A 144,179-nucleotide genomic window follows, 5' to 3' on the forward strand; every position below is an offset into this window, starting at 1 on the left:
GCCTAGTTGCCCCTTACAACAGAAACTGACATTAACTATCAACTGAGATCTAGTGCCTTCGCTCAGGTACCAGCATGAGAACCTGGCTTCAGAGAGATGTATAATCCAATATGTCTAGTTGCACTTTTTGGGGCCTCTTCAATTTGCTTCCAACTGTTGTAAAAAATGTGGGAAGTATCATATTCATTATTCAAACTGATAACATGAGAGGTTCCAATGACATTGTTTGCAAGATTTCTGAATCAATATGTCAAGCAGTGCTGTTTTGTGTCATGTTACATAGCGGTTATATCCTAATCTGACACGATAAGATTATTTGATATATTTGATCCTGAAGCAAGAATTCCTTTGAAATATTTGGCAGGCTTACAACTCATCAGGTATTATTATTATTTTTTATTATGGACACATAGGTCAAATCTGCAAGCAATTTAATGGCCATACATCTCAGCCCTTGTCAAACTAGTCTTCCCAGCAAGAGTACTGCAGGAAATGTTCTCAGTGGCTTAGTTCTTCCAGATGCTCAGCACCCACAGGCTCCTTGGATTACAGCGAGATGTTGGGCCATTCAGCACCATATTAAATTTTCATGAGCTTGCTTCGGCTACTACAGACCATCTTGCAAAATAAACAGATAAGATCGTTCCTTCTTTTTTTATACCCAAGATACAGAACTACCCCCATTAGATGGATGATCTAGCTCTGAAATATGACATGGGCCTACAAAGCTCAACAGCTCCATAGGCTTCTTAGGGAATCAATGATTCTTTTATCTGAAACTTTGGGTCTCAGTTCTGTCAAGAGAAAGAAAATGTAGAGTGTTTATTAGCACTTCATTTCCTTTTTTTTTAAAAAAAAATGGGACTCTAGGCTGCTGTTAAGCTCACCAGTAACAAGAAAATCAAATGCAACTGAAGTCACAATGAGGGACCACACTAGACACATGAATAATAGAGCATAAATGCCTCTTATTGATTAAGCAGCTAACAGTAGGGAGGGATATATTGTTATCGAAATTCAGAAGAGTTTTTTGGCTTCCTCTATAAACCAAAACAGCCTCTTATGAATGAAAAGAAACTGCGTGTTCGAAGATGAAAATGCAACTGTTGTGCTGTAAGGTGCCTTGGGTCTTTCTTTTTTAAAAAAATCAGAAAAAGGTCTGCTAAAATGGAATAAACCATAAACTGCCACTGAAGCTTACAGCCTCTCATTATAGTCAGCCATTTCAAAAGTGTCAGCAACATTTCCTGTCCCATGTTCCCCTGGGAGGCAGATCCCCCCTTTCACCAACTGCTGCCTTTGCACTGATCACAGAACTGTTGCGTGCATTTGGCCATAGAATAAATTGTGGGTTCTTGCAGTGGCATTTCTAAGGGGTTCTGGGGGGTGCAGACCACACCAGGTGACACCCTAAGGGAAGGTGGCACCACTGTTCCTCAGACATTGCTTTTGGCCAGAAATGGGCTGTCCCATTTAAAAAAAAATGCTGAAGTGATGGTGTGAGTGGGATGAGGCTCAGTGGGAAGAGTAAGGAGAGGCCCTGTTTTTAATATATTAAAGAATATATATATATATAAAAGAATTTTCTTTCTTTTAATTTTTTTTGAAAAACATATTTTACGAAATTTTCACTTTTACCATATGTAAATACATCTAGGCTATGCATATGATATTGTAATTTTAAGGTATACTTTTAATTTTGTTCATGTCACGACTGTTACCATTACATTCAGTGATATATGAGAATTACAATTTATGAGTAACATTAGTACAAAAAACACTACTAAGGATTTTGCATGGTGTGGTATGGCAGGAGATCAATGGGGAATGACATTGAGCATTGTCAACTAGAAACTCTCCTTCCCCAAGGGACATAAAGCTAAATGGCTAGACCACATACGTCCAGGCAAACATTCCCAATTTTAGTTTGTAGCATCAGGTAGCAGCTGACAGCCACGCCTGATTTCTACCAAAGACTCCAAAGAGCCGTTACTAGATAATAGATCAAACTGGGCCAGATGGACCAACAAGAACTAGTGTGGTGTGGTGGTTAATGTGTTGCACTGGGACCTGGGTGATCTTATTGGGTGACCATTCGGGTCATTGCTTCTCACATCACAGGGGACATGTCTACATGAGCCAATTAGAATGCTGCCACATCCCCCCGCCAAATCCCCAATTCGATTGTGGAGTGTCTTAATGATGTGAGGCCAATCCTGCACCAAATCTACTCTGTCCCTCCCTTAAACTAGTGTAAAAGAATCACTTTTTGCTCCATATTTTGCAGGAAAAGCTAGAACACTCCATATTAATGCTGGGCAGCTCTTTACACACAAGTCCCACTGTGCTTCCATGTGCCACCATTGCAAGTGCAAATAACTCACTCTGAGGTCACAACAATGCACCCAGCCATTGCATCAATGCTGGGTGACTTGTTTCTGACCTCAGAGGGATTGATGCATGCCAGTGATAATGGCGCTGGGTGGCACAGTGGGATAGTGGCATCACTATGGAGTGCAGAGGTAACGGAGAATCCAGGGCAGCTCTAGGGCCAGAATACCCAGGCCAGGGTAGACACGCCCAGGGTTGTAAAAATAAAAGTGAGGAGGAAAGCAATATTGGAAGAAAGGCAGGATAGAAGCATCTCTAGTAGGTAAAGTACATAATTGTCTGACATGGGATGAGGCAGCTTCCTAGATCCCTACAAGATCTGTAGAGGTCTTGTGCCTAGAAATCTGGGCCTGACTTTTAGAAGACACCATGTTGGCTTTCTAAGACTATTAAAATATTTTTTAAAATAAATAAAGCCATCCCCGACTCACATGAAGCCTGATTAATCTGATTTGGGTGTTGTTTTTTATAATAGCCAGTGGAGGCTATTTAAAACACAGCCACAGACCTCCGATATCTGTGGCATTACCAAGGTTTACTCCTCATTATTTTCCAAGAGACAGAAGGCTATCTCTTGAGTCATGCCTCCCTCCAGATAACAACATTCTTGGATACATTTATCACTTGAACTCTGCAGCTGCTCCTGACACTTTGTTGTTCACAGGTCTTTCCTAGCAGATAGATCAGTGATGGTGAACCTTTTAGAGGCCGAGTGCCCAAAGTGCAACCCAAAACCCACTTATTTATTGCAAAGTGCCATGTCCCTCTGGCTTTCTAGTAACAAACTCTGGCAACTCTGTCCTGGGGCGACAGCACATGTGCCCACAGAGAGGACTCTGAGTGCCATCTCTGGCATGCGTGCCATAGGTTCGCCATCACTGAGATAGATCATATGTAGCTGATACCATGATATAAATATGTGTAACTTCAGCCACAGGTGTGACTTTTCGGACTGTCTCCAGCTTTCTAAGAACTGCTTTCCTTGACCTGACAAAAGTCCCCCAGGCCAACAGTGACCAGCCAGACATCTCTGGAAACCCATAAGCAGATCATTCAAACACTAGCCACCTCTCATTGTTTCTCTCTAACATCTGGTTCCCCTCACAGACATATGATCTTTGAACTAGTGCACAACTTGTGTCTGAAGGGGGCATAGACAGGCCTGTGTGTGTCTATATATTTGCCTTCAAGTTGCTTGTCAACATATGGTGACCCTATGAATTTCACAGAGTTTTCTTAGACACGGAATATTCAGAGGTGATGTTGCCACCTCTGAAATATAGCCTACAGCACCTAGTATTCATTGGCAGTCCCCCTCCAAGTACTAACCAGGGTGGGACCTGCTTAGCTTCCAAGATCAAATGGAATATGCTGCTTTTAGGGTATTTAGGGTCTACAGGCAGGCCCACTCCTCTATTTACTTACTCATTGGGGTCAATGGAATGTACATATGTGTTGACTTACCAGGCTCCTATTGATTCAGTGAGTCTAATTTAAGGCCAGAATAGAATTCTATTACATCAATAAAATGATTAGTATAAAATAAAGAAGTTGAGAGCCACTTGAGGGAGCAGCTATTATAGCCCAAAAATCCAGAGGATATGACAATGCCATCACAACATAATACGATTGTATTCAGGAAGGTAAGATTAAAGAAGTCTTCATCTGATACCAATATTACATAAGCATGGGTACCAGGCAAGCCTTTCTGGGAAGGATGTTTTCTAAATGAGAGGTCGTGGCTGAGACAAATGGCTTGTATTCCTCCCCGTGATATTTCAGTTCACAGGGGCCCACCACTGATGATCTTGGGGTATGAGCAGATGCACATGGAATGTACACCTGGGGGATATGAGAGCAGATACTGTAACCCTAAGCCCATGTAAGCCTTTAAAAATGAAATATACTACTTTGAACTGAGCCTAGAATTGGACTGGGAGTAGAGCTTGTACATAACAAGTTGCAACTAATATGGTTACTTGTCACTAGTTAACTGAAGTGTGTAACAAGGATATTATTCTTGTTCTTATGGAATTGCACTATATTTTCAGTGGAATTATTAATTTTCTAGTTACTTTAACTGTTATTTTAAGGTAGTTTTACAGGGATTTTTAGCAGAATGGCAGCAGGATTCACTGCATAGCATCCTAACTATGGTACTAAGCATTCATAACTTCCCAATATGATACCAGCCAATATAGATCTGAATTATAGCCAAGTGCTATAGCAAATCCATTTTTCATGCAGACTCACCTGCAATGCACTGTAAGAATCTAAAAGGGAGTTGACCAGGCATTGATCAATAAAGCTATTGGCAATTGCTTATAGTGCACTGCAATATTGTACAGTTTTTAATTTGTTTTAAAATAAGATTTTAATTGGTTTAAATTTTGTTGTTAGTTAATTCTGTTTTAATCTTAATTCTGTAAATTTTAAAACGTTGTTGTTGTTGTTGATGATGTTAAGTGTCATCATGTTGACTTCGACTTATGGTGACCCCATAAATGAGAAACCTCCAGGTTATTTTGGATTGTCTCATCATAGGATTTTTGTGGTAAAAGATCATCAAAAGCAGGTTTCCTATGCCTTCCCCTTCACAGTACTAACAAGCATTAGCTATGGTGCCACTGTTGTTGTTTCTGAGAGATCCTGTGCCAGTGTCTCCTCCATTCCTGCTGCTGCTCAGTAGCTGTTTGGCACATTCAGTCTGGCTTCTCAAAAAAAGCCTGTCTGATGTGAGAGGCCCTAGCAATAGCACTGTGACCACCAGCATGGCCTCTTTCCTGTAGCACATGCAATCCCACCATCACAGGATAGCTATATATTTTTTGTTTTTAAACAATATATTTTTATTATATTCTCTGTCTTTTTGTAAGCTGCCTTAAGTCCTAGTCTGGGAGAAAGCTGGGATATAAATGAAGGGATGGGTGATAGATGGCTGGAGGCACAATTTGAATATAAATTTTTAAAATTCAGAATCTGAATAGGAAAACTTTAGTACACATTCACAGAAGTGAGCCCCGCTATGTTCAGTGAGGCTCACTCTCATTAAATAGTGGGAAAAGGAATGTTGCCATAGACTTAATGCCATCTTTTGATTATTTTGATTTTGATAGGAATGCAACGGCTATTACAAATAGCTATTACAAATCACCAATGCCCATTCTCTGTTTTAAAATGCTATTAAGATGTTTTCAACCATTAAATAACTGTTAAAAATATTATATAAGTCTAACCTAGTATTTTGTGCCAACCATTCAACAGGGGGTGAAGAAAGGGCAACCTTAGGTTTGGATGCAGTTCCCAAAGCTGTTTTCCCAGCGCTCAACCCCTCCAGATTGGAGATGGGAAAGCTAGTACAAAAAGATGGATGCATTGAGTTAAAAGTAAACAGACTTTTTTCTTTTTCTTTTTTTAAAGGAGGTTTTAACTATTACATTTATTCTAAATTCCACTGTAAGTTAACAGTCTGCACAAAATGAAGCTGAAAAATGCCAACTGTGAGTGTACCCTGCCTCCCTCTCTCCATTTGACTCTGTCTTGAGTTTTGGAAAGAAACAGCTGTATATTTCATTTTTAAAGGCTTACATGGGCTTAGGGTTACAAAGAAGAGAAACCCTGCTCCCCAAGAAACCTTTATTACAGGTTGATTTAAAAACTTTTGACCTCAGAATTAACTCATCTATAATACCTATAATTATGAATGAAAATAAACAAAGTTCCCTATAGCTACTTGTGCTTGCAGTGGTTTGAATTTTGTAACCTAAACAGTGTAAATCCCTAAAAATGAGAGACTGCGATTTTTGCAAAACACCAAGAGAAGTAGCCTATGGGTAATGAACCAGCTGGGAAATGTGAATTGTGCTGGATCTTTAGTACACCTCTCTTTTAATTAATTAATAACTTAGAGTTCAGTTAATGCCAACATTCTACCTTAAGTCAACCAATCAGGTTAAAATAAATTTAATGAAGTTTCCCCATTTCATTAGAAAATTTCTAACTTAACTGAGTTTAATTAGTTAGTTCCTATCACTGCTCCAGACTCACTCTTTTTCTGGCCAAAAACCAGGGTGAATTGCCTCTCCTTGAAGCCTTCAGGAGGGGCAATTAACCTTTTCAATAGTTAACATTAAAAAACAAACAGTTTTTCTAAGCCAGATGTGAACATCTGGCCCCTTCCAATTTGTTTGGGTGTGCAGCATTACTGAACACTTCCCAGGGCAGAATATGGGCTCCCAGGCATGTCCCAGTTGCCTACCCCTGCATGAAATGTTAACAAATATGCGGTTTGCAAATGTTTTTAATGCAGTTTGTTTTCCAGTTCCAGAGTCTGGATTCTTTGGAAGTTTATTGTGGGGTTTTCAAGGAGGGGAAAAAAGCTTTCCTGTGCCTACTGAGAACCCCCTCTAGATCCTGTGCATCACAGAGGAATGTTAAATTTATGAACTGAGTGTACATTCTGTGATAGGCAAGGATTATGTTACAGGCACAGAGAATTCGCTTGGCTGATTTGCAGGTCATCAAAATGGAACAAGCCATAGCAATGTATGGCTTTGCAGCTTCAAGATTAGACTGATGGCCTGATTTGGCAGGGACAACCCCAATTAATCCTCTGCCATCCCACTTTTTCAGATATCTTTAAAATGTTCCAGTTTCTCTATCTTTCTCCAACTTTTCCTTTTCAACCTCAGTTTAGCCTTCATAGGCTACCTTTAAAGAGTTGTTGTGAACTGAGCCTAGTACACCAACATGACTAGATGAAGTTTGGGTGAAAGAAGATGTGACTCTAATTCTGAAACAACTCCATTGAGTCCCGTTTGGCTTCTGACCCCAAGTGCTGAGTTTTAAATCAATGTATTAGCACAAGCTCTGGATAACTAAAACACCATATTTTCCCACATGTTGTTACTCCTGTATCTACCTCTAATAAATACAAGGAGACCCCTCTAATAAAATACAAGAAGAAATTATCTGGATTTACGTCTCTTCCAACTGTATGATTCTATGGGAGGATGACCATTAACACATTACAGAATAAGGAAGATAGACAGAAAGAAAAGTATCACCCAAAAAGAATTCAAACGAGAACAGATTTGCTTAAGATGTCCGTGTGTGGATTTATATTTCTACATTCATTAGATACAATGGCCAAACTCCTTTATGGCTGTTACAAATGCATAACCTAGAATTACTCACTCATGACTGTTATGTATTCATGATCCCTATGTAGACCTAGGTTCCATCTAAACATTAGGAATAACTTCCTGATGGTAAGAGCTGTTCACCAGTGGAAAATGCTGCCTTAGAGAATGGCGTCTCCTTCTTTGGAGGTTTTTAAACAAAGAAATTGCCATCTGTCGGAGGTGATTTGATTGTGCATTCCTGCATGGCAGGGGGTTGGACTGGGTGGTCCTTCTGGACTCTTCCAGCCCTGTGATACTATGATTCTATGAAAGTCCTGCTATCCCCATTTACCAGGCAGTAGCTGTTGTGATTGACAGGTGTCTGTTCTCTTGTCAATTGGGAAGTGGCTGGCTGATGTTCCTATCTTTCCTCACACCATGATCTCTAGCATGTGTGAGAGTTGCAACAGGGAGGCTGCTTCTGCCTGTCACACTGAGATCTCTCACAGGAGGGGGTGGAGATGGTAGTCAACTGCTTCTTCAATGATAGGATAACAAGCCTCCATCGATTACAGTGGCAACTGCCCAGTAAGTGGGGATTGCAGGTTCGAGGGCTGGGTTGGGATTCACTACATAGCACCAAAGCTTACACATATTTATCTCCCAAACAAGATTTCTGCCAATCACTAGAACTGAAATAGATTACTATATTATGTCACCATAGCTGGGACAAAGGCTGTGATGAGGTGACTTATATGCTTCTTGAGTCAGTTGTTCCGGTGCTCACCAGGGATGGAAAACTTCAAGGCCTTTCAAGACATTGGCTAGCAATCTGTTTTGCAGTTATGAGATTGTAAACTGGACTTACACTCTCATAACTGCTAGGGGTTCATGTTTATGGTTGTGAACTATCCAATGTGAATCAAAATCCTATCATTACAGTCTGGCAGCACCGCAGCCAAAGTGTTTATGAGGTGCTGGAAATTTGGGCACTGGGAAATGAACTCTGCAGTGCTCTCTAGGTCATAAGAGCAACTTGAGACAAGAAGTTATAGCAGCTGCCTGTTCTCAATATGATCCACAACTGGAAAAACACTGCAGATCTCATTTCCCAGTGTCCTAATCTCATGCACCTCAGAAATGCATTGGCTGGGATGCTGCCAGGATTCAAATATAGGTTTTTGGGTGGTGGCATTGTCAGAGCTTACAATGATGACAGAGCTCTGTTGTTGCAGCTATGTTGATGAAGTAGTATCTTGGCCATTATTTCATTATGGTACTGTATCAGAGGTGCAAATTGCTCGGCCTTCCAGATGTTGTAAAACTGCAACTCCCAGCATTGCTCACCATTTGCTATGCTAGCTAAAGCTGAAAGGAATTGTAGTTCACTGTCACAGAATTCCAACCCTGCCCTTACCTTTAAACCAGACTTGAACTTCAAATCAAGGCTGCCTCCAAATACTGGACCCTCCACTGAGAACTTTGCTAACAGAAATTGTCCGCCTTAGTATGGGAAATGGTATTGGAACTATCGCTCCCAGAAGAAGTTTGTTCCTTCGTTCCTTCCTTCCTTCCTTCCTTCAGGGACGTAGCCGGGGGGGGGTTCTGGGGGTCCGGACCCCCCCTTCCATTAGAAAAATGAATGGTGTGTGCTGCTGCGCCGCCGCACTCAAGCCCCATTATAATGGTGGCACTTAGTCTGGACCCCCCCCCCCTTCCTAAAATCCTAGCTACGTCCCTGCTTCCTTGTTGGCATTCTGAAACAAGGATTTCCCACACTGTTTTGGAGTTTATAGTATTTGAAGCAGGCCTGGCTCTACTATCAGGCAGGCTGAGACAGAGGAAATCTGTTGTCCTTGTGAAGACAACAAAAGGCTGGTGTTGTGTTTTTAGTCCCAGGGATGAGGGAGAGTTGCTTTTGAAATCTTCTGCCTCATATGCCAAAACAATATGTCTACTTTTCAGTACTACCCATATTGATATTATGGGGGGTGGTGCTCCAGCTCTTTCAGCAAAATATCTTGGGCCATCCCCAGTTTAGGTTGAGCTTCCTGAGTGGGGAGAAGATTGCTCTTTCATCGTTGGAGGGACATTTCCCTTTTGCTGGTCTTCAGCTTGATAGGACTCCTGCTCCTCTGGTTTTTGCTTTTCAGTTTGCTGGATTAAAAAAATGGCACACATTAATCCTATTATCTGTCATAAAGAGCTTTTACAAAATAGTGGGATACATATATTTTCCAATTAATCAATCAATTTGCAAATGAAATGTTTCAGGGGATGCTGGTTGAGGAAGTATATTTCAGCAATAAACCTATTTTGTTCTCCCCACCAGTCCTTTCCAAGTTGTTTGTCTCACAGGATACAGAAGTAGGCTGCAAAGACATCTTCCATCACAGGAGAACTGGGACATGCTTTCAGCTAATGAGTTAATCCCACCTCCTCATTCTTTGAGTTACCTGTCGTGCATAATATAGGTTACCATCTAGGGTTGGATAGCAAAGAAGCAAAAAATAACAAATAAGGAAATTGCTAATGAGCAACTTCCTTTTTTCCAGGATTTCAGAGAGACCCAAGGCAATTAAAAATGGCGAGAGGTAATTAAACATGCATGTTGCTGTGTGCAAGGTACAAATGTATGTGGTGGGCAGGGTTGTCATCCCAACATAGCCAATCAGTAGTAGAAAGAGGACTATGATAAATATAAAATCCTAGAATCATAGAACTGGAGGAGACCACAGGGGCCATCCAGTCCAACCCCCTGCCATGCAGGCGTAGACCATCAAAGAACTCCAGAAAGATGACTGTCCAGCCTCTGTTTAAAAACCTCCAAAGGAAGCATACATGTCCGAGAAAAGGCAAGATTGGAAGCCCCAGCTTTTGTTCCTGTACAAACCAATTTTATTTTGTAGATCTATGGCGGGTTACAAATGGCCCTCAAGGGGCCGTTTTCCCGCCACCGCGATTCGCTGCATAGGGAAGCCCCAGCGGCCAGACCGCGAGGCTTCCCCGCGCAGCGAAAAAGGAGCACTGAAATGGCGCTCCTTTTCGAAACGCAGAAGTGGCGCCGCGAGGGGCGGAGCACGCCCTCACTGCGTCACTTCTGCTGCGACACGTCTGGATGCACAGCATCCAAGACATCAAAATGGCGGCGCCCATGTGGATGGGCGCCGCCATAAAGTCCGCGCTCCGTGCGTACTGGGAGGAAGGGCCGTCAGGAAGGTAAGAACCTTCTTAACCCTAATACGGCCCTTCCTAACCCTAGTACGCGCGGAGTGCGTACTTTATGGTGGTTTATAACCTGCCTATATTATGTTTTTCACATCCCAAAGTATTCTCAGGGAACTCCTCTCGTTACTTTTCATTCCCACTCCCCAGCTCAATTTAAATTACTGCAATATTTCCCAAAATAAAGTGCACCTCTCCATAGCTGCCTGTTTATGGAACTAGCTAAGATATCTGCTGCCAAGAAACATGGCAATTCTCTGAAGATGCCAGCCACAGATGTTGGTGAAACGTCAGGAAGAAACTCTTCTAGAACATGGCCACATAGCCTGAAAACCCCACAAAAAACTAAACATGGCAATTGTTTCCAGGACCCAGATTCAATTGAGATCAAGTGAGCAAAAGAGGAATTGTAGCAATAAAGAAACTGGTCCTCATGCTTAACTAGTGTAATATTGCTAAAGTACTTTAACACTTTGACTATGACTCCTGAATAATAACTAAAAGGGGTTCAATGGAAATTGGTGAGAATTACTTTCTGAAACATTGCCTGAGTCTTGATGTGACACATGTTCACTGGGGGTGGGGTGGGGTGGTTAAGATGTTTCAAAAAAGAGTTTGGACACAGAACCATGAACATGCAAGTAAAATTAAAGCAAAAAGAACTGGAAATTCTCAATACCTCCAGGGAGCTTGTAGATGCATCATAGATGAATTGATATTTGCATTGTCTCATGGTATTAGCTGCACTGGAGATAGAAAAGATAGGTAGCTGGCCCTGGATATATACTGGGGACCTTTTAGTTCTGCATCTCCTGCATCTACTGGTCAGTGGACTAGATTTCTGTAGCATACTCTGTGCTGTACCTTTTGGATTACTGTAATGTGCTCTAAGTGGGGCTGTCTTTGAAAAGTCTGTTGGCCAAAAGAGCTGCAGCCAGTTTGTTGACTAGAGATGGCTATAGCACACTACTCCCTTCTTGCGACAGCAACTACACCAATAAGAACATTAAGACACCCCACTTTTAGAATTCTAGGATTGTGTTAAAATCCCTTGCAGTTCAGACTTGCTGACCACAAGCTCTGTAAGGTTTGTAGAGGACTAAGTCAGCCTAGTAGTGGCTGATGGTGGCTTTCACGTCAGTGAAGTCGTAAATCTCCTCTGGACTGTATTCTGGACTTTCACATAGTTCCCCCAGGTGCTGAACACTATCCCCCAAATAGGCTCAATACCTTGAGAAATTCAGACTAAAACCTCGAATGGAGGCATCACCTCATTGACACAGCAGCCAGCAGCCATAACTGGACCAGCCTGTCTCTGTTTTCATGCCTTGTGTGTATAGCGAAGCTGTTCTGAAAGTCTCTTAATTACAAGAGCCTTAAACTTTTGTAAATTGTGGTGCAAAGCAATGTTACAGTTAGCAGATGGCATGATTTTTAGCATCTGGGTTTTTCCCCTCATATTATCTAACTCCATTTGCTGCTAACTAGATCTCATTTAGTGCTGACTGTGCTGTTATCATGATGAAATTGTTCAAAGTTAAATATCCTAATCCAGGGGTAGGCAACCTTTTTGAGCCAGGGGCCGGGTTGCTGTCCCTCAGACAACTGGGGGGCCGAAGCCAAAAAATAAATAATTAAATAATTTTTTTAAAAAAATTAAATAAATAAATAAACTGGGACAAATGTAGGACAACATTTTCAAATGGTGGACACCTTTTTTAAAAAAAAGTGGAGGACACGCAAAAAAAATTGCTGTTTTTTTTAAAAATGTTAATATAAATGCATGTTTCTGAGGCATCTATAGACAATTGCCCCCCTTGCCCCTGCGCGTGAGAGGCAAAAGGCCCTGGTGGCAATCGGCGGCAGGACCAGGCAGGGGCCGGTCCCAAGGCCTCGCCGGGCTGCATCCGGCCCGTGGACCTCAGGTTGCCTACCCCTGTCCTAATCCTTTAGCTGTGTGTTTTTCTGACTGAACTTAATATTGGAGCGGTACAAACCGCTGAAAAATGGCAACCTGCCGGCACCTGTTTTTCCACTGGAGGGAAGCCACAGCCACCAAACCACACGGCTTCCCTCCGGCGGAAAAAGAACCCGTGAAAAGCGGGTTCTTTTTACGCTGCAAGGTTGGTGTAACAAGTGTGCACTGGTGCACTCATTACGTAAGCGCCACACGTATACAGGGCACCGTCATTATTACGCCCTCGTCACGTGCTAGGGTTGCGGGGTGTTTGGGCACTCCACCCCGAGGCAACCCTAGCACGTGACGAGGGTATCACAGAGGGCCCATATGTACCGGGCCATTAATTCCTGTTGTTAACTCTCTAGACTGCTCTTTTTAGTGGCTGGGTTTTAAAAATAGAGTTGGTTTTACTTTGCCTTCTTCTGAGGCTTAGAAAGTGCAGCTTGGCGAAGGTCACCCAGTAGGTTTCCATGGCTGAACAGGGATTTGAACCCTAGTCTCCAGACTCATAGTCCAATGCTCAAACCATCACACAACATCTGTGTAACTATTTAACTATTTTTTAGAAATAGTTTTTAAATTGTTATTGTTTAACATGAGGTTTTTGGATGAAAAGTAGCTTACAGTCATACAGATACTAATAGACAAATGTACATACATACACAAATGTCAAGGTTCAATTCCTTGCTTAGCCATGAAACCCACTGGGTAATCTTGGGCAAGTCACATGCTCTCAGCCTAATGGCAAAGCAATGGCAAATATACTCTGAATAAATCATCCCAAGATAGGTTCATGTTAGGGTAACCATAAGTCGGAAATGAATTAAAGGCACACAACAACAACAACAACAACAACAACAACAACATACATACATAAACACAAGGTGCTGAAGAGCCATAACTCAGTGGCAGAGCCCCTGTTTTGAATAGATGAGTTACCAGGTTTGATGCCTGGTATCTCCAGGACTGGGAAAATTCTTATCTGAAATGCTGGAGAGATGCTGCCAGTTAGGATCAACAATATTGTTCTAGAGATGGTCTAATGGTCTGATGTGGTATGAGGCAGCTGGATGTAGAAAATGGATGAAGATGCACATTTGATGAAAATGCAAGAGCCAAAAGGATTGCATCCTCATGTGGACATGTGTCTAAATGCAAATTTGACTTTTGCCCATATTTCCCAATCCAGTGAGAGGCAACAGCATCCAAGGTTGCTTATGCATGCCATTCTCCTTCGTAGAACTGGTGAGAACAAAGAAGAGGGTACATTGAAGAGACAGAATTACCACTGCCAGAAAACACACATCTCTTATGCCTTCCATTACTCTGCACAACACATTGCTGCATGCCTGAATCCCTCCTCCCACCCACCCCTTTTTTTTAAAAAAATCCGCCATGCCATGTTGAAGTAAGAAAATGTACAGCACAGCGAAAGCCTTATGAAGCAGCCTACTGGTGAGGATACAATAATTGCTCATTTCCTGATCATTAATCCAGACATCGCACAATCAGTCAAAGGAATCCATTTTCCTTTGCAGCTATTTTGGAGACTGCTGCCCTATTGTCACCAGTGCAAGGGACCCTTGACTCAGCAGCCCATGTCTTTCTTTAATTAGAGCCTGTGATAACCTGTGGTCAAGCTTGGTTTGCCAATGGCCATCTATCATAGTGCCTGAACTCCCTGGCATCAATCTTTGATACAGAGACAGCTGGAATGGGAGCACCACTGGGGACAGGGGAGGGCATATTGTGCATAAATGGAAATTGCTGTGCATTGGCCACTGCTGGCTGCAGTCAGGCCCAGTCTCTGTGCCATTCCTGCTCCCTAATTTGCTTTTGACCCCAGTGTCAAAAATGAAGGAGACACTTAGAATGCAGAGGGTCAATAGTAGATTTGGAGACTTCCAAGTTCTCTGTTTCCAACGATGCATAAAACAAAATACACTGGAAGCCATGTTGGCAAGCCTACTAAAAATAAGTGGTAACCCATAGTGTTATTCCAGTCAGCCAAAGTGTAGCAAAAGAGTATGTTTTGGGGGGTTTTCAGAACTTGCCATCAGACTGGATGTTCAGCAAAATGGCAGGTGAGGGTAGAAGAAAAGATATTTGATGTATGCGGCATGAACAATCAAGCCAGATTTTTATTTGTTGGTATGTGCCTTCAAGTCAACTCTGATTTATGTTGACTTTAGTCTAGGGTTTTCATGGCAAGATTTATTCCAAGTTGGTTTGTTCACCCTTGTCACACTCTGAGAGAATGTGACTTGCCCAAGGCTACCCACTGGGTTTCCTTGGCTAAGTGGAGATTCAAACCCTGAGTTCTAATTCAATGCTCAAGCCACTACATTATGCTAACTCTGTTTCTCTTCATTTCTAATTCCTTTTAGTTCAATATCAAACCTGATATTTTTAGTACACAAAGCCTTGCTCTCTGTGATTTTGGGGATGGGTAATTATTTTCTGATTGTGTGGATGTTGAAATATTTAACAATACTAAAATCAATTCTATGGTCAGGTTTCAATTGGCAGAACAGGGAGTTCCAGCTGTGAAATCTCTGTGGATATGACTTTTAGGTGCCACAAAGGGACACAGGCAGAGGCGAAGGAAAGAAGGTTCTGATGTACTAGAACCCAAACATCAACTCTATATTGGATTTAGGCCTGTTCTCAACCAGAAATGAACATTTGTGATCTATGAACACATTGCACTCCTAGTCACTATAACTGGTATCTTTGTTTGATTTTATTCTTACTGATAATTAGTTATGATACATTGGTGGATTTAAATGGGATCCTGGCAAAAAAAAAGGTCAAACATAAATAATAAGAGGACTATCGTCTTGGGACAGTGGCCAGTTCTGTTCATAGTAGATAACTAAAGCCCACTTTATCTGTTTGCCTCAGTCCTCCATCATCATTGTCACCCCAGTCTAAGATCTCACCACTCCTTTGCCTCAATTTTTCTTTCCCCATATACCTCTCTATCATTGTTGTCCATCCGAGTGCTCAGCTTTTGCTCTCCTGTACTGCCTGCCTCAACAGCAATTCATAAGCCAGTGCTTGAACTGTGTGAGGTTAGTTTCCTATTTCCTTCCTTCCTCTCTTGCAACTATTTTGTGAGAAGGAATAATGTTAATGATGTTTGACTTGTTAATCATTGTTGAAATTAATTGAAACCTTATTAACACTATGTTTTGTCATTTCCTTCAGCCCTAAATGTGATAAGATCAAAGACTAAAATTAGCTGGTTGTCATTAGCCAAAAACTAAGCAAATTAGTACAAATACATTAAAATGAACATGTTATTTCCAAGCTTTGTCCGGCCTATGTATTTATCTAGTAGATTACCTGTCAACTCAGTAGATATAAATTTCATATATGTGAATATTGCTAACCCATCTGCTATGTAGCCATACCATAGCTCATGGGCACATGTCTACATTATGATCTAATTTGTGATTTAAACACTAGCAGCCACATGCAATTACAATAGGTTTATGATTGGGAGTTGGAAAGCAAACAATTAACAGCATTGGGGACTGTCTTAAAGTTATCAAGATAGGGAGTTACTTTCTTAGGGGAACTGGCTGGTTGTTCTCCATAGCTGACCCACAATGCCTAGAAAACAGTTGGTTATTCTTCCAACTGGGAACAAGGTCTTTGTCCCTAACCTCGAGATATTAGACTACAGTTCCTATCATTCCTCAGCATCAACTTACTGGCTAGGACTGATTGAAATTGCAGTCCAGCACCAAGTTGCCTACTCCTGTCAAATGGCAGGAGGATGTGGTGAAGTGGTTGGTTTGCGGGTTGGACTATGACTCTGGAGACCAGGGTTTGAATCCCTGTTCAGCCATAGAAACCAACTGGGTGACCTTGGGCACATCACACTCTCTCAGCCTCAGAAGACGACAAAGGTAAACCTCCTCTGAACAAATCTTGCCAACAAAACCCTGTGATAACCGTGTTGCAGTAAGTCAGAAAAGACTTAAAGGCAAACAACAACAACAACAACAACAACAGGATGCCTTAAGGAACCCACTTCCTTGCAAGTGAGACATTCTTTGATGTCCGCTTGCAGGAACTACCTTTTGTAAAAGTTACACAGGTAACTACTAGGCAGTGTCCTGATTTGCAGGCCATTGTTCCAGCTACATCTCCATGGCACATACATTATCTCCTTTTTGGTGCCAAGGTAAATGGGTTCTCCCATACCTTTGATAGCAAATAATACATGCCTGGTCATTATTTTATTACTGTTCCCTTCTGGGGTTTAGGATACAAACTTGAAGGTGCTTTTTAAAATGTGTTGCTTGTATTTTTGAAACTAAAGTGTACTATACCATCTTGAAAGCCAGTGTTAATGGCAGTGTGCCACATTAAAAACAACCACCATTAATTCAGGCTACAATCTCATACTGACTTATCTGGGAATAAGTCCCATTAGGTAACTTCTGAATCAGCATGTAGTAAATTCACAGTTGTATACAAATGAAGAGGATGGAATGATGATCTGAAAGAGAAGGGACAAACGAGTCTATCAGATGAAGTGTTAGGAAATCTCCTTACCTCTTCTTGAAAAAAATGCAGAGAAAATGTTTGGCAACTGCTTGTGCGTGATTATAAGGCAGAGCTTGAATAAGCATTTGTCAAAGACTGAATAAGTCTACAGAGTCCCACTACGGTGCCAATGTTTGGGTATCTTGACCAGAGAGCGGTCCCTTGCAGCCCTACAGTTCTTTCAGGCGACAGGCCTTGAATTCAAACCTATTAATAAGAATCCCAGCTCATAGTGCTGGCATACACATTCTTATTCAAGGAGGGGACTTGGGTGTATGTCCCATCTGCTCAAGGATATTAAAAAGAAGAGACCATCCAACTCAAGCAAAGTTATTTTTCAGCATCTAGGGATGAAGCATTGCAAAAAGGACACTAAAGCTACAGTGAATTACATTTAATAATCCATCCAGGGTTGTCAGATCAGTGTGCATTCTTTATAAATCACCCAGTCCAGAGAGGAATTCTTCCAGCCAGGTTGCTGAAAGTTTCAGATAAGGATATATCTCCTTGTGGGGAAAAGAAAACAGAGCTATATACAGGATCTTTACTGAATCATTTAGCCTAAAAGTTATTGTAATGCTCCAGGCAGAAATTCTAAACAGAGATCAAAGCTGCCATTATAGAAGAAGAACCTTACAGATAAGAAGTTCAGAAGCACCACCATTTTCTGGTTCTGCCATTTGCACTTTTGGAAGGAATATATATCAACATTCACATTTTGAAATCTAAAATTTTAAAACTCATTGGGCTGGCACAATGAATTCCTCCTTCCCATCTGCCCACCCGCTCCCCTTGTAGCCCCATGTTATACCCTTCAAATCTAGTCTGAAAGCTCAGTGCAAAGACTTTGGAGGTTCAAGGGGGTGAGAGAGGAGAAAAACAGGGAAAGTCCTGTGGCGCTAGTGGGGGTCTGCTCATTGATGAATATTGCCTAAATTCAAATTGTTATATCTTCTTGTTATCTCTAGATTGTTTGGGTTTGACAGACTTTACCATTTTTTGTGGGATAAAGCCTGTCCACAACCACAAACATAGCCATATTGCATGACTGATGGGTGTGATTCAGAGCTTGTGCTCAATTGAAACATCACCATTATCGAATTCTCTTGTCAAGGATGTCCAACAAGCTAACTCCATTAAATGACACTTGAATACCTTTCCCATTTTCTGACTGATTCTGTGGTTCTGTGCTTTACTATCTTTTTTAATGTCATGTCTAGCATTTTATTTGCTTTTCACATTTCTATTTTCTTGTAAGATGCTTTGGAATATTAGTTTGAAAAGCCAGGTAAAAATAACTTTTAAAAATCAACAAGACAACAAACTGGAAAACAATAAAAACAGAAAAGCTGGCTTCAAATGGATTACTGGTCTTGCAGCTGGATATTTCAGAAAGCCTCAGCAATAAGAACCTAAGTAGACAGAGGTCATATATACCATACTATCTCAAAATGGTACCTGCACATTAATAATGGTTTGCTACAGTCTCAGGGAAAGAGAGATCCAAAGGCACATCTACAAATAGACTTGACTTTGAATCCAATTTCCAATTTGGTTCATAGTGGTTTCACTGTCATAGCTTTTGATGAGCCAAGCCAAAGTGTAGTTGTGTTAGAGTGGCAGGCCTCTTCATGAGAAGGACCCTCATTCTTTTAAGAAGGGGCTCTCAGAATCCTTTGGTTGAATTCTTCCATATGAATTAAGCAGTTTTCAGACTGGTTTAAACATGTACTATGGAAGCACTTCTCTATTTTATACATTGCTCTGAGGTGGTTATATGCTTGAGGTGTTACGGCTGTGCAGTGGGGGGGGGGGGGATACACATTAATCATCTCAAATGCTCAGCAATGTACACGAAGCAGTAGTTATGACTAAATATAATCAGCTTGGATAGGTGTTCCAGTGGCCCTCCAGAGAACAAATACCCAAAATCACCTCATTTGAAAGCTTTGCCCAATGATATAAACCGGCTGTGGCACAGTTCATATCTTAAACTGACAGAGTGATGTGGATTATTGCAAGGACAATGGCCTGCATATGTCAACCAATTTGCAAAATAATTTATGTCACCTTATCCTTTATGATTGTTTTTGCAGAGGACATAAACGGTGTCACCAATATTAAATGGACTTCTTTTAGAAAGCCTAGCTCAGCTTTCCCTCCCCTCCTCCTCCTCCCCAACCAGGCCAAGTCTGCAAAGCCATCTGCACAGAGACAAACATGCATATGGCCGTCATTTGTCCAACGCTTTACACAATGTGAAGGTTTTTTCCCCCCAACTTGAAACGCCGGCCCATGTGGCAGATGATGTATGTGTTTCTTCAGGCCTGTGATTACCAGCACAGAGTTGCTGTGTGGTGCTCTTCACCTCATCAGTTCCACAAGCTGCACTCCAAGGTGTGTGAAGCATTTGTAGCAAGATGGCTTCTGACATGTAGCCAGGCTGAGGCGTTCTGCTGTGAATATTTGACTCCAGATTTTCTCCCAATCGAGGTCAGATTCTGACCTGCTGAAATTAGAGTGTGCGTGCGCACGCCCGTGGTGGGCCAGCGGTGAGATTTAACACCACAGAAGAACAGCAATTTGCAACCCAGAATGAATGCCTTCGAAAGAAAGGATAGCAAAGGGCACTCAGGGTTGTCCGGCGTCTCTTCAAAGGCCCCTTAACACTATAAGGAGAAAAGGAAGATTAATCTGGGATGATATGCAACTTTTGAAAAGTGGATGAACAATTGAAGGGGTGGAGGGGAGAAATCAATCTGGTTTCTGCCAAGTGTCTCACCTCCCAGCCTTCCAAACCCAAATGACTTTTAAACCGTTTTTATTATTATGTTTTGAATGGTATATTCTAACATTGGATCTGCATTAACTATTTTGTATGGCCTTCCACACTGTGCTTTCAAGGCTGGCAAGAATTCAAGATTTCTACTGGCACAACATGGCAACCTATGGGAGATTGTGATAAACACAAGATGCACCATGAACTGGCAGCTTTGGAAGATTTAGTGTGGGCTCTAGCATATGGCAAGAAATATCCCCCTCGCCCATTATTAGAGGTCAGTAGGACAGCCTTTTTAAAAGACCATCTTCGATCAATGGCATACAAAAAAGAAATGAAAAAACAATGAACACATTTCACTTTGCCAGATCTTAATATTTGAACATCTGATTGAGAATTTTACATAGCTGGGAGCCTGTGTGCTCTAGTGGTTTGAGTGTTGGACTAGGACATTGGGAGACCAGAGTTCGAATCCCCACTTGGCCCTGGAAACCTACCTTGTGACCTTGGGCAAGTCACACTCAGCTTCAGAGGATAGCAAAGGGACTCCCCCCCCCCTTGAATAAATTCTGCCAAGTAAATAAATCAGAAATTACCTGAACACACACAACAGCAAAGTTTTAGAACTGGGTTACTGAGGTAAGAAGCAAATTGGAAAAGAATGGAACCCTCTACGTCATTCCATTTTTCATCCAGGAAAAGGTGTATGGTGAGGAAAATACCCACAAGTATGGGTTCTTTGAATGTTTAGTCAGATCCACTAATCTAACTGTGGATTAGACTAAAGATGTATCCCATCAAATACGTAACACCATAGTGCCATAATAATTCATCTCCATCAAGTAACTACACTTTAGCTAATTCTAGACGCTTTCGGATACAGAAAGCAGTGTAATAATGCAACCTTAAAGGACAACAAAGTTGAACCCAAGCCATCCTCTTGCCTGAGAAGCCAAAACACAGCCTTCTGTGCAACCTCTAAAGTCTAAACTATTCTGTTGCTTTCAGATGTTGTGGTGGTGGACTTTGTCCCATTGCCAGTGCTAAAGGAGATCCAGCTGCCAGCCAAGTTGGCTTATGTATTAGGAAAAGAGGCTGTCATTTTGTCCTTTGCCTCAGACAGCAAAATATCTTGGGTAGCCCTGAAGTAGCACCTCACCCCATACAATCTTGTTCAGGCATTCTGGAGGAGACTGTACTTTCAAGCAAAGCTGCTTGGAGGGTATGCAGGACAGGGTCTGTTTGGCTATGCTCTGATAAGCAATGTTGGAACTTTCTCTGATGCTTTGCTCCTAGGTTAAAACTGGTATTTGACTTGAATATATGATGTGTGCATGTGTGTTGCATGTACATTCTCTTCTTTTGCCATCCTCAAACTTTTTGGGGGAGTAAATTTATTGATTATTTTGATTTTAGTGTATTGCATTTTATTTTAAATTTTGGTGCTGGCCACTTCAGTGGTCCCATCATCAGGACGGAGAGAGTACCTTTGATGAAAACACAGAAATTTGAAATTGAAGTGAAATGCTTCCTCTTCCTATTATTTCAGCCTTTATTATAACTCAGGATATGCTAGAGCAGATAAGAATCCCCATACTGTGGGAGCAGAAAACCTGTGACTTTTCAGCATTGCTGAATTCTGATCCCATCAGCTCCAGCCAAGACTCCTAGTCAGGGATGACAGGAGTTGTAGTCCATCAAGCTTAGCAAAAACTCTGTATTGCTTGACAGTGGCCAAGTGAGAGAAAGAAGTTGCTTTCCTCACCAAACACATTACATATGAAATGGGAAATTCAAATAACACACACATATCAAACACACACCTCCAGAAACCTTACAGGCAAAATACTGAAATGCCTTTGGAATTCAGATGATATCTCTTGCTCTCAAGCAGGTTTTTATCATACGTAAGTGTGTTGTTAAGGTGGTAGGGGTTTCAATTCAACCTGAAGGTCAAATTTCACACAGATCCTTGGAGGCCATATTTCCAGTGGTAGCTAGAGCCAAATATACAGAAAGGTAGGACTAAAATGTTAGGCTATATGAGCTTAAAGCTTTTCCTGCCAGTAACTAAGCCTTAGAAGAAGCATCTCATTCTATTAAAATTTGGGGGGGGGGGCATACAAAATTTGGGAAACCACCAAAGTCATGAGGAAGGAAAAATGGCCATTTGGGGAATCTCAGAGGGTTGGACAAAGACCTTGAAGAGAGGGAGACCCAGCCCCAGATCTTGAGGTTCTCAACACCTCTGTTAATAATGCAGTGCTCAAGCAAACTTTCTCAAGAATATGCCTATTGGAACACTTCAACCTCTCTTGCTCTTTCTACATTGCAAAAAATTTAAAAATAAAAATAAAAATGTGAAGAATCTGCCAGAGTGATAAAGGATGAACAGCGGTGTGGAGCAGAAGAGGGCTCTAGTGCAGACACAACCCAGGGCTACTTTACTTTGTGACAGCTACAAAACTATATTGACAATAAGCACTCTGCATACGCTGAGAGCTTATGAACATACTTAGAGGACCATTCACTGCTTTTCAACTTCGTCCATTTATTCGAGACAATTGCTCAGATGCCTCTTAATTAACTATTAATCATTATGTGGTTTGCTGTCAAGAGAATTGCTGTCTATACAAGAGGCTTTTTTTCAGGTGGTGTTTACAGGACAAAAGTAGACATCATGGAGCCACATCCCATGTGTTAAAACAAGGTTTCTGCCACATCCTCTAAGGCAGAAAGGAGAGGCATGGGAGATGCGACCATCTTCCAGTTGCCTATTTCCACTTTGGTAGGGCTCATTCACCCCAGCAATAGTTATTTAAGATCTCAGTGACTTTGGAGAGGTGCAGTTGTGTGAGGGGTGGCAGTTACGAAAACCTCAGGCAAGAAAAGAATTCAGCACTCCCATTCTCCTTGCCCCTGCCATATTTTAAGAGGTACTGCTTTTATGCTACTCAGACTTGATGAGAATTCTAGACAATTGGCACTCTTAGCATTATTTGAAATGGTCAGTAGACTAAATCAATAATTTGATCTGATCTGGTAATTTTGTTTGCATTTCATTCTTAAAGTTAGTTTATTGGACCACAACCCATGAAATTACCTTAGCCAGCATCTAGTTCAGATAAACAATTTTCTACTTAGTTCTCTTGCCACTGCATCTACTTTGCCCATCAAAGATCCCAGACACACTGCAGAAATAATCCAGTCTGAGATCGCGTTAACTGCCCTGGCTCAATGCTAGGAAATCCTAGGAATGGTAATTTCTTGTGGTAAAAGAACTTGCTGACAGAGAAAGCTAAATGTCTCACAAACACTACAGTTCCCAGATCTCCTTAGCATTGAGCCAGGGCGGTTAAAGCACTCTCAAACCAAATGATTTCTGCAGTGCGTTTGGGGCTTAAATTACTATTCCAAGTTGCACCCACAACCTCTAAATCAGGCATGGGAATCAGGCAGGGCTTGCCCCCAATGTAATTCATCACATTCCTATTGGTTATGCTGACTAAGCCTGCTGGGAACTACAGTCCTACATTCGGAAGACCACATAAACCCCACTCCTGCTCTACATCTGGTATACTCATAGCCAAGTTGTAGCCCTCCAGATGTTATCTGAAACCCTCATCATTCTTTCTCACTGGCTAGTCTGATTAGGGTTGATGGGTGTAGAAATCCAAAGTGATCAAATGACTACAGCTTGTCCACCAGTGTCCTAAAGAGTATGGAAACACCATGGTTTTCTATAATCCTGAAACAGTGGTTGGCATATGAAGGAACTGTGGATCAAGAAGCCCGTTTCATGAATACTAGTATTTACTGCACTATATAACCCCATGATAGGTTCACTTTAGAGTTGTTGTAGACGGAAAATGACTTGAAGACACACAACAACAAATAGTCACTGGGGTCAGATTCAACTAGTGGAGAGAGAAGAATGAGTCTGATACCTTTTGTGAGTAAAGCTACCACCGCAGACGGTTTGGAATGGGATCACTATCCTACATGGGCTGGTTGCCAAATGGCAGCACAGAGAAAAATTGTCCCAGCTATTTCAGAGGAATAGACTTAACGGAGCCACAAAGAACAATCCTATAGCCAGCATCCTAGGGGTAAGCCCTGCTGAACTTGGTGGCGCTGACTTTTGAATAGCCATGCAACTGGACTTGAATGGAAGCTTTTCTGTATTAGCAAAGTGCACTTCAAAAGCATGTTTTTAATGTAGACGTTTGTCTTGCCTTCAGACCTCATGTAGTCCAGTGGGATTTTGCACCTGATTTATATTCTCCCTTTTGAAAGCAATCTACAAGGAATGTGTGTTATTTCTTTCTGTTTCCTTTTGCAAACAGATATTCTGCACAAGACATCTGGATTCTAAAAGAGGAAACACAACCAGATCAAATTTAAGCATAACTTACGTATTTAAACAATATTTACAATTTTTATACTAAAAACAATCCCAAAGTAATTCCCAACTATGCCCAACTGCTCCTCCCACCATTACAGCACATCACAGGCGGGAATCCTGGAGCTCTCCAGATGTTGGACTGCAACTCCCAGCAGTCTTCACTCTTGACTATGCTGACTAGGGCTACAGATACTGTTCAGGCTGCACAATTCCCTAACCCTGCTGTAATCTGTAAAACATATCAAGATCATAGCAAAACAAGGTTGCAGAATCTGTGCTGATTGTCAGAGAAAGTGGGCAAAAAGGTTGTTGCTGTTTTTTAAATAGCTTCAGAAGCTCACTATAGTTGATGCCTTCCAAATGACTGTGAAGAGGGGTATTCAAGAAGGGATCCCTGCAAAATGTCCCCTGTGGTGTGTGGAGAGCATTTCCCCTGTTTGGTGGCCCACTGCCCCCCAAAGGAGTAAAAACAAATGTTAAAAAAAGCATTCAAAAACATTTTATTTTTTTGCCCCAAAATGCCTTCTAAGGGCCCACAAAGGCCCCAGATCATAGTGAGAATCCCCCTATGTCTTCTAAGGGGTATTTGGAGGCAAAATTGTATTTGTTTTTGCAGGAGCTAGTGAGGTGGTGAGTGTGGCCCTCCTGGGTCTCCTTGGAGGCTAATGGAGTCCCCTAGCCTTCCACAGTTGCCCACTTCTACTCTATAAGTCGAGGCATAACTGGCAAGGACCCCTCCAAAAAATTTAAAGATCTAAGGCAAAGTAGATCTTTTAGTTGTTTCTAGAGCTCTACTCCCATTGGCCCCAAACAGAACAGCCAAAAGCAAGGGGCACTCGATGATGGGAATTCCTGTTCAACATCTGAAGGGCCCACCTTTGCCCATGCCTGATCTAATGGGCCTTCATAGGCAAAGATGGTTGATAGCTGTTGGTTTATAATTTCCCATGAAACCTTTATGAGCTTTGGTGCTTCCACTGTAATCCTCAGATGTTTCTGGAGCAGCCCAGTTTAACAGAGTTGCATATATTCCCTTGTGGGTTTTTTTTTTTTTTTTTTAGAAGACTGCATCCTAAAACTGGGGATATGTGTCGTTAACAGCAGCTTCTATTGTAAGATCAGATAAACACCACTTTCTTAGAAACAATTCATTAATCAGAGAAATGATCTTTGCTTGTGTATAGATAATTTACCTAATTTGGGATGGTTCAGGCCTGCTGCTTTACTTGTGTGAAGATTACAATTTCTTTGTCTGCTAAGTGATAAATAGCAGCTAACATGACTGATCTTATGGGTATTTCAACATGAAAAAGCACCTTGAAATTAACAACAGAATAATAATAGTGGAGAGAACACCACACGATTTATAAGAAATAAAATAAAAATGCCAGCCATCCCATTTGGTCATGCCAGATTCCTATAGAACAGAAAGGGTGGGCAGAAGGAAAGAAATGAAGCATTTTCAGGTAGGCCAGGCTTATACTTAGATGTTATTAAGTACAGGTTAGGAAGAGATCATGAATTACTAACATCCAAAATTAGAATAAAACTGAAGAAGGACTCCAAATCATTCATCAAAATATGGCCTGAAGAAAATTCCAACAGAGTTTAAAGAAAATATAAGGAACAGATTTGTACTATTAAACCTAGGTGGTATCCAGACCGGCGCAAAGCGCCGGCCTGGATACATGCTAGGGTTGCCTCGGGGCGTCCTTTACAGATGCCCTGCAACCCTAGCACGTACCTGCAGCATTGTAATGGTGGTGCCCTGTCTATGACTAAATTGAGGCTGCCGTACTTTGGCCACATCATGAGAAAGCATGACTCATTAGAAAGGCAATGCTAGGAAAGAAGGCAGTAGAAAGAATCATAGAATCATAGAGCTGGAAGAGACCGCAAGGGCCATCCAGTCCAACCCTTCGCCATGCAGGAACTCTCAATCAAAGCATCCCCGATAGATGGCCATCCAGCCTCTGTTTAAAGACCTCCAAAGAAGGAGACTCCACCAAACTCCAAGGAAGTGTGTTCCACGGTTGAACAGCCCTTACTGTCAGGAAGTTCCTCCTAATGTTGAGATGGAATCTCTTTTCCTGGAGCTTGCATTCCATTATTCTGGGTCCTAGTCTCTGGAGCAGCAGAAAACAAGCTGGCTCCCTCCTCAATATGACATCCCTTCAGATATTTAAATAGGGCTATCATATCACCTCTAAACCTTCTTTTCTCCAGACCAAACATCTCCAGCTCCCTAAGTCATTCCTCATAGGACATGGTTTCCAGACCCTTTACCATTTTGGTCGCCCTCCTTTGGACATGCTCCAGTTTCTCAACATCCTTTTTGAATTGTGGTGCCCAGAACTGGACACAATATTCCAAGTGGGGCCTGACCAAAGCAGAATAGAGTAGAATTACTACTTCCCTTGATCTAGACACTATACAGTCGGCCCTTCTTATACATGGATTTTTTATATACGGATTCAAGCATCCGCGGTTTGAAAATGTTCCAAAAAAGTATAAATTTCAAATATCAAACCTTGATTTTCCATTTTTTATAAGGGACACCATTTTGCTATGTCATTATATTTAATGGGACTTGAGCATACACTGATTTTGTTATCCACAGGGGATCTTGGAACCAAACCCGAGCATATAACAAGGGCCCATTGTACTTCTGTTGATGCAGCCTAAAATTGCATTGGCCTTGTTAGCTGCCACATCGCACTGTTGACTCATGTTTAATTTGTGGTCTACTTGAACTTCTAGATCCCTTTCACATGTAGTTTCATTCAGCCAGCTGTCACCCATCCTATATCTGTGCATTTCATTTTTCCGCTCTAAGTGCAGTACCTTACATTTCTCCGTGTTGGAATTCATTTTATTAGCTTTGGCCTAGCTTTCTAATCTATTAAGGTCATTTTGAATTTTGGTCCTGTCCTCTGGGGTATTAGCTACTCCTCCAAGTTTGGTGTCATCTGAAAATCTGATAATTATGCCCCCAATTCTTTCATCCAAGTCATTGATAAAGATGTTGAATAGCACAGAACCCTGTGGGACCCCACTGGTCGCTTCTCTCCAGGATGAAAAGGAGCCATTGTTGAGCAGACGATAAAGGGATGAAGACGGCAGGCCAGATGGTTAGGCTCAATCAGAGAGGCCATGGGCCTGAGCCTACAGGACCTGAGCAGAGCGGTAGAGGACAGGGGGGCTTGGAGATGTCTCATTCACGGGGTCGCCATGAGTCGAGGTCAAGTTGAGGGCTCTTAACAAGAACAGCAACAAGGAAGAGACCTGTCCATGCTACTGAGTTTTAAATCTTGACAGTCCCTGGTTATAAACATTTGAAATTAAACCTTATCTCTTACTGTTATACAATTTCAGTTTAACTATCCCGTAACTTTGGTCCAAAACACACTGCAGAAATAATCCAGTTTGAGACCGCTTTATTTGCTCAATGCTAGGGAATTCTGGGAACTGCAGTTTTGTGAGACATTTAGCCTTCTCTATCAGAGAGCGCTGGTGCCACAATAAACTACAATTCCCAGGATTCTGTAGCACTGAGCCAAGGCAGTTAAAGTTATTACTGCAGTATGTTTTGGACCTGTGAAGATTTATATTACGTATTATTGCATCTTTATTGAACTGCATAATCCCACATTTTAGAAAAGTTACTTTGGAGGACCACAGTACCAGCATCCCCTGCCAGCATGGTCAGTAGCCATCCTGGCTCAGGGGTTCTGGGACCTGCCATCCAAACTGTACCAAATGCACAGTACTGTCCCTCTCTATGCATTTTTCTTCTCTATCTTTGAAGCTGAGCACATCCAGTGTACCTTGTAATGATGAGTAAATTATGACCGTTTGGCTCTAATGTAACATGTCTATTTAAATTCACTTCACCTCTACAATACAACTATCCCAACTTATTGTTTAGACTATGAGCTAGTGTGATTACAATATATCTTCACCTACAATAACTGCCAATACCAGGCAAAAGAACAGGGGAACATGTGGCCATCCAGATGTTGATGGATTACAACTTCAATCAAATTGCCATCATAGTCAAGGATTGGGAAAACAAGTTCTTCTTCCCCAGCTGTAAAAGTTTAATAGTAAACCCCCCTGCACTTTTTTAAAGGCAGCTTAAAAGACCATCTAAAAGCAAGCAACCTCTATTTTGCACAACTGTCTTGCAAATGCAGGATGCTCTTGAAAATATGGTGCCGGGGCTGAAATGTAACATTTTCCAGGTGGCCTTTTTAACAGGAAATTCTACTACATCTGGAAGGGCAATCAGCCCTGGAACTTGGAAGGGTCCTTCACCGCCCATTTTTTTTTTCTTGCTCCAAATCCCCTTCCCCCTATGCTTTTCATCTCTGCAAACTTACAAGGATTATCTTGCAAACATGCATTTGGTGGGGAATCAGATGGTAATTGTTTGAGAGAAGATAAAACAGGGAGCAAAAGGAAAGAGAAAGAATTCAGTGCCATACTCCTACTTCTCTAGGGCTAAGCATCCTTCTGGCAGCATCCTCTCCTCCTTAAAATTGGATTAATACTGCATGAGACTTACAACTTAAAAACTGACATGAGCATTTCTCAAACTGCAACACCCAACCAAGAGTTTTGTTTTTTTAAAAAAATAGAGCAATGAGGTCAGGCTGATTGTTGTTGTTGTGTGCCTTCAAGTAGTTTCTGACTTATGACCCAAAGGTAACTTATCATGGGGTTTTCTTGCCAAGATTTGTTCAGAGGAAGTTTGCCACTGTCTTCTCCTGAGGCTTGCCCAAAGACACCCTGTAGGTTTCATGGCTGAGCTGAAAACTGAACCCTGGTCTCTCAGGAGCAATTTTTGTTGCTCTGTCCATTCACGTTGTTTCTGACATGACGACCCTAAGGCAAACCTATCATGGGGTTTTCTGGGGCTGGGAGTGTGTGATACACCTAAGATCACTCAGTGGGTTTCCATGGCTGAGCAGGAAGGACAGGTTACTCACCTGTAATGGTATTTCTTCGAGTGGTCATCTGCGAATTCATACAAATGGGTTTTACTGCGCCTGTGCAGTGCTGCTCGGAAACCTCTAGAATCACTGGGCAAAGTACACTTTGCAACATACAGAAACTTTTTGGCGGTAACCCCGCCACCCTCCTATAAAGCCCCGGTTCCTGCTCTTTTCCCCAGTTCCAAATTTTTCCGCCAAGTAGGCGATGTCAACAGAGCCAATCGAGCAAGACACCGAGGGGAGGATGGGTGGGATTTGTATGAATTCGCAGATGACCACTCGAAGAAATACCATTACAGGTGAGTAACCTGTCCTTCTTCTTCGTGGTCTCTGTGAATCATACAAATGGGTTTAGACTGGCAAGCTTAGGTCATGGCGGAGGGAGTGTCCTGAAACCAAGCTAGGTTAAGCAATGTGTCTTATTGAACAATAAACCTCAAACCAGTCCAAACATGAGTCAGTTACCTTAGTTACCTGAGAGATACTCTACATTATCTACAAGGCAACACAACATCCAAGGCAGGAGAAAACGAACCCTGGATGACAAGGTAAAATGTGTACAACTGTATAAGAACAGTATCATAACATAGATTAGACAGCAGCCTGGTCAATGTAAACCTGAAACCAACACTGCCCTCCCAAAGGCTGCATCCCTCTTAGACCTGGTGTCCAGCCTGTAGTGTTTAATAAAAGTCAAAGGCTGGGACCAAGTCTCAGCCTTACACACATCCTCTAAAGAAACTCCTGCAAGAAAGGCAGAGGATGCCGCAACCGCCCTGGTTGCATGCAAGCGTACCCTGGCCGGAGCCGGTTTGCCCAAGAGTTCATAACAAAGGTGTATAGTGTTTGCCACCCACTTTGACAATCTCTGAGATGATACCGGTAGTCCCTTCCTCGGCTCCGAATAACATTGGAATAGTCTCTCAGAGCGGCTCGAACCCGCAGTCCTGTCCAAGTAGAAAGCCAAGGCTCGCCGAATGTCCAGCATATGTAAGCTGCGTTCTTCGGCCGTGGACGGGTTCGAGGCTAAGGAGGGCAAAACAATGTCCTGGCATGTGTGAAAAAATGAAACCACCTTAGGGAGGAAGGTGATATCTGTCCGGAGCACCACCTTGTCCCTATGGAACCGAAGGTAGGGCTCATCCCTCCGTAAAGCACATAGTTCACCCGCCCGGCGGGCAGAAGTTATGGCCACCAGGAATACAGTCTTCCAAGTCAATAGTCTCAAGTCTGTTGTGGCCAAGGGTTCAAAGGGCTTGGATTGGAGAGCAGACAGTACCAAATCCAAGCTCCAGGCCGGGGCAGGAGCTGAGACCTGGGGATGGAGGTTGTTGCAGCCCTTTAAGAAGTTCTTAACAAGGGGGTCCTTGAAAAAAGAGGGCAGACCATCGTATTGGAAGTGAGCACAAATAGATGAGAGATAGACCTTAATGGACGAGAGGCAGAGCCCCACATCCACTAAAGACATTAGGAATTCCAGTACCACCGGTACCATGACACCATCCGGTGGCAGGGCTCTCTCTTCAAGAAAGTGCAGAAATCTCCTCCACTTGGAGGCGTAAGACTTCTGGGTAGCCGGCTTGCGTGCGGCGCGAATTACCCTCTGTACCGAGGGTGGGAGTGACATCAGCTGCGGAGCCTCCATGCCACCATCGGTAGCGAGTCGATGTCTGGATGTCGAACTCTCCCTTCCTGGAGAGTGAGGAGGTCTGGCCGCGACTCCAACCGGAGGAACTCATCGTTGGAGAGGTGGATCAGCGACGGAAACCACGGCTGTCTCGGCCACCACGGCGTGATGAGGATCGCATCGACATGGTCCCTCAACATCTTGGAGATTACCCTGGTGAGGAGGGGAAACGGGGGAAAGGCGTACAGCGTCTCTCCGGACCAATCAAAGGCGAAGGCGTCTCCGAGAGATCTCTCGTGGTGCCTTCGAGAGCAGAACTGGGGGCAATGACTGTTGGAGGCCGTCGCGAACAGGTCGATCCGAGGAGCTCCCCACTGACGGAATAAGTCGCTGACCGTCTCCGGGTGCAACCTCCACTCGTGGCAGGTTGAGGAGGCCCTGCTGAGCTGGTCCGCTAGCGTGTTGTCGTCTCCCGGGAGATGAATCGCCTGTAGTAGGATGTGCCTCTGGATGCACCAGTCCCAGATTTTCAGTGTGATCTCCAGGAGCGTCCTCGACTTGGTGCCTCCTTGTTTGTTTAGATAGTACATCACGGTGGTGTTGTCCGTTCTGAGAAGGACCACCTTGTCCGTGACGCTGGATTCGAAGGCTCTCAGCACCTTCTCCACCGCCAACATCTCCAGTGCGTTGATGTGGAGAAGACACTCTTGTCGGGACCACCTCTCCCTTACAGACAGGTCCAGAAGATGGGCGCCCCAGCCCTCCATCGACGCATCCGTCGTTAGGGTCAGCTGTGGTTGGGGCTCGGCGAAAGGCATGCCGACGCAGACGTTGTGGGAGTCTAGCCACCACAGAAGAGAGGCGGCGACGGGTCTCGGTACGGTAAGCCATTTGTTTGGAGAGTCCGACATGGGGTTGAAGACTGACAGGAACCAGGCCTGAAGTGGCCTCAGTCGTAGTCTCGCCCAGGGAGTCACGAAAGTTGTGGATGCCATGTGCCCTAAGGCCACTTGGACGTCTCTCGCCCTCACTCTCCTGTGGAGCCGTACGGCGTTCACCGCAGCCGACAAGGTCAAGAATCGGTCTTGAGGCAGAAACGCGGTGCATTCTTCCGAGTCTAGAATGGCGCCGATGAAGCGGACCTGCTTGGATGGTGTCAGGGAAGATTTCTGTAGGTTGACCACCAGTCCCAGATCTGAGAAGAGGAGCAGAGTGAAGTGGACGGCATCCTGAAGCTCTTCTCGGGAGGGGGCTGCCAGCAGCCAATCGTCCAGGTATGGGAAGACTCTGATACCCTTGCGGTGAAGGAATGCCACAACCGGTGCCATGCACTTCGTGAACACCCTTGGAGCGGTGGCCAAACCAAACGGCAGGACGTTGTAGTAATAGGCGTCGGAGCCGATGGCGAAGGCGAGGAATCTCCTGTGGGAGTCTCGAATCCCTATGTGGAAATAAGCGTCCTTGAGGTCGACTGTGGCAAACCAGAGGTCCTGGTGAAGCAATGGTAAGACAAAAGTCAAAGTTACCATTCGAAAACGTCGGTACTTAAGAAAAAGATTAAGATGTCTTAAGTCCAAGATAGGTCTAATCCCACCATCCGACTTCGGTACCGTGAAGTACCTTGAGAAGAAGGATCTAGAAAACAGTTCGGGTGGGACCGGTGAAATTGCCCCTTTTTGAAGCAGAGAGCGCACTTCGTCGAGAAGGGTGTCCGAGGGGACTGTGGAAATAAAAGCTCTGGTGGGCGGGAGCACTTCGAACTCGAGGGTATAGCCCCTGCGGACGATGTTTAAGACCCAGGAGTCGGAAGTAATGGAGGCCCAGATGGTGAGATAGGGCCTCAGAATGTCTAAAAAGAACGGAGTGGGATGGACGAAGTGCGCTAGGGATCTTCATGCCCTCTTCTTGGCCTGATCGAAGTCCTGCTGGCGGCTCTTACGGTACCGGGCAGGCTGGTTGCGGCGGCCAGATGAGGAAGAAGACTGGGAAGGATCCCTCTGACGCTGGCCCTGTTGGTTGAATTGACGGTCCTGGTAGAAGGACCTCTGGGACTGACCTTGGTGGTGTTGCCACGGGCGCGAGCGTCTGCGGAACGGAGATGGCGCCGGGGCCGACATGCCATGCTTTCTCGCGGCCGCTTTCATTCTGAACTTTCTGTTCAGTTTGTCATCCGTCTCCGCATGGAACAGCCCAGAGTCGTCAATCGGCATATCCTCAATGGTGGCCCGAACGTTGGGGTTCAAATCAGAGGCACGTAGCCATGCGTGACGCCGCAAAGCGATCGAAGCTGCCATTGCTCTACCGGAGCACTCCACGATGTTCCTTGAGGCAGTAATTAACCAGCTGCCAATGGAGTGGGTCTCGTCTCTAATCTCAGTCAGAGTGCGCTGTACTTCATCCGGGACATCCGGGATAACCGGAGAAATGCCCTCCATAAGGGTCTGGATATATGCGCCCATACAGGCAGCATAGTTAGTGGCCTTGACCACCAAAGCGGCCGCCGAGTAGGATTTCTTGGCCAAGGCATCGATCTTCTTGGCCTCTTTATCAAGGGGTGAAGAGGCCTGACGCTGGATGGCAGTCTGCTGGGCTCCCTCAACAATTGCAGAGTTCTGGCGTGGGTGAGAGGCCAACCATGGGGCGACCGGAGAAGCCAGCCTGTAAAGGGACTCTATTTTTCGGGGTGGACCCAGAAGGGAAGAGGGGGCATCCCAGGAGCGCTTGACTAGGGTCTCTAACGAAGGCAGGAGTGGTATGGCGGGAGGCGTCTTTCCACCGGGTCCTTGGCGGTCTCGTCAGGGTAGGCCAACTCTATATCAAGGGCACGGGACATCTTTATGACGTGCTCACTAAATGACCTCACGTCGTCGGTCGGCGAGGTCGGTTCCGGATGATGAAGCCCCTGTGGCGAATCCTGCGGAAGGTCCCCTTCGTCGGAGGAACGATCAGACTCGGGGAGGGGGTCCGGTTCGGAATCAGAAGCCAACAGGTCAACTGTGACTCTGGGCACAGGGCGTTCAGCCGGGCGGTGGGTAGACGGAGCCTGAGTCGACTTAGAAGAGATGGCTACGTCCTGACGCCTATCCTCTCGGTGACGGTCCCGTGTGGAGGGGAACTTGAGCATGGCTACATCTCTCGGTACCGCCATATAGTACCGGTCGGTCTCAGAATCGTAGAAGTAGGAATCGTCGTCAAGGTCACGGACCGGTGAACATGGCAGGGGGGTGGGCGATCTCCTCTGCTGCATCCGAGTGTCTACCTCCCTCGGGTGCGAGGCCTGAGTCGTTGACTCCGAAAGGCAAGGGGCAGAAGGCACGCCCTCTGTGGCCGAAACGCTGGGGCGGTCGTCCCGAGATGAATGACGACGCCTATCCACGCCTTGAGAAGAGTGACGGCGCCTGCCTCCATCAGATGTGGCCCTGGGTGATGGAGACCGGGACCTGGACTGGTCACGCTGAGGGACAGCCTTGGCAGGTGGAGTCGACTTGGCCTTCTTGGATGCCACGATGTCCGAGGTCGAAGCGGAGGAGGGTCTCTTCTTGGTAGACCTCGGCTCCCGCGGGGCGTCGGGTGGGAAGAAGGGAATAGGGAGCTCCGAGACCCTAGATCCCGACTTCGACTTGTCCCTCTTGGTGGTGTCAGCTCCCGATTTAGCAGCCTCAGAGCCCTCCGGCTTAGAAGACTTGGAATGAGCCTTGGAATGCCTGGATGCGTCCTTGGACTTCTTCGGGCTCGAAGCCGCTGTGGACGCCTTATGATCTGAAGGTCCTCGCTTCAAAGTAGGAGCTCCAGAGGCATGGTCCCCACGGGCTGGTGAGGCAGGGACAGGCACCGCAGACCCCGATCCCCGGGGGTTTTTGGCGGGCTTGGAGGAGGCACTGGGTTGGGCAGAACCACGGGCCACATCATAGATCAAACTGGGCTCCCTAGAGCCCTGGCCAGGAGTGGCCAATGTAGGCGGAGCGCTGGCCGGGCTGTCGCGCGAGGAGACGGGAGGCAACCCAACCGAGGCAGAAGGTGCTGAAGAAGGACGAGGGTCCACCTCCCGGATCTTCCCTTGGGCAATCGCGGATGTCAGTCGCGACTCCCTATTTTTCCTGGCCTGGGAGGACATGGATTTACATAATGGGCAAGCCTTCGCATCATGGTCTCTTCCCAGACACAGGAGGCAGGATGAGTGTGGGTCTTGGACCGGGACTTTACCCCCACAGACCTCACACTTCTTGAACGGCGGAGACATACTTGCCAAATGCCGAAAACGAGGGAGATCCAAATCGAAGTCGAACAGTCCAGTGGTCAAATAGCCGGGGAAATAGAGAAGCCAAATCCAAAAACAGTCCAAAGTCCGAAAAAACCAGTGATCCAAAACGAGCAAAAACAGCGAGGTTCCAAACAGCAGCCAAACACAGCGGAAAAAAGGAACTGGGGAAAAGAGCGGGAACCGGGGCTTTATAGGAGGGGGGCGGGGTTACCGCCAAAAAGTTTCTATATGTTGCAAAGTGTACTTTGCCCAGTGATTCTAGAGGTTTCCGAGCAGCACTGCGCAGGCGCAGTAAAACCCATTTGTATGATTCGCAGAGACCACGAAGAAGAAATTGAACCTTGATCTCCAAACTTGTAGTCCAATGCTCAAATCACTACACACTGGCTCTCCAGGAGCAATTTACTACAGAGTAAATGTAGAAAAGAAAATGACAGAACACCATTTCTTGGCATCTACAGCCCTCAGTTGAAATGACTCAAATTTATAATCATCCTGGCCCTTGATACTTACCAACCTAAACTACAGTATTGCTTACTACCAACCACAAACAACATAATAAGGCACCGGAACTAGATTTGCAGTAAATGTAGATGTCAATTCTGTCTCCATATGTCCTCAAAACACCACCCTGAGAAAATGTAGTGTTATGTCACTCACAGTATTCAGGGATTCATTCACTCACTCATCCTACAGTGTTACATATGTGGTCATTCTGTGCTCTACATAAGGCATATGAGGCAGCACTCTTTGTGTATAAAAGGACATGCACCTGACATCAGAAGTTATAATATTGAAAAACCAATGGGAGAAACTTAAAGCTTTCCGGACACTCTGTTTCTGAATGCAAAATAGTCACTGCAGAGCAAAGAAACTTCCAAGGGAGATTAGAGTGAGATATTGCTAACATTACAACGTTCTAGTCTATCACCAGAGGTTTGATTGGGACAATTGTTTCTTATCACCCTGTTGATATTAACTGGCTCAGCTACTGCCAAGATGTTTGTTTCATCAGCAAGTATCTGCTGAATGGCCAGTGTCAAGAATGCAGTTGTTACTGCCATTAATTTCTGCTTTTGACTTTCCTCTGATCTCACTGCCTACAGACCCACCCATGAGTTCCCTATTTAGTCTTCAGATCAAAAGAGACAACTAGCTAGGTTTTGCTTGCTACAAATATACACAAAACTGTTTAAAATTGTCCATCACACGGTGTTGTTATACTGTACTAGGACTGCCAGCAAATTCATTTTAAAAACTGATCAAATGACCTTAATGAATTAAGATGAACGTATTACTTTTTTAAACGCAAGAATGGAAGGTACTTCAGATCCTCAGCTGAAATGAGAGATGAATTTAATAAATATTGATACAATATGTACATAGCTATTCCCATTCTTTCAGCCTCTCTTCAGCCACGCATAGCCTTCATTTTGAGAAGCAGCCTGAAATATTAGCAATACATATTCTTCCATTGTGGAGTAGTCTGATTCCTAAATCAGTTTTGCCAGTGTGATAAACCCAGACGCTGGGAATGATCCTCCCGTTTTTATTGCACCTTCCAGAATGCCCCAGCCAATATGGCTAGATTTCTTTGGCTGCATCCACTTTACAGAAATAATCCAGTTTGACACCACTGTTAACTGCCATGACTCAATGCTATGGAATTCTGGGAACTGTAATTCTGTGACATTTAGCCTTCTCTGTCAGACAGCTCTGGTGCAAAAACCAACTATAGTTCCCAAAATTCCATAGGACTGAGCCATGACAGTTAAAGCGGTATGAAACTGGATTATTTCTGCAGTGCAGATGCAGCCTCTGAGAGATCCTGGGAACTGAAGTGAAATAAGGTAAGCTCTGGGGACATTACACTACCTGTGTACAGCTTTCCCAATCTCCTGAATGAATGAATGAATCAATGAATGAATGAATGAATGAATGAATTTTAGTCTATAGCATGGCCAGTAGTCATAAGTAATGGGAAGTGAAGTCAAACGTCTGGAGATTAGGGAAAGCTGTCAAACTATGGCCTGGGACAGACCTCCTGACAGCGGCCTACCTTCCTCCAGAGGGAAGCCGCTGCCACAAACTGTGCGGCTTCCTTCCGGAGGAAAAAGAACCCAGGAAAAGCAGGTTCTTTTTCCACCACAGGGAGGTAGTAATGAGTGCACCAATGGCACACTTGTTACATAAGCGATGTGCGGTGATGTGCGGACGCCATGTGCCACTTACGTCACAATGGCGGCACCTGTGTACATGGGGGCACCACCATTGTAATGCCGCTGCTGCGGCATATTAGGCTTAGGGACCGTGCAGTTGCTACATGGTCCCTAACCCTAAAATTGGTGCAAGCATGGTGCAAAAGGGCAGTATGTACCACGCCTATACCTCTTATAGGCTCAACCCAACAAGAAACAGATGGCATATTCTAACTGAAGGTTAACATTGAAGCCTAGGATTCACTGCTTTAAAATCACATGGACCTACTAGGAAAGAGACATGGGATATTCTCCACACAGCTTCTTCTCTCTTCCTCCCAAGAACCTGTAAAAGTTGTAGTGAGGGGGAAGAAAGGCAAGACTATTAGCATGGGTCAGAAGGTAAGAAAGAAGGAACCTCTCCTGCAGTGAAAGGAAGAATCTGATTAATAGCTCAGTGGTTCTAAATCACAGCTTAAACCTTTAATTGTTTAATTACACTGATGACTTGATTAAAGGTTCCAGTTCTGAATATATATTGTTTCCGCTGCTGTTCTTCTATAATGGTCGTATTATATGCAGCTTCCAGACTTTGGTTGGTATATTGGAGTTTGCTTATGTTTCAAACCTAATCTTCCAGGCTGAGAAACAAGACACACACATTCAAGACAAGATAATTGTATTAGTTTTTAGAATGCCACTTCCTCTGAATTAAAAACTTTGAAGGAGTGTAATAAGTACTTAGTCTTATCATTTGAACAAATATTCCTGATTCTTAATCTAATTTAAATGGAATATCCTGATAACTCAATTAGAGCAATGGAAAGAAGGTAATTGGAATAGGAGTGGGGAGAAGAAGATAGTTAAGTTTACAAAAAATATTTATCTGAACTACTCGATAGTCTTGCAGCTCATCTTACTTTACTTATTGAATTTGCAATGTAATTCACTCATCTCCATATCCTTAAGTGCAGGCTGAGTGGCTTGAATAGCTTCATACACGCTTTATTTGTTTATAATAGATCAGTATCTCCTGTTTCTGGATAGCTGGAATTTATAATCTGAAAGGGACTTCTAAACAGAGTTAATGCATGTTGTCAGGCTTTAAGAAGTTAAAAGGTTGACTGGATCCTGCTGAACAAGACTTCAAATCATTTCTGTTGCAAACTGGTATTCAAGAGATTGCTGATGATTCAAGCAAGAAACAAATCACTGTCACTACTAGAAAAGCAATAACAGCCCTGCGCAGCATACCATGTAACAGCTGGCCATGCTTTATGAAATGGGAAATCATTTTCTGGTCACTTCCACGTGGGATTTCATGCTGTTCCAGAATAAGGAACCCATTAATAGCATGTACAGGGCAAAAGAGATCACTGGAATCTCTTTTCAGATGGTTGGAGTGGGGTTTCTAAAAAGAGGGTGCAGGCCAGGATGGTCCAGGTCTGTGTGGGATCCCTCCAAGGGTTACACACAATTGACAAGTCTGCCAACCCTGCCCTACTGAAATCACAAGAACAGGGATCCCTGACAATCACATACGGCAGTTCCTCCATATATTATTTTTTCCATGGAGCTTCCCTTGTTTCCACTGATTGCATTAAGTACTGCAAGTTACTTTTGGTTGGCTTTTGTTCGCATGACAAAACTGATCAGTTGATCAAGCTGACATGAGAAAAGAATGAGAGGAGAAAGGCAGGAAACAAAGTGTTTTGAGTAAGTTTTGATGGCTCTCTCGGCATCAAGGACACTTTTCACAAATTTATTTTTAAACCTAAACATCCTGAGGTAAGACATAGTTTACATCAAGACTATGAAACATTTGACTATTCAGATATTCTGAAATGGTACACCCGGACATTCCAGTTAGCATGGCTAATGGTTGGGGATTCTGGCAGTTACAATCTGAGTCATCTGGAGGGCCAAAGATTCTCCACCTCTTATTTACATTGTCAGCTAAAACCAGCAATTTTTAGAACAGGGGCATGGAGCCTTTGGGACCCCCAGAGGCCCCTCAAATCCCTCAGACCCACCACCCATCTCCAATTTTAAATAAATGTTGTTCAGGGTGATTTGCAGGCTATTTTTATTTTATTTTTTTGCCATCTGAAATCTCCCAAAATCCACCTTAAAATGTCAGTTTGCTTCCCCTACCCCCCCCCCCCTTAAATCTCTCAAACATACTCATACCCATACACCATCAGTTCTGTTGCAAACTGGTATTGCAAACTGGGGGGTGAAATTGACATCATGTCACGTTGGGGATGCTGAAATGCACTGCTGCAGCTCAGGGTGCAAAAGAAAAATCCCCCCCCCCACCTGTTTCATGTGCAGTTGCCCACCTCTGCTTTTGAAGACAGGCTAATCAGTTCTTCTCTTCATGTTATATAGAAAGTTACTAAAATGTCAGGGAGGACAGACATTTTTGTATAACTCATAAGTGCTCAAACCCATGCACCAGAATAGCTGCAATGGTTTCAAGGCTGGAATGGTAGGCAACAGGTGGGCCTTTGGTTGTTGCTGTCTTGTAATTCACTGAATCCTAGTCAGCATTGCCAGTGGTGAAGGATTAGGGGCCAGAAGGGGGAAAGGCTGGTGGTAAGTTTTATTGTATATCCACCCTGAGATCTTTTGGTGTAAGACAGGATATATATATTTCAATAAATAAATGCATACATAAAAAGATACTGTCTACCCTGATATAAGACAGAAAGCAAGAGCAATATCAAAATCACAATGGCATATTTATTCAAACTGAGTAGGGGGGAAAGTCCTTTTTGATTCTATGTAGGGCTGGTTAGATTCAGAAGTCTGAATAATTCCTTTCTGGATATCTGTAAGTGTTTACTCAGATTGATAGTTCAAGAGAAAGCAGTGCAACATTTTGAGGACCTTAGAGAATGCAATAAGGTTTGTTTGTGTTGTTTGTTTTTTTTTGAAAGATTGAGAAAAGGTATCTGTAGAGTTATCATAAGTTTTATTGTTGTTACAACCTGAAATAATGCTGCATCAAGGACACTTAACAGTAATATTATAATGGCATGCAGTCTACAATAATGAAAACTCTAATAATTTCACTTTAAATAGAATGTGAATTTGAGCAGAGATTACCCTGGGCTAGAACAGTTTGGCAGTTTGAAACAAAGTGTACATCAAGCTCAGTTATCAAAGCCACAGCTAGTATCTTCTAAACAATACAAAAATCAAAGACATCCATTTCATAATTTCTGCTACCATAAAGCATTCAGCTCCTTAATGTCTGCCTCAGTGTTGGAGATGGAAGTCTTGCCGAAATATCTTTATTATGGCCCTCAAAGTAGTGTTGCTCTATTCTTCTGCAAAATGCAATGAGGTTGCTGTAGCCTTTCACTTTTTCAGACAGTTCATCACTGATCAGCTCGGTAGTAAGGATTGTGAACAGATGGCCAAATACCAAGGCATCTAATTCAGTTGGCCTAGGAATAAAGAAAAATTACTATCTTGAAAAGAAACAGATCAACTTTTGCATATAACACTAAGCATCAGTATATAAGTGATGGCGAACATTTTAGAGACTGAGTGCCCAAACCACAACCCAAAACCCACTTAACTATTGCAAAGTGCCACGTCTCTCTGGCTTTCTACTAACAATCTCTGGCAAACTCTGTGCTGGGGTGATGGCATGTGTACCCACGGAGAGGGCTCTGAGTGCCACCTCTGGCACTAGTACCATAGGTTCGCCACCACTGGATGGGTTTCTTTATACAGTGGGCCCTTCCTTTACACGGGGGATCCGTTCTGGACTCTCCAGTGTAAGGGGAATTCCGGGTATGCTTGCACCCCATTGAAAACAATGGCCCTCTTGTGGTGCACACAACATTAGCTTAATTGCTGTGCAGCTTCAGCGTAAGCTTGAACCTGCGTATGGCGTACCTGCATATGATGTTGGCACACTGTATAGGCTGTTGGACAGCCATTTTAAGGAGAACATTCTAATGATCACCATAATGTGAGAACTGCCCTTACAAAAGTTGCTTGGGTTTTCTCTTCTTGAATGCTCTGAGGTTCCAACACTGATACAGGAGCACAAAATGGTTTCCCACACTCTGCTCACTGCCTGACGTAATGGCAGAATGAGGTCAGGGGAAGGCAAGACAAACAGCGGAGGGAGGCTGGGTGGTATATTAAGGAGCAGCAGCTAGTTTTAACTCTTGCACCTTCTTGTTCTCCAAGTCTTTCCCCTTTATTATAAAGACAGAAAGGTGGGCAACATTCACAGAAAAAAAATGTGTAGGTAAGGTTAAGGGGTGGGGTGGCAAAAACCCCGATGTTTTTTTCTTTTTAAGGACAGGGTGGATAGGAATGATACTGGTGGGACAAATCAATTTAAGGAGAATTGATCAGGAGGCTGTTTAGGGTTGTAAGAATCAAAAGCATCTAAAATAAATTAAAACACACACAACAATACAAAATTAAATTCCCCCTGCAGCCAGACAACAAAGGATTTTGTTATCAACCACTGCTTGGTTTGTATGTATGGTGTGGTGTGGTGTGTGATAGTATGGTACAGTAATAGACTGCCGATTGCCAGCAGCACTTTTGCATACTGATATACCTGCATCTCATGAACAAAAGCAATAAAGAAACTTCTAACCTCACAGCTCATTTGCTGTTAGCCTTACCCTAAACCCTCAGAAAGTGTAATATGTAATGAGATAAATAAATAAATCCAGATCTTAAAAGGTCTGTAGAAACCAGTTTGGAAACTAATATAAGCAGCATTCCTCATATCTTAGATCTGAAAAGCAATAGAGTATTTTGTTTTTTGATCACACTGAAACTCCACTGCCTCTTTTCCTGACTTCTGAAATTAATATTGCCATAGTCTGTTCAACAGACTGAAGCGTAGACAATCAAATGAACTTTTATACAGACACCTCAGCATTTCCCCACTTGTTAGCTCTTCCACTAATTCACATTCCAAGCCACTGCTGCAGTGTGAACAAAAAACAGGGGAGCAAGACACTAGGGATGTCTCCCTATCTTTTAGAAAAGTAGATGATGCTTTCCTCTTCCTAAACAGCCAATTCCTTAATTTAAATGTAGAAGTCACTTACTTCTTATTGAAGAAATACAGTTGTGTCCCAAGTCTTTGAGAAAGGGCTTGACAACACTGATCTACATCTTCTATCACCTAAACAGCATGTAGATAGAAAGAGCAAAAATTCAATTAATAGTGGCTGCCTGCAGAATCCATACTCATTCATATTCATACTCATATGCTCAAAGGTTCAAAATAAATTGTAGATATTGGTACAGAAAAATGTTACAGATTGATACTGACATGTCACTCCAAACAGCTTCTAGCATAGAAAAATTACCCCCACACCACTCAGTCCATGGCTGACTCTAATGCTGATCAGAGTGAAGCACCTGCCTCAGGCAACAGGTGCTAAAAGATGAAGAGTGGATAGATTTGTACAAGAGAGATGGCATGCTTTGTCCACCCTCCATGATCCCTCTGTCCTCAGGTGTGGCTGAGGACTACCAATACGTTTAGTATGTTACCAGTACTAAAATAAGATTCAATTCCAGTTCAGCTGGCTTCTGAACATAGAAAGAAGAATGCTTCTGAAATGGATCAGTCTTCTTTTCCCCAAATATACTTCTGCTTTTTGCTTTTTAATCTGGTAAAAACATTACACTGACAATATGAAATAATTCTCACATATGTTTTTTCAGGAATAAGCAATACAATCCATGTGCTACTATAGATCATATATGGAGGGCAGTATATAAAGGGCCCAACATCTTACTCTCTGCTACACCTATTAGTTAGGAGGCCCTCCATGATGGCTGCTGTTAGGAGGAAAACCAATGATGCTCAAACTAAATCAAAGGTGAGCAATTATACAGGGGCTTATTTTCCATGAACCCCACCCCATGGTTACACACACACACACACACACACACACACCTTGAACATGCTAAATCATTTTGTTTTCCTTTTGATTCTCCTTCAAAATCATGACAAGAAGTAATATTGTGTGACTTCCTGATAATATTTTAATAGAGAAATGGGGGGAAAACAAGATATTTGTAAGGAAGTAACATTCTTGAAGTTTGCATGTTTACTTGCATTTGGAAAGGATTCAGGTGTAATTTTCAAGCACTTTTCACTTGAAAATAAATATTAAAAAATAATAAAATGGGGGTAACCAGGCTTTGGGAGATTTGTTGGCGGCTTCAGGAGCCACAGAAGTTAGAATGCCCAACCAGCTATTAAAGCAATCCACATGTAGGTATTTGCCTGGACTGCAACTAGAGATGTTGTACTGGTTCTATGTAAACATTTGAATTACTTATTAAAACTGGGAAAACAGATATTCTAAATTCAATTGTTCCATTTTTTTATAATGCTAAATAAGGACTTCCATGGGCACCATGGAAAGCTCAAGGGCACCTTATTTTCTTCTTAATGATTTTATGTTAAACATTCATATCTCCCATTCAGATGTTCCACAGCATGATTTCATGTTTGGTTGACCTTTTTGGACAGGAGACATGTGTGTATGAAATTCAAAAAAATCTTACAAACTTGGGTGGAGGGCAGGCACCTTCTCAAATTACCAACAGCACACCTAACCAAAAGAATACTTCTTCTGGCCTTGCCATCCGGTCTCCCTAAAGGAACTGAACCCTTCCCACAAGGCATCTGACTCCATCCTGGCCTCTGAGGGGGAGAGAGGGTGGGCCAATGCCATCAGGCCTATCCTTAAGATACAGAGCCCTCCATCTGTCCATCTGCCTTGGTCCAGGCCTCAGAGGGAGAGAAGAATGCTGGACCTGATCCTCTCCCCACCCCACCATTCCATTCTCCTTTTGTGTCGTGTCTTCTTAGAGTGTAAGCCTGAAGGCAGGGAACCGTCTAATTAAAAGATTTTATGTACAGTGCTATGTAAATTTACAGCGCTATATAAATAAAGCTTAATAATAATAATAATAATAATAATAATAATAATAATAATAATCACTTTCTAACACAAAATTTATGGAGTGTGTTCCACTGTTGAACAGCTCACACTGTCAGGAAGTTCCTCCTGTTGTTGAGGTGGAATTTCTTATCTAAGCATTTAAACAAAGGCTGGATGGCCATCTGTCATGGGTACTTTGTGAGTTACTGCATTGCAGGGGGTTGGACTGGATGGCCCTTGTGGTCTCTTCCAACTCTATGATTCTAAATCCCGTCATCCCTCACCACTGGCCATGCTGCCCAAGGCTGATAGGAATTTCACCCCAGTATCGCTGAGACAGGGGTTGCCCATAGCTGCTTTAAAAGTCCTTTCTCAACCAATCTACCAAGCTGTTGGGGCTACAGTGTCTGCCAACAACCATCACTGATCATGCCAATTGAGCTGACTAGAACTGCAGCCCAGAAAAACTACTATAGAATGAGAACTGGGATGGGTAAGAATGTTTCTGAATGAGTAGATCTGGAAGAGTTTCCTTCAACAGAGGATGCTTCTTCATCTCCAAACCAATTCTCTTATTATATTCAAATGAATGTATAAAATATCCAAAAGGCATCAAGTTTAACTCTGGTTAGTACTGGTTAGAGAACCAGGTGCTGTAGGCTGTATTTCAGAGGAAGGAACTGGCAAAACCACCTCTGAGTATTCCTTGCCTAAGAAAACCCTGTGCAATTTATGGGGCTGCCATAAGTTGATAGGCAACTTGAAGTCACATACATTCTTTCACACACAAGCACACACACAGAGATGTAACAATGAATTCTTTAATATGTGACCATGTTTCTATGTGTATTTAGGCAATACAAATAATCACATGCAAAAAAAGCAGCAACCTTGTCTAATTTTTAGATTTTTGATATCATTTTATACAGACACAATTCAAGGTTGTAGCATTAGTGACAGACCTGATCAAGTGATTTGTTGCCCCATCCAATAGCTTTCATTTTACGACGGACTTCCCATTGCTTCTGATAGGCCAAAATATGGTTCAAGGGCCAAGGGTAAGGAGATCCATATCTTGGGTGAGTAATCTTTAAGGGAGGAAAAACACCTACTCATGTTATTGCGCAATTGAGAATAAAGCTATGTTTTACAAAATGATTCAGGCTGCTATGTTTTTATTGTCATGGCATAGCTCTGTACACTAGTCTGTGCAATTATTCATAAACTGCAGCTAAAGAAAAATCAGAACACATGCCTTTAAAATTATATGAAAAACATTTCTGCTCTGCAACCAGTATATCCAGTAATGACATGGAGCTCTTCTTCAAAACGTATATGCAAGCAAAATTAAAGCAAAAAATGGTATCATTAGTGGTATAAACCTCTATGTTTCATTTATGAGGAGGGACTTGCAATTGTGAGCAAAAGTGTTTTCTCATTAAAATTTAATTAAGATAAATGCTGCGGAATCACTCACCTCCTGGACTGTAACATCGTCACACCACTGGAGATAGAGCTAGAAACCAGAAGAATACAAAAACTTCCGTTAAGATATAAGGTTACAGAGACAGCTAGTTATTCCTTACAGCTTTGTCTTCTTTCTCTCCCAAAGAAGACATTAATAATAATATTTAGAATACAGAAAGGTGGTTGCCAGTTATGTAATGGAACAAGCACAAGATCCCACTTGACCAGACAAAACCAAAACCAAAATCTCATTTGAGTCTGAGTATGCAAAGCAGAAATATGCTGTGTCTTGAGCCTTTAGCCCACCTTATATTTTATTTATTTTATTTTAAGGCAGGTATCACTTGTAGTATTGAAAGAAAACAGCATTCATCCCCACCCAACTATCATTTATTTCCCAAGAATGAAGAATTAGCAGTGTTTTGCTATACCTCTGCTGTCAAAAGCATATTATTGACTAATTCCATGTAGGCTTTCATCTCAGCTTTTTGGACTTCATCCAGCCCATCACTAAGTGAATGGCCCTAAGGCAAAAAAAGAAAAGGGGGTGGGGAAGAAAATTATCCGTTTGGTTTCCCTCCCTCCAAAGCCCATGGAGTACTGGGCTTTGGCTCACTCAAAAAATTCACTACATCATAATATTACACATTAAAAGCAGATCTGTTGAACACAACGACAATTATAGTTCCACAAAGAAAAATAAAACAAATACTGAAATGTAATACTTTAAGCAGAAAAACATAAGGGATATAAGAGACAGTATTGCAAATAACAACACATTGCAAATATTGTTTTGGCTTTTCCGTTGAAAAGCTTTTTTAATGACTTTTTTTTGTAAATAAACAAAAGTACATTGCAGTGATAAAAATAAAAATACAATACACAGAAACAATAGCCTGAATAATGATTACCTGGCACTGTAAGATTTAAACAAAGTGAATCCCTGCTCCAAAAGCAGTTGACTGCAGAAGCCTAACTCAGCCAATATGGCTGAAAGCTGCATGCAGAAATCTTTTAGGCTTGAAGGCAAATTCCAGAAGGCTATTTGGTTTCTGGGACACTTTTGTTTCTACACTGCCAAGCTGCCTGAAGAACAGTCTGCAAAACGAAAGGGGAAGGGGACAGCTTGAGAGTGGCATATGTGCCACTAGAAAAGGAATTTATAGTTTGTTTATTTATTATTGTAAATTTATTGTTAATTTGTTTATTCATACAAAGCCAATTAAGAATTCTGTTGGTCATTGTTATGGAAGCTCTTAAGTAAGGGGCACAGGCACTAAGATAGACGGTTTCTAGACCTACCTAAGTCTACAGATTTTAACAAAATCAGACATCATTCAATACTTTTTTACTTTTCAGAAGGCATTCTAACACATTCTCTTGTCAAAAACAGCTATGTTGAATTATTTTCAACAGAAAACAGAAAGGCATTATGGTGTCTGTCTTTCAGGTTTCCAGCTCAGAAGGAGATCCCACAGAACTTCCAGACATTTTTGCACCAATCTCAAAAATGTTGGGTTCTTGTTTTTACATGAAAATGTCTGTTTTGGTTTTCAGTAGGTCTGAGAAGTGAATCCACCCTTTCTGGGCCCTCCCATGTCCACACATTCAGAGTACTGCACGAGTATTTCAAAGCAAGTGAACCACTTCTAGGGATCACAGGCTCCAAACTGACAAGAAAGGGCATATGGGCTAACTTGGAAATGTAACTTTTTTAGATTGTAAGCCTGAGGGTAGCGAAATATCTAATTAACAAATTGTAAGCCGCTCTGATAGCCTTGGCCGAAGATATCAGAAAATCCATCTGCAGATGTGTGTCTGCAAACTCTCCTTGTATCCCTCCTCCTCGTGCAAAACTGAATACTGTCCTAGAGCTCATTAATAAATTATTTTCTTTATGAGCCATTAAAAGATGCCTTACCATGCAAAATAAATTATTCTGTCCTGTCTTCCAAAGTTCTGATTCTACTTTATTAAGTCACAGCATGATTTCATAGACACAAACTTAATTAGTACAACTGCTGAACAGATATTTTAAGCAATTTGCACCTTACCTTGGCTTTTACAAATTGAACAATGGGGCCAAGTTCGGAAACTACTTGACTTCCTACGTGAATAAAAGGCACTTTTCCTGGGGTGGGGAGACAAATAGTGCTTAAAAGAAAATACTCTTGTCCTTTAAAGAAATTTTAAAACTTGTTACCAAATCAAGAATATAATTTGACCTTCTGATTTATTACTCTAAGCAAATGTATATACAGCAAACCCTTGTTATCTGCTGGAGTTTGGTTCCAGGACCAAACAAAATCCTTGGATGCTCAAGTCCCATTAAACACAATGGCATAGTAACATGGTGTCTCTTATATAAAATGGAAAAATCAAGGTTTGCTATTTGGAATTTATACTTTTTAGGAATATTTTCATGCCATGGATGCTTAGATCCGTGGATAAAAATCCATGGATAAGGAGGGCTGACTGTACTGTATTTCATATTTTTAAAAAAGCTCCCAAAGTGGTCTGGGGGAAATTTATCTGAATTTAAGTGCAGTTTAACTGTTACACTGAAATTGTGAGACTTCAACAGAGACAAATATAAACACCTTCACCAGAAAATCTGCATTCAGAGCTGCATTTGTTTCAGCTAGAGATTGAAAAAGTTACATTTTGGACTCCAACTGGTTTCCACACAGCTATGGTGAAGCAAAATAAAAATAAATTGTGATCAGTTATACGACATAATAGAATTGCTTGGTTCCTTCAGCACTGAGAATCTCGCTGACACATTTATTCAGAGGAACCAGACACAGTAACCACACACAGCTCACCCTACCCCTCTGCAGACCTGATCACCTGTTGTAGGGAATTGTGGTCAGCACTTAAGATTGGTCAGACTCCAAGTTGTAGTTTACGCTTACTTAGCTTATGCATAAAACCAACATTGACAATATTAGTGGAGGAAAATCTGGGTCACATCACACTACCATTTTCCTGCCTGCTTCTTCCCGCTGTGTATTAAATCAAAGAGACCGGACTTCCCTGCAGTACTCTTTCAGGGTAACCTATGGACCTCCAAGTAGTGTTTGACCACTATTCCTGACATGCCTCACCACTCACTATCCTGGCTGGGGCTGATTGGAGCTGCAATGCAATGACATTTTTTTGGGGGGGGGGGGGGCACAGGTTCCCCACTCATGCTTGAAAATATCATAAAATAGCATGCACAATACCCATATGGGAAGTGGTAAATTTTAACATCTTTGCTTTCTTTTTGTAATTGGAAGCCTACATCATCAACTGACTACATGTTTCCATTTTGACAGCTGTCACTGTACTCTTTTGAATGCGATTTCAAAGCAGATATACCTAATATAGTAAAATTAAACCAAAAATTAGGAGAGAGTATCACTTGATGACCAGAATAGCAGCTATATTTCTTGTTGGTGTCCTATGCATGCCTAGGTTCCCCTACAGAAGAAGAGAGGACATTTTTGGTCTGATGCCAAATGGCTGCTGTATTGAGTCCAAGGCTGTGGTAGCAGAGTTACACCTCTGTGACCACTGAGCAATACATTTCTTTGTATATTTGATTGCAAATCTGGGTGTGTTGCAGTTGCTCAGTGTTACCATTTAACGCAAGGGCTGCACAGCACAATCAATGTGCAACTCTCCATGTTGAGACTTATGTCACCCTGGTGTAGTGTCTTGGCCTATAACTCTTCAAACACATTATCTATTGAAACTACACTTAGTTAGCTTTAGCAGTGTTATGTCAGCTTCATGAAAGCTATGTAAAGATGCAGTGGATGCTTCAATACAGATAAAAACAGATACATGACTTAAGAATGTGTTAGCTCCACCTAAAGTATAATTCAGAGCTAGTCTACATATAAGTATATTATGCAAATTGGTATGGATTTTCTCACATTTGCACTGACAATTAATTGTCTTCACTTTCCTGCGCAAATTCACACCTATTTGCATCTATTCATCCTCCCTCTGCCAAAAATGTGCAGCCAAGCAATCCACACAAAGCAAATGGATGGCCATACATGCAATAATGCACATTTGGGCATTTGGGGACAAAGAATGGGAAAGGGGGTCCTGACGGCCACAATAATGGCCCGGAGGGGGCAGCATGAGGCCCATGGGCTCTACTCTGCCCACTCCTACCAAGAGTCAAAGGCTGTAATCCTGAGACCTCTTTCTTGTAGTACATTCATCTCCTCAGTGAAGGGCTTTGTATCACTGGTGGTTGGTGGTTTTCATGTCAGTAGGTTGGTGAATCTGAAGTTTTAAAGCAAACCCGGGGGGGGGGGGGGGTCAGCACTTTAGATAGTGCCTTTAATTTTGGACTACAACCTGAAGCAGATTTACCACCCAACTACTGGGAGACACTGCTTTAAATTAATAGATGTAAAGGTAAAGTCACTTTCATCAATAGAGAAATACTGTTGAAGAAAAGAGGAGAACTTATAGCAGTTTTAAAGGATTATCAAACAGGTAAACTCCATGGTCCAGAGCATTACTCAGGATCATTGCCAGTCTCAGACGCTCAACAAAGTAATCGTAAGCAAGAAGCAAGGTATCCACACAATGACGTACATTGCAAAAGGCACCCGGGGTCTTTTGAACTTCCAGACCTCTCAATGGTTTTATCGATCCAGACTTTACTTCCACAGAGCTGCTATATAAAGAATGATCTTTTGGTGCTCTTGCAGCAGGAGTCAGCATTTCAGTGCTCTCAGAAGGCTCTTAACAGATGGCAAGAATGAAAGTAGAGCCAACCATGCTGCTCTTGCATACAAAATCGCAGAGAGGGGGGAAATGCTTCTGCAACTATGGGTTTCACTTCATGCAATTAGAGCCGTTATCCTAGGCATACTGCTCTCAAGCAAGTCCCACTAAATCCAGTCAAATATATTTCTGAGTAAATACACATAAAACTATATTTGAAAATTAATAAGGCTTTTCCAAGTTTAATAAAGTTAGACAGAAGAAAATGCTAATAACCAGCCTATAAAACCAAGAGAATATTGACTTAAAATTGCAATTTTATTTGTTTCCATTATTTGTTTGTTTTCTCAAAACACAATGGCCTGGATAGGTGATGAGTAAGTAGGATAGATCCATCATATTATTAGTTCACTTTTAGACTATTTTCCTAAAGAGGAACAGATTAAATCCAAGTATTTTTTAGAACACAGGTAGGCATGCCAAAATGATAAATGGAAAGGATTCGGCACCACTATTTCAGTAAATCCAGGCCTTACTTCTTCACACAAAGCATGCTTTAGTCCACAGATGGGGAACACATAGCCCCCAAATGTGGCTGAGCTACTTATTCCCATCATTCCTCATTCCTGGAAGAATGGGAATTGGAGTTGACAACATCTGGAGAGTCACATGTTCTCACTGCTGTTGCATTAGCCTATAGTTGTCCACTATTAGTCAGTTCAAATGACAAGGAGTCACTGAGGTTGTTGAAGTTGACATATCTAGTTTCTTGCAGTGAGCAAAGGGTGTAGCCATGTGCATGAGGGTATGTGTCTAGGTATTTCCATTCTCTAGTTATATAATAAAGTTCAAGTAATATGGTAACCTCCCCCTCCCAGATATGATCCCTGGAAAAGTTACTTTTTTGGACTATGCTCCCACAACCTGCCATCAGCATGATCAGCAGCTCTGCTGGCTAGGGCATTCTGGGAGCTGTAATCCAAATAATTCTTCCAGGCTTTAACCTTAGGAAACTAATGAACAATGTCATCAAAGTACAGTTAGCCCTTCTTTTATTTATATATATATTTCAAATATCAAACCTTGATTTTCCATTTTTATAAGCGACACCATTTTGCTATGTCATTATATTTAATGGGATTTGAGTATCCACGGATTTTGTTATCCACGGGGGATCTTGCAACCAAACCCCACTGTACAGTACTAAGTACATAAATCAATGGTACTTGAATCCAAACAACAGTTCCATAAATACACAAAATTACCCCCAACTGAACCAGAAGGGGAATGGGGTTGGGGATTCTGACAGCAGAACTGAAAGGGTGACGTGGAACTGTGGCTTCGCTTTCCACAGGCCCTCTTCTCCAGCCACTTTCCCCAGGTGAACATGGATACTGTAAGTGATCTTTGCTAAGAGAAAAAGAGGCTGCAGAGATCTTTAGCCACGAGTAGTGAAGGTCTAGTTTCTCTCCACCATTCAGCCCTTCTGATGTGCAAATATGGCTTCCCCACTACATTTCCTAATCTAATACAAAGGTAATACAGATGAAAAACATCCCAAATCCCTCTTACATGGTGAGTGGGACAGTTCCATAATTAAACACACAGAACAGCTGTCATCATACCTACCTCGCTGCTAAAACTGTTCCATTTTAACCCACTGTACTGCAAGTGATCCTAAATGCTTTAGTGTATTACATCTCTTCTTTGCAGAAAACAAATTTGTACAGTAACAAGAAGCAAGCTCACATACAGCAACTCTGACTGATCTCCAAGATGAAATATTGTTGTCATGGTTTCTGATCACAGGTGTGTAATGCAAATGATTGCTACACTTACCAGATGGGGACATATATTCTGCATTTGCCGTACAAACCACTTGGACTGGCAGATTGCACATTTGTAAAAAGGCCTGAAAAAGAAGATTTTTTTTTAAAAAAAAGGTTATACTTATTATCTGAAAATAAAATAAATATTTCTAAAAGTGCTGGAATTATAAACCTCAAGACAGTGAAATATCTGTATTACCCAGCTACAGGATAAATGACACAAAATCTTGTGGCACTTTAAACACTAAAGAAGTTTTATTTGGTGCCTGAAGGCACCTGGAGTCCAGAAAAGCTTAGGCCAAATAAAATGTGCTAGTTTGTATGTCAAGCAGCTTTACTTGTACATGAGAGAGAGATACCTGTAGCCCTCCAAATCATGGGGGATTCCAATGCCCAGCAGCCCTAGCCAATGCAGTAGATGGTGACAGATGCTCCAAACTACAGCATAACAATATCTGAAGGGGTCACAAGTGTCCAGGTACTAAGTTGTGACTGGATGAGAATCTAGTGAGCAGGCAGGTGTAGACCATGGTAATGAGCTAAGTAAACCAGGTGATTGTATTAACAAATTAGAAAGGTATAATTGCCTGGTGGATCTACTGGGTCTTGGGAGCATTCATTGAATCCTGCTCTCCATGCTGTCCTCATGGTAATGTATGCATGCTGCTATCTGGATTTTGTACTATGCCATTCATATTGTTTTGCTTCATTTTTTGAGACTTCTGTTAAGTAAAGTTTTGTTAAATTTCCTCAAACCTCTGCTGTCATTTTTTTTTTCTTTAATACTCACACCCCAACAATGGTTATGGGCCCAGAGCGCCACCATGGCGGTGTTGGAGTTTGGAGGAAATTAGAAGTCTGAAGAGTCTGCAGTTTTTTCATTTTCTTTTGGCAGACAAGAAGCAAAAGGGCTTGCTGAGCACCTGATATTTGTTTTTTGGATAAAGGTGTTGAAGATCAGCAGCCATGGCCAGTACAGTGATTGGTGGTCTACCACTTGAGAGGCTCAATGACCATAATTATTTGACTTGGTCTGTGAAGATGCGGTGTTTTCTTGTTAAAGAAGGCTTATGGGAAGCTGTAGAAAATCCCCCAGCACAGCCTGGCAGAGGTCAGAGGATAGCTGCCCAAAAGGCTCACTCCTGGATTGTTTTGGGAGTAGAAGAGAGCCAGCTCAACCATATAAGACACTTGCACACTGCAAAGGAGTGTTGGGAGGCTTTGCGAGGAATCCATATTCGCACTACTGCTACTTCCAAGATGGCCCTGTCTAGGAAGCTCTACAGAGCACGTCTGGAGCCAGAAGGGGATGTTTTGCAGCATTTGCAGCATATGCAGCAGCTTTTTGTTGAGTTGTCGGAGAGGGGCAGATTTTTTGAAGAAAGTGACAAAGTGTTTATTGTTTTGAGTTCCCTTGATGATTCCTGGGACAATTTTTCCCAAAGTCTGGAGGTTCTTCCAGAACAAGACTTGACAATGCACTACCTCACCGGTCGTCTTTTAGAGGAAGAAGCTAAAAGGAAGGAACGCCGAGTGGAGCGGGCAACTTCCAAGCAGCATTTCAAGAGTTCTTCAGCTCAGCCTCAGCGTAATGGTGAGGCGAACAGTGGTGAAGGCGTATTTGCTGTAAGGAAGTGCTATCGCTGTGGTTCCACACGGCATCTTCAACACTTCTGTCCAGCCTTGCAGAGACACGGTGGTGCAGAGAAGAAGAAAAAGCAGGGAGTCAAGTCGCAGATTGTTTCGGTTGCATTTTGTTCAAGCCAGGAAGAAGGGAACTGGTTGATGGATTCTGGTTGCGCATGCCACATTGCGAACCAAAGACACTTTTTTGAGTTTTTGGAGCCTGCAAGTATGGACCATGTTAAGTTGGGAAATGGTCTTAAGGTTTCCGTTGAGGGTATGGGAGAATGCTATGTTCCCTGTTTATCCACAACACTGAAAAATGTATTTTATGTGCCAGAGCTAAAATTTAGTTTTTTGAGTGTAGCCTGTCTAACTGAAGAAGGCTATCAGATATCTTTTGTTGGCACAGGTTGTGAAGTCAGGAAAGGAGGGGAACTCTGTGCTAGAGGGGTTAAAAGGGAAGGTCTTTATTATATGAGTCCCAGTGAGCAGAGTTCTGTGGGTGCAGTATATGATAATAACCCTCCACATGACAAATGCATTCATTTGTTGCACAGGCGTTTAGGCCATGCCAGTTTCAAAGTGATAGAGAAGATGAGGTCTCTATATGAGGATAACAAAGTAAAACAATGCAAGTTATTTCTTGACTGTGCCATATGCAAACAGTCAAAGAGCAAAATTCAGCCAATAAGGAGGAAAAGCAACAGGGTGACTGAAAGGCCATTTCAGTTAGTACATTCTGATGTGGTAGGGCCATTACAAGCCAGCTTAGGTGGAGCTAGATATTTTGTTACTTTTGTAGATGACTACAGCCGTTATAGCTGGGCTTATGTTATGAAAAACAAAGGGGAAGTTTTTCAAATATTTAAGAATTGGGTTGCCTATGTAGAAAGGCAATTTGGCCACAAAGTGGCACAATTACAATCTGACCGAGGAGGAGAATACTTGTCAAGCTCTTTTCAGCAGTGGCTGAAAAGAAAAGGCATCCTGCATAGACTTACCAACCCTTTTTCGCCTTGGGAAAATGGCATAGCGGAACGCCATGGGGGAATGCTCCAGGTAGTAAAAGACTCACTACTGTGTGACTCTGGTATGAGTACTAAATATTGGGCTGAAGCTTTGCTCACTGCAAACTACCTTGTAAACAGGATATGGAGCTCTGCAATCAACAACACCCCATATTTTTTGTTGTTTGGTAAGCAACCCAACCTTACACATTTAAGGATTTTTGGGAGTTATGCCTGGGTGTATATTCCAAAGGCACAAAGAAGAAAGGGGCAAGCTAAAGCTGCAAAGCTAAGATTCTTGGGTTATGCCACAGGGTGTAAGGGATATAGGTTTGATGGAGGCTATGGGAGGGTGGTAATATCCCAGAATGCAAGTTTCATTGAAAGCAATTGGAGGCATGTTCATGCCAATTCAGAAATTCTTCTACCCGTGAATGGGAGTGATGGGATAGACAGTACTGGTGTTACACCTTCACCACCTCAATCTCCTCTTAATGAAACCACTTCATCTAGTGGTCAACAGGTAAAGAGTCCTGAGAAAAGCCCTGGGAATGTTAAAAAGGAGGGGCAGGAAAGCCCGAAGGTTTCAGTTGAGCAAGGCACTACTATTCAACCAAGGAGGTCTCAGAGAGAGAACAAAGGGGTTCCACCTGAAAGGTTTTCAGTTCCTAATGTTATTAGAGTTTGCAATATTATGTTAGAGCCCCAAAGTTATGAGGAAGTTTTGAGTTTGCCTCCCAGCGAGAAGGCAAAGTGGGAAGAGGCAATGCAAGCTGAAATGAAATCCATGAATGATCACAAGGTATATACTGTTGTGAATCTGCCAGCAGATAAAAAGCCTGTAGGGTGTCGTTGGGTATACAAAATCAAACATTCTAGTTCAGGAGAAGTAAAGTACAAGGCTAGGCTCGTAGCTCAAGGTTTTTCACAAAGGAAATTTGAGAGCTATGATGAAGTTTTTTCACCAACTTCTAAGGCTGAAAGTCTGAGGTTAATCCTCACTATAGCTGCACAAACAGGTGCATTAGTTCACCATTTTGATATAACTACAGCCTTTCTAAATGCACAACTGGATGAATCAATATTCATGGTGCAGCCTCCTGGTTTTCAAACACATAATCTGAATATGGTTTGGAAACTGAATAAGGCTATCTATGGGTTAAAGCAGTCAGCTAGGTGCTGGTACAAATGCCTTGAAGCTGAATTACTGAGACATGGTTTCAAACAAGGTATTGCTGATCCCTGTGTCTTTACCAAAGGGTCAGGTAAAGATTTACAAATAGTGCTTGCATATGTAGATGATATTTGTTTTGTTGCTCCATCTATAAACCATGTAAATAAGTTTGCAGCAGACCTGGGAGAGAAATTCCAAATAAAGCATTTGGGAAGCATTCACAAATACTTAGGTGTAGAAATTGAAAGAACAGCCGATGGAAGTTTTCTGCTCAGTCAAAAGGAAAAAATTAAGCAGCTTTTGCAGAAACTTCATATGGAAGAGTGCAAGGGTCAGGCTACTCCCATGGTAGTAGACTTTGTTAAAAATGAATGTGATATAATGTTTGATGATATAGAACTATATCAATCAGCAGTAGGGAGTCTACTATATCTGGCACACTGGAGTCGACCAGATTTATCTGCAACTGCAAACATATTAAGTCGTTTTTGTTCAAAACCAACCAATGCAGCCTGGCAAGCTGTAAAGAGAGTCATGAGGTATTTAAAGGAGACAATTAGTTATGATTTGTTAATTTCGTCTTCTGTATCAAATGAGTTATGCTGTTATGTAGACAGTGATTTTGCCAATGATGTACAGGACAGAAAGTCTACAACAGGCATTGTTATGTTTTTTAGCAAAGTTCCTGTAATATGGAAATCTAAGAAGCAGACTTTTGTGTCAGTTTCTTCAGCAGAAGCTGAATATGCCGCTTTATCTGATTTGTGTTGTGAATTAGTATGGTTTATACAACTCCTGAAAGATCTACAAATTGAAGTAGAGAAGCCTGTCACTGTTTACGAAGATTCTCAAGCATGCATCGAGATGGCAACAACAGAAAGGGTGAAAAGTCGCACTAAGCATGTTGATGTAAAATATCATAATGTAAGAGATGTTGTACAAGCCAATGTAATACAAATAATATATTGTGCGTCACAAGAAAATGTAGCTGATGTGTTCACCAAGCCACTGGTTGCCGTAAAACATAAAGAGATGATGTCCAGGCTTGGCTTGATTCAAAATGTTATATAAGTTGGTTATGCACTTCATCCAGTGCACAAGGAGGGGTGTCCAGGTACTAAGTTGTGACTGGATGAGAATCTAGTGAGCAGGCAGGTGTAGACCATGGTAATGAGCTAAGTAAACCAGGTGATTGTATTAACAAATTAGAAAGGTATAATTGCCTGGTGGATCTACTGGGTCTTGGGAGCATTCATTGAATCCTGCTCTCCATGCTGTCCTCATGGTAATGTATGCATGCTGCTATCTGGATTTTGTACTATGCCATTCATATTGTTTTGCTTCATTTTTTGAGACTTCTGTTAAGTAAAGTTTTGTTAAATTTCCTCAAACCTCTGCTGTCATTTTTTTTTTCTTTAATACTCACACCCCAACAACAAGATGTGTGTTTCCCTTTGAAGTGGACAGCCTGAGATTTGGGTGTCATAAAGGGGAAGCAAACTCTTGGTTACTTAATTTGTGATTATTGGATTTTTACTGCCATGGAGTCGTTAAGAGATGTCTATGGGGGTTTCTGCTTCTTGTGCCAAGACCATTTGGCTGGCTTTGAATACTGTGTACCCTGATTGGGGATGGGTGGGTGCTATTTGATATAGTCTGGCTCTGGCAAGATAATGTCTGCCATTTGCGCTGGTCCACAAACGCATACGCAGTAGCAGAAAACCAAAACCAAATATTTTGGAAAACAAAGGCTGCTGAAATAAAGCAGTTTGGCACCACTTTAACTGCCATGGCTCAATGCAATGGAATTCTGGGATTTGTAGTTTTGTGATATATTTAGCCTTCCCGGTTAGAAAGCTCACCAAACTACAAATCCCAGAACCCCACAGCACTGAGAAATGGCAAGTAAAATGGTGTCAAACTGCTTTATTTCTCCAGTGAGGCAGCAGCCAAAATCAACCAAATTCTTTACAGCTACACATTATTAGTCTTAAAAATAAACTGGTTTGAATACTACCGCAGTAAGATAATATTGTTAAACAAAGCTCCGTACGATGCCTTTATGAAAACACATGGAAAGAAAAGAGATTTGTACTTCCCATCACAAAACACACACACACACACACTACATTGACAACTGAAGAATTATTCTCCAGTGTAACCGGATGGAGGACTGGGGAAAATATGCCTGGAAATTATAATGCATGAATAAATGTACAAAATCTTCCAGTTTTCCTATCAAGCAGTGGCAGACACTGTAAACTGAAAAGTCTGTCTGAAATTATAAATGAAAACTGTTCAGGATCTTCTTGGCATGACAGATTGTATACCTAATGCAGTTATGGTAATAGGCACATTTGTAGTTTAACATAAATTAAGAGTTTAATTGTATTTGTGACTCCTTTAAACAAAGTAACACATTCTTTTGTACCTGTAAATGTAATTTATTGCAAAGCCAGGTTCATTTTCCAAAACAATCTGTTCTACACTGCACTGGAATGCTGCTATAATGGTATAATGTAATTCCTCCTGCAGAATGTGAGAAAGAGTAGACTCACTAGTAGCACAGAGGAGGTTTTGAAGATAAATGAAGATGCTATTCATTCAGGGGTAATTTCATCTTAGAACCATATGAAAGATGTTTCACTCAGACACAGTAGATGCCTGGCTTGGGATTTCAGTCTATTTTCAGCTACAATGTAATGTTGTTAAATCGATTATGTTGATACTGTATTTCTAATCATGAAGAATTCCAGCTATTATTCTGCTTAAAGAATGGATTGTCAGGCTTTCATTCGATGGCTCAACCTCTCTCCAGGTTGGAGCAAAGAGTAGTTTTTAGTTCACAAAATTGAAATTATAGATTTACATTAAAAGAGTCACCAATTAGTAAAACTCAAGACCAAACAACCTGTAAAGTTGCTTTTTTAAAAAATGTGGTGGCATAAACAGCCCTCTTTTCCATGCTTAATAAAAAGCAGACCAAAGATCTGAGATTTTTTTTAACTGTCTCCATGTTTCTTGGATGCAATGCTTTCTTCTGCCACACCAAGGAGGCCTCCAGGTGCAGATCTCTCTCTCTCCAGGAGGAATCTACACTATCCTATGGTTCTTCAGCCCCCCTACACAGAGCACAGGCTGCTTCCCTAAAATGTCATGGAGTGTATCCTATTTTCACAAGGGGCAAAAAGTTCACAGAAAGGTCTAAAGCTCATATATATATATATATATATATATATATATATATATATTAACTGCCAGTTATTAGGAAAGCAATGTAGAAGTGGATAATATTGGTACTAAATACGAGCCCTCGCTTAAATAAAAAAATACTTTCTAAATGGAAAGTTCCTGAAGCATTATCAAGAGAAAAGCTGGACAGGAATAATGGACAACTGTGTGAACTGACACATTTAAGATTTGAAAAAGCAGGTCAACAGCAAATCTACTGAAAATAGAATGTATTCATTAGATATTGCAAATGATTTACTATTTAAGGGATTTATGTCTCATGTTTCTAATTTATGAAAGAAAATGTTTTAGGTGACTTTAAGTACCTATATACCTCTTAGATTTAAAACAAATGACCTAAATTCAACTGTTACCCCAGCTAGAGAAAAGCTATTAAATCAATGGAAACTTGCAATGTTTGCACTTAAGTAAGTTCCATTTACTCAGTGGATCTACACCTGAAGGGACAAGCAATTGGATTTAAGCCATAGAGCAGAAAATGAAGCCTGCTACCACCTCCTTACACAATTTCAGACCTAACCCCAAATATAAGAAAGAGACTCTTGCTGTAGTAGCAAACATTAAGAGCACATCTCTGTAATGGCAATTAAAGTCATATTAGGGAAATATTTCTGCTCACATTGAGTCTTCCTTATGTTCAATTCCAAAATCCAAATGTTCACATGGCTGAGACAGTGACACCTTTGTTTTATAATTCAATGAATTCTGATAATTCAGTGAACACAAACTTTGTGTCATGCACAAAATTATTTAAAATATTGTGTATTAAATTACCTTCAGGCTATATGTATAAGGTATACATAAACATTTATGAATTTCATGTTTACATTGGGTCTCATCTCCAACATATTTCATTATAGATATGCTAATATTCCAAAATCTGAAAAAATCCCAAATCCAAAACATGTCTGGTCCCAAGCATTTCAGATAAGGGAGATTCAACCTGTATCCCCTTGTACATGTAAGAGGGTTATGAATAATGCTACTATTTCTCTCAAATCTTTTTATCTTTACTACTGAGTCATGGACATGTTCAGTCAGTGAATGTATCTATAATATTTCTGTATAGCTACAATACAGTTGCTTACTCCCAACTAGAGTACACTTATTCAATTAACTACTGAATGGTAAATCAGCACATATGTAAATCCCACTGATTCAATGTGTTTATTCTAATTAGGACTAAGCAATAGAATTCAGGCCTATGAGTGACTGAAATAGCCAACTACCTATGGGAAACTTAATCATACAGCAAAAGTATACATTTCTGTAATTTTCATGATACAACTGAAGATACACTAAGGGCCAGAACAGAATGGCAAGAAGGGGCAGCTTGAAATTTGGGGTTGCTGCAAACACACGCCATGGCCCCAATCTAACTTGAACCCAGCCCAAACAGGAGAAGAAAAGATCAGCTCTTATTTGGGCCTGGAAAGGACCAGCTTTCCCAGCCCCACCACAACCCCAGGGTGGTTCAAGATGCTCCAGTGGCACACAGCATGTAAACGTTTTGACAGGAGTGTTTTGAAGCTGCCCACGTTTGGGCAGCCAGTCTGCTTCTGGGCATCATCGGAGTATGCAGCATGTAAACACCACACTTTCAAGATGCCTGGAAGGCATCTTTAACAAGCCATCTATTCTGGCCCTGTATACAAGTTTTAAGCACAGCATTGGGGAACAGGCTAGGTATGTCTAAAATAAATATCTGATTACTGAAACTAAAGTGCACACACACAAGGGACTGACAATTTACAGAACACTACGCAACATGGTCATTAATGACCTAATAAATAGTGTTGCATTAATTCTATTACCCATTTTGTGAGGAAATCTGAAGAGATGGTATTTCACCACATGTACATAATCTTTCAATAATATAACAGGCAAGGAAATATTTAAAGATTGTGGGCAACCTCCTTGCTTGTTCTCAAACTCATGCCCAACTGGTAATTGGAAGTCTAGGCTGGCTCCCTTCTTGCTGTCCTTCTGCCAGTAAGTGAATAACTTTTTAATCCTAGCAGACCATGGGATCTCACTGTTTTACAGGAAAAGGGCTTTTCTTAATGTTCTCCATTGCTTTTACTCTTTGCCTTTAATTTTGAATGATTTTAATTCTACAGATAGAATTTGAGAGCCAGTGTGGTGTAATGGTTTGAGCACTGGACTATGGGGCGAAACAGATGGTCCACCAGGAGTGGCCAGAGGCCACTCTGGCCACAATCATACTGATCATACTGGGACCATAGCGACTGCACAGCCTGCTTCCAAAGCGGGCTGCCGCCATGGTCCCAAGCCAGTCACCACCAGGAGTCAGATTATTCCAGCTCCTTTTGATCCCACCCAATGGACTGGATCACAGTGCTAGAGCAGCTTCCAGCCTCTTTTGGGGTGTGTGTCATCTGAACACCATACCCTCAAATAGGCCAGAAGCTGCTTCCTTTGGCCTGTGCATTTCGGGCCTAAGACTCTGAAGACCAGGGTACAAATCCCTGCTCCACCATGGAGACCCACTAGATGACCCTCTCTCAACATCAGAGGAAAGCAGTGGCAAAAACCCCTCAGAATGAATCTTGCCAAGAAAACCCCGTAATAGGTTTGCCACAAATCAGAAATGACTCCAAGGCATACAACAAGACAGTTTAATATTATTTTAAGCAGAACTTTTTGTATGTTTTTAGTTACATGTGTTTTTCTTTGTATTTCTTTTTATCTTGCAAGCTGCCTTGAGCTCCCACTTTAAAAAACAGGAGGGTATAAAAAAGAAAGAGAATATGCAGGGTATAAATAAACAGGGTGTCCCTCCAGGTGTTTTGGACTGGAATTGCCATCAGAGCCAGACAGATGTGAGTTGTGATCTAACACATCTGGACAGTCCTGGACTAGGGAAGGCACATAAGAACTCTCAGGAACAGCAGCTTCCTCAAGTTCCACTTTCGCAGGGACTCTGGACTTATTTATGGATCAAGCATCTAGTCTATGTATATGTCCCAATAGGTGTGTGGGCAACTACACTAGATGTAGTAGACGATTTTCACACCAAGCCCTTCCAGTGGGCTACAAGAACATGTTATGTCTGATTTAGAAGTGACATAGTATAACTTCAGGGTTAAGGATAAAATCAACTTTGTGGGATATTTGAGGGGAGGTGGTGTGACAGAGGTAGTGGGAGTAAATGTTATCTGAACTGTGTGATTTGGTGGTGATTTGGAGGGTAGGATTTTAGGTTATAAACTTTTTAAAAAGAAGAATGGGTCAGACTCCACAGTTTTTGTGGCTCCTGTAGGGGCGAACAAGTCAAAAGGCCACATAAAGCACTTGGGATACACTTTCCATATGGCATGCACCATCATTTCTCAAATGGTTACACGTGTACAGGTTCTACCACCATTATACATATGGGTAAAAAATTAGGTTGGCTGTACTTTTCTAGCTCATGTTCAAGTACATACACACTTAAACAGATAAAGGGTACATTCCGACTAATTAAAAATACCAGATTTCGTTACTGCTCTTTCCGATTTTATTTTGGAGATCCATGCATATGTTGTTTATCCCAGAATGTTTTCTGTCAGTCCTGGTACAATCGGAGATATACTAGCTCCCGAGGTCGGTTTCTTTTAACCCAGTAGAAAATGAGAAAGAACAGAAATAAAATCTGAAACATTTCTATCAGTCTGTAGGTGTCCACAGGTAGCCATTTCTAAAGCGGGGAACATAATCCTTTTTTACAGAATCTGTTTTCATCCATCTGTTTTTAATTTGTTGTTATTGTTAAAACAATAAAAACATAACTGACAAGTTAAAACAGAATTAAAAGACTGATAATTATGCGCAATAGCATTTGAAAAAATCAATGAGGCTCAAAGGTTCTGATGAACAGCCATGCTTCTCCTTGGTACATAAATGAAATCAGTCAGTCCTCTGAGGGGAAGGCATTCCACAATTGGGGTGCCATGGCTGACAAAGCCCTTTCCCATGTCTCCAACAGACTGTATTAATTTCAATGTGTCCCCAAGCATAGCAGAGCTCAATCCTTGGCAAGCACATATAGAAAGAGGCGTCCCCTCAAGTATCAAATCCCAAGTCATTTAGGGCTTTAAATGTCATCACAAGCACTTTGGATTCAGACCTGAAATATATTGGCAGCCAGTGCAACTGTTTTAAGACTGGCATTATATATTAATGTGATATAGTGATTAGAGTGTCGGACTAGGACACTGGTAGACCAGGATGTTCAGCACGCACACACACAAAGAAAAGAGAACCTGTTTCAAGGAGAGTATTGGAGAGAGAGAAAATAGGAAGGAGTGTGATGGGTGAGGCATTCAGTCTGGCCCCATTTGGGTATGAAGACTGGGTGAACATTTGCACAGCTTTTCAGGAGGGATGCATTGACTATTATGGGTTAATTGTACCTTTTCACAATGGTAGTACTTTGCATCATAGCAGAAGGAATGATTTCTCAAAAGACTGGATACAGCTGAAAGCCAATTTATCACTACCACTGCTAGTGTTATCACACAGGACCAAAGAACCCAGTGGAACCAAAATAAAGCGTGTGCTATTTCAAGAAACACCTGCATCACTGCCACTGAGCCAAAGGGAAATATTGGGGGGGGGGGGGGGCAGAGAAATGGAGAAGAAACAGGCAACATAAAAATATACTAAAGAAGGCCTTACACACTGGTTTCTTTTGTTTGCATACTTCCTTTACTATTTTCTTTAAATGGTCATCTGTGTCTACTTACTGTGTTTCATCTTATTATTTATACCACTGTGGAAGGGAGGATATTATCCCACACTAGCTTCCAATAAAATTTAGAATATAGTAATAAATAGAATTAAATCTAAAAATCAGTTAACAACAAAACAGCAAAGCAAAATAGTTCTACAATGTCCATACTTAAAACATGAAATCTTTAAAAGCCTCAGAACAATAGAAGTTTTAACCAGCCACCTAAATGATAGTAAAGTGAATGCTAGCAAATTCTTTGGAAAAGCTGCTCCACAATCGAGATGTCACAAATGAAAAGGTTCCCTCCTTGATTGCTAACCGCCTTGATTCTGTTGATTAAGAACCACCACAATTAAGGTTCTTAACATGTGATCAGGATGATAAAGGAACAGGTGGTCCTTAATAAATATATTGGAAGAACTTCACAGGTCAAAACCAGCACTTTCAACTGTGTCTGAAAAACATTATTAGGAAGTAAAGACCTCTCAAAACTCCCAAATTAAATTAAATTTTAAAAATAAAATAAATGGACACCACAAGATGCAATTCTACCCCAACTAGAATCATGGCTCCCAAATTCTGAACCAGCTGCAGCTTCTTTTATGGCTGATGCAAAACAATGATCCAACCAGTTACAGATTATGGATTACCAACAGGTAAAGTACAAGGTAGTCTTCATCAGAAAGGTTAAAGAGTTGTTATTCTATTAAGCACTGCTTAAAATATTTAGTAAACCAATGGACCAATGCACTCCTTAGAAAACAACTCTTTTAAAAAGAATAAATAACTAGTGCATTCCTTATTACAGATTCTTATGAACTGATACCATCACCTTACATCAAAGAAAATTGTTTTATAAAGTTTAAAATCAGATATGTTGTGAAGTCATTTTTATAGTCATGGCTACTATCAGCTGTCAAAACAAAGAAAATTGAAGAAAAATAAGATTTGTAATATATTACGGTTAATTTATCATCTAAGTGACATGTGTAGAACAACAGGTTTGAAATAAACTAAATCCTCCTTTGAAATAAAAATTTGCTTTTTAATGTTCTTATGATAATGATTACAGTCTCCAGTAACTTGCTATAATACAGATAGAAATAAAGATTAAAAATATAATTGTTCCTTCTTCTCTATTAAGTGAATACTTACAATGACTATACAATAAAAATACAATATGGGCTCCATCCTGCATCAGGCAGGAAGACATATCTTCATGCAAAGGGATTTCCACTTACTCTGCTCACCTATGCACCCCTCGTTCTTCTCATATCTGTAGAGGTTCATTCTCCAAATTTCTGGAAAAGCTTTGCAAAATTTATAAAACACAGAATCCACTCTATCAGTGGTGTCCATTCTGCTGGTGGCACCATCAACAACAATTTTATTTATATCCTCCCTTGTTCCAGAAATCTGGGCTCAAGAAAGTTTATCAATTAAATTAAATTAAAATAAAATATAAAAACAAAATAAGTGGACACCACAAGATGCAATTCTATGCAAGCAATTGCTCACCAGAATACTGTAACAGTCCTAATCTCATCCACAGGATCAAGATTATCAGTTAGAAATGGTCCCATAAAAAAATAAGTTCATAGACTTCCACTGGTATTGTAAATACAGTGGTCCTTTGCTTTATGCAGGGGATCCATTCCAGCCCCCCCCCCCCCCCGCACACGTAAGGCAAATAGCGTGTATGCTTGAGCCCCATTGAAAATAACAGGGCTCGTGCATGTCACGGATGCACGCACTATTGCCATTTCCATTGCGCAGCTTTCAGCATAAGCTGAAAGCCGTGTATGACATGGGCACATTGTATTTGCACAATATAATCCTATCACAATCGCCTAGGAATAAGAACTCATGTCTAAATAACTACAGAAAGGACAGTTAGACTGTGCTAATATTCTTATACATTCGCTTTTTAAAAAAAAATCTACTCAGTCCTTTCTTTCAAAACAGTAAGCATGTTCATCTCCTGCAGAATTCAAAAAGAGGAAGAAAGAAGGAGAAGAAAAAGAAATATGGCAGCACCTTTAAGCTTAACTGGTTTTTATTTTCACATAGCCTTAGTGTACTTTGTTAAATGCAGTAGAGAGTGATAATAAATGTTCAGTTCATATTTACACATTTCTGGGAGTGGAATGGAATGTAACAGGAACCAAAAAGATGCAAATCCCCATGAACTATTTATGAAAAAACAGGCCAAAAATACAAAATGACAGAACACCCCTAGTGGTCACGTTCAGTCCATTCAAATGAATCAACTACAAGCTACAGCCAATTCTGGAGAGTAACACAGCCCTCCCAAAAGATATGGGAGGCAGACCTTTATTGGCCTAAATCTTTAAAAAATACAACAAGATAGATTTTATGGATGGTAATGCAGAGACAAGACCCTGCCACAAACACAGATGCCAACCCTTCTGCAATGTACTCTACATGGGGCAACCCTTATACCAAACTCGGAAGCTTCAATTGGTACAGAATATGGCAGCCCGGCTGGTTACTGGAGCTACCAGGACCAGCCATATAACACCTATACTTAAAGATCTTCACTGGCTGCCTATTCGCTTCCGAGCTCAATATAAGGCGTTGGTTATTACCTATAAAGCCCTAAATGGCTTGGGCCCAGGATTTCTGAAGGACCGCCTCTCCCCGTACAATCCGCCTCGCACCCTCAGAACATCTGGGCAGCAATTGCTGAAGGTGCCAGGGGCTAGGCTAGCTTCTACTTCTAGAAGAGCCTTTTCCACAGCTGCCCCTGCCCTCTGGAACACGCTGCCCACCGAGCTCCGCACATCTACTACCCTGGCCCAATTTAGGAAGGATCTCAAGACCTTCCTATTTAAGCAAGCATTCCCCGACTGAACATCCTGTGGGCCTCCCTCCTCTTCCGTGGCCATGAGGATGGGCTAATGGGGCTTTTATTGTTTTTTGTATTGGTATTGTTATCGCTGTGTTTTAACCTGTAATTGTTGCAATGATTGCATTTGTAAGCCGCCCTGATCTTTTTGGAAGGGCGGGATATAAATAAAGATTTTATTATTTATTTATTATTTAACCCTGTCCCCACATCTACTCTGGGAGCAATATTGCAGGGGTCAATAACCTCACTCACAACATCAGAGGTACATTTGCTTGCTCTTCCTCCAATGCAATATATGCTATCCTAGGCCAGCAATGCTCCCCTACACGCTACTGTGGATAAACAGTACAATCTCTATGCTAGAGAATAAACAGACACAAATCTGACATTAGAAATGGCAATACACAAAAACAGTTGCAAAACATTTCAGCTTTCCAGGACATACAGTAAAGGATTTACAGGTTGTAGTCCTTTAACAAGGAAATTACAAATGAGGACTAGAAAGAGAAAGTGCTGAACAGAATTATATTCACAAATTCCAGTCCATTAGCAGAAGTATGACCAAAGCCAATGTCTTCACGGCACACTATCTATAGCAATACAAGAGTCCTCACTACTGCACATGTAACAAAAGGAATCCTCTCAGAGAGAGTTCTGAACTCAGGAAAACTGACTTTTTATAAGCAGATTTATTGCTTTCACACATCAACACTAATTGACCACTGTACAGATCTGAAAGACCTGTTTCACCTCAAACCATCCTATGAAAAGTTAGGGCAAGGGTCATAATTTCCATCTTTCTGGATCCACTTAGTACTGCGCTGGAAGAAGTAGGTTTATCTCCATAAAAACTCATGCGAAAATAAAAACCATTTAGTCTGAAAGGTGCTGCCATATTTCTTTTTATTTCTTTTCCTTCCCCTTCCTTCTTCTTTTTTATCCATCCTTGGTTTCACTCAGGATTTTTAATTTAAATTTTAGAGCATTTTAACATAGAATACATGTGTGTGTGTGTGTGTGTGTGTGTGTGTGTGTGTGTCTTCAAGTCACCTGTTCACTTATGGCAAACCCATGTTTAAGTGGCTTGCTATTGCCTTTGTCTGAAATATAGTCTACAGCATCAGGTACTCCCTGATGGTTCTCCCATCCAAGTACTAATCAGGGCTGACCCTGCTTAGCTTTCAAGATCAGAAGAGATTTGGTGTCTTTAGGGTATTTTGGTAATAGAAAACATACATAACAACAGCAATAGCATGTACAGTACATTTGTATAACACTGGCGGGTTACAGACGGGCAAAAAGGGGTGTGCTCATGACGTCATGAAGGTATAGCCTTTAGACGGCCCTTACCTGAATGCCGCCATGAACACACCGCCTGCATGCCCCAAGTGGGAAGAAGCGGCATTAAAAAGGTGCCGCTTTTTTCCGCTTCTTTTCTGTATACTGCGCAGCTGCACATCTCCGTCTGTAAGCTGCTGCACCGGTACGCCAGAATTGTTATGCCGCTAATTTAAGTTGCCCATTTAAAGGCTCCAAGTCAGCTGCGTTGCATAATGAGTCGGGGTCCTGGAACATGCGCAGTTTGCACCGAGACTCTAATTAGAGCGTCAGATGCCATGCAGATGTGGAAGCTGCAGCACAGCTGCACTCTATTTTAATGCTCGTAACCCTAACCCTAGAGCAACATGTACGCATGCGCTGGTAGAATTGTGGAAAGTTTGGAATTTAAAGTGAACCCCTATACACATTCCTGCACCATTTTCACCTAACAATAAAAAAACGCTAAAACTTTAAATATTTACATATGTACAAGGGAGGTGATGGGGGATGGCAGGGGGACAGCGGTGGCAGCGGCGACAGCTGTGGCTGTGCATTGCAGATTCAGCAAAAACGCGGAGACCAAAGGAGAGGAGGCATCCATGATGCTGGTGACACTGGCAACGTGCAAGCGGACAAGGATGCCAACACCAGCTGATCACCAGCTGGCAGGAGGCCACCTTTGTTCTTGGGTAGGGCAGGGGGAAAAGTTTAAAGGGGTCTGGGCGCTTTAAATGTGCACATACGCTTTCTGCCACCGGTGCTGACCGCCGCAGCTGCGCAGCTGCGCATCCGCCAGCCGTCAAAAGAAAAAAAAGCTGCGTTTTTGGCCGCCCGTGCGGAAGCTGCCTCTCTCTTTGCAGTGTCCTGCAAGGCGGCAGTATGGAAGCTGCGGGTAAGAAACGGGCCCAGGTGAGGCGTCTTCACTACCCCCAGTGTGGAAGCCCCATACACCTTAGCCACGCCCCCGGGGCGGGCGGTCTGGAGGCTCCGTATTCAGGGGAAGACACCTTCAAGATGTCTTCCCCTGCCCGTCTGTAACCCGCCACTTAGTGCACTTAACAATGTGTAAGCTAATTGCTCCCAACAAGCTGGGTACTCATTTTAGCAACCTACGGAAGGATGCAAAGCTGAGTGGACCCTGGAGCCCTGCCTGGGATCGAACTCACAACCTTATGGCTGTGAACGGCTGCAGTACCAGGATTTAACCACTGTACCACCAGGGCTCCATATATGCCTGCAATTATGACAAAGTGTACAACTGTCACAATTTTGATTTTTTTTTTTACATTATATATGGCTTTACTAATCTACATACCTCTCCTTCCTTTTTACTTAAGAAAAAAACCCTTAAAAGTGAAAACCTATACATGACTACTCAGAAGTCAGCCCCACTGGATTAAGTGGGGTTAAGTAGATAGAAAGAGGACTGCAACCAAATCCCCTTTTCAGGCTACAACTTATCTGTCACGTTTCTGCTCTTTACACCTATATGCTGTTGTCTTGTCCTATTTCTCATCACACAGAATGTTGAAAATCAGCATGAACAATTCTCCAATTTTCAATTTTTGGGATCGGGGCAGGTTGTGACTTTCTCCCAATTGAAGCTCTGACATCTCCCACGACTTTGCCACTAAATCTACTGTATAAGTTTCTCCTCTTTACAGAGCCCAGGCATTTTACACCTTTCAACCTTAAAACCTCAGGAAAGTGATGTTGTTTCTTCAGAAAAAAACAGAACTGAAAAATCTTCCAGAAAATCTTCCAGTGCTCTAAATAATAGAGTACAGTCGCCCCTCCAAGTTCACAGACTTGAGATGCGTGGACTTGAAAATCCATGGAGGGGCGACCACCATTAATGTTACTGGGGCGCGCTTTCAAGCCTATGAGGCTTGAATATGTGCAGGTTTTGGAAGACACGGGCGGGGGGGGGGGTCCGGAATGGATCCCCCACAAGTTCCAAGGGTCAACTGTATATACATTTTCACAAAACAACATTCCTTAATATAATTTTGTGCTTTTTCTCCACTAATATAAGCTTTTCATATACAAAGTTTTTCGTTCAGAGTGAAAATTCTGAGACTTATGAAGACGAAAGCATATGGTTTATATTTTGATTTTGGTTCACTTCCTGACAAGAATCCTTTGGGGAGCCTAATCATGCATAGAGTCCCCTACGATAAGCAGCTGGACATATTTGCCCAGAGGCCCCTTGCGGCTGCTGGAGCCCCGTTTCAGGGCTCCGGAGGCCGCAGCGGGCCTCTTAATGGGCACCGCCATTTTGCCCTTCAAAATGGCGGCGAAATCTCACGCGACCTTTTTGGTCGCGCGAGACTTCGCCGCCATTTTGAAGGACAAAGTGGCGGCCGAAGTCGCCAAAATTGGCAGCGATTTCGGCGGCGGGAGGGACCGGGGGCCAGCGGAAAGGCGCCCACGGGCCGGGGGTTGCTGACCCCTGCCTTAAGCCATGACCCATAAACATCTTAGTTGCCATTCTCTGGACATGTTCCAGCTTCCTGAATTGTGGTGGCCAGAACGGAACATTATATTCAAGGTGAGGTCTTACCAAAAGCAGAACAGAATGGTACTACTAACTACTTCCTTTGATCTGGACACTGTACTCCTGTTGATGCAATTCAGAACTGTCCAAGAACATCTAAGGACTCATGGTTGAAATCTAAGATATATTAATAGGTGGGAAACGGCTGTAGCACATATGCAGAGCACATTCTTTAAATGCAGAAGATCTCAGATTCAATTCCCAAAATCACCAGGTACCGTTGGGATAGACTCCTCTGCAAAAAGCCAGATTGCTGTTCCCAATCAGTTCAACATAACTGGGTAAGAGGAATCAATAGTCTCATTAAGTATAAAAAGTACCCTATATTCCTAAGCAGAAAAATGACTCTGTTTTACCTGAACAGCAAGACAGGCAGCATTATCAGAAAGCAGAATTTGTTCCTCTGTAAAATAAAATAATAAAGAAAGTAAGGAATAATTATCAGAAACAGTAATTTCTTCCGCTTTCAATAATTGCAGCTCCTTTAGGGTGTAAAAATAAATAGTGTACAAACATAAGGAGATAAACTGCTTTAACACGAATCACATGCCCCATTACATTAATACAGTTTCTAAAAGCCTGTGGTCTGAAGGATCAGAAATATTTCTTCTAGATATGCCCTCACAATTTACTGTATCATTCCAACAGTTCTTTTAAAAATCTCAACAAAAACCTTGTCTTAAGGTTTTTCCTTTCTTTTTTAATATAAATAAAAAGACAATTACTCATTTCCTAATAGAAATAAAAACCAACAACTTCATAATTTCTCTTGCTAAAAAAGTAAAAGCATTTGGGAACCTACAAAAAAACAGCTTGCAGTTAATATCGCACACTGTGTCTAGGTCTGTCACACAAAAGAAAGATGACAAGTACACAGCAATAAAAATTCCATGCTTAGAAGACTAGGGCTGCTACCTATTAGTCTTCATTACTTTGCAGTCTTCTGACAACTGTAGCAGGCTGCTGAGCCCCAAATGGGGGCCATAATGTGATCTGATGATATATGAAGAGCTGCTAAAGGGAGCCTGAACCATCCTAGCCTATACATTTTAACAGTTCCTTTTTACCGAGAGCCCACTTTACCACAAGACTTCAAAAATCTGCTGCCTCAGCTATTGGCGCAGTAAATCTGCCAAGTGGGCCTGCAAACCACATCATTTTACACTGCCTACAGCAGCCAATATAATGAGTCAATAATAAACCAAGGACCTTATAGGCCATGAATAGCTGGTTTATATTGGCAGATACAAGTTTAGTAAAGAAAAAGAAAAAAAAATATGAACCACATAACCACCACAAAGGATTCTCTTTTTAACAAGGTCTCTCTGAACTACCAGCACCCTCACCTGTCAGGCTCCCATTATGCTGCTGCATATTTGATGAAGAAATCATGGTTAAACTGCAGAAAATCAAGTACTCACCTTTCAATGGCTGGTACAAGGTTGCATTCTGAGGCCAAGGTTCTGCAGCTGCAGAAGAAGATAAATAGTTTTATTTAGAATGTATAGCATGTACATCATTGTTTTAGACAAGAATTTTCTCTCTTTGAATTGACAGTGTCTCCCTGCACCCACCACAATTTTATAAACTATCTCAAGTATCTCCCAGTTTTCTCCTTACACCACCAAGCAGCCAGCTAGAAGAAGAAGCAAAATACACTTCATTCATAATCGTGCTTCATTATTTTTACAAGGCCCATTATGTACTACATGCCATATCCCAAACCCTACCAAGCCATTACAATAGGTTACTCCTCAGGTTTAATTCAGAAGTAATATCCCGCAGAATATACTATTCCCAATATACTGTTTTCTTTTCTGCCCTCTACACAAGGCCCTATCCTATAATGCAATGAATGAAAAACACTTCCAACAAGTTCATATCCAGCTCCATGTAAGAGGGCACAGTGGTAAGCATCTTTAATTACACAGTCTGCTTTTGCCTTGAAATGTAAAACATTACATTTCAAATATTCACACAGGGCAACATCCAATATGCCTTTCAGTAGACTTCCTTTTCTCTCCTCCCCATGTGCCCCCAATACTCCAGAGCAGATTTGGGAGACATATAGGGGGCTGCAGTGGGAAGGTAACTTGTTCCACCAAGATCCATTCTGCTGGTAGACACTCACCACTGGGCTACAAGACAGTAGCATAAAAACTGGAGGCAGAATATTTTATTTGTTCATAACTTTAATATAAATATTGTACCATCACTTCACAGAAGATTTCATGCCACATGTTCTCACATATGAGAATACCACAAGAGTCAGCATTCCAATCTGTTTTCAAACTCGCTGCCTTCAGGTAATTATTTCCATGGAGAATTATCTGCCAAGAAACTCCTGTGTGTCTATGACAAACTCCCTGGCTATCTCAGAGGATGTGGAAGGAATGTGTCACAGGAGTGCACACCTGTTTTGTCGGGCCTCCCCATCTCTCATGCTCCCCTGCAGCTGCACACTAAAAGGGAAGAGCAGGAGGAATAAGCAAGATGCTTTTCAAAAGAAGCTGGTCTGTTATGGCATATCTTCTCCCTAACAGTTTTTGGGGGGAAACTTCTGAAAATTCTTCAATGCAGTTTGAAAATGACTGCAATAACTATATAAATGTTAACTATTGCACAACCAACTGATCAACCCATTCTCTATCAAACGAAGTTGCAATCCTACTACACACACATACCTAGGAGCAAGCCCTGTTGAACTCAGTGGAGATTATTTCTTGCCAGACATGCAGAGGCCTGCGTCAATATTCAGCTCATGCATCACAGTCATGAACCAGATTCTATAAATATCACCTGAACACATGTTGAGGTTTATACTTTTTTCAATGTTGAGCTATAGTTATTTGGCGACTGTTAAAAAGATCTGTAGATTCAGCAATTCCTTATGAATAACATGCTGAGTGAGATTCTAAACCCAAACATTTGTTTTTAATAGTTAACCCATGTGTGAAAAGGCTACCTATAAGCTAACTCAAATTTAGACATACACCTGAATTACTGAGCCAAGTGTTTGGCCTTTTGGAATGCATTTTACCTTGTAAGTGATTATATGTACTATTATTACAATTTACTTCTTAAACAGATTTGGGAGACAGGGGATTCAATAGTCATTAATAGTGATAATAGCCTATTCACAGGCTTACAGCCAAAATAAACTGAGAAATAAAAAGGATGGAAAAACAATCCAGGAAGAGAATCACTGGCCAAAATTAAAATTACAGTTACCTGGGAAGATATCCCTCATCAATGTCAGTGAAAGTGTTCCCTCCAAAGTATACATCAGCTTCAGAAGAAAAGAGATTTTCCTCAAGACTTCAACAAAGGAGGAAAGATTTAAATTTGAACCACCATACTTCACCAGTTAACACAATTTGCATCTTTAAAAGCCTGCAAGGTAGATGCAAAAGTGTGGATATCCTCACATTTACCTTGTTTCTAAGTTAAAATTTCAATGAATTAGAAGCAGCCTTTGAAAAAGAGAGGGAGGGACTGAATTATACAAATATTGGGAGGAAAGGAACTCTGAAGATAAGATGCTGCCAAAGAAAATGGATGGAGGTATCAGACAAGAGATGCAATCTTTAATCTAACCAAGAGATCAGTATCAGAAGAATGCGGAGCTCTAGAATGACTATAAATTAGGTAAAACAAGAGCAATAAAGTATAAGCATTTAGAGCTTGTAGCATTTTACAAGGAATATGATAAAGAAAGGATCCAGTGCAGTGTAGTGGTTTCAGTGCTGGACTAGGTCAATGGGAGACCAGGATTCGAATCCACCCTTAGCCATGGAAACCCCATTGGGTGATCTTGGGCAAGTCACACTCTCTCAAGACTGAGCGGAAGTCAATGGCAAACTCCTCTGAACTAATTCTGCCAAGAAATCCCTGTTTGTTGTAGCATTAGAGCTCTCTGACAGAGATGGCTAAATGACAAATCCCAAAATTCCATAGCATTGAGCCATGGCAGTTAAAGTAATACCAAACTGCATTATTTCTGTAAATGCAACCTTAGTGTTAAAATGCCAGGATGGTTATCACCGCAGTGAGCATTCAATAGAAGTGAACTAGGAAGTATACAGACATGATTAAGATACAGGGATTTAATAGATATTGATTGTGGAATGTGGAAATTCAAACATTTGCATCAGTTAGAGGAAGAGGGGTATAAAATACAGTGGTTATTGTATTACCAACTAAGGGGCTGTACACATAGGCCAAAAGGCCCATTTCTCCCCCTGGCCTGATGTCATCCTGCTCAGACTACACAGGCCAACAGCCCCAGACCAAGAATGGGTAGACTGGACACCATTTTGGCAGATCTGGCCTAACTCCAAACCAACCAGTCCTTAGCCCAATTCTAAATAACCAGCTATTTGCAACAGAGTTCCCAGAAAACTTGCCGTGACACCCAATAGTTCAGATAGCCACATGCCCTCTTATGTGCCATTGCTGCCATCATCCTTCTTTGCAGGCCCCAGTTGTAGCCTGTAATGTTGGAAGGGGACACCTGGCCACATGGGTGAAGCCAGGCACTCTGTTTTCATCCTTACTGGCCATGGCAGGAGCCTGCAAGGAGAACTGTGGCGGTGACAAGCTAAGTGGTGGCAAGGTGGTGGCTCCATGGTGTGAGAGCAAGTAGGCTTCTGAATACCCAAGGTCACCCAGTGGGGTTTCCATGGCCTGTCACCATACCAAACTAGTTAAGTGCCAAAACTGGGAATGGTCCAGGTCTGTGGACAGGATACAATGGGGTTGGCCCTTAAGAGAAAAAAATAGGTAAGATAAATTTGATTTTGGAAAAGAGGAAACAATTTGAAAAATGGATATTTGAAGAAGATGTTCATTTGATAGCCAAAATATATAAATTATTATTAACATCTGTCTGAAACAGAGGATGAACATGTAAAGGAATGTATGACGAAGTGAGCTAGGTATATAGGCCAGACAATACCATTTGAACAATGGGAGCATGTATGGGTTAAGGGGTTAAAGTCTGCTTGCTGTTATGATTTGAATGGAAAATGTTCAAAATGATAGGAGGCTCTCGATTCCCGATAAACTGGCCACAAATTATAAAAATATAAATAATACATGTTGGAAGAGTGACAAATATCTGGGATCATTTTACCATCAATGATGGATGTGTAAAAAAGTTAGTAAGATGATACAAAAGATTGTGAAAGTAGAAATACTGTTTAGACCTTAACAGTTCTTCTTAAATATATTAGACTTCGAAGAGAAAACTGAGAGAACAGAGTCTGATTATGTGATATGTCATAAAGGATGATAGTAGAAGTGGAAGAAAACCCCAAATATTGAAAAGTGGATCCAAAAATTATTGGATTTGGGTATATCACATAAGCTTACAAGCTGGTTAAAAGGAAATTTAATACAAACTTATGTACATGGCAGCCTTTTATAAATTATGATAGAAAAGAAAGCAACAAAATAATAGGTTTTAATATTTAAGAAGAACTTTCTTCTGCATAGTAGAAAAGAATATATCTATATCTATCTATCTTAGAAAGAGTGAAAGTTAGAGAGAACTGATTTTATCTATATCTATCTATCTTAGAAAGAGTGAAAGTTAGAGAGAACTGATTTTATCTATATCTATCTATCTTAGAAAGAGTGAAAGTTAGAGAGAACTGATTTTATGTAAAAATTAAATACAGTATATGCAGTTAGTGATGTGTGGGAAACTGGGGGGTAAAGGGGGAGGGGAAAGGAGATATTTGTTATGTTAGCGGTTTTTTGTTATTGTGGAACTTTCTTTGTTATGTGTTATATGTCACTTTTCATTTTTGATGTTGCTGTCTTTTATGAGAATAAATCTTAATAAAAATTATATTTAAAAAAAGTTTTAAAATTTTTTCACAACTGTTATTGTCAAATCATTACAGATTTTACACAGCATCATGCACCTGAAGAAAGAGGCTGCAGTTCACAAACGCCTATGTCACTTAACATTAGATGGCCACAAGGCTTCTTCTTTTTGCTCAGGCTGTGTGTATGTGCCTTCAAGTTGCCTGTGACAGACCAACCTTTTTCTTTTAGCCCACAATGGTTCCCGAGGCAGGCAATAAAAACAATACAATGATAAAAACATATTTGCAAATGTTAAAAGCACTGTTTTGGCTGCCCACTGGAAACTTAAAACAGATGGGGCAAGAGATGGATCATGGCTATTCATTCTGAAAACCATAAGAGAAGTTGCTGAGGAACCAGATGGAAAACGGAAAAACTGGTTTCTGGCTTCTATAGGAACCAAAGGACCAGTCAGTAAGCCCAGCTTTCTAAAAAGAGCAGAAGCTACTAGGTGCCTGGAGTTTTGCACCTCTGAGACAAAGCAAGATGCCTTAGGCCTGTTACAGACTGCCAAAATAAAGCTGCTTCGGGTCTCTTTGGAGGTATGCTGTTTAAATGATGCATGCACCCTAAGAATCCGGAAGCTGCACCAAAGCTGCACTCCAGTGCTTAGGAATGGAGTGTGGCTTTGGCACTGCCTCCAGACTCTTAGGACCCATGCATCATTTAAACAGCATACTTCCAAAGAGACCCGAAACAGCTTTATTTTGGCAGTCTGTAACAGGCCTTTATTACTGCAAAACTGAGGTCCAAAGCACACTGCAGAAATAATCCAGTTAGAGACCGCTTTAACTGCCCTGCCTCAATGCTAGGGAATTCTGGGAACTGTAGTTTTGTGAGGTATTTAGCCTTCTCTGTCAGTGAACTCTGGTGCCACAATAAACTACAATTCACAGGATCCCCTAGCACTGAGCGGTCTCAAACTGGATTGTGTTTGCAGTGTTTGGACCTCAGTTTTGCTGTAACAAAGGGATCTTGTAGCACCCTTGAGGGAAAGAAGTTCATAAGCTTTCACAGACTTCAGTCTACATCAGGGGCACATTGCACTGCCATTACAGGGCAGTTTTCATGCCACATTTCTGCAACAATTGTAAAGCAGATGCCATCTCTTTCAACAGCATCTGTTTAAAAGAGAGGATTGAGCTGGGGTGAGAAGTAACACTTTAAGAGCACCTAAGGAAATTCTGGAAGAGTGGGCTGACCCAACTCATTTTGCTGCTGAGGTGAAAGACAAGGATGTTTTTAGAGATTTTGCAGTTCAGATCCGGAATGACTGCGGGTCCAACGATGCAGATTCACATCATAACATGAATGTGTTATCAGATGAGATTCCTTTCTATGGGCACTCGTTCCGTGGCGCTTCCGCAGTGATTCCAAAATGAGGGTTCATTTTGGAATCACTGGTGTGGATTGGTCTGGTGTGGAAGTTCACTCTGATGTCGCCCCCCCTTGGCCCCCTGCGTCCTGCTTTTTCATCACCCTCCTCCTCCTTCATGCCATCTCCTCCTCTCTGCCACCCTGCCACCCATCCTATCATCCCCTGACTGCTCCTGCATCCCCATCTCATCCTCTCTGCTACCCTGTGACCTATCCCATCATCCTCTAACTGATCCTTGAGGCCGATCCTGGATCCAGTGACCCCCTGTGACCTATCCATCCTCTGACTGCTCCTTGAGCCCGATCCTGGCTCCAGTAACCCCTTGCGACCTATCCCATCACCACCTGACTGCTCCTTCAGCCCAATGAAGGATGACAGCTAGGGAGGGGGCAGGGAAGGACGACAGCGTCCAGAGCCCCACTGAGCATGTGCAAGGGTCCCAATTTGAATAGCTGAATCCGCATGGTATGCACCGGTGTGGTAATACAATTTGCACTCACTCCACTTTGCGTGAATCTGCATCATGTGACTTGCCTTAGATTTGATTCCCCCTTAATTCAGAAGAGCAACAGAAGGGCAACCAGGTTATAACGTGAATCCACATCGTTGGACCCGCAGTCACCCTGGATCTTAGCTGCAGAATCCTCCATGTGATAAACCTCAAGGTCTCCCCTTCCTTTCACATAATGAAGCTGAACAGACTGGCTTGAAGTTAGCTTAGGGGGCACAGAGCAGGCTAAACTGGATAGATGTCTTGGTCCTTAAACACCTCATAGTGCTTCCCCACCACCACATCTCAGCATCTGCTGCCTGAGGCAGTTGCCTCACAGCTAGGTCCAGCCCTGGTAGCAAGGAAGGATGAAAGTTTTAAGAGTTTTACTCCAAGTCAGATGGCTTTTCTAAGTTACCCTGTACTCTAAACACACATAGGGCTCTCACAAGCTGTGATGCAAGTGAAATCTACCACAAGATGTCTTTAACAAGAGAAACAGACAGGAACTGAAGTAGAGAAAAACATCTTTCTTTAGAAGCTACTGTATATGCTCACATATAAATTTAGAAATTTTAGTCAAAAATTGACTAAAAAAAACTGAGATGACTTATCCATGAGTTAATATAAATACTATACTTTAACTCTTATCAAATAACAGAACCATCTATTGGTGAAAAGCAATGGTGTAATCTGTCTTGGAAGCACTGATCGTCTCTACTCTCTTATCTACCCACCCTTTTATATGAATGAAAACAATTATTCCTGCTGGAATTTAGTAGGTTGTTTTCCATTGTTTTTCTCTGCTTCATCCTTTGTTGCATGTCCGCCTTTTACCCTCAACTAGGGTTGCCATAAGTCAGGACCTCCAAACCGGGACAAATGTAGGACAACATTTTCAAATGTAGGACACATTTTTTTAAAAAATGGAGGACACGTGAAAAAATTGAATGATTTTTAAAAAATGTTAATATAAATGCATGTTTCTTAGGCATCATCAAAATGGAGGACATTTCGGCATTATTCCTAGAAAGATGGCAGAAATGTACTTCCCTTTCTGGCCAACACCCCCCCCCCCTCCCCACATTCCAAACAACACATTTGGGCATTGAACATCTTGCATATTTCAGAGGCTTATTGCATAACCAAACTCTTTGGGTTTCACACTGAACCCATGTTCACATGGCTATGCATATTGAATATGTCAAGGTGGTTTAACAAGAAGTGGATTTGCCCTTGGATTCAACTATACTTCTCAGAAGTGTGTACTTGGTCAAGGGACTTTGGTTTTTCTTCACTGCGCATGAGTTTGTAAACATCAGAGCAACTTACATTGGCCATGCCTCAGAAGCTGACTGATATCATCATCATCACCACCATCATCATCACCACTATTATTGTTAAAACAAAGCAGGCCTGTACAAATGGAATGGAAATCCTTGTCCTCCTCCTCCTGCTACTCTTCCTCTTCCTCCTCTTCCTCCTCTTCCTCCTCCTGCTACTCTTCTTCTTCCTCCTTCCTCCTCCTTTCTCCTCCTCCTCCTCCCTCCCTCCTTCCACCCTCCCTCCTTCCTCCTCCTTCCTCCTCCTCCTCCTCCTCCTCTTCCTCCTTCCTTCCTCCTCCTCCTCGGGCCTGGGCCAGCCCACGTGGAGACCAGAGGAGGAGCTCCTCCTCTTGAGGCTCACTGGCCAATGGGGGCAGACTGGAGCTGCAACAGCCCGCCCCCTGCCAGCAGCCATTGGCCAGCCAGCCGCAGGAGGAGAAACTCCTCCTATTTAGCCCTGCAGGCACGTGCAGGGCTACAGGAAGCCGCCGGCCTGTGCGAAAGGCCTTGGCAGCGGTGGCGGCAGCAGCGGCCTTGGCAGCAGCGTGCTGTGCACTGCGTGCACTGCGTGCAGTGCAAAGGCTGCAGCAGCAGCTGCGCGCAAAGGTGAAGGGCCAACGCAGGCGCCACTGGCGCCAGCGGGACCCGGCAGGCCCCTGCGGAGGAGAAGGAGGAGGCAGAGGAGGAGGCGGACGCGGAGGTGGGTGGCCAGCTGGCTGCATGAGAGGTCGCGGCCACAAAGAAGGCGCGCACGGGGGTGGAGGTGGCCGCGGGCGGGGCAGTCCCGCTTTTGGCAGGAAACCGGACCGGGCCAGCACTGCCAAAAGCAGGATTTTCCCGCCTGCAGCCGGGTTATGGCATCCCTACCCTCAACGTATCTATGGGTCAATTCAAAATCCATAATTTTGGCCCCAAAACCTGCCCTCAATTTATACATGAAATTGACTTATAGTTGAGTATATGCTGCACATTTTTAAAGATGATACAAAATAGTATTCCTTTGCCATAATATATATACAGTTTGAGTCTCTCTTATCCAAAATGCTTGGGAACAGAAGAGTTCTGTATTTTGGATTTTTTTCGGATTCTGGAATATCTGTATTTGCATATACGTAATAAGAAATAAAGAGAATGGATAGAGACTGAGGATCTGTGAAATAACAGGAATCCAAACACAGTGCTTGCTACAAGTCCATGCCTCCTGCCATTTCACAGACTCTTGCTTGTCTCTCCAGTTGTGCAAATACAGTACAGGGGTATAGCTCAAAAACTGGGAGATTTTGGAAGATTGGGGATTTTGGAATAAGGCATACTCAACCTGTACAGATATTACACATTAAAACATGAAAATAAGGTCTTTCGTTATGGGAATTTGTGTCAAACTGATTCATCATACACTACATGAATGCACAGCCTTGCATCGGCAATACTGATTGTCCTAATATGCCAACACTACCAGCAACCATAGTACGCTTAGAGTTTGAGGTTAAAAGGCATAATGGCCTTAACACCAGGATAGCAACAGAGAACTAATCTGAGCAAATTAACTGGCTGTGAATATAATCAATAAACTTTTCAACTTATACTTGCCATAGAAAGGCAGGATACAAATTACTGTAATAAATAAAAAACTTTTTAAAAAGTTATTCAACATAATCACCACAACTAATGCGTTAACTACAGTTACGGTAATAACGGCAAAGAAACATTACTCTCCAGATGACCTTGGAACCAGAACTGTAAAAAAATGCTTTCCAACTTTGCAATTCCTCTTTCCATTCTTCACAGTATACTATACTTGCCTCTTCAGAAAATGTGGATTCCAATATAAAGCATTATGCTACTTTTCAGAACTCACTTACTTCTTCATCAGATAAGGATACTAAAAAAAAAATCATGGAGTGCAAACAAATGTGACATTGTTGGGTTAACTCATGTCTATTTGGTGATTTTTACACAGAACTGTGTCAAAATAGTGGCTTTTGGGCATCACTGGCCAGAGTCAGAACAGACTTCCAGGGAAGATACTTTAAGGCTACAAACTTTGTCCCTGTTGCTCTTCCACTTCGTTTTCAGATATGGGAGCAAAGCTTTCTGCCCCCATGAATACACTCTCACTGCAACATCCACACCTGATAACCTCTGCAATTCCATCAACATCGCTTTTTTCTTCACATGATTTACTTTTTTAAAAACCATCTTTGCCTGAGAAAGCCCCCAGCAAGCTTCAAAAGCAAGGATAAAGTTTTCTGCACCTTTTGGTTGGCCTAACAGCAACATAATCAATGTGGATTTTGGATTCTGTTTAATGGTCGACACAACTTTGTTGTTGTTGTGCCTTCAAGTCATTTCTGACTTATGGCGACCCTAATGTGAACCTATCACAGGGTTTTCTTGGCACATTTCTTCAGAGGGGGGTTGCTATTGCCATCCTCTGAGGCTGAGAGAGTGTAATTTGCCCAATGACACTCAGTGGGGTTTCATAACTGACACTCCTGCATGTTTTCCAGTATAAAGCATGTAACAGTGTATATACACACTGGCAAAGGTTACTTTCTTTAATATTAAGCGCATGCACAAACATTTGTATTTCTATGTGCATGCAAAAAGTTCTCACATCCAAATGTCATAACGGGGGGGGGGGGGGGATTTCATTGCACTGTTTATTACTGTTTAACAGTAAAGCGTGCAGCCTAGAGAAATAAGGTTTGTCAGTGGTGATGTATTCTTAATTTTTTGAAGGGGCATAATTAGGGTCACCATCAGTTGGAAACGACTTGAAGCCACACAATAACAAGCGTATCAGGAATATATCAGATACAAATGCACCACCATTTTTAAGGGAGATAGAACTAAAAAAAAATTAGACATATTCTGGATAGAAATAAGGAGTCCTTTCTATCATTTTATTATGAAATGAACATATATGTTTGAATCCTATTGTTAGACCTAGCAGTAACTACAGCAACTACTGTAATAAACATTTTGCAGAATTATCTATGCCCATGTCATGAACAACCACTGGACAAAGAACGTAAGTTCATTAATGATGGAGGAGGGCGGAAAAACAGGTACAGTACATACATCAATACAGAGATTACCATCTACTACCCACATACACAGCCTCTACAGAGGAACAGATGAGGGGGGGGGGAGTTTTCCCCGTTGGTCTAAAACAGGGGTCGGCAACCTCCGGCCCGCGGGCCAAATGCGGCCCGCGGAGGCCTGGCGGCCGCCCCCTGCCTCCCATTGCCGCCGCCGCTGCCGCCGCCACCCGTTGCGGCGTTTCGCCACTCTGGGCGCCGCCATTTTGGGCGGCAAAATGGCGGCGAAGTCTCGCGCGACCTCCCTCGAGGTCGTGCGAGACTTCGCCGCCATTTTAGGTAAAAAAATGGCGGCGCCCAGAGCGGCCTCTGGGGCTATGGGCGCCGCCATTTTATCACCCAAAATGGCGGCGGGAGGTCGCGCGAGACTTCGCCGCCATTTTGCCGCCCAAAATGGCGGCGCCCAGAGCGGCGAAAAGCCGCGATGGGCGGCAGCGGCGGCGGGCCTTTGAGAGGCCCGCTACCGTCTCTGGGGCCCTCCAGCAGGGCTCCGAAGGCGGCAGTGGGCCTCTGGGAGGCCCGCTGCCGTGCTTGGGACCCTCCAGGAGGGCTCCGAGGGTGGCAGGGGGCCTCTGAGGGGCCCGCTGCCGTCCCTGGGGCCCTCCAGGAGGGCTCCGAGGGTGGCAGGGGGCCTCTGGGGGGCCCGCTGCTGTCCCTGGGGCCCTCCAGGAGGGCTCCGAGGGCGGCAGGGGGGCTGCTGCCGTCCCTGGGGCCCTCCAGGAGGGCTCCGAGGGCGGCAGGGGGCCTCTGGGGGGCCCTTTGCCGTCCCTGGGACCCTCCAGGAGGGCTCCGAGGGCGGCAGGGGGCCTGCTGCCATCCCTGGGGCCCTCCAGGAGGGCTCCGAGGGCGGCAGGGGGCCTCTGGGGGACCCTTTCCCGTCCCTGGGGCCCTCCAGGAGGGCTCCGAGGGCGGCAGGGGGTCTCTGGGGGACCCTTTGCCATCCCTGGGGCCCTCCAGGAGGGCTCCAAGGGACGGCAGGGGGCCTCTGGGAGGCCCGGTGCTGTCGCTGGGGCCCTCCAAGGGGCCCTCCAGCGCTGGTGGCCCCCACCAGCTTTTTTGCCGGTCTCTGACAGGGCCTGGGGCCCCGTCAGGGGCCAGCAAAGGTGGGGAGGCCTGGCCCCCGGAGGGTGGAAGCTCCGCCCCCGGCACGCAGCCCCGCCCCGGAGGGTGGAAGCTCCACCCCCTGCACACGGCCCCGCCCCGGAGGGTGGAAGCTCCACCCCCCGCACGTGGCCCCGCCCCGGAGGGTTGAAGCTCCACCCCCGGCTTCGGCCCCCCAGTCGCCTGAGGGACACCAACCCGGCCCCCGGCTCAAAAAGGTTGCCTACCCCTGGTCTAAAACAGCAATATATAAATGTGATTCTAAAAAAAAATTGATCTTAGAGAAAGCCCCAGTGAACTTAAACAGGCTTTATTTTCAGCTACATAGGTAAAGGTTTGCCCTGTAAGATACAGTCCTAGTTTAGCTCCAAAACAAAATACTCCCTCAGTCAAACAATGCATAGACATATTAATGATGTCCTTCTTGACAGCATCAAATAGCAGTGCCCCAACAATATCTACATATCTACTGCATAAATATGACAAGAGGCTGCCCACTGCCTTGGTAAAACACAAACATTAGGAGACCACTCCTAATTTCCTGGAAGAAGATACAGACACTGAACACAATGTGGCTTACTTTAGAGCAGGTGTATACAGGATTATACTATATATTTTTATTGTGTGCAATGAAATCCTAATTATGTATACAGTGGGCCCTTGATATCTGCTGGAGTTTGGCTCCAGCCACCTCCTCCCCATGGATACCAAAATCCGTAGATGCTCAAGTCCCACTAAATACAATGGCATCGTAAAATGGTGTTCCTTATATAAAATAGCAAAATCAAAAAAATTGAAATGTATACTTTTTTTGAATATTTTCAAACCATAGATGCTTGATTCTGTGGATTAAAAAAATCCATGGAGGGGGACTATATTAAGAAGTAATCTTGACTGAGTTCAATGGGAGATCTAGGCATGTACAGACAGGAGTGCAACCTTAGCTTGCTTTTCTAACCATTGCCCTTAACGCACAGAATGAAAATCAGTTCAATGGGTGAACACATCAATAGCCCTGGGAGTTTTATGATACTTACTACCTAGTCAAAAATACCCCGTATTTAGGCCTATTTCTTGGGAAGATGGTGGCTGGCAGTTCCAGAAGCACTTAGAATAAGCAAAATTACTTTGACCCACAGCAGTTTGGTTTCAGGTCCAAGTTTAGCTTTGGTTACCCTGGCAGGCAACCTGTGCCAGGAGAGGGACAGGACAAATAAGTCCCATTCAATTATTTGGATTTCTCAGCAGTTTTTGATACTATCAACCATAATATTCTTTTGTTTGTTCGTAGACTGCACCGCCCTCCCCCAATGATGTTCAAAAATCTAACAACAGAAAAATGCAACAGTGAAAACAAATAAACCACACATTTATATCTGCTTTGCTGACAACCATTTAAGTTACCACACTACAAAGCTGACAAATGTCAGAAATTATTAACGCTTTTATGTGTTTTTTATTACCAGATTTTGGGAACTGGCCTCAAAGGATGAGGCTTATATAACCTGGGAAAGAATGAAAAAAGGTCAGTGCATCCCATTAATGTTATTCTAGTCTGTTGGGAAGGGGCTATTTTCCTGCCTGCCCTGATCTTTTGGGATGCAAGTGAGCTATAGAAAGGGGGGGGGGGGGTGGACTTGTTTCTCAAGCACAGTAAGAAAAAAAATATTCACTACTATTACTCATGCTTTTCTGAAAAAGTGGCAAAGGTTCATATTACCAAATCTTAATAGTATGAAGGGTTGGGAGATGTCTTAACAAGAGAGGGGGAAAATGAACACACAACATTTTTAATGTACAGCATAACTCCTGCCTCGTGAACAATAGGTGAAGGCATAATTTGTAGAGTAATGGGCACTAATATTACACGCTGCTTCAGTTCTGTCATATTTCCAATCCATCAAGTTGATTAATGCCATAATAACTCCCCACAAACTTATCATTTGTCTAATAATGAAGTCAAACCAAGTTTATCCTTCGGCCACTGGATTCTTTTGGTCTTTTGCTATTATTTGCCCGTCTATCTGCGCCACACTAATACAGGGAGGAAAATTGTGAAAGCCAAGCCTGTGGCTGATACCTTAAATAAAAAACTAGTTTTGCTATACAGGGGAAAGGATCAGAGATATCTTGCCAAAACCTTGTTGCACCCTTGCCATATCCCAAGCCATGAGAAATTTCAGGGGTAGCATTGATCTGGATTTAGATTCCAGCAAAAGGAGAGGTCACTGGAGAGACTTCTGGCATTACGTAACATCTGCTTTCATTTAACAAGTATACCAATGAAGCAAAGGTGAGAGGAGGCAAAACAGCACAGGCAATTGATACGCCTACTGCCTGCATATCAGACTTCCAGAGACACCACTGCACTCCTCTTCTCTGACACATGAACCCTTCAGCTAAAGGGAGGGATGGAATGAGCCACCTTCTCCAAAATAGCTCTCCGAATGATCAGGACTTTTATTTCATAGGCCATATACCTTGCAGCCTCTCTGACAAAAGATATAGGTGTTCTCAGAACTGTTCAAAACAAACTAATATTAAATCCAAAATATCATCTTGGCCATGGCTTAACAGAGCCTTCAGTAATCCAGTATTTGTATCTGTTCCCTATTCTGCTTTTGTTCAATATATTCATTGTAGTAAAAGCATACAATGTTTGCTTTGCAGACTCTGAACTATTTAAACTGTTAAGGGCAATTTGGACCATCAGCAGATGAAAGATGGGAGCAGTACAAACCAATGACGAACTCTTTTCTGATAACAAAGGTTAGGGTCTGATAAATATTTTTGGTGGTGGTGTAACTATTCTATACTGCAGCAGAGACCACATTAAGAAGGGCTCTGCTACCACAACTGCCATCCCCCTTCTCAATATCAGTAACTACGTATAATTATCATTTAGCGAAATTGTTCTGGGTGGAGAATAGCTTCAAATACAAGGTCCTCTTTGTATCTTAAGTTTCCTGTTTCTTTCTACCTACAGACTCCACTTTTTATGATCTCAAAGATAAGATGGCACAGATGCTGCACTGTGCATAAAATAAATCCACTTAAAAGTATTCTCTTTCAATCAACCCAGAGATGTCTGTCCTTATCCTTCTGGCCCACTTCACTGCATCATAAGTTGATACTTATAAACAGAGCTTAGGAACGTTAATTTTTTGTACCATAATACCTGTGCTAAAATATCAGCAGTAGACATGCTGGCAGGGGAATTTGGGGAGTTGTGCTAAAAAAATTTTTCCAGGCCCTAGTTATAACTAGTTGTTGTCCACATGAGAAAACTCAGGCATCACAAAGAATGTTTACTCTTCGTCCAGCTGTCCAAGTCCTTTCTTCCTGCTCCCCAGTCCCTTGCTAAACGTCTCCCAGTTGTTGTTGTGTGCCTTCTAGTAGTTTTTGACTTATGGCTAACCTAAGGTTAACCTATAATGGGTTTTTCTTGGCAATATTTGCCCAGAAAGGGTTTACTTTTGCTTTCCTCTGAGCTAAGAGAGTGGAACTTGCCCAAAGTCACCCTGTGGATTTTCATGGCCAAGATGGGACTGAATTGGGTCTCTGGAGTCACAGTCCAACACTCAAACCACTAAACCATTCCAGCGCTCAACACCTCCCTCTTCCCCGGACCCCTGCAAAAACTGCATGTGTTTTGCCAAAACCCTGATCTTCTTTCCTCTTAACATTTTATAAATGCCCATGAAAATAACCCATGCTGTTCTGCACACCAGCTGAAGAAAGATGCTTTGCTTTAACATAAACCTCACACCCCTGAAGTATATATCAAGCATCAGGACTAGTTAGAAATAGTGATGTAAAGGCTTGAAGACAAAACAAAAACTGAGATGCATGCTAGGGAGACTTTTTTTCCCCTTTTTCTCCCAAGGACAAAATTTTCCTTTTTTCCATTGGAAAGAAATCCAGATGAAATTTTCAGAATAAATAATATGCTTTTTAAGATAAGGTTTCACCTGCTTAAGGGTCTGTACCTTGATAATTATATTCAGAAGATCATAAGCCCCACATCTGTGTAATTATATAGTTAAACAGTTATTCAATTCACACACAGAGACTCCTCAAGAACGGGAAACTACCACTGATTCCACAAATTTCACTCCAAGTTGACCTCTTCCCCCCAGAAATATATTTTTAAATTCAGAAATGTATTAGAGATAAAATCTATTTTAAGTTCAAAGCTTCTTCTGCACCACAGAAAATTTTGAAAGCATCTGCCACATCCTTTCCAGTGGTTCTCAATCTTTATTTTGGACTACAGCTTCCAGAAGCCTCAGCCAGTTTGGCCAACAGTCAGGAATTGCGGGATCTGAAATCCAAATCATCTGGAGGATCAAAGGTTGGGAACCACTGCAGGCTTAAACCAATGGTGAACAAATTGCAATCATCCAAATGTTGAACTGCAACTCCCAACAGCCAGCAGTTAATGATGAAAAAGGCTGTGAAATGCAGCCGAACAAAATCTGGAGAATTCACTTTGCACACTCCTGCCCCAGAGAGAGGCACAGGGAGCCTACCACTAACTTGCTGTCCTTTAAATTAGAAAAGTTCATTATAAATCATATTTCTAAAGGCTCACAGAGACATGAAGAGGCTAACAAGTTTGACTGCTTCAAATGCTAAAATACTGTACATAAGCCTTCATTGCTTCAACAAGGCTGCAGTCAATTTGGAACTATAGTTAGAAGAGCTCTCCTCCATTAGTAGTGATCAATAAAGAATGCACAAACACATCCCTTTATGAATTAGCTGCCTCATTGTCATCCAGCATAAATACCTATATGAAGGCACAATCAATTTCAAAATGTACTCAGAGCTCTCTCACAAAATTGACCTTATGCTACTCACCAGAAAGGGTCACGAAAACAAATTCATTGAGCTAGAGATTCAATGGCTCTCCAAAGAACATGACAAAAAATAGACATGCTTATTTAAAAATGAAAAATATATCATTCCGCAGTTCAGAAGCTTATGAACACATCCATCATCTTTCCTTACATTAATATAAGCTAGAGTCCTATGTTCACCTGCTAAGGACTGAGTGCCACTGAACGTCGTTGTTGTTGTTGTTGTGTGGCATCAGGTTGTTTCAGAATTATGGCAACCCTAAGGCAAACCTATCATAGGGTTTTCTGTGGCTGAGAGTATGTGACTCACCCAAGGTCACCCAGTGGGTTTCCATGGTCAAGTGGGGATTTGAACCAGATCTCCAGAGTCCTACTGCAACACTCAAACCACTATATCACACTGGCTCTGCTTGAGGGTTGTTAAATAAATCCACAAGAAATCTAATGGCAAGTTATATTTAAAATTCAGCTTGTGTCAAAGAGGTATGTACTCATATTGGAAGTCTTACACTTGTGTAAGTCAAAGTTTTATATTTCTCAAAAAGCAAAAACAAATAAAATAAGCTTTCACAACAGCATTTCAGCTGAGAAGTGCTACTCAGTCGGGAGCTTAAGCTTGCCTTTTGCTTCTTAATTTTATTTTGCTTTACATGCCTCTTCTGCATTTTTCCTATAGCAGAAAAACAATGAGTACTTAAGGGTGCAAATCCTTATACACAGTGTACTTCCATGCAGATATGTGCAAGATTTCACTGTATGCCAGGCTCAGCTTCAAGAATGCAAGGCATCTCATGAAGAAGTAATGCATAGACTTAAGCTTGTGTCTTGAAAATATAGAGAATTAAATCATATTGAATTTACAGGGACTTATTTTTGAATAAATATGCTTATGACTGCTTTATAAGCCACAAGTATTTTTATCTGCTGGACAAGATGATGGTACTAAATCATTCTCAGATTATTCTACTTGCTCTTTTCCATTTATTTTCTTCATTTTTTTTTATTAAGCACTCTTATGGTTGCCAATATTTATCTCATAACATAGTCCCAAAACACAAATCATTACACCACTTGCTTACATATTAGAATTGTTTCTATTACAGCACAGATGCAGCTCTAGTAGGACTGTGCATTCTACTGGAAAGATGTAGATTCCGGAAGGCTCTTAAATCACTACAGTGGGCCCTTCACATTCACTGGGGTTAGGGGCACATGGCCACTATGAAAAGGAGGAACACCACAAATAAAACAAACACTTTTTTTTTTCCTTGAGAGAACATGGGTCCTCCAGCACAAATCTATGGTCAACATCTGCCAGAAACTGATCACAGAATCACCCTAGAGGACCTATAAATGTCTAGAGAAGTATTTTCTTTAGGAATCTCTTGGTCCTCCAGTGCAACTCTATGACCAACTTCCAGCAGAGTTGCACTGGAGGACCTAGAGATTCTTAGAGGGAACATATTAATCAAATCTGCATACAATCAGATTCGCAAAAGTCAAAGCTGCAAATGTGGAGGGCTGACTGTATTGCATATTAGAGACCGAGTGCCCAAACTCAGTGGTGTTCCTGCACCGGGTGCCGGTTCCCTCTTTCTCCTTCCTTCCCCTTCCTACCTTCCCATTCATCCTCCTCCTCCATACCCCCCGTCCGTGCCAGTTCCCTCCTCCTTCCTTCCTTCCTTCCTCCTCCTCTTCTCCCTCTTCCTCCATGCCCTCCCACGCAAACCTCCTCTGAACAAATCTTGCCAAGACACCCCATGATAAGGTTGCCTTAAGGTTGCCATAAGTTGGAAACATGTTGAAGACACACAGCAACAAACAACTACAGTTCCCAGAACCCCAATCTCAAGGGGCGGGACCTCCAGCCAGAACGCTGGCGTTGCTGGCCAGCTTCTTGCAGCCCCATTGTCCTGGGGCAAACTGGGCCGAGGAGCCAAGCCGCACATGCTTAAACAAGGAGCCAGGCCATGCATACTCATGCTCTGCCTCCCGCCCCTTCCAATGGTGGCTGTTGTGCCCTCACGCATGTCAGAAATGGCACACATGCCATGGGTTCACCAACATGGGGACATTGAGATCTTCACTCCCTGATGTCTCTCCCATGTTATGTTACTGGCCTCTATCCAGTTCAAAGGAAACTGCCACCATATGTACTGCAATACACACTACACAGCCACTGTCAATGTTTAGAGATGCTCTATAGTATACACTTGTGAAAAAAGGTTTACAACTACAGCTGAAGATGGGCTTCGCAGTTTTTTCTAAAGAATTAATTTATCACTGAAAGGCCACGGAGAAATCATAAATAACTTAAAGGTTAGGAATATGTATGCCAGACTAAATTGGAAACCTCTTCAGACAGGATTAAACACCTGGGTTGGCACTTCTTCTTCCTTGAGTTACCTGGAAAGCTTTTAAATATAACTATGGATACAAGCAGTTGCCATTTATGGCCACATTTTTCCCACAAGGCTTTGGTCAGAGACATTTTGCAACAAGCCAATTTAATGCATTAGTTTAGCATTTGTTATTCTGTCTGCCTTGTTAGTTGGAATGTTGTTAGAAAGAATTAGGTTTGTTTGCAAAAGAATTTTGTGTGGCATGCTACATATTTATTATGAGTACAATCATGGCTCAGGCTAATACATCAACAGGCGGCAGGAGGAATTGTCTTTGCACATCTGTGTACTACTCTGACGGTGAATTTCTAGTGAACCAGCACACAGTGAAAGTCTCATTTTCAAAACAACAATCTTTTTGCCCACTACCAAAGCATAAGATTAAAAGGGGCATCCCTCAATTTTTGTAAATAAATAGCCGTCCAATAACCCCACAAAAAAGCCACTTTGTTTTCTTTACCATTCCTTACAGGAAGAGAAGGAATCCTTAGGAAAATTCTCTCTCCCTTGGATCCACTAATCTATCACTTCTGCAACCATTTTTCTGACCCAACATTATCAGCTGATATTTAAGTTGCTGCTGTAAGAAAGATTAAAGCCTGATACCATCTGAAAACCAAGACGTTAACTTTCAAGTGGTATAGAAAATTCATTTTCTTATCCTGAGAGGTCATTTGTGATACATATATGATTAATCTCTATAAATCCTCATACATGTCTATGGAAGAACAGGCTGCACTGTGGCGGTCTGCCTCAAATAAGATGTTGAACACTACCTTGTGTGACAACACATTTGAAATAAAGGCATACAATTACCATTTATAACAGATTACAGCATGCAGGGGGAAGAACAGTTGCCTTGGTGCGAGAAGCACTGTTGTGCAGAAGTACTACAGCTAAAAACAGCAGGATTCTGCAGAGAGGGAAGAAAGCAAATAATGCTTTCATCATTATCCAGGCAGCATCATTATGAAAGGCCTCTTAACCATTTATAAATGATATGGTCATCATTTTATATTTAATCATTAGTGCATTAGAGCAACAGACTATGGTCAGCATGTTCAAAGAAATGCGGCTTACCTAGTGGAGGGGGCAACACATTTTAGGAATGCAACATTCATAATACAGCTAATGTGCTGCACAGATACAAGCCTGAAAAGTAAGGCTATTATGTTTGCAGAGACTACAGAGTAGCATTCCACGATTGTTCCCCCTTTGAATGTGTTGGATAGCAAACCCCATCATCCTTGGAAAATGTGAAAGTCAGAAACGAATACATCTGGAGTGGACAGAGCTGGGGAAGACTGCTGTATGCTCCTCCAGAGAGAAGTAGAGAACTTTTTTAAAAGTCAACAACCACACTGAAGCTATGACTAGTATAAACACTGTTGTTGTTGCTGTTGTTGTCTGCCTTCATGTCACTTCTCACTTATGGCAGCCCTAACATGAAACTATCAGGGGGTTTTCTTGGCAGGGTTTGTTCATAGGGGGTTTGTCTTTGACTTCCTTTGAAACTGAGAGAGTGAGATTTGCCCAAGGTCACCTGGTGGTTTCCATGGCCAACTGGGGATTCAAGCCCCAGTCCCCAGAGTCACAAGTTAGTGCTCAAACCATTACACCATGTTGGCTCTCTGTGTAATCATAGAACAAGAAAAAACTTCTAATACATCTCTACCTATATATAGTATTGTATAATCACCATAGAGCTCATACGGTGAAGATTAATGTTTTACTGCTGCTATATAACCACAGCAGTTGCAGTTAAATTAGAACTGCATGACAAAGCAATTGTTTTCATGAATAGGAACTTCTATTACTAGCCAATCAAATTTCATTTTTATTATCAGTATAAAAAGTTTCTCGCTTATAAGTGAACTACCATGCATACCTAATAAGAAAGCAGGCCTCAAAGAAAAGAGAGGATCAGAAAACAAATCCACTATTGTTTTAAGCAACGAGTGGGCAACCCTGGTTCTCCAGGTGCTCTTAAGACTGCAGCACTCCAAATGAGTTCTTTTATTTTTAATACCACTGGTGCCCTTCAGTGTACCACTTCTTTAGAGCAGTCTTCCTCAACCTGTTACCCGCAAGATGTTTTGGAGTGCAATGCCTACCAGTTCCAAACAACCCAGTCAATGATTCCAGCAAACATAGCCAATGGTGAGAGACCAGGGGAAATGAAGGTCAAAATAATAATAATAATAGGATTTATTTATATGCCGCCCAGTCACTGGGAATCCGGGCGGCTTACAACAGAGGGGATAATAGATGGTTCCCTGCCCTCTGGCTTACGATCTAAAAAGACACAACACAAAAGGAGAAGGGAATGGTGGGGGGCAGGGGGCGGGATCAGGTCCAGCATTCCTCTCTCCCTCTGAGGCCTGGACCAAGGCAGATGAACTGGAGGGAGGGCTCTTTTTCTTAATTGAGGCTGGGCCCGATGGCACTGGGCTTGTCCTTTCACTCCTTCCCAGGCTAGAAGATGAAAGTTGGAAGGAGGGGGGAGGGCTCTTCCTCTTCAGGCCCGATGGTGTTGGGCCTGTCCTTTCAGTCCCTCTAAGACCAGCAGATGACAGTTGGAAGGAGGGAGGGGAGGGCTCTTATATCTGGAGGGTAGCAAGATAAGGAAGGGTACTTCAAAGCTAAAGCCATCCTTGTCTTGAGCAGGGGGTGATTCTGTGATACCAACATCTTTCCAAGCTTCCAGTTTAGGAACAGGAATATTTTTCAAGTATCAAGTGACACTGGTAAGGGCAAGAGTACATCTTGTATGGAAAAGAAAAAGGAAACAGATGTGCTGTCTTACAGATTACCATGGCACTGGGTACAGCCCAGTAAGAAATGAGTACGATGAAAGAGACAGACAGATGTACAGATCTTGCACCCAAGTTCTCCAAGTTCTCCTTCTATAACAACAACACAAAAAATTAGCTATGCAAGTGAAGGGGAAGATTAATGTTGCAAAATTAATGCTTACTTTTAATTGTATTTGAAAACTTACTGGTAGCAATAGTTCCTCCAATATATTAAACCTAATTTGCAAGATGTTCAGTTTCTAAAAGCTTTGTACTATTAAAAATGGAAATAAAAGGGATCCATGCAACAACAAAAAAATCTTACTATGAGAAGGAAAGAGGAATCAAAATTACATTTCTCAACCACACAGAAGACCCCCCCAAAAAAGAGGTTGTTTTTGGTTTCCTAAGTGCACTCACAAATAACCAAAAACTACTAAAAGTTACAATAGCAATTGCAGCTTCATTTATATACCGCTTCATACTGCACTAAGCAGTCTCTAAGTCAGTGATGGTGAACCTATGGCACGCATGCCAGAGGTGGCCTTCAAAGTCCTCTCTGTGGGCACACATGCTGTTGCCTTAGCACAGAGTTTGCCAGAGTTTCTTACTAGAAAGCCATAGGGACATGGCACTTTGCAATAAATAAGTGGGATCTGGGTTACAGTTTGGGCACTCGGTCTGTAAAAGGTTCAACATCACTGCTCTAAGTGGTTTACAACTGTAAGCTAATTGCCCCCAATAAGCTGGGTACTCATTTTAGCAACCTCGGAAGGATGCTTGGCTGAATTGACCCTGAGCCCCTGGCTAGGATTGAATTCCTGTGAGTGAATGGCTGCAGTACTGGTATTTAAACACTGCGCCACCAGGGCTCGTTGGCATAATTATTCACCCACATTTTAGCAGAATGATAAATTCTGCCGAATAACAAGAACAAGGTCTTAATGGAAAAGGACTTTTTTAAAATGCATGTATCCACAAGTCATTTATTCTCTCGTGTTAATACTGCCAATGAATACAATAGAATTATTTATTTGCATTGGGTACAAAATTAAACAAGCATCTCAATTATATAATTCCTTCATTTTATTTTATTTTTAAAATCCAATCCAACTGGATAGTGGTCATCACTACCAAAATTCTAATGTCACATACACAGGTTGCCTCAGTTATAGAAGACAAAATAGTAGCAATGCCTTCTGGCATTATGATGAAAAAAATTGGCCTGAATCAGATGAGCCAAAAGGGGCATGATATCTATATAACGCAGGTCTCAAATGCAGCCTGAACGAAAGGTAAAGAACCATCTTGAAAAGGAGTGGAAAATAATAACTCCTTTTCAGAAGCTGGTTTAAAATAGCAGCAGTGGGGGGGATTGGAGCCGGGCGCGTGTGGTTGCTGCAGCAATGGGACAAGCCGTGCCGGTGCGGCCCCAATCCGCTTTTTTTGGCAGTCTGTTTCACTGCAGTCAACTAACTCTATGGATTTATCCATATATTTCACAGGAAGTTACTTACTTAAGTCCAGTCAATCAGAGCAACTAACAATTTATTATGAACTCACTCTTCACTACAGGATCATAGTCTGGTTCACAGAAGCATCTTCATTGCATATAGATTCATCAATAGACTGAAACACACTGCAGAAATAATCCAGTTTGAGACCACTTTAACTGCCCTGGCTCAATACTAAGGAATTCAGGGAACTGTAGTTTTGTGAGACATCTAGCCTTCTCTGTCAGAGCTCTGGTGCCATAATAAACTACAGTTCCCAGGATTCTCTAGCACTGAGCCAGGGCAGTTAAAGCGGTTTCAAAGTAGATTATTTCTGCAGTGTGTTTTGGATCAATATGGGTCCCATTTTGGGAAAAGGCAAAATATAAATTAAATAAATATAAAATTTATAAATGAAGCACTACAAAGCAGTGATAGCGCTCTGCTCAAGAGTCAGGCACAACAACTAGGGTAAATCACTCCTCTGCCGTCAATCATGGAAGAGGAGATGAGTAGCTTCTGCACTGTATGTGTGCATGTGCATCAGTAAACATTAAAAATAAATCAGCAGATAGTTGGGGGGAGGCATTTAGACTTCCCTGCCTTATTCATGATCACTTAGTGGGATGCAAATGGAGGAAGAGAATTGCATGGGGGAGGCAATCAATGAGAGTGTAAACTGACAGGATTGAGAGGTAAACAATAAGGCTATTGGTTGATAAGTTTTGCATGCTGGGAAGAGAAAAGGCACATCCCTTTTGTACTGATTTGAATTTGGGTGCAGGAAATGTGTAGCAGTCAGTACAATTTGAGTCCTGTCTATTTTGGTAGGTATGGCAATAATGGGGGTCACAGTAGACCAGTAAATGTGAAGTGAAACTGATTTTCTTCTTCTATCAGTATAGACAACTTTCTGTCAAGAAAACAGAAGACTACGTGCTGAGGAAGAAACATATTTCAGTTTAAAAGACTAATACAGTTGTTCTTAAACTGATCTGGGGGATTGACAGCTTCCCCACACACGCATCGGGCAGGAACTGGCAATATATTTGTACCCACTGACTGCAACTGTTTCTTTTGTTTGTTTGTTTGTTTGTTTTAAACTCACTGTGGACTGCTCCAGTCCACAGACCACCACACTGAGTAAAACTGGAGTAGATTACTTTCTAGATAAAGATCTGTGCTGACACAACATCCATATGCAAAATGTCCAAAGGCATAAAAAAAACCCCATAACACCACCACAAAAAATGTCCTCCTCCTTTCTTCCATCCACCTCATGCCCCATTTTATGCAACACCCAGTTACTCCCCGGTCATATCTTTTACTACCACCCCCTTTAACCTATTCTTAAGAGACTATCCATAAACTAATATATAAAGTTCTGCCTTTTCAACAGAGGGAGAAAAAACAGCACTGGAAATCAACAAGTGTAACAAGCTCAGACAGTAGGCTAATTTGGATATACACTGATGGTGCTGTGTAAACAGATGAAAACTACAATACAACTTGCTAAGTCTCTCTTATTCAGTATTCCAAAATCCAGAATATTAAAAAAACAACATTTTTCATGGATGGCTGAGATAGTGCCACCTTTGCTTTCTGATGATTCAGTGTGCGCAAACTTTGCTTGATGTACAAAATTATTTAAAATATTGTATAAAATTACTTTCAGACTATCTTTATAGGATGTATTATGAAACATAAATGAATTTTGTGCTTAGACTTGGTTCCCATCTCAAAGATATTCATTATGTACGTATATGCAAGTACAGGTATTCAAAAATCCAAAACACTTCCAATCCCAGGCATTTTGAATAAAGCAGACTCAACCTGTAATAATAATGGCACCAGATTCCCAGATTATCTGCAATATATTTGCAAAGCTTCCTGGCTCCCACTATTCAGAGTGTGCTTCACAGAGTAACAAGTAACTGTCCCCATTGCCTGGGCCACCAATTTGCACCTGGCTACAACTACACAGGGGACGTGACTAAGACGCCAATTCTGACAATTGTAAGGTTGGAAGCTTGGCAATTCGAAGCCCAAGCACTGCGTAACAGTGAGCTCCCATCACTAGTCCTAGCTTCTGCCAACCTAGCAGTCTGAAAGCATGCAAATGCTTTCCTTCTTTGGGTTTTTTTAAACAGAGGCTGATGGCCATCTGTTGGGGATGCTTTGATTGTGAGTTCCTGCATGGAAGAAGGTTGGACTGGATAGCCCTTGTGGTCTCTTCCAACTCTATGATTCTATGAAATGCAAGTAGATAAATAGGTACCACTTCAATGGGAAAATAAACAAGTGTTTCGTGCAGTCATGCTGGCCACATGACCACTGGGATTGTCTTTGGACAATGCTGGCTCTTCAACTTAGTAACAGAGATGAGCACCACCTCCTACAATCGGTTATGACTAGACATTCATGTCAAGGGTAAACTTTTAACTTTTACAACTACACAGAGAGATATAATTATATTTTATACCTGGCTGCAGTAAGTGGGTTCCAGCCAGGCAGGCTCAAAATGGGGCAGCCTATATTCCCAGGGAGGAAGCCTCTCCCCAAGCCACAAGCCATGGGTGGATTTACGGGAAAAACACAAGGAGCTTCTGCAAGCCTGAATTCTGCCTGTACCCCTAACAAGAGATTTAAAGGTAACATGGAAGCAGATCAAGAAAAACGTGTTTTTCTGGACTACAGTTCAAAGTGGCTGTGCTGGTTAGAGAATTCAGGGAGATTTAGTCCAGAAACATTGCTTCTCCAAGCAGTGTGCATGGAGGATACCTAATTATAAGACTACTCTGGTGACCCTACAGTTATTGTTGCACGCTTCCAAGTCATGGTCAACTTATGCAGACAGTAAGGTGAACGGACCACATTTTCTTATTTTATTTATTTATTTAATTTCTATGCCACCTTTCTCCCCAAGGTGGCTCACAAATAAAAATAATTTCAACTTTTACAATAAAAATTTTAAAACAATTTAAATCATCTAGCTAGAAACAGTATAAAATTATATAAAACATACTGAAAGTTAAAAGCCATAACTAGAGCTCATACCCTTTATAAAAGCCTCCCTGACACAATTATATACTAAACGCACTGAAATAAAGCACTGCTTGGATAAAAATGTCTTTGCCTAGCAAGATTTGTTCACATGGCCTGGGCCTTTGCTTTGTCCAAGGTCACTCAATGGCTTTCCATGGCTGAGCAAGGATTTGAACCCTGCTCTCCAGGATTCATTGACAGCCCATGCCACTGTATTTCCCATTTCTGCTTACGGTTGTGAAAGCTGGACAGTGAAGAAAAAGGTTGACAGAACAAAAATAAACTCATCTGAAATGTGGTGCTGGAGAAGACTTCTGCAGATACCTTGGATTGCTAAAATGACAAATAAATGGGTCCTAGAGAAAATCAAGCCTGAACTCTCCCTAGAACCCAAATCATGAGAAGACAGGACTCACTACAGAAGTCAATAATGTTTGATAAGATAGAAGGCCATAGGAAAAGAGGAAGACAACCTTCCTGATGAAGTCTGTGGCCCTTATCACACGTGAGACTGGAACTCCAATTCAGAGCCAATACAGAGTGAAGGAGAAGCAGAGTCAATTCGGATCCAAGGCAATTCGCGTGATGAATTATCACACATGAAGAATGAAACTGTGATGATTCCTGATTCAAAGCGGAGCAAGTGCACATTATATTATCACACCGGTACATACCATGCGGAGTCAACGATTCAAATTGGGACCCTTGAGCATGCTCAGTGGGGCTCTGAACGCATCGTGAACCTTTGCACTTCTGGAGTGAAGAAAGGGGCCACTTCCTGGTTCCAGTTTCACATGAATGGTAGCCTCACATGAATGATAGGGAATGTCACCTATTCCTACATGCCCTCTGCTTCATCCAAATGTATCACCAGCAAAATTATTATTATTATTATTATTATTATTATTTTGCAGTGAAAGAAATTTTTTATTAAGAATAATAATATTTCCTTAATAATAATAATAATAATAATAAATTTCTTTCACTGCAAAATAATCAGTGTAGAAGCTGCAGGTCTACTTGGAAGTAAATCCTTTGGGTCTGAAGGAGACCCATTTTGGAGGAGTGCAGAAATGATCCCTAGAAATGATCCTTATTCTCCATGTTCCATGCTAAAGTACCACCTCCCTGAATCCTATCCACTCTCCTACCCTTTGTAACAGTTGCCTTCTCTTAGGTTGCATCCGCACTGGGGAAATAATCCAGTTTGACTCCACTTTAACTGTCCTGGCTGAGTGCTATGCAACGCTGGGAGTTGGAGTTTGTTGTGGGATCCTTGGCTCAAGGCTATGGAATTCTGGCAGTTGGAGTTTGTTGCTCCCCCCAGCCTCCGATGGCCCCCTCTGTTGCTCCCATCTCTCCCCCCAGCCTCCTGCTTCATTCCCTTCATCCCTGTCAGCTACATCCAAACGTGCCCTCCATTCTTGAAGGCGCACCGGAAGCAAATGGAGCAAAATTGCAGCGCAGCATCATGGGAAATGTGGGACCCCCTATCCTCAACCTCTCTGCTCAGGTCATGCAGGTTGAGGCCCGTGGCCTCCCTGATTGAGTCCATTCATCTGGCATACGGTCTTCCTCTCTTTCTACTACCTTCTACCTTTCCTAGCATTATTGACTTTTCTAATGAGTCCTGCCTTCTCATAATGTGGCTGAAGAACCCTACCCTAAAGGTAGCAAACCTATCATGGGGTTTTCTTGGCAAGATTTGTTTAGAGGCAGCTTTGCCATTGCTATCCTCTGAAGCTGATTTCAACTGCCATCCCCTGAGGCTGAAATCATGTGACTTGCCCAAGTTCACCCAGTGGGTTTCCATGGCTAAGCTGGGATTCGAACCCTGGTCTCCAGAGTCGTAGTCCAACACTCAAAGCACTATATTGTAATATAAAAGTATAATTTTAATTTCGTTTGCTGTTTATTTCACAACTATTGCCATGACATGCAGTGATATATGAGAATTATGATGAGTACAATTAATACAAAAAGAAATTACTACGTATTCTAGATGGTGTAGTATAGGAGGAGGTCAATGGGCAGGGTGACCACTGTCCTCCTTTTTCAGGACATGCCCTACATTTCAATGTTCTGTACAGGAAAATTCTAAAACGTCCTCCATTTTGAGCATGACTAAGCAGCATAAAATTACATTTATATTGTGAAGTCGAAGGCTTTCATGGCCGGCATCCATGGTTTTTTGTGGGTTTTTTGGCCTATGTGGCCATGTCCTAAAAAATTTTCTTCCTGACCTTTTGCCAGCATCTGTGGCTGGCATCTTCAGAGAATTCTTAGCCATACTCAAAATGGAGGACATTTCCATTATTTTTAGCTTTTATTTGGACATGATCTCCATTCTGAGTATGGCTAAGGAGAATGAATTTACATTTATATGAGTGTTTCTAGCTTTTATTCGGTCATATCCTCCATTCTGAGCATGGCTAAGGAGCATGAATTTATATTTATATGTGTGTGTTTAGCTCTTGTTTGTAATGCCCTCCATTTCTTTCTTGGATGCCCTCTCTATTTTGGGCATGACTAAAAAGCTTTCCTTTAGTCATGTCCTCCATTCTGAGCATGGATTTACACTTATATTGTTTCTTTAGCTTTTATTTAGTTATGTCCTCCATTCAGAGCATGGCTAAGGAGCATGGATTTATATTTATATGAAGTGCTTTTAGCTTTCCTTTGGTCATGTCCTCCACTCTGAGCATGGCTAAGGAGCATGGATTGACATTTATGAGTGTCTTGAGCTTTGTCTTTTTTCCTGGAAGGCCCTCCATTTAGCAGTGAGGAGGGCCGTCCTGTCTGGTCTCCCTGTCCATGGGGAGGGGTGGGGGTGGCCCTATGGGTGCCCCAGGCCCAGCAGTGAGGCTGGCTGTGCCCCTGCCCGACACACGTTGCAGCGCCCTCACCTGCTATCTGCGTAACGAAGGCCTCGGCCACCAGCGACATGGCTGCCTTGCCTTTCCCTTCCCGTCCTCAAGGAGACGGCGACGAAGGCGGAGGAAGAGGCCTCAGGGCCCGGAGGGAGAAGTGCATCCGGGGCCCGCTCCGCCCCTCAGCACCAGCCGCCCCCGCCGACTAATCGACGCCCAGGCTGCAAGGCCGGCCTGTTTGGCAAATGGCAACGCTTTTCCCGGACACGCCCTCCATTTCAGCCTCCTCTTCCTGCCAGCTTTTCAAAATGCCCTCCCATTTTGAGCATGGCTGGAAAGCATGGATTTGTCTCTATATGAAAGGCTTTAGCTTTTATTTTGGGACTGCCCTCTTTTTTCTCCCTCCCCCCCCAACAAGCCCTCCGTTTCAGCCTCCTGCCAGCTTCAGAATGTCCTCCATTTTGGGCCTGACTAAGCAACATGGACTTATCTTTATATCGAGTGTCTTTAGCTTTTATTTTGGGTGTGTCCTCCTTTTCCCGGACATGTCCTCCATTTCACCCTTCTGCCAACTTCAGAATGTCCTCCATTTTGAGCATGGCTAAGGAGCATGGATTTACATTTATATTAAGTGTTTTTAGCTTTTATTTGGTCATGTCCTCCATTCTGAGCTTGGCTAAGAAGCATGAATTTATCTTTTTATTAAGTGTTTTTAGCTTTTATTTTGGAATATCCTCCCTTTTTCTTTAATGTCCTCCATTTTGAGTATGGCTAAGAAGCATGGATTTACATTTAGACGAGTGGGGGGGAGTTGCTTTTTTTAATATCCTCCATTATAAGCATGGCTAAGAAGCATGAATTTGCCTTTATATTGATTGTTTTATAATGCCCTCTGTTTTTCTTAAAAGCCCTCCATTTTGAGCATGACTAAGATGCACGAATTTTACTATTATATGAGTGTCTTTAGCTTTTATTTTTAATGTCCTCCATTTTTTTGAATGCCTTCCATTTTGGGCATGACTAAAGAAGCATGAATTTACATTTCTATGAGTGCAGTTTTATTTCATCATGTCCTCCATGTTTCTTGGGATGTCCTACATTTTCCCAGTACCTTGTCCTCCTTTGCGGTTAGAAGGACATATCTGGTCACCCTGGCCGAGAGGGCTTCCCAACCTCTGTAGCAACCCCCAGGGTAACCCCAGCAGGATCCACCTGGAGGACCAGAGCAGAGCCCAAGGCTTATGAAATGGCTCTTTCGAATCCCCTGCTCTGCCTTGCAAACCCACTGAGTGACCTTGGGCAAGTCACACTCTCTCAGCCTCAGAGGGCAGCAAAGGCAAACCCCATCAGAACAAATCTTGCCAAGAAAACACCAGTGGTAAATTAACCTCAGGGCCACCATAAGTCAAGAATAGCTTTGAGACACACTATTGTTTACCCCACACACACTGCAGAATGAGTGCAGTTTCACACTGCTTTAATTGCTAAGCTGCCTTACTGTGGAATTCTGAGGTTTGTAGTTTTGTGAGGTATTTAACCTTCTCTATTACAGATCCCAGGACTCCATAAGATGGAGCTATGGCAGTTAAAGCAATGTCAAATTGCATTCATTCTGCAGTGTGGCAGTAACTAAGCTCTCCCCTTCCTCTTCAGGGTGGTGGGAGTTTGCTTCTAGGATCCAAGGAGTTCATTTACACTGTAGAAATAATGCAGTTTTACACCACTTTTAACTGCTACAGAATTCTGGGATTATTAAGGCACCAGCACACTTTGGCAGGGAAGACTTTATAAAACTACAAATCCCAGGATTCAATAGGATGGAGCTACAGCACTTAAAGTTGTGTAAAACTGCACTATTTCTAAATGCACCCAAGCACTGAAAGGCTCCGAGGATTGTCCTCTCTAACATTCACAGTATCTGAAGCAAAAACATTCTTAGGGGGTTCCCAAGTCCACATTGGTTGTCATAATTTCAGTGTACAAAATAAAATTTGCACACTACACAGATAGGTTGCTACTGTTGTACTGTGCACAAAGAATTAGCCTCCTTGTACTTAATTGTACCTCAGCTCCTGTCCAGATTTTATTTCAGCATTTCCCCCAATCCTGGTTTCTCACAACAGTCCTTTTTAAGTGCCCACCTATCCTCCCCTCCTTATTTTCCAGATGCTCCAATACTTCAAGGGTTTCAGTCCATCAAAGGATATAATAAATGATCACTTGTCGAAGGCTTGCACTTCCCCAGCATGATGTAGTGGCTTGAGTATTGGACCGCAGCTCTAGAGATCAGAGTTTGAATCCTTGCTCAGGTATAAAAACCCACTGGGTGACCTTGGGCAAGTCACACTCTCTCAGCCTCAGAGGATGTCAGTGGCAAACCCCCTTTGAAGAAATTTGCCAAGAAAATCCATAAGAGTTTCGCCTTACGGTCGCTATAAGTCAAAAATGACTTGGAGGCACACAACAAATTGGGGAGTCAATTTATTTATAACTACTTTATCAAGGCATTACATATTTGCAGAGGATAATAACTTTACTAACAACTAAGGTTCAAAACACACTGTAGAAATAATCCTGTTTGAGACTGCTTTAACTGCCTTAGGTCGGGAATTCTGGGAACTGTAGTTTTGCAAGACATTTAGCCTTCTCTTTCAGAGAGCTCTGGTGCCACAACAAACTGCAATTCCCAGGATTCCCTAGCACTGAACCAGAACAGTTAAAGCGGTCTCATATTGGATTATTTCTGCAGAGAGTTTGGACCTAACTGGTTTGGCTTTACATTGTTTCTCAGAGAGGAATGATCCTGAAGGTTTTTTGTCTTCAGCTTTAAGATAAATTGCACTTTCAGAGAGACATTTCAGATCTCTGCTTCAGTGCTGTTAGTACTGGAGCAATAGCTCCAAACTGTTCCTTGCTTGATTTGATTTTTGTTTTTAATAATTACATTCTGTGAATAACAAGTGCATGCAATTTGGATACATATACAACCTACAGAACACTCCATTATATTGCAATCAGACAGCATAAGATTACATATGACTGCTGCAAAAGTCTCTGTTTTAAACACAGCTAATGCCCACTCTTTCTGCTCTCAGTTTTGCAAGCCCACTCCACTGAGAGTCAGGTCCCTTATGGCGAGAGTCCCACAAGAGTTCTTGGCTCCCACAAGTCTCTAATCTCATGGAACCCTCTTAGGAGAGTCCTTCCTCCCATGAAACTTGAGGTGGGATTTATATAGTCCTACCGTGGTATAGTGATTTGACAACTCTGGAGCTCAGCCATGGAAGCCAACTGGGTGGCCTTTGGCAAGTCACACTCCCTTAGCCTCAGAGGAACACACACACAGGCAAACCTCCTCTGAAGAGATAAGGAAACCTGATGATGATGCGGTCACCTTGGAGTCGCCATAAATTGGACACAACTTGAAGGCAAGTCTGGAAATCGGTTTGATTCCCCACTTGACCATGAAACCCACTGGGTGGCCTTGGGCAAGCCTCAGGGGAAGGCAATGGCAAACCTCTGAACAAATCTTGCCAAGAAAAGCCCATGATAGAGTCACCTTTGTTGTTATTGTTGTGCACCCTTCAAGCGTTTCTGACTTATGACAACCATAAAGTGAACCTATCACAGGGTTTTCTTGACAAGTGTCATCAGAGGGGGTTTGCCATTGCCATCCTCTGAGGCTGAGAGAGTGTGACTTGCCCAGGGTCACCCAGTGCATTTCATGGCTAAGTGAGGATTTGAATACTGGGGTAACCATCAGTTGGAAACATCTTGAAGGCACACAACAACAGTCATATGGACCAGCCAACTGACCTGGTAACAAAGAAAACCCTATTGCTGTTTGAAAAATCTAGCAACCTGAACAGGTATTTCTTTTTATCTGATTTTGTTACAGCAACACCTGCAGAAATTCTCTCTTCAACTCCAAGATTAAAGGTACAGATACCCTCTCTAGTTTTCACTTGGGCAACCCTAGCAAACTCTCTGTCAGCAACCCTGCTTGTCCCCAGACATTTTTAATGCATTAAACATTGCCATATCGGGCATTCTCACCCAATTTGCACTTCATCTCACTTTTCACCTTGCCTCCCTTATTTTGTAATGTCAGAAGCATTACTAGAATTTACAAAGTCTATTCTGGAGAAGAGTAATCTCTGTTCCTTGGCAGCCATACCATGAATCCACCAGCCTCTGTTTGAAGACCTCTAAGGAAGGAGTCTCCACCACACTCCGAGGCAGTGGAACATACTCCCTCAGAGTGTGTGGAGACTCCTTCCTTAGAGATCTTCAAACAGAGGCTGGATGACCATTTGTTGGGGATGCTTTGATTTAGATTTCCTGCATGGCAGGGGGCTGGACTAGATGGCCCTAGCAGTCTCTTCCAACTCTATGATTCTATGAATAACAGTGCCTCTTTCAAGGTAATTCAGCTGCTGGGGGAGGGCAGATGCAGTAACATCCACATATTTTTAAAAAGCAACATTAAATATTGGTCCACTGCACCCAGAGTTGAGGTGAAGCAGATCTTCTGGTCCTGATCCGTTCTTCTGAGGGAAACATTTATGCAGAGCTTGGAAAGGTTTTGCTTGGACAACTCCTGTAGAAAGTTCTGGGAGCTATAGTCCAAAAAAAGTAAATCTTCTACTCTGATGGACACATTTGTATTAATGATTAAAGCCTATTTAATTATATTTATTATACTGCATTGTTGAATTTCCGTTTTGCTCTGTAACCTTATGAAAATCTGTACCTACATAATCATATTAGTGTTCCCTCCCAATTACTAGCCAACAACCACAATACTAAAGACTGCAACCCCACATGGTTTTAGTATGTATATGTCAAGCCACCTTGATTCCTGAGGTCCTCTCATACATCTGACTTTGACCAGCATTAACTAACAGTAAGGCTGACACTGTATACCCCAATAATTCCAATGTCTGCAGGCTTTCAGTTGCTCTTACTTCATATTTCATTTTAATAGCAGAAGCAGAATTAAACTGTCAGCAATATTTGAGAAGCCAACACTGTTTATGTTACTAACGGGTTTTACATCCGTCATGACTTATGTAGTAAATGTCATCACCTTCAAACATATGCTTTGCCTCCATTTGCTGGATAGTTATGTGGCTAATCCTCAAACCAACAATCCATCATAATGAACAGAATTATGATAAATATCCCCATCCGTTGTAATATTGGCTGGTGCTTTTCATTACTACACTGTCTAGATCTAATTTCAACGTGGCTCTTTCTCACTATATTTCCACAGTGAGCTAGTCATTATCTCTAGCCTAATCTTGCAGCTCTCAATGAAGGAGGGAGGGGAAGCAATTTAATGAGAGATTTTATGGGAATTTCACCTCAGGTTGTATCTACCATGAATAGTGGTGTATGACCTTATAGATGGTAGCTATTTATATATTGAAGAAAGGTTCATTTTCCACTCAGTATTTATATCTGATTTTTTTAGCCCAAGGTGTCACTTCCTGGAATATTAAAATGTAATCTATGGGCTGCATAAATTATGACATTTCTGTTCCGTCTTTTTCTCTAGTGAAGCTGCAGTACACACCAGAGCTTGGAAAGGCACTGCAAGAAAAGGATTCAAGTAATTTTAGTTGCAAGGCCAAAAAAAAAAAAAGGGGGGGGGGGAGAAAGTTACAGTTATGGACTACTATGTTACTCAGTCCTCCTAGCCACCTTGTCTGTTCAACACCTGCAACAGAACGTGAAGTAACAATGCAAGGCACAGCACAAATGTGTGAACCAGGTGATACTACACTGCCATTTAGTGAAGTCACACCCCATAAATATAAATGCACCTTTTAACAGAATTATTACACTGCAAAAAAAAAGTGATGTTATCCCTCCTTAGCCTACAATTATAACATACTATAGTTTGCCTTTGCTTTTGGCAAAAGGAATACATTACAACTAGCTCTTTATAACTAGTTACCTCCAAGCTGTAGTGCATGCACATGAATTACTTGGGGAGCAGAGGCTTGTCCATTAGTGTCAGTATTAGGGGATTCTATGGAGCATGTGGTACTGAAGTGTGTGGTCATTTCAGCTCCAGGGGTTTCTGAGTGAAGCTGATTGTTATTGTTGTGTGCCTTCAATTTGTTTCTGACTTATGGCAACCTTAAGGAGAACCTATAATGGGGTTTCAGTGTGGCTTCATGCCTGATTATGGGGCTGAGACAGCTTTGGTCTCCATGGGCTGCCTCTCTAGGATGGGACTTGGAGGCGCTGTTCTACATTGGTCCCATTCTTTTCAGGAAGGACAGCCCAAATGGTGGTTCAGGGAGGGGGGTCCCATTCGACTGTTTGCCAGGTTGAGTCCCTCAAGGCTTTGTTTTGTCTCCCATGCTGTTTGCTACATGAAACCACTAGAAGAGGTTGTCCAAAGTTTTGGGATCAGGTGTCAGCACTATGCTAATGACACTCAGCTCTCTTTCTCTTCTCCATCTAACTGTTTCCATAGTAAAACAGTGTCTGGCATCAGAGCAGCTCAACTGTTTCAGCAAACTTCCCCCCACCTCCCCCTCCCAAAAAAAACCCCTAACAATATGCAAGTGTGAAATGAAACAACCAAGTTAGATAAACCTTGCAAAACTAAACAAAATCATTTTGAATCTTCCTAAGACCACTTGAGGTCTTCTTCCAAAGAGCATCCACGAATGACTTTTTCATTTACCAGGCTCCATTTTGAAAACTATGCTTTTTAACATGCTAGGTCTAGCTGGTGAGGAAAACTTCTCTGCTCTCCCCTTCTCTTTCTGTTTTGATGTTCATGCATCCTCAGAAAGGATTTCTGTAGGCAGCTGCTGTTTACTCAATTTGTTGGAGGCAGACACAAACAGATTGGCTATAACAGAATCCTGCTTTCATCTCTAGTTTTATTGCATTCTTTACAATAAACTTGTTGCAAGCTGATGCAACCCAATGCTGAATGTCTGTGTTTCTCCAGTCCTTTTTCACTATTCTCCCAATGCCAATTCTACTTTAAAAACACCTTGTAGCTAGGCAGAGGATAAGGAGCAAAAGGAGAGTGGGTTGGCTGAGCATAAAAAGCCTTTGTAAAAGTTCCAGATAGAGTAAACCCATTGAATAAACTGTTGAACCACACGTTAGCATTTATGTAAATCATAGTAATTCAGTTGGTTTACTGTAGTTAAGATTTACAATAAAATTCAGGCCAATTTGTTCATTTTAAAACTGGAGGAAATCCAAATTCTGATCTTTCTCAGGAAGAGGAATTAAACATAATCTGGATCCATCCATCTATCATTTTATTTATAGCCCACTTTTACTCCAAGGCTGGAACTCAAAACAGCTTACAAAAAGAAAGAACACAATAAAACACACATATAGGCTGTACAAACCGGCGTTATACACCAGCCACAGGGCAGAGTGGGGCTTGGTGTCCACACAACACACACCTCAATGCTGCCCTGATGCCGCTGTCATGCCGTGCGCCCGACCGCATGGCAGGCGGTGTCATGACGCTCCCTTGGTGCTGCATCCAGATAACACAGCACCAAAAGGAGTGCCAAAAGGAACTGCCAAGACAGCAAAGGCACCATTTTCACAGCACAAAAAGGAGCCACTGATATGCCACATTTGAGCCACAGCATGTACTTGCCATGGCCCTGATCCAGTGCTGAAAAGAGCAGCAGCAGGCTGCTCCAAAAGGGAGGTCAGTTTAGCCCCACAGTTAAAAATATACAAAAACCAAGATTAAAACAGTATTAAAACCAATTAAGGATTTCCGGCTGACAGTAATGGCTGGCTGACACCCCTTCATGGAGCTTTGTGAAATGGAGAGCTGCAACAGTGATGATCACCAGTCCAGAGGCAGGTTCTGACCAACGATTCTCTCTCTGGAGAAAGGGAAAGTGTAGAGCTATCCCATGAAGGTCTGAGAATCTCACCAGTGTCCAGGGACTGTTGCAGCTCTCCATTTCATGACCCTATTGCTGGAGGGAGGCGGGAACCACGGGAAATTTCCATTAATACTCTTGCCACTATGTGCAAGCCTTTAAGGACACTAAGACAGCAACCACACATTCTTTTACAATTATTTCTTCAAAAACATCTGGATGTACTTGTTAAAAAAAAACCTGCAACCCAGTGGTGATATTAGTACCTCGTCGAATGTCCTGCTTTCTGTATTAATATGAGAAACCAGAAAGTTTGATGAGATCATAACTGGAAAAAGAAAAATTAAAAAGCATTTAAGTGGGTAAAGGTATAAAGACCTGAAAAGATGGAAGTAACTTTTAAAGTTGGAAGATTGGTTGGTTTTGTAAGCATTTTCCAAATAAAATTGAACTAAAGAAACAGATTGGTTTGTTATGGGAAACTAGAGTTTGTTTTAATTGGGAGAGGTATCTCATTAAAAGCAATCTGAACATACTATAAACATAAGACTATTTTATTTAAAATGAGAGTTAAAGAAGTTATGGATTAAGTGTATTAGAGGAATATATAACAAAGGGCTGAAAGTATATGTAGCTATGTAAAATCATAATGGGGGGAATAAGGGAAGATATATTATGAGATTATGTATATAACATTTTATTTTATCTGCAAATATTAAATAAAGATTATATTATTAAAAGCAATCTAAACATCAAGGAAGTTAAATGCCAGGGACTGTCATTGCCATACTGTTTCTAAGGCATCACTGTGGAGACAAAAGTGTTAACTCATAGAATCATAGAGTTGGAAGAGCTCAAGGGCCATCCAGTCCAATCCCCTGCCATGCAGGAACACAGAATCAAAGCACCCCAACAGATAGCCATCCAGCCTCTGTTTAAAATCCTCCAAAGAAGTAGGTTTGTATGCCAAGATTTTGTTTGATACAAAGATAGCCATGATCCAATCCCAGAAGATGTATGTGATCCAGTGATTTGCCAGGAGATATTAGAGAAATTTAAACTGATGAAGAACTACCTTAAGATCTTTAGACTGAGCTGTAGATCTTTTCTGCTCCTTTTTGGACCAGGTTGAAGGCAATTTGTGGTTGCAGCATGTGTTTGCCATTGCCCCAATCTGTCTTCATCAGGGGCAGCTTCAAGCCACCCCTTCTTGCCAGTCCGCTCAGTCCTTTAGTAGTGCAAAACATGACACATTCATTCCAACAGGTCTACTCTAGGCAGGAATAGGACTGGATTTACCACAGAAAATGTATAATTAAGACTTCAGATTTTATCTTTAAAGCACATACAAAATCTGAATGACACACCAAATCTCGAATTTCACTTGCATTTCAAAATAAAATGATGAGATACCAAATTTTGCATTAGAAGCCACTTTTGAAATGAGCTCAAGCAAATTACCTAGGCTTGTGTACCTGATTTCAATCTCAGTTTTGAGAGGGTCTGGTGAAAGTTAGTTGCTAGAAATGCAGTTATTTGTTCAGAAAATAGTATTTTGCTCTGGGGATTAGAAGTGCTTCTTACATTTTCTTGCAAGAAGGTGATTTTTAGGATGTCACTTTAAAAGACAGGGAAAGTTATTTTATTTGTGAAATGACCCAACAGGCTCTGGTCTGTCCAGTTACCATGTCATTTGGAAGATTCATAAAATCAACTTCTTTAAGACATAAATATGTGATAAAGCAAACAGTACTAACCCCAGTGCTTAAATTTCTGCCTCAAAATAATAACTACCTATATGCTCCTACACTTCACAGATGAAAACTGAAATATGTCTGGCCAAGCAATAGCAGAATGTGATCAAAAATGTGTGGCCAGACAACAAGAAGGCAAATGTTATTAATGAGGAAAAACACACAAAACTGCTATGTAATATTTGAATAGACATGTATGATTGTGTTGTTAATGTAAATAGAATACTGCTCTGCAGAAAAACAATCTCTCTCAAAATAAGTAGGTAGTAAAATCTTTCCCGATGTGTTATCACTACATTTACAGTTCTGCCCTTTGGCACTGTGTAGTTCTGTTACATACAGAATTAATACATCAAAAGGGTATGGAAAGAAAAAAATAGTTAAAGTAAGCCTTAAAATAAAAGGTTTATGCAAAGGTCGACTCAGCCTGGCATCCTTCTGAGGTCACTAAAATGAGTACCCAGGTTGTTGGGGGCAAGTGGCTTACAGTTGTAAACTGCTTAGGGAGTGCATAAGTGCATTGATGAGCGCTATAGAAATGTACCTGCTATTGCTTGTTAACAAAAATCAGAACTAAAGGGGGAAGGAACAAATTTAGGAGCACTTGTCTGCAATATTGATCCTATTTTAGGATCTGTCTGTTACCCTCAATGCTTTGGTGTCCAGAGAGGATGCCAAGCCAATGCTCACTTGGGGAAAATTTATACTTAGCTCAAACTGAGAGATTTAGAAGGACCAGGGTTTTAAGGAATCTTTCCCAGCTTTTATGGGATCCAAATTCACACAGAAGTCCAGAGGCAGACTTCCAAATAAGAATAGGTTTTAATTAATAAACACACTCATTCACGCAAATGAGCACGCACACACACAAGGACTAACGAAATCAAAGGTAGCAGGTCGGAAAGGTATGAAGCATCACTGACGGTGATAATTACCTATTTGGATCCTGACTCCAGTCGCTGAGGGTCTGGGATGAAAAGAGGACTCAATCCTATGTGCAGAGATTTACTTCAATATCATGGCATCTGTAGAGGGATCATAGAAGGGTCATCCAGCCTATATGTTTTTTTACATTTTTGATATATCAAAATATGAGGGGTAAATCAGGGACCGATGGGGTAGTAACAACTGGTAGGATTCTCCCCCTCTGCTTTTTACAAGGTATATTTATTGCTTTTGCTTACCTCCAGAAGCAAGTTGGAGTCTCATAGACTGGGATAGTCTTTTTCAGAGTTAGGAGAGACTGCAGTAGTTTGCTTTAGCCTGAAACCCCTGAGAAGGACAAGATTTCACCCTTTCCTCTCTCTTCTTCTTGCTGAGTTAACTGAGTGCAAACCACTTGTACACTCTGAACTCATTTTGCAGCAAGCTGAAGAATAAGAGTAAAGCAGGAGGAGGAGGAGGAGGAGGAGGGTAAACAAGATGTTTTAAAGGCAGCTGTGAAAGTGGAGTGGCAGAGGATTAACCCTTTAAACCACTTGGATGGTATGTCTTAGCCTATAGCAAGAAAATCAGCATATGTGCCCAAAACACCAGTGTTCTTCTTCGGACGTTACCACACTATTTATTTCTCACACTGTGATTGCGTTGCAAAATATAAATGGATACAAACTGATTTGGGAGCCCTAAGTATCACATGTCCCTTCAACAGCGCAAGTGGGGCTATTTCAACCATCAATGGTCTTCTGGACGCCCCCTTAACCCCACCTCCCTTCCCTGTTGCCTTTTGTGGCTTAATATCATTATTATCATTATCCTCATCATCATCATTAGTTGTAACACAATTTAGCAATTATGGCAACGTGAGTTAGTCAAAGAAAAAAGGAAACCAAAGAAAATGGGGAGAAAGAAAACTAGCCTATTTGGGGATACTGAGGGGAAGGGCGAGAGACTGAGACCAATGTGACAGCCCAATCTCAGGACTGCAGCTGGAGATATGTGTCACACCAGGAGACCAATGCCACAGCAGCATGATTAGGAGCTTATTGATGGGTATTCTACATTAAGGGCATGGGACGCCCTAACCACATTTTGAAGGTACAGTGCCAACAATTTGGAGGTGACGTCATGTGATCGCCAAAGGCACTATTCAACTTTATTTCTGATTTAAAGGGCTTGTGTGATAAAGTCTTTCAACTGCATACTTTACTCAGTATTTCTAGCTATCAGGTGCTGCAAGGAGCTCTTTAAATTACAAATGGGAAATCTTTGGCCCTCCATTTGTTATGTGCCATGTTCATATTCATTGTTCACCACCTCTTTTGGAAATCATGTACTGATTTCCTACTCTCTACACTTGAAGTAGGCAAACTGCAGCCTTGGGGCACATGGAGCTCCTCATACTTCCCGCTCATTTTTTTAATAATGTTTTAATTGAATGATTTATTGATTTATTTTATTCACTTATATCCCACCTTTCTCCCACTACAGGGACTCAAGGCAGCAAACAGTGAACTTAAAACAATACAATTTAAAAGCAATACAAACGCATTAAAATGTGGCTTTTCTTCAAAATGAGAAATGAGTTCCAGAGTGGTGCTAAAAACCTGACAAAATAGGAAGTGCTCTTTTTCAGTTAAATAATATTGGCTGGGGCATGAAAGAGGTGCATCTCTCCACCCCAGATTCAACTGGGATCTCTCTGGCTTTACGAACGAAAATTCAGGAAGATTCAACTGGGATCACAGGGGAAGTAAACTGTGAACCACAGAGGCTAAGGGCTGCAGCAGACAGCTCCCTTGGGGCCACCTTTGCTGCCCATAATCCTAGTAGTCATGTGGTGGGAGGGGACCAATTGCCATTGGCTGACATAATCTTCATTTCGGCAATACTTTGCAAAGAGAGACCACCAGGTTCTGCCTCCGTACTACATAGTACTGATGTTATAGATGTTGTAGATGTTATTCTGTATTACCTACTTTAGTATGTAATTCATAGTAGATAAACAGAAGTCAGTTTGCAAAGTGTAATTGTTATGATGTTATTCTGCATTACTTCAGCATGTTATTCACAACAGCTAAATTTGAGTTGGTTTGTATATTGTCATTGCTCTTTGTACATACAGCTTTTTCATATTATTATTCTATGGCATTACCTTGACATTACATGTTTTTTGTTTATTTTGTGACCACCGCACCTATTTGGATGTAGTCCAATCCCACCCACTTGGTTTCGGTTGTTTTCAAGACATGAGTGGTGTTGTATTCCTTTCTTTTCTGTCCTACAAGACCTTCAGCCTCTGGTTAGGGCTGATAACTGACTAGAACAGGCTGAAGGTTTTGTGTGCCTCTTTGAGGCCAATTGTTAAAAATTAAAGGGGAAAGGGTAGTTACACCCCTCACACCACTTTTGTTGTTGTTAATCTGAATACCTTTGATCAATAGAAACCTTTTGCACTGGGCTTTGTCTCAGACTTACCAAAATCTGCAGGTTTTTACAATGGCATAATGACTCTGTAGAGCAGGGTTCAAATCCCTGCTCAGCCATGAAAACCAACTGGGTGACCTTGGGCAAGTCACAGTCTCTCAGTCTCAGAGGATGGAAATGGCAACCCCCCTCAGAAGAAACTTGCCAAGAAACCCCTGTGATAGATTCTCCATAAGTCAGAAACACCTTGAAGGCAAAACAACATATACCAAGGGCACAGCAGTGGGAAAGGTCTGCCCCAGATACAGTGTATATAAGGGGATGCACTGTGAAAGGTCCTGGAAAGGCCTGTTCAAAGCATTGGCGGTGACAGCAGTGGGGGGAGGAGTCCAAGCCTCCAAGGAAGACCTAAATGATTCTGTCAGCCATTGCCTTGTTGTCACCATCAGCATCGTCACATCAACAACTGCTTAAGCAACACTAACCCCTGCTCCCACCCTCCTTCCAGAGCACTGAACAACTCAGCAACTCAGACAGGAACCGCAGCAATGTCACAATGCAGATCCAGGCCAGTGGAACCCCTCCTCAACTATGTTGCCCTGGCACGCCCAGCATTTTGAGCAACAGTTGCAGTAGCAGCAGCATCTCAGGAGACTTGGCAACCTTGCATGCTGAAACTCAGGGAATCCCGGGGTCAGCAAGGGGAAGAATCAGCAGTGGCAGCAGCAGAAGGAAAACAGAGGTGCCTGGAGCCGTGGCAGAGGGCAGCACACCTCCTGCAGCTCTTTGAGTGCACCTCGCTTCAGTGGTGGAGCCTCGGCTTCCACATGCGTAACCTGGAGGAGGCCTTTCTGGAGCACTGCTCCCCGTCACCTCTCTCTTGGATGTTAAAAAATGACCCACTCCAAGTGTCAAATATGTTTGGTACATCACTGGGATTTTACCACTACTGCAAGTCCAGGCACTCTGTACTCCCTGCCTCTCATTCCCAGATATCAGAACTGAGGCTAGAGTGGGCAACCCTAACTTTGGCCTGTGCTATTTCTGCCTGCCTCTTTGCTATGGTTCAAGGGAGTCGCCTGCTCTCTGTTCCCAAATGTCCAACACCAAGCTTCATACCAGAATTGCTCCTCAAGGTCTCAAGCTCATTAAGTAAATGTTTGACCTTTCAGATCAGCTATGAAGGGAAATTACTTCCTTTTTCCTCACAGCTGATAATATCTTGTGACTGGTTTTCTCCAGTGAGTGACAAAGACATGATAAAAGGCTCAGCATTTTCTATGAGACAGGAGTCTCATGTCAAGATCTTCAGCATCAACATCTTTTACAGCCTATAGCTCAGCTCTTCCCATTTAAGTCTTGGATAGCAATCAAGGATGGGGAGAGCTACTTGGGTTTGACATCTTCTCATAGGTTGTAGATATAGCTGATCCTGGAAATGTCAGATTACTCAAAAATACTACCTCACTTTGGCTCCTTTTCAGGAATTGTTGGTGTTTGTACCACAATGTTCTTTGAAACTGTAGGAGTCTGGATATGCTACTGTGCTAATAAATGACATGATAAACAAGCAGAGCTTGGAACAGCTACCTTTTTACATGGCCAGTGAGAATCGTAGTCCATCAAAGTAACTCTCCCAGTTCTGGTATGTGGCTTAAATTAATTTGTTGATGTAATCTTTAGCAATCCACAACTGGTTCTAAGTAATTACTGCAGCTCCACACAAGCATTTAGCATGGACCCCACCAAAGTTCAGTTATTTGTAATGAATTGCAGATACACTGCTATAGTTCTTGATGGAAGCAGGTGATTGGTGCCTCATGCATTAAGAGTTTATACTAGTAATATTTTATTTATTGTATACATATCCTGCCCATCCAAGAAGCTTAGGACAGCATAATTGAATCCCACAATACACACAAAACGCCATGCCATCCCAGACATTTTCTGCTTTGAGTAAATTAGGCTGAGATAAGGTGACTGGCCTAGTGTCAGCCACAATGTTTCATGGCCAAGTGTAAGTATAAACTGTGGTCATCATCATTATATGTCTGAAAGAAACGATTCCTTTGAAAAGATCAGTTTTCACAACAACTTCGTAATATGTTGTTGAACTCTAATGCACCTAGAATTCTAGATCCTGACATCTTTTTTTTCATCTAACCATTCTGATTTTTTTTTTTTAACTTGGCCAAGGAATTGAGTCCACCTCTTCTGTACTCATTAATCATCTTCTAGCAATTGTGGAATTTCCCATAAGATTGGATATGATGTCTGACAGTCTGACCTAATTCCAGATTGTAGAGGAACCTCTCATAACATGCCCTTTTCCTCCTTCACCTTGGCAGGCCCAGTGATCCCTGCAGTGTTGCCCAGACAGGAAGAATACATGAGCCAACATTCCTACTGGAAAGCTGCACCGAAACCAACCTTCCACATTGCCCAGGCAAAACAAGATAGTAGATTCCAGTTCCACTCACTCATTTGCCTGTGGCTCTTCCTTTGAGTGCCATGGCAGTGATGATGTGGCTCAGCAAGCCCACTCATTCTTGCTGCCCTGCTGAAGAGGGATGGTGAATGAGCTGAAACAAGCAGACGACAGCACCTGCAAAAAGTAGATACTTCCTTCATTGGTATCTTTTGGTGTTGCCACTGACCCAGCCTCCCTCTTCCCCCATTGCACATCCCAGAGGGAAAGAGCAGATTGGAAATGAACAGAGGAAGAGGTATTTCTTACAAGGAATGGGTGCCATCCCCTTTTACCCACTCGCCCTTCCAATTATTTTCCAATTGCAGCCCAACCAATATACAACCATGTCAAGTGGCAGCTGCTGAAGAGGAAGACCCAGTCTACAAAAGCTTATGCTACAAATTTCTTTCTCTCACTACAAGTTCCTTTTGCATATATATATAGAGAGAGAGAGTTTGGGGGTAGTGTCTTGTACATATAAAATGTCTATTAACAGTAATACCCAATAGTATTTGCAATCTATATATTTTTATAAAACATTTAAAGTATTTTTTAATGGCTTGGTTTTGTTGTGGTTTGTGAATGGTCAGATTCATGGATATGATTTATTTCTTTTGCTGTCACCGAGGAGTTTTCTATGCACTGTACATCCACTGTGTCTTTTAAATTTGGCTGCCACATGGAAAAGGCCAAAAGGAAGGATGCAATCAATTCATGCACATTCATTTTGGACTAGAATAAGAGTCTAGTAAGAGCCAGCTCACAATAGCAAAATCACCACGGACCTTCTGTGGATGTTTTTACTGTGAATATGTGAACCTGCAGCAAAATATTTCATTGTATGTTCACCCCACAAAGGTGTCAGAAAGGAGTAGGGGCATCTAAAGTGTTGTTGTTAACTGCCCTTGAGTCTACTTTGACTGATGGTAGCCCTGTGGATCTCCAGCCCCCCCTATCATCTACCTCTCTGTTCAGGTGCTATAGCCTCTGGCCTTTGGTCTTCCTAATTGAATCTCATGACATGGCCAAAGTACAACAGCCTCAATTTAGTCATCTTGGCTTCTAGAAAGAATTCTGGCTTGATCTGTCTTCTTGACCATCCATGGTATTCTCAGTACTTTTCCCCAGCATCACATTTCAAATGAGGTTATTTTCTTCCTAGCACCTTTTTATCTACTGTGCAGCTCTCACATCTGTACATGGTGATTGATTCATATTTTATGGTATTCATTGACAAAACACATAGAGGGTTTGCTGATTGCTAATGTGTAAAATTCTCACTGAGGAGAACTTCACGGGCTGTTAATCCTACATTCATGAAAATTGAAATGGAAGCCTCAGACAACAGATGTTAGGCAAACAGCAATAAAGTGCTCGTGGACAGAAATGTGGATGCTACACAGCCTGTCCTACATCCTAAACTGCCTTGGTGTCCTCACCTGTAGTGGAGATACTGTCTCATAATGCCAGTATTAGCATGAAATCTATATATCACTTAGGCTGAGGTGTAAGTGTGAAACAGATATATATGGGTGTGCATAGATTGTTTTATTATTTGCCTTAGACAGCAAAATACTAGAACTTCTAGGCACCTTCACATATTTCTCATGGTTTCTAAATGCCACTTGAGAGTTTATATTTACCTAGGAATAAGCCCAATTACATTCAGAAATAGTGGGACTTGACTCTGAGTAGGGATGCAGTGGATTGGTTTGCATACGCTAATCTGTTCTATTTGTTATATTGGCTTAATAAGTGTGAAAGAATATACACATCCAATTTAATCTGAAAACTAGCTAAAACAGTCAGCTGAATGAATGAAGCAATCTTATCCTTGAATGGACAGATTAAATGTTTTGGTTTAAGTGGGCTTTACAGCAAACTAGTATATTTTTAATAATCGTGCATTAATATATATTCATTTGATACTATCATGTGTTTTCCCATAGAATATTGGGAGTTATAATTTGGTGCAGACTGAGAATTTTCTCCTAGGAGATCTCTAACTAATTTCTATCATTTGGGAGAGGGAAATAGCATGTTCAGCTAGTTTTTTGTAGATAGGAACCTTTTTAATTTTTATATTTAATTTCTGTTACAACAACAAAAATGGCAGCATCCACATTATCGAGGTGGAGAGGACTGGTGTCCAAAAAGCAATAACACTTGACAGAATACTTGTGCCTTCTCTTTACCTGTATTTATCTATCTGTAAAAATCAAAGCTTGATCTGCAAGTTTCTGCTAATCATGATGTTAGCTGAGACTAGAACACAACTTAATATATTTTGATAACTGTGAATGAGCTCAAGAATCTAAACTATTATGATAACTTTGGAAATATGGTGAGATAAAGATTTCTTCTTTACCAGAACTATTCACTAGCTAGATTAGGATATAGCCTCTATGTATATATAGATTAAAGACATTAATAAATTTTGTTTGAACTATAAGCTACTTGTGTTGTTTTTGAGTCAGTCTCAGTTGTTAGGAAAGCATAGCTAGACACTTAAAAGGCACATTTCTGCTACTCTGCTGATTTAAAGCTAGACCCTAAAAGTCTTGGCTTTGATATTTTTGATATTGAAATATTTTTGTTTCCTTAACAAAGGTTGAATCCTTAGGAAACTTAAATTACCCTACACTAACTCCCTGTGCAGTGGAAACCACATACACACCACTTGGACTATGTACCACTTCTGTCATCATATGGTCAGTAATGCAAAACATAGGCCTGTTACAGACAGCCAAAATAAAGCTGCTTCGAGTCACAGTGGAGGTATGGTGTTTCAATGATGCATGCGTCCTAAGAGTCCAGAAGTCGCACCAAAGCCACGCTCCAGCCCTAAGGACTGGAGCGTGGCTTTGGTGTGGCTTCTGGACTCTTAGGACGCATGCATCATTGAAACACCATACCTCCACTGTGACTTGAAGCAGCTTTATTTTGGCTGTCTGTAACAGACCATAGTATATTTAAAAGTTGGATTCATTCTTACTCTCTCTAAAGCCCCTAGGCATTATATAAATATTTTAAAAATGAGACATTGGTGTACAGTGTAGCTAAAGACAGGACACATTTGGAATGAAAGGAGAAAGGAAAGGGGATTAATGGCAGGCCACTCGGTGGTGCATGTGTCCTAAAAGACCAGAAGCTGTGCTAAAGCCACGCTCTAGTCCTAAGGACTGGGGCACAGCTTTGGCATAGCTTCTGACCTCTTATGATGCATGTGTCATTTAAACAGCATGCCTCCAAAGTGACCCAAAGCAGCTTTATTTTGGCCTGTCTGTATGAGCCCAAATGTTCTCATATAAAGGCCTCATTCACACTGGCGGCATTGCTCTGGAACGAACTGGTCAAATTCGGGGGGGGGGGGGGGCTCCCGAATCTCTCCGGAAGCAAGTGCTGACTACCAATCAGGGGCATTTTAACATAAATGCCCTCTTGGAGAATTCGGGTTTAAGGTGAAGGTGCCTGGCTGTCAATCAAAGTTAGTTCCGCGATGGTCATAGGTGACATTTCCAGCACTGATAGGGACGTCAGAAGTGTGCTTTCCACCCCTCCTTTTTTTTTAAAGGACCAGGCATCACTTGTCAAATTTAAAAACCTCTGGTGTATGTGTGTGTGAGAGTGTGAGTGTGAGTGTGTGTTGTGGGCATTTGGGTCAGTGTTGTAGGTTATGATCTGCCCTTGGCCCCATTTTCAACCCCAAAATGAAAGCAAGTGCCATCTCTGTAGCCTGTCTCCCACTCCCTTGGCACCCCAGAATGCCTCATACACAGGTAATAATAATAATAACAACAACAACAACAAAATTAATTCCTCACCTCGGAATGCCAGAAAAGGATGCTTTTTTTTTTTTTTTGCTTTCCCTAGGCTACCCCTGAATTCCTTAGAGACAGTAGCAAAAGCTGTATCAATTTGCTAGTTTGCCTAATTGGAAGGAGAAGCATTACATTCGAATTGTAACATTCATTCACGTTGCAGCAGTCATTCCAAAGGAAAGAATATGTGCATAGACAGCCAAAAATAATTTAAAAAAAATAAAATCCAAAGGAAAAAGGTCTCTGCCGGATAGCAGAGGCTTCCCTTGCTGTAGCGCCCTGACCTGCCCTGAATTGACCCTGTCAGTCACCCTCTTTTTGCCTCCTGTCACCCTTTGCATCCAGATCCCCCTTTTTCCTTTGGCTCTTTCCTCCTTCCCCTCCCCTCGGATGAGGGGAGGGAATGCTCTGACCTCTGCCCACCCTCTGACCTTAATCCCTCCCTGAATTTGCCCCGATCATGATCGAGGGCAAGTTCATATTTCGCGGAACCCAGGTCTTTTCAGAAAAGACGGATTTTAGCCCGATTCCTGATAACCCACACTAAAGGGCATTTCCTTGTGCAAGCCTCGACATGGATTGTGACAGAATCGGGCCCAATATGAACTTCACATGGAAGAATCGATTTCAAAACCGGTTTAAAAGGTAGTGTGAATGGCCCCAAAGTCTTGATTTGTAGATTCATATAGTTTCTCTGACTTCTGGTTAACACCCACATGCTTCTTGGAACAAAGTTGTCCATAGTAAACATTGGAGAAATGGAAGACTTCAGCACAGCTGTGTTGTCATCCAGTCATGCTCCTGTCACTAAAAGGTAGAATCAAAGACGGGTTCATTGTGAACCTGAAAGTTCCCAATCTGTAAAATAAGATGAATAGCTTCAGAATTTTTTACCTGTATAAGCTCAACTGCCATCAGTGGCCCAAATCCAATTGGTAGTCCCAACTAGAGTATTTACAGAAATCTTAACTTACCATTCAGCAATTGATTCAATGAGAGCATACCCTGAGCATTCCTCTAGTATGTAAAACAAATAATTAACTAACAAATCAGTTTGCTTTCAAACTTGATAGGCACTCAACCACCACACATAATGTTTTCTTGGAGATATCATCTGCCAGAACTTGGGAAAATAACTTCAGGGGGTTACATGGCCTTAGTAGATGAGGTATCTGGAAGTTTACTGTCTGAAAAAGTACATTTCCCGAAGGCCTATATTCCACAGGCATTTATAGAGTGTATTCATACATGAGAATGATTGCTGTTTGTGCACTGTTAGTATGGTTTACTAGCTTATTCTGGCTGTCAAATGGTTTTGCTAAATTATCTTGTCACCTCCAGAGATACTAGATGATCATTTTTATGTCTCCTCTTATCTAAAGTGACTGTGATTCTGTATAACCCAAGAGTAACTGGGTAACATATAACAAAGCTCTAAGATACAGTAGCTTTCAAAAGAGATTTGGGGAAGAAGGACTGAGAATCAACAATTTAACATAAAGCCATAAACATCAGGCTCAAAAGAGTGTTAAGAACCAAGGTGGAATGCTTTCCCCGCACTTTATGTTCTAATTCCAGTGGGAATTCTGAACCATGCCTTAATTCCTTGCAACATAACCTACAACCTGTTTCCAATTGTTTGGCATCCGTTGAACATATGCGGCACCCAACTGCTAGGTTTAATGTTGTATGAATGGATGCCAGACCTTATCTATCATTTATTTGTCTCATGTGTATGCCCATATATATTACAGTACAGACATTTTTATTTAATTATTCAGGAATTGGCACATGAGTTGCATTATCTCATTCCTCTGGGTCCCCTTGCTGACAGAATAATGCAAAGGAGCAGTAGCTAACACTTACACTCTTTGGATTGTTCATCAGGAAATAAAGCCTCATTAAATCGCCCATTTCACATGGGAAGAAATTACCCTTAATCTGAAGTGCTCCACATAGAAAGTGCCTCTCATCCCTTCTTTTCCAGATGCTGTAGGCAAAGTTGTGTTTGAGTCAGGATTTCTGAGTAAATCTCAATATTTGGCTGTGTCACTTTGATCGATATAAAGCTGTCCTCCTCTACAAGGTCAGCGCTTGTATCTGTTTATTCAGGAATAGGCTTTGCATGAGAAAGGGGAATCATTCTTAAGAGACTACTCTGTCATAAATCTCTTTTCCCTGGTTCAGGGCTCAGTTTCGGCTCACGAGTGGCAAATTATCATAGTTTGTCCCTATTTCTCCAGAAGGTGACATGGGAATCATAGTGACCCATATCTGTAAGGATGAACAAAATGAAGACTGTCAATATTTCTCATTAATATAAACATCGCACATTATCCACTATGATGTTGCTTTGAACCATGGGCTCTAGATGTTGTTGGACTGCAAGTCCTGCTCCTCCCACCCAGTATAGCCAATGCTGAGGAGTGCTGGGAGTTCCAGTCCAACAGGACCTGGAGTTCTGTATGATTCCCACTCCTTCTCTGAACCTTTAAATAAGTGGGAGCTCCTCGAGAGCACCACTATATTCCATAATCTATCAGGTTTCCCTGGATTGCTTTCCTAATAGCCCCCATTTAGCACTGCTCATATAAGTGTTTAGCAGCATGACCATTTGATATGACTATAAGACTGCAGTCCTGTTTATGTTTATTTAGAAGCAAACTCCTCGGAATTCAACAAGACTCGCTTCAGTTAAACATACATGGAATTGCACTGTTCACCTACGATCGGCCCATTGGTGCCCAACTATTAATAATGGTTCCTGCACTTTTGTGTTGGTCTGATTTGTTTCAATGGGGCTTTTGGAGAAGGATTTCCTGCTGGCTTGTGCCCAATGATATCAGCTTTAGTGATAATTTTTTAAAGAACTTGAATGGCAGTTAAAGTTGCTATAGATATCTACCTTGTTATGCTGCTAATGCATTCTTTCAGATTTCTTCAATTGTAAATTGTATTATTTATTTTTGTGATTATATTTTAAAGGATTTCAAAAAATTAATCTGTATTTAATTTCATCACTGAATCATTGATGCTTGCGTTATGTTACTGTGCTTTTGATATTTTGTTGACATGGATATATTGGCTCAAATTTTATTTATATATATATTTTAATGGTTCATTATTTTCATGGGCTGCCTTAACCTCAGATTTGTGGTTGGAAATGCACCATACAAATATTAAATCAAACTAAAATCAAACAATTGTTAAGAAAACTGTTCCTTCAGAGCAGCAGTGTCAAACATTTTAATAGATCACCAACAGCTGAACAAAGAGAAACATATGTGAAAAATTATCCTGAATCTGTCTGCCTTAAGAGGTTGTTGCTATTTTGCTTTACTCTGTTCAAAAAGACAGAGAAAGAGCAGAAGCAACATACAGATTGCCCAAAGTTTCACAGAGAGCTTATCTAACTGTAGATAACAAGGCTGTCTAGAGCTGGCTCTGGACATGGGCAAGGTGCATAATCAATTCCTTTATCTAAATTTAGCAACAGACATTATAGATACTCTCTGGAGTTTATCAAATGGGAGGAATTTCTCTTAAATTCGAATGAAAAGAAATTGGGGCCAGAACGCATTCACGTAAAGTCGCTAGTTTAGCGAAATTATGTGAATGCTCATTGCATTCGAACTGGCTCCCCATTGCCCAAAAATAGCATGCCATTGCCTGAATTTGCATATGGCTGTCTATCACGCAATAACGTGAAACCACATGATTGCATTCGGACTGACTTCCCATTGCCCGAATTTGTGTGTAGTGGGTTATCACGCAATAACATTAAACCCCATGATTGCATTCAGATTGCCATCGGATTATACTTCCAATTCCCCTTGTCTGATAAACTCCTTTGAGCTTTAGAGATAAGCAAAATTTAGTCTGCAGTGTATTATTTGTTTTTTCAATATTTGGCCCGCAGTGGCCCATACCTTAGGTCAGTGATGGCAAACATTTCAGAGGCCCAGTGCCCAAATTCAGTGGCGTTCCCACACCTGGTGTCACCCAGTGTGTGGGTAGGACCTGGGGGGGGCAGTTCCAGGGGGAGACTTTCGAGGGCAGGACTTCTGAGGGGTTTCCAGGGGCAGGACCTCTGGAAACAGTGCGTGCTCTCTCTGTATTCTTGACAAATGAACCTTTTTTGAACCAGATCCACAGAAGTCCTTCCCTCTCCATTAAGTAAGAGGCAAGACACTTCCAAGTTTTAAAATACTACCTTCCCAACCAATCAACCCCCCCCCCCAAAAAAAAAGTCGGGTAACATCTGGTTTTTTAACATAGGGCAGTGATGGCAAACCTTTTAGAGGCCTAGTGCCCAAACTTAGTGGCATTCCCACACCAGCTGTCATTGGGTGCCAGCATGATGTAGTGGTTTCAGTATTGCACTATAGCTCAGGAGACTATGGTTCAATTCCCTCTTGGCTATATGAAACCCACTGGGTGACCTTGGGCAAGTCACACTCTCTCAGACTCAGGGGAAGGCAATGGCAAACCCCCTCTGAAGAAACTTGTCAAGAAAACCCTGTGATAGGGTGCCAGAAATGATCCTTAAAGGCACATCCCCCCCAAAAAAAACCTACACTCTCTCAGCCTCAGAAACCAGCAATGGCAGACCTCCACTGATGAAACTTGCCAGGGTGAGGGTGCCAGAAACAACAGCACACACATGTCGCCCACGTCTGGGAGGAAGAGGAGAAGGAAATGGCATTCCCCAGGACTGTGCTTCATGTGGGAGTGGAGCTTCCACCCAGAAAGGCCACGTGCCACCCCTCCTTGTCTCAGCTCAGTTTTCTGTGGGAGAACTGGGCCACAGCAAGGAGTCAGGCTGACTACACAAGCTTCCCCACCCCTCCTTTCTGTGGCTGCCGTGTGCCCGGCAACATGGCTTTGCATGCCACAGATGGCATGTGTGCCATGCATTCACCAACAGAGACCTAGGGAGCTGCCAACTTCCATCTGTGAGAGGCTTGAGGTGGATACTTTGGGGTAAAGGGAGCTAGGTTCAAAATACCTCTTGCTTTCCTTAAGGCAAGGAAAGGAGGAGGATAGGATAGAACTCCCAAGGCTTCTTCCCCATCCATGGTTGTGCCCTTAAGCTTCTCCACCTGCTTTGGAGACATTGCCAGAAGAGGAGAAACCTCGACTGTTTTGAGGAAAACAGTTTTGTCTCATGGGGGTCGCTGAACAGAAGCTCCCTCTAGTCTAGAGTGCTAAAACTGAACTCAGAGGCATGGGGATGGGGACAGTTGGATGGGATGGTTCATAGGAGACAGAAAGTGCTCACAACCACTGCACTCACCTCTGTGACACTATGGCTGGCGGAGGATGTGGTGGGGTCCGTAGGACTGGCGAGCTTGAGAGAAACACATGGCCTTTCCCTCCCTTTTCTCCTAGTGGTGATGACATATGTGCCCGCTGAGAAGGCTCTGAGTACCTCCTCTGGCATGTATACCATAGGTTCATCACCACTGCCTTAGATATTTTACCACTACCACCCTTCACCCCTGGGTAACTAAAAGGGAAGAAAGAATCACTCGGTCCACAGCATATTTAGTGCTTTAGCAGTGATGCAAACTTCATTCGATTGACTCAGACTCAAATCAGACTAAAGACACTTCATTGACTTGAACTGAACTCGATTTGGCAACAAATGAAGCACTGACTCAATTTGACTCATGACTTGTATATTTTTAGTGGCTGGCTTGCTGGTATATTTCACTTCAAGCAACAATCAAGACCCATCCCCAGAACATGGGGCTCATTTCTTAGAGGGGAGCAGCAAATGCATTAGCCAATGGGCTTGGAAGGATCATTCTAAAACTTTTCAAAAGCTTTAGAAGGCTCCTCCAGTGTTCAGCAAGGACAGAGTGCCAAACAGACCTCAACCCCCACCTCAAGCCTCATTGCTTAATGCACTTTCTGTTCCCCTCCAAGAAATGCATATCACCTCCTCTTTTTCTTTTAAAGTTGACTCCCAGAATTTAAACTCTGCTGAAAGTATCTTGCAAGGATTGTAACTCAACTTGTGACTTGAACGGAGGAGACCTGAGAGTTGAATACACTGCTGCTCTTTAGGGGCTCCAAAGGGACAAAACCAAGTCCAAAGAGAATAATGGCTTGTTGTGTGGAAGCTACTGGTGGTAGATCTCTGAGTGATCTGCAGTAGAGCTTAAAGGATTCCTGCCTCCTAGCAGTTTAAAAACAGTGATACCTCCTCATCAGTATGGCTTCAAAATATATTGCTGACATTTTAGAAAGGTTAAAGTAATCACCAGTGGATTTTTTTTCTGTGGAAATACTGCTAGCTCTGTTCAGTTTTGGTATCCTGGGCTTTGGATTTTTGCATTAGACTCTGGTTGGTAGAACTCGTTATTGCCATTTTTTAAAAAACAAGATCACACTATTATGAGTTCTGTCCATCACTGCTTGTAAAAATTTCTAGCTTAATGGCAGTCATGAAGAACATACATGTACATGAACAGACATGCTGGATCAGACCAAAGGCCTATCTAGTTCAGCACCCTGTTTACACAGAGGCTAGTCATGTACAATATACAAAAAAATCAACACAATGATAAGCATGTTTATTCAACTATTAGTTTCTCTGACTACTGTACAACTTACTGCAAAGCCCATTTTACATTTTAAGATTGTAACTTTAGTGATTTTTTTCTTGATAGTGATTTTTTTTCTGTGATAGGTGTCCTAGAGGAGATAATATCTCATCATGCTGTGGATTCAAAGAATGAAAGATGGTCCCCTTAGGTGATGGGAAATTGCACAGAGCAGCAGAGAAAGACTTTATCATTATACAGAGGTGAGCAGCAGATTAGGAGACCCCTTTATAAGGAGCTTTTTAAAAATGCATATCACTCTTTCTTTTGCAGCAACTTCTTTTTGCCTGTGTTTGCTCAGTAGAACCAAAAAAGACAAAACGTAGCAGGCTTGTTGGTTTGGGTGTAGCAAGAAATATCCAGTAACAAGGAAAAGGAAAAATCAGGCGAGGAATCCCATTTTTTAACTGACAGGTGTGTGAGGTTCCTAGGTCAAAAATGGTTCTAGAGGCATATCAACACTGCAGAAATAAAACAGTTTAATGCCACTTTAACTGTCATGGCTCTATCCTACAGAATCCTGGGATTTGTTGATTGGTGAAGCACCAGAGCTCTCTGACAGACCAGGCTGAATACCTCACCAAACTACAAGCCCCAGGATTCCAAAGAATGGAGCCATGGCAGTTAAAGTGGTATTAAACTGCTTTATTTCTGCAATGTGGATACATCCTAGGCCAGGGGTAGGCAACCTGCGGCCCGCGGGCCGGATGCGGCCCGGCAAGGCCTTGGGACCGGCCCCAGCCCGGTCCTGCCGCCAATTGCCGCCGGGGCCTTTGGGGGGCAATTGTCTATAGAAGCCTCAGAAACATGCATTTATCTTAACATTTTTTAAAAAAATCAGCAAGTTTTTTCACATGTCCTCCATTTTTTATTTAAAAAGTGCCCTCCATTTGAAAATTTTGTTCCGGTTTATTTATTTATTTAATTTTTAAAATTTTATTTAATTATTTATTTTTTGGCTTCGGCCCCCCAGTTGTCTGAGGGACAGCTACCCGGCCCCCGGCTCAAAAGGGTTGCCTACCCCTGTCCTAGGCCATCCCTAGGAATTCTGTTGAGCCATAAAGATACACCATAGAAGAACATATGCACCTGGCTTTCATTGAATCCAACCTGTGGCCTATCAATCTCAGTAGGAGAAGCATTCTTGTTTCCCTGTCTTCAGACAAAGGTCTTTTCCAGCCCTGAGATATCAAGGATTGGATCTGAGACTTTCTGCATGTAAGGTTTTTTAAGTGACTCTTTCTGGGTGCTACTGTGGGCTCCACTTTGAGGAAAAGGTGGCATACAAATAAAATAAAATAACAACAAAACAAACTATGTGCTCTCCTACAACTCTTCCATTTTTGTGATCTATTCTTTGTGTCCTCAGGATTCCTTTCAGGGTTGGGGAGTGTACTTTATTTCATCGGCATCTTTTTAAAAATGTCCTCCAAAGCATCTTCTTGATGTAGTTTGGCTGCCTCTGGCCAAGTCTTATTGAAGTGGATCCAAGCAATTCAGATTTTTGTTGTGACTCTGTTGTGATGACCATTAGATAACAGGAAGATAGGAACCTAAGAAGAGCCCTGTTGGATCAGATCAGAGGCCTATCTAGTGCAGTTTTCTGTTCCCACAAAGACCAACCAGTTGCCAAGGGGAAGCTCACAATCTGGATATAAATTCAAGAACACTCTCCCACTTCTGTTCTCCAGAAACTGGTATACAAGAATACACTGCCAATGATAATGAAAGTCATTAGTAACCATTGAATAAATATATAGCAATGTACTGTTCACATAGTCCTGAGAAATAATTGACCTTTAGATATTATTTATATTTCTACCTTATTAAGGTGGTTGGAAAGACAATTATATAAAAATTTGGCCAAGATCCTACATCCCATGTGCAGTGTGACACTTCTCACAGATGGCTCTTCTGGGCCATCTTCTGTCTGTATTCAGTGCAGATGAAGGAAAGAGATGTCGCTGCATTTCACCAGCTGCAAAACTGCAGTTGGCTGCTGCTTCCAACCTCCCCTGGCCATTATATGGCTATGTGGATGGACTCTCCTGTCAGGGATATTGATTTCTTTGCGGGGTTGGTTATGGAAGAAGATAATAAATATCCTCTTCTCCCTGCCCTTGTAAAGTGGCTTATACCGGTATCAACCCAGGATATGCCAATGTGTGTCACCAATAGGATTCCAGCCAACTTACTGTAGATGTGTCCTAAACTTTCTGGCAAGTAAAGAGGAAACATTAATTGCCTAAGTGCCCACAGAGAAGCCTGGTGGGCAGGAATGCTGCAGGCAGTAGCTCCATGTGAGTACAGCTGTACAAATACAGGGATAGGAAGAAAGGGAGAGGGAAAAGGAAAAAGAAAGACAGAAGGAAGGAAGGAAGGAAGGAAGGAAGGAAGGAAGGACGGAAGGAAGGAAGGAAGGAAGGACGGAAGGAAGGAAGGAAGACTGTGTTGCAGACCTAGTGGCCCAAGGCCAAACAAAATGAGTCAATAGATGCTGTAATGGATCCCAGGTAAGTGAGGCGGATAATCAGTTCTGGGTATTAATTGCAGCTTTGAAAGAGGTGTCCAGGGTGCTGAACCTTATAACATCAGCACCTTCAATTATGCCTCTGAAGTTTGGACTAAAACCCAGACTGATTCATCATCCCACTGCCATGGAAGGCACTAGCTGCCACTGTCTGTGACAAGGGAAAGGGAGATCTAAAGGGCAATAATATCATACTGTATAACTATATATGCATCTACTCTACAATTAACTCTGTTGCACTCAGTGAGGCTGAGTTTCATCTAAGCATGTCTATTTGAGGCTTTGCTGCTTTCAGATGGAAAAACCTGTGTGTGGTGTAGCAGTTAGAATGATGTCCTAAAAAGAGCACTGTTCAAATCCTTAGTCCTTTGGGCCTGAAGTTTTTTCATGGCAGTTTATGTGATAAAGATTACATTTTTCTCTAGTGCTCTGAATCCACTCCACTTGCAGACCTTTCTGTAGCAAAAAGATCCAAACTCAAACAAGCAGCCTTGAGTTTCTGGGAAGACAGGAGGCAGGTAGCTGGGATACACAAGCAACTGATGCTGTTTTATAAGGTTTAGAACTGCACTGGAGAGACTTCCCTTCTTGTCAGTATTGGCCCACTAGGCAAAAGCATGCCAACGCTAGCAGTAGGCAGGAGAAAACATTATACATTATACATAATCTTTTGGACAATGGAAGAAAAAGTGACATATTGAATTTATCATTCCTGCACCAAGGTCCTTCTGATGTATGTGGTGATGGTTGGTGAAGAGCAACTCAAGTGTAAATTTGGTTCTCAACATATCTTGGCTACAACTGAAGGTCTCTCCATGCTGCAATAACACTTTGATAGCACTTTATCTGCCCCAGGCTTATGCTATGGAATCCTGGGATTGGTAGTTTTGTGAGATTTTAGAATCCTCAGCTCCAGAGAGCTCCAGTGATGTAGCTTAGCATCTCAGTAAATCAGAGAAAGAGAGCGAGAAGGTGGGTAGTATACTGATCTGAGTATTGGAGGATGACTCTGGAGACCAGGGATCAAACCCCTGCTAAGTCATGGAAACCAGTGTGAGTCACATTCTCTCAGCCTCTGAGGAAGGCAAAGGCAAAACCTCCCCTCTGAACAAAGATGGAAAAGAAAGGGTTGCCATAAGTCCATAAACCACTTGAAGGCACACAACAACAAGAAGCTAAAAATCCCAGAATTCCACAGAAAGTTACTGTGGTAGTTAAAAGGTTACCCCACTGCTATGATTGCACAGTGTGGACACATGCTGAAATGGCTTCACTGTCTTTCCTCTGCTGCCACGAACTCTCCTCCTTGGTATTTTAGGACCTATTTAGACCTATTCTTTACAACCTCTGTCTCTTTCTCTCTTTCCTTCCCAGCTGAGGATAACATTTTATTCGCAGGCTCTTGCCCACAAATGTTTATGCCCAAATAAATCTCCTTAATCTTTATGGCTCCAGACCTATCCTTTATCCTTTTTTTAAGACCAGCTTCATTCCTCTTGCAGAATCCACAGTTACTGGGGAGCCAGGTGGGTCTGGTTGGTTTCCATGGGGCTTACTCTCAAGTAAGTGCTTGCAAGGTTGAAGCCTCCCTCTTTGCTCCGCCTGGGCTTTAAATACACCCACATCCACGCCAGATGTTTGCATCCAGAGCTTGGAGAAATATTGAGAGCTAGAGAGGGATCCCCTCCTCTCTCTCGCCTGAACTCTCTTTGACCCGTTTTCCCTTCAAAGGATGCAAGCAGCCTGATATTTACAAGCTCTTTACTTCCAGCACTTCTCAGGGAAGGTTGCTCGGTGATTCTCTGACCACCAGGAAGGAGAGGGCTCCTCCATCCCCCCAAGACACTTCCAGGGCAGACCAGGCTTTGTCCTAGGCTGACCTTCCAGAGTGTGGGTCCATGCCCCATGGAAACAGGGGGACCAAGTGTCCCCACCGTAAAGGAGGAGCGGGCACCTCGAAATGCAGGACATTCAAGGAAAAGGGAGGGCGGGACCCAAGAGAAGCTCCAAACGCTCCCAGGAATGTCAACTCATGCTTCTTAGTCCTGCTCAAAATGGAGGATATGACCAAAGAAAAGGTAAAAACACTCCTATGAGTGTCAATTCAGGCTTCTTGGTCCTGCTCAAAGTGGAGGACATGACCAAAGAAAAAGCAAAAACACTCTTATATCTGTAAATTCTCACTTCTTGGTCCTGCTGAAAGTGGAGGACATGGCCAGAGAAAAGGGAAAAAGCTTCTTAGACATGTTTAAAATGGAGGACCTTTTGGCATTCCTCCTGGACAGAAGGCTGAACTGTAGGCCATGTCCTGGGAAAGGAGGACATCTGGTCCCTCTGCATGGAAAGGAGTGGGACTTGTTAGCCAGAACTAACCTACACAGCAAAGATTTCTCTCGCTATGTCTGTTGTGGTTGTTTTTGTTGTTTGTATCCCCCTCTTTCACGGAACTGGAACCCAGTTCTAGGTCGGCTGAAGTAAAGCTTCGAGACAGGACAGTTACCTAGAGGGAAGCCCCATGGAGTTCAATCAGGCTTTCCACCTCATCTGTAAAGTTTTTAATCACTTGGAAATATTCCCCACAGATACCAAGGAGGCAGAGCCAGTAGTTTAGAATCCACCTGACTGCCTCTGATTTTTTTATGGAAGTAGTAGTCTGACGATCCTACGTCTTCCTTTTAATAATAATAATAATAATAATAATAATAATAATAATAAATGGGAGCTGGGGATCAAAAGTTTCAGCTATTTAAATGGAACTACAGTTTTACCTAAAGAAAACGTCTTGGTAACTTATCTTCCCCCCCCTCCCGGACCCAGCGACGTGTAGTGGAGTGTTAGACAAGTGCAGTGGTCCCCAAACTGTGCCCTTTAAGAGCTTTTGGACTTCATCTCCCAGAAGCCTCAGCCATGTTGGCCAATAGTCTGGGATTCTGGGAACTGAAGTCCAAAATCCCTTAAAGAGCACAGTCTGGGGACCACTGGGTTCGCTAAGCCATGAAAACCCACTGGGTGACCTTGGACAAGCCACACTCTCTCAGCCTTAAAGACTTGGATACCACTTCATCTGCCACAACCTCATGCTAGAGAATCCTGGGGCTTGTGGTTCCGTGAGATTTTAGCATCCTCTGCCACAGAGAACACAAGGGATGTAGTTCAAGGAAGTGAACAAGAGAACGCTTAGCATTAAATGCATCTCCAAATGCATCTCTTAGGAAAGCTCGGGCTGCCGACTTCTTTCTTTCAGTGAGCCTCAGAGGTGCTGCAAGATCTCTCTACACACTGGTTCTACAGACTAACACGGCTATATCTTTGAATCTTAGCATCTCTAGTCCATTTTGCCAAAGGGGCAGAATGAAAAAATCTGATTAAGGTCGCCGTCAGTCAGAGCCGAACTGAAGGCCAGATAACTTCAAGAGAGGTCGGTATTCCTGAATCCCATTGTGGCAGAAAGGCGGGATATAAATCCTTGCAATAAATAAATACATAAATAAAAGCAGTGAGATCTCACACTCTTCCTCCATACAAAGGGAGCTAGAGGACAGATCTTCGGCAGAAAGCCTCTATTCCCATTCGTGTGCATATGCATGGATATGATTCAAGAGCAAGTCTTTCTTGGTTCGGTGGGACTCCACTTCTTGCCCTTGAACCAGACCGATTTGGATTTAAAAAGTGACCTATTTCTGTTGCCAGGGTAAGGTCTTCCGCTCCCAAGGACTTCCACAAGCCTCACTGACCAAGGTCTTCAAAGACCAGTTGTTGGGTCCATCTCCGACTGCTGTTCTCTGCCTGAGATGTTAGGAATAGCCTTTGCTAAAGTCCCTCCAAAGGGGCAGCGCCCTATCAAAGAGCCTGGGAATGAAAGATGGAGGATTCCCTGGTTTTAAAAACAAGGAGTAGCTGGACTGATACAGAGATGGCTTTGAAACAGTTTCCTGCTCTCCCACTGTCATTGTAAAAACTGGACAAAGTGAAAAAAGTGTTTGCAATCAAAGTTTATTCATTTTCATTTATTCTTGTGTATGGCTCACACAACAGGAGGAGAGCCTTACCTCCAGCAGACACGTTTTCCTGAGACAACAGTGCTTTCCCCCCATTCTTCTCAGTCATTATGATTTTGTTTCCCTCAGTATTAAGGCAGGACATCTGCTCTCTGTCTCTCCCAAACACTCACACTCTCGCCATCTCTCTCTCTCACACACACCAAAATTGAATTGAAATTCATAAAGTAGAGTTCCTAAGATTTTGCATTCAAATAACTGGCAAGAGCTATAACCAAATCATTTGTACCCCAGCCCCAGATGAAAGTCCCAGGACAGGTCCGAACTGTATGGGAAAACAGTCATCTGAGAACCCGCCTCTCTCCTTTTTAAGTCCTCTAGTGCTATTCCTGACATCCCTCTGGATTAAGAGTCACGTTCTTTTTTACCATGCTATGGGGCACCATGCAGAATTAGATAGTTTGTTTGAATAAATGGCCCTGCTGACTATCTGAAGAACCCTATTAATGTGACTATAAATGTGCCTTTTAAGACTCCAGCTGATTACTGAACCCAAAGGGGTTTTGGGGGGGGTTGCTATTTGGTGACCCAAACTTATGAGGAGAAGGAAGAATGGCAATAAAAACAAAATCTTTAACCTTAGGATGGCTTCCTTTTAAACACTGGTATTAAGTAATGCACAATTAGCCCTATATTTGAATGGAAAGTTCAAACCATCAGCCCTAGATATTAATTGCATTTGTAATAGCCCCAGCATGGTGTATGGTTTGGGCATTGGAGTATGACTGAAGAGCAGGGTTCAAATTCCCACTCAAACATGGAAATCCACTGGGTGACCTTGGGCAAGTCACACACTCTCAGCCTCAGAGGGAGGCAAAGGCAATCCCTCCCCCCGACAAATTCCCTTGATAGGCTAGCTTTAGGGTCCCCATAAGTGGGAAACGACTTGAAGGCACACAAGGACAAACAGCAACAGTCCCACTCCAACAAATCTTAAACCGGTGTAGTTTTGCAGAAGTTTAATGTAAGGTCCCGTTGGTTTGGGCTGGACTTTGTAGACAACAGTCTAATCTCTGGAGAGGAAGAGAAATCAAGTCATCCCCCAGAAGGTCCACTGGGGTCTAGCCCATGATTGTGCTTAAGCGCAAGCCCTGGGAAGGAAGCTCTGTGCAACATGACAACTCAAAAGTCTAACGTTTTAAAAGGCTGGGCAGAGAAGTTGTCTTCTAAGACAAATGAACTCCCTGTCTTTGGTTTTGCTTTGTAGAATCCCCCCATGGCTATACGTTGACCCTTCCCAAAAATGGTAGGGTTGTAGGGAGAGAAAGAAATAAGGAAAGGCAAACAGATACAGATTGATCCCAACAGTCCAAGGCAGCAAGGGCTGAGGTCCCATCAACAGTTCTGAAAATATCAGTCCCGGGAGACTTCCTTTGGAGTGATAAACTCAAGAGCAAAGTTTAGCAGCATGTAGTTAGTGGACGAGAGCAGCTTTCCCTGAAAATGCCCATAAATAAAATGTAAACAAGTCATAAAAGGCCATGTTGTGCCTGGAATCGGTCCTCTGTCAAAGCAGCAAGGCTTCATCCTCCAAGAGAAAAGCCCAACTTTGTCATGGGTGCTGTCATAAACCTTAGTGCAAAGATGGTCTTGGGGTTCTCCTTGAGTTCAGATGTGCGGTTTAGCGGCTGCCCCCCCACTCAATCCAACTTGGAGGGGAGTCTTTTCAATCCATTTCCCACAAAGTCTCCGTAATGGTGCCACGCCATCAGGGTGAGCCCTGGGTAGGAGAAGAGGGGACGGAGCCCAGCCCTGGCAGCCTGGGGTTTGCATCGGGAGGGCAGAGGTGGAAAGGCGCCCCGGGGGCAGGGACCAGCCCGCCTTCCCTCTCCCTCTTCTTCTGCTTCATCCTCCGGTTCTGGAACCAGATCTTCACCTGAGTGTCGTTGAGGCCCAGGGCTTTCGCGATCTCCAGGCGCCGAGCCCGGGGCAGGTATTTGTTGAAGTGGAACTCTTTCTCCAGCTCCGTCAGCTGCTTGGTGCTGAAGTTGGTCCTCGCAGGGTTGGCGGGGATGGAGGATGGTCCATAGGCGGAGAACTGCCCTGGAAAGACAGAGGACAAGGAAATACTGATGAACATTAACCTCAACATTAGGAGGAACTTCCTGACAGTAAGGGCTGTTCGACAGTGGAATACACTCCTTCCTCGGAGTGTAGTGGAGTCTCCTTCCTTGGAGGTCTTTAAGCAGAGGCTGGATGGACATCTGTCAATGGGGTGCTTTGATTGTGAGTTCCTGCATGGCAGAATAGGGTTGGACTGGATGGCCCTTGCAGTCTCTTCCATCTCTATGATTCTATGAGGAGAGCATTGTTATGAGCAAATCCATGCTGGCATCCAGGGTGCCTCAGTGGTTTGAGTGTTGGGCTGTGACTTTGGCCACCAGGTTCGAATCCTGGCTCGGCCACGAAACCCAGTGGGTGGCCTTGGACAAGTCACACTCTCTCAGCCTCAGAGGAAGGCACTGGCAAACCTTGGCAATCTCTCCAAGAAAACCCTTTGATCGGTTTGCCTTAGGATACACCTAAGTCAGGAACGACTTCAAGGCAGACAGCAGGAGCGACAACCCTTTCAGCCCGCCTTGATTTACGCAGAGTAGTGCCCCAGGAGTTCTTTGCTGTTTCAAAGGATGCTTTGAAAAAGTGAAGAACTCCGGCATTGTATGACTTTGGTCAGAAGCGTTCAGGTCGGGGAAGAGGGGATGAGTTTAACCCTTGAGGCGTAAGGAGCCCTCATCCTGGATGCATTGCACTGCTTTTGACAGTGAGTCTTCTTTTCTAGAGAGTTCCCCTTAAGGTCTCAGCCTGAAAAGCAGGTGCTGAAGACGGGGAGATCGATCCCGCTCAGGAAAGCTTGGCTTGACTCCTTTTACATGGAAAAGCTCAGCCAAATACCTCCCCTCCTTCCCGAGGCTTGAGGCGGCTTCCCTCCCCATTGCCCAAAGCAAGCAGCCGCCCACACTTCCGAAGAAACCCCATGGAGTCCAAGGTGGGGACTGGGTCCAAAGGAGGGCCTGGCTGCCTCCCCGGGGACTTACTTTTGGGGAGGGCGCTGCTCCTCTTGACTTTCATCCAGTCGAAGGGGCCGGGCGGAGGAGGCGGCGGGGCTGCCCGGCAGAAGTCGGGGATCGGCGGAGGCGGAGGTGGTGGCGGCGGAGGAGGAGGAGGCAGAAGCATCAGGGGGCCCTCCGGGGAGAGGGCGGCGAAGTCCCCGGGGCCGGAGAGGAGGTGGCGGGGGAAGGGGGCCCCCGGGGGGCTGGACTCGGCCGGGGAGAAGGCAGCGGGCAGCTCCAGGGCGCAGGAGGAGCGGGGCGGCGGAGGCGGAGGGGGGCGCCGGGGGCAGAAGGCGGGCAGGATCCCCGGGCAATCGCCAGCGCCTCCGCCCTGGGCGCCCCCCAACTTCCCGGCCAGGCTCAAGGCCTCCCCGCCCCCCCGAGCCAGGTACTCCAGCAGCGACTCCATGGCCCCCTGCGGCGGCGGAGGCTGCTCCTGCTGCGCCTCCCTCCCTCTGGCCCGGGCAAGGGGCTCCGCTGATATAGGGCCCAGGGCGGGCAGGGGCACGTGCCTCTGGGGGGGCAGGGAGCGGCCCCGGGCCAAAGGGGGGAGGAAGGAAGAAGAGGGAAAGACAAGAGGAGGAGAGGGAGAAGGAGAAGGTCAGATGCAAGAAGACGAGGGAGGAGGAGGAGGAAGAGCAGGAGGAGGAGGAGGAGGAAGAGGAAGAAACAAGAAGGATAAAGAGGAAGAACAAGAACAAGAAAAAGAGGGAAGAGGAGGAAGGAGGAAGAGGAGAAGAGGAAGAAAGAGGAAGACGAAAAAAGAAGAAGAACAGGAAGAAAGGAAGAGGAAGGAGAAAGAAGGTGAGGAGGAGGAAAGAGGAGGAGAAGGAGGAAGAGAGTGGCGAAGGAGGAAGGCGGAGGGGAGGCTGGAAGGCAAGGAGGCGGGGGGGGAGAGAGTGGTCGGGTCCTTGCCTGGTTCCTTGGGGCTGAGCTTCTTTACATTGAATCTCGACGTGTTTCTCCTACTTGGAAGCCTCTCCATCCACCGAAGTCCTCTGCTTCCTCACGGGGAAGAGGGATTCCGAGCCCCCTGGGAGACAACGGTCCTCCCTCGGTCCAAAGCATCCTTCCTCCTGGGTCTCGTTCGTTGTCTGGGTCCCTTGGGGGGCGGGAGGCAGGGCTGGAGGGTGGGAGTCAAGCAGCCCCCTCCCCAAGGAGTTTACAAGGTGCAGGTATGTCCCTTTGGGGGACAAAGAAAAGATACTCGGAGAGGACTCTGGTGTTCAGTTTGGGGGGGGGTGTGTGAGAGAGATCCAGGCTGGACTCCTGCTTCTTCGAAAGCAAACTTGATAAAGCTCCGCGTTTTCCCTTCCAAAGTTCGAGGATCGCTGGGCTGTGGTGGCTGGACTGTAGCTCCCTGGGCCAGTGGGCTTGGACTCTCTGGAGAGCAGGGTTCGAATCCAGACAAGTCGCACTCTCATAGCAAAAACCCCTCTGAAGAAACTTGCCAAGAAACCTTTGGGATTGGTCGCCATAAGTCGGGAACGACTGGAAGGCACACAGCAAAACCCGCAACTCGGTGTCAGCCGGACTCGATCGTCCTCCTTGTGAACAACTCTGCGATGAGGGTCCAAGGTGTGAACATTTGAGGTTTTTGGAGCACCTCTTGCTCAGCTCCAGGGGATTCCAGATCGAAGCCTGGTGCCCCCCAACAGCTCCAAGGGGGTGCCCCGGAATAGACCTTCACGAAACGACGTCCTTCCATCCATCCACCCCCAGCCCAAACGCCTTTGAACCCCAAGACTCCAGCCCTTAGAAGTGAGTGCTGACCCATTAGGTTCAAAATCTGGATTAGTGTCACAGCTTCCAGTAGAGCTCACCAAAGGGTGCAAGCTCTGGAGATCTCCAGAGGTCTTCCTCAACTGGGAAAGGAACTTGATGTCCAACTCAAGCTTCAAAGGACTTCATGGGGCTTGTGGAGGGAAAGTGGGCCCAGGGGTCCATCGACACCAGTACTTCGCAAACTTGGTCCTCTGAGTGCTTTGGACTTTATCTCCAAGAAGCTAGAGCCAGTTTGACCAACCATCTGGAACAATGGGAGCTGAACATCTGGAAGACCAACCTTTGACACCTGCTGTAGCTCAATCCTATAGGATCCCAGGATCTGTAGTTTCATGAGGTTTTCAGCCTTCTCTGACCAAGAGTGATGGTGCCTCACAAAACTACAAATCCCAGGTTAATATAGGAGGGAGCCATGACAGTTAACGTGGTGCCAAACTGCATTATTTCTATGGAATTGATGCATCCTAGGCCTGAAACCTAAGTACCCTTCCTCCTGGGCCTATCCTTGTTCAGGTGGGACTTCAGGATCTTCTGGCAATGGAGCTGGTGTTTCCACTCCCACTCCATCCCCAGACCTGGTTGCACTCCATTGGTGTGATATCAAAATAGACAACAGATTGCTAATTCTTAACTAATTATTGGATCTGGATAGTAACCTATTAAGAGGAGATCCATTGGAAACAGTAGCACAAGTTATGCTTACAGAGGGCCCATGTATTTCAGTGGAGTTATTTTGTGCATGACTTCATTTGGACCCAGTCCATTGGGAGAAGATGGGCAGAAGAGATGCTTGTGGGATTTTCCACCTCAGGTGTAACTCCCTTGGCTTTTGGTACTATGTGCCTGGATTGAGGTGGGGACTGGAAGGCAGTCCTTTTCTTGGTCCTTTTGTCTCTCAGAGGGTGCATCTACACTCTAGAAATAATGCAGTTTGACAGCACTATAAGTGCTTTAGCTCCATCTTATGAAATCTTGGGATTTTTGTAGTTTTATAGTCTTTAGCCTTCTCTGCCCAAGCATGCTAGTGCCTCATAAAACTACAAATCCCAGGATAATATAGGAGGGAGCCATGGAAGTTAAAGTGGTGCCAAACTGCATTATTTCTACAGTGTGGATGCACCTTAAGTCTTGACCCAAAGTGTTTTTGTCTGGGAAACCCACTGAGTGTTTTTCAGTGTAACTTGCTCCCCAACCAAATCTTTCAAATGTGCCTTTTTGGACCACAGCTCCCTGAGTACTATAGCCAGCGGAGCAGCTGTGATATTTGAGGAACTGTGGTCCCAATAAGCAATACTTCTGCCCCTAGTTATGTGTCAGAGAGGATGAATGGCGGCAGCTTTTCAGTCTTGGCTTTCCTCTGAAAAGCACTCCATCCATCTGCCTCCCCTCCCTCCCTCCCTGCCTAAGCTTTCTAAGGACTGAGCTGCCCTCAAAAGCATCCGGAAGCCAGTGCAGATTGGGATGGCTTGTACAATGCCTGCCACTATACCGAGGAGCTATTAATGGTCCACAGCCAGCCAGTAAGTGCTCTGTGGGTCCTTCTTGCAAGTGAGTAGGAAGCCTCATGATGATGATAATGGGCTCCTTGTTTCCCTTGGCAATAATAATAATAACATCCTTGTTGCTTAATGACTACTTTCACTTGGAATAGCAGCAAAGAAAGGAAGCTGGATTGCAAGTGGTATATTTCTTTGCCAAACTCTCCAATGAGGCGGGGGAGGGAGTGGCTTCATTTTCCTTCAAAAGCAGAAAAATTGTGAGATAACTTCTTTCTTCCACACCTCCACTCCTTCCCAATTGACTATCCTCATTGGGGGGTTTTCCCCCCCAAGCAACAAGAAAGCAGATTCTAAAGCAGATTCCTGAAACAGAATTAGACAGAGTATTCCAGGGAAAGTCTGTATAGAGCAGAATTTAGAATAGTATTATTGCTGCCTTTGTTGTGGACATTATGTGAGTACTTCTGTTTATGCAGCCCAGAATTGTGTTTACCTTTGCTGCCACCATATTACACTTCTTTTGGGATCTGTTCAGTCCAAGTGCTATTTCAAATCGTTGGAAAATGCTTCCCAGCCAAGCATTCTCTTCAACCAGCTTCACATATTAGAGCGGTGGGGCTTTAGACAGTAAGTTTTTCCTGCATACCTCTATCCCAGTGGTTTCCAAACTTTGGTCCTCCAGATGTTTTGGACTTCATCTCCCAGAATTCCTGACTGTTAGTTAAGCTGTCTGAGGCTTTTGGAAACTGAAGTCCCAAAAAACCTAGAGGTCCAAAGTGTGGGAACTACTGACCCTATATGAGCTGTCTCTGACACTTTCCCAGTTGTTTAGTCACCCATTGAAGGCATGTATCCAAGTAACCCTACAGCATGTGACCAGAGGACCTTTCAGGTGTGTTTGCGAACACATAAAAGATTCCATCAAAATGGTGAGTGCAGGACCTACTGAGCTGCTCCTCCTCTTGAAACTGTCCTGTATTTAGCCAGGACTTAGGCAGTGCATGTAAAAGTACCTTTAAATGTAATTAGTAAAGGTTTTGCCTATGAAATTTGCATACTGCCTGTTTACTTTACTTTGCTAGAAGTAGTTTCAGAGAAACTCAAAAGATTCAGCTTTTTAATTGAACCAATCTTCATCATTCACAGAAGTGGAACTAACGCTCCAGAAATCTATTTCTGATCCAACACAATGAAATTGTCCAGAAGCAGGCAGTGTTAAGAATCACCTGCTGCTAATTTTCCAAAAGAGGAACTTGCCAGATCAAACCTGATTGGAAGCCATATCCAGGATTTTGGATTAAAGGGTGAAAGAACTTCATTTGCAAGGACTGAGTGTTTTCATTTGATTTGGCTTGAATACTGAGGACATTGCAAAGGTGGGGCATGTTTTGTCAATGATATAATTTACATTTCAATTCCTATAATACATTTCCAGTGACCATGACAGATGGGACTGAAGGGAAGTGGACTCCAAACCATTTGGACCACTAAAGGTTCCTCGCTTTTGGAGTAATTCATTCCAAGAATATTTTTTTAATAGAGCTACAAGTTTGGTAAATAAAGGGAACGCTGTAGATGTAGTGTATCTTTATTTCAGGTTCAACAGGGTCCCTCAGGTTCATAAAATCTGGGCTAGATGGTGCTACTTTGAGAGGAAATTGTAGTTGGTTGATGAACAGAATCTAAGAATGGTCCCCAATAGTCCTTCATCATACTGGAGAGAAATTACAGCACAGATGCCTCAGGAGTCTGTACTAGATCTGGTTCTGTACTGAGTCTGCAATTTGGGTGAAGGAATAGAGGGATGCTCATCAAATTTGCAGATGACCCCAAGCTGGTGTGTTTGTGCGAGGATAATTAATACGTACCTGAAAAGGGAGAATAAGAACTCAGCTTGGCCTTACACATTGGAGAACTGAGCCCAAACTAGCAAAATCAGTTTCAACAGGGATAAATGTAAAGCTCTACATTCAGCCAGGGGAAAAAACCTCACATGTACAAATATAGAATGGGCAAATCTAGCTTGGTAGCAGTATGCTGAGAAGGATTAAAATGTCTGAGTAAACCATAAACTAAACATGAGGCATAAGTGTGATGGGTGGCAAAAAAGATAACATGACAGACATATAGCATCTGGAAGAGGTAGAGTAATAGGAACACTCTATTTTGCTTTGGGTAGACCACACCTGAAATACTGTGCCCATTTATGGGAACCACAGTTCAAGACGGATATCAAGAAGCCAGAATATATCCAAGAGATGTTTACCAAAAAGGTGATAGGTCTGTAAACCAAACCTCATGGGGAATAGCTGGAGGAACTGGGCATATTCAGCTGTGAGAAGGAGTGATGTGTTAGCCATCTTCAAGTATCTCAGGTCCTGTTACATGAAAGGTGGAGCAAACTTGACTTCTTTTTTATCTTCTTCTGATAGGATCTGAACCAGTCTTTCCATATATGTGGAAATGATTGGAAGACTAGGAGTAGAATGCTATGCATGTGTGTGTGTTGTGTGCCTTCAAGTCATTTCTGATTTATGGCAACCCGAAGGCTTATCATGGGATTTTCTTGGCAAGATTTGTTCACAGGAGGTTTGCCATTGCCTTCCCCTGAATCATATATCCCTGGAACTAAATTCATTGAATTTAGTGGGACTTACTTCTGAGTAAAGAATGATCCCTTATTTAATATTATATAATTATTATAACCCTAGATCATACCAGCAAGTCAAGTTGATGTAATTAGAATGGCTATGTTGATTTAAACAGTTTAAACAGCTAATCCAAAAAACAGAGTGGACACTCAGAATGTTTGTAATTTACTGTGTTTCAGTAATTAGGAACAGCATGTTGAGGCCTGGGTTCAAATCCTCCCTTGATCCATCATGCTCATGAGCCACTCTCTTTCTCAGCCTAACCTACCTTACAGGTTTGTCATGATGATAAAATAAAGAATCAAATGGAGTAGCCTTGCTCATGCACATCTCCCTGAACATCTTGGAAGGTGAGTGGGTTATAAACTGGTGGGCTAAATCGATTGCAAATCCAGATGGATTAAACAATTATGGGATAAGTCCATTTATGTATATTATATAATTGTTTAGTACAATTGTTTCATTGGAATTATAAATAAATAAATAAATAAATAAATAAATAAATAAATAAATAAACACACACACACACACTCTCTCTCTCTCTACAGGTGCAATTATCTATTTTTTATTGGATTCTTGTTCCCCAGTATTCAGCAGTGTGGCGTTTCAAAACAGACTTCATAGGATTGCTAAGGGACTGGAGAACATAAGTAATTCAAAAGGTGAATCAGATATGTTTGTAATAGGCACTGTGTATAATAAAGGCACAAATCTGGATATATTTTGCCAGTGGTATATTTAGCTCAGATAATCATTTTTCTTTCTGAAGAGAGATAAGACTAACTCTGCAGGGCTGGATCAGATCTAACTTTTCTACTTTTCCATTTTTTAAAAATATAGGAAGCTCAAATACATTGTTTTACTGGAAAAGTGAAGCATGTAGATTAGTTTTTTAGAAGAAGGA

At 42.6% G+C, this 144,179-nt stretch overlaps 1 protein-coding gene across 3 annotated transcripts; it reads right to left on the reverse strand.

The window, feature by feature from the left end:
* Positions 1–40,490: 40,490 nt before the first annotated feature.
* Positions 40,491–102,055, reverse strand: LOC149313719 (metaxin-2). Of its 3 annotated transcripts, XM_089519700.1 has the most exons (10): positions 101,828–102,051; positions 72,474–72,521; positions 71,409–71,455; positions 52,520–52,592; positions 48,001–48,077; positions 46,378–46,470; positions 45,957–45,995; positions 45,442–45,567; positions 42,623–42,699; positions 40,492–40,981 (listed from the first exon to the last, which is right to left on the reverse strand). In XM_089519700.1, the coding sequence occupies exons 1-10, from the start codon at positions 101,865–101,867 to the stop codon at positions 40,771–40,773; spliced, it is 831 nt and encodes a 276-aa protein (XP_089375826.1). In that variant the 5' UTR covers positions 101,868–102,051; the 3' UTR covers positions 40,492–40,770. The 3 variants fall into 3 exon arrangements, with proteins under 3 accessions (XP_089375827.1, XP_089375826.1, XP_089375828.1); XM_089519701.1 differs by lacking the exon at positions 46,378–46,470 and having other exon boundaries at positions 40,491–40,981; positions 101,828–102,055; XM_089519702.1 differs by lacking the exons at positions 71,409–71,455; positions 72,474–72,521; positions 101,828–102,051 and adding an exon at positions 65,545–65,613.
* Between the last annotated feature and the right edge of the window lie 42,124 nt (positions 102,056–144,179).

This window comes from Sceloporus occidentalis, unplaced genomic scaffold, assembly GCF_023333645.1.
Source record: "Sceloporus occidentalis isolate IW3139 unplaced genomic scaffold, rSceOcc1.0.p SCAF_4, whole genome shotgun sequence".
Lineage (NCBI taxonomy): Eukaryota > Metazoa > Chordata > Lepidosauria > Squamata > Phrynosomatidae > Sceloporus > Sceloporus occidentalis.

What these genes read in the sequence shown, in the direction of transcription:
- LOC149313719 (XM_089519700.1), bottom strand. Translation starts at nt 101,867, where the DNA reads ATGTCGCTGGTGGCCGAGGCCTTCGTTACGCAGATAGCAG. An exon ending in ACGATGTTACAGTCCAGGAG is followed by an intron (nt 45,568 to 45,956) that starts GTGAGTGATTCC and finishes CCTCCCTTAAAG; the next exon opens with ATTACTCACCCAAGATATGG. An exon ending in CTGTATTTCTTCAATAAGAA is followed by an intron (nt 40,982 to 42,622) that starts GTAAGTGACTTC and finishes CTTTATTCCTAG; the next exon opens with GCCAACTGAATTAGATGCCT.